The sequence below is a fragment of the Aulonocara stuartgranti genome, assembly GCF_965226115.1.
Source record: "Aulonocara stuartgranti genome assembly, chromosome: 3".
Taxonomy (NCBI): domain Eukaryota; kingdom Metazoa; phylum Chordata; class Actinopteri; order Cichliformes; family Cichlidae; genus Aulonocara; species Aulonocara stuartgranti.
Window position 1 is genome coordinate 30,370,133 of NC_138941.1, and position 121,896 is coordinate 30,492,028.

General features: G+C 40.8%; 5 protein-coding genes and 3 long non-coding RNA genes across 9 annotated transcripts; 3 read left to right on the forward strand and 5 right to left on the reverse strand.

Moving 5' to 3' along the window:
- Positions 1 to 22,491: 22,491 nt before the first annotated feature.
- LOC309703870 lies at positions 22,492 to 24,066 on the reverse strand. The gene is made up of 6 exons (XR_014276058.1): positions 23,969 to 24,066; positions 23,658 to 23,801; positions 23,483 to 23,530; positions 23,209 to 23,286; positions 23,008 to 23,061; positions 22,492 to 22,811 (listed from the first exon to the last, which is right to left on the reverse strand). It is a non-coding gene; the product is annotated as an uncharacterized lncRNA (long non-coding RNA).
- Positions 24,067 to 26,673: 2,607 nt separating this feature from the next.
- On the reverse strand, positions 26,674 to 27,846 carry LOC309704033. Its single transcript, XR_014276122.1, has 3 exons — positions 27,807 to 27,846; positions 27,513 to 27,664; positions 26,674 to 27,399 (listed from the first exon to the last, which is right to left on the reverse strand). It is a non-coding gene; the product is annotated as an uncharacterized lncRNA (long non-coding RNA).
- A 1,303-nt stretch (positions 27,847 to 29,149) lies between these two features.
- LOC309702077 lies at positions 29,150 to 30,319 on the reverse strand. Its single transcript, XR_014275364.1, has 4 exons — positions 30,257 to 30,319; positions 30,034 to 30,169; positions 29,850 to 29,903; positions 29,150 to 29,692 (listed from the first exon to the last, which is right to left on the reverse strand). It is a non-coding gene; the product is annotated as an uncharacterized lncRNA (long non-coding RNA).
- A 4,199-nt stretch (positions 30,320 to 34,518) lies between these two features.
- LOC309697355 (uncharacterized protein) lies at positions 34,519 to 35,849 on the forward strand. Its single transcript, XM_082519217.1, has 4 exons — positions 34,519 to 34,609; positions 34,837 to 34,962; positions 35,067 to 35,120; positions 35,240 to 35,849. Exons 2-4 carry the CDS (start codon positions 34,858 to 34,860, stop codon positions 35,525 to 35,527), a joined length of 447 nt encoding a protein of 148 aa, XP_082375343.1. The 5' UTR covers positions 34,519 to 34,609; positions 34,837 to 34,857; the 3' UTR covers positions 35,528 to 35,849.
- Positions 35,850 to 45,824: 9,975 nt separating this feature from the next.
- On the reverse strand, positions 45,825 to 47,945 carry LOC309701739 (single-stranded DNA-binding protein 3-like). Its single transcript, XM_082525954.1, has 2 exons — positions 46,045 to 47,945; positions 45,825 to 46,004 (listed from the first exon to the last, which is right to left on the reverse strand). The coding sequence occupies exon 1, from the start codon at positions 47,913 to 47,915 to the stop codon at positions 47,184 to 47,186; it is 732 nt and encodes a 243-aa protein (XP_082382080.1). The 5' UTR covers positions 47,916 to 47,945; the 3' UTR covers positions 45,825 to 46,004; positions 46,045 to 47,183.
- Positions 47,946 to 49,337: 1,392 nt separating this feature from the next.
- On the forward strand, positions 49,338 to 50,681 carry LOC309699903 (uncharacterized protein). Its single transcript, XM_082523135.1, has 4 exons — positions 49,338 to 49,445; positions 49,667 to 49,794; positions 49,902 to 49,955; positions 50,075 to 50,681. The coding sequence occupies exons 2-4, from the start codon at positions 49,690 to 49,692 to the stop codon at positions 50,342 to 50,344; spliced, it is 429 nt and encodes a 142-aa protein (XP_082379261.1). The 5' UTR covers positions 49,338 to 49,445; positions 49,667 to 49,689; the 3' UTR covers positions 50,345 to 50,681.
- Positions 50,682 to 54,844: 4,163 nt separating this feature from the next.
- On the forward strand, positions 54,845 to 56,785 carry LOC309703898 (uncharacterized protein). The gene is made up of 4 exons (XM_082528809.1): positions 54,845 to 54,947; positions 55,177 to 55,304; positions 55,406 to 55,459; positions 55,576 to 56,785. The coding sequence occupies exons 1-4, from the start codon at positions 54,905 to 54,907 to the stop codon at positions 55,861 to 55,863; spliced, it is 513 nt and encodes a 170-aa protein (XP_082384935.1). The 5' UTR covers positions 54,845 to 54,904; the 3' UTR covers positions 55,864 to 56,785.
- Positions 56,786 to 60,656: 3,871 nt separating this feature from the next.
- sema4f (sema domain, immunoglobulin domain (Ig), transmembrane domain (TM) and short cytoplasmic domain, (semaphorin) 4F) lies at positions 60,657 to 120,731 on the reverse strand. 2 transcript variants are annotated; one of them, XM_082523029.1, is made up of 15 exons: positions 119,926 to 120,731; positions 71,055 to 71,203; positions 70,626 to 70,685; positions 66,487 to 66,585; positions 65,998 to 66,106; positions 65,743 to 65,862; positions 65,495 to 65,646; positions 65,236 to 65,417; positions 64,774 to 64,915; positions 63,678 to 63,891; positions 63,321 to 63,430; positions 63,074 to 63,225; positions 62,778 to 62,833; positions 62,466 to 62,656; positions 60,657 to 62,349 (listed from the first exon to the last, which is right to left on the reverse strand). In XM_082523029.1, the coding sequence occupies exons 1-15, from the start codon at positions 120,014 to 120,016 to the stop codon at positions 61,642 to 61,644; spliced, it is 2,535 nt and encodes an 844-aa protein (XP_082379155.1). In that variant the 5' UTR covers positions 120,017 to 120,731; the 3' UTR covers positions 60,657 to 61,641. The 2 variants fall into 2 exon arrangements, with proteins under 2 accessions (XP_082379155.1, XP_082379156.1); XM_082523030.1 differs by lacking the exons at positions 70,626 to 70,685; positions 71,055 to 71,203; positions 119,926 to 120,731 and adding an exon at positions 67,337 to 69,494.
- Between the last annotated feature and the right edge of the window lie 1,165 nt (positions 120,732 to 121,896).

Sequence of the window (121,896 nt, forward strand, 5' to 3'; positions counted from 1 at the left end):
TAAGTCCTACAGCAGCAGTGTTGGGAAGGATTGCAGAACATATTGACTGCAAAGCCAAAAGTTACCTGCTAAATATATGACTCACTGCAGCCCTAAAATGCATAACTATCAGATGGTTAAAACCAGATATAATCTATGGATCCAGTGAGTGTCTGTCTGATGGAACAAATTACATACTCAGACTACAGAAACAAGTCTTTGAGAAACGGTGGGGACCCATGTTACCTTTCCTATTACAATGAAGAACACCACCTAATTTTGTGAGCTCTCTCTCTCCACACACACACACACACACACACACACACACACACACACACACACACACACACACACACAGCATGTTATGCCAGTTTCAGCTGAAACTATGTTTCAAACCGTAATCCGGGTTTTTAGTTCACCATTTATGAGGTTTCAAGAAGAAAATAAAAGACAGATCTGAATGTTTGAAAATGTTTTGGAAAGATTCTGTAAAGATGAGATGAAAAATACTCAAAGGATAAATTTAATTGGTTTATTATTTAGATAAGAATAACAAGCAAGTAAAGGAAGAAACAAGGTAAAATGAAGTAATAATGAAAGAAGTTAAACAAGTAAATGAAGAAACAAGGTAAAATGAAGTAATAATGAAAGGAGTTAAACAAGTAAATGAAGAAACAAGGTAAAATGAAGTAATAATGAAAGAAGTTAAACAAGTAAATGAAGAAACAAGGTAAAATGAAGTAATAATGAAAGAAGTTGAACAAGTAAATGAAGAAACAAGGTAAAATGAAGTAATAATGAAAGAAGTTAAACAAGTAAATGAAGAAACAAGGTAAAATGAAGTAATAATGAAAGAAGTTAAACAAGTAAATGAAGAAACAAGGTAAAATGAAGTAATAATGAAAGGAGTTAAACAAGTAAATGAAGAAACAAGGTAAAATGAAGTAATAATGAAAGAAGTTAAACAAGTAAATGAAGAAACCAGGTAAAATGAAGTAATAATGAAAGAAGTTAAACAAGTAAATGAAGAAACCAGGTAAAATGAAGTAATAATGAAAGAAGTTAAACAAGTAAATGAAGAAACAAGGTAAAATGAAGTAATAATGAAAGAAGTTGAACAAGTAAATGAAGAAACAAGGTAAAATGAAGTAATAATGAAAGAAGTTAAACAAGTAAAAGAAGAAAAAAGGCAGAGGAGAGAAAACCCCAACAATCCCCTCTGAGCAAGCACTTGGCGACAGTGGGGAGGAAAAACTGCCTTTAAACGGGCAGAAACCTCCGGCAGAACCAGGCTCAGGAGGGGACAGTCAACTGCCGGGACTGGCTGGGGGGGGGGGGGGGGGGGGTTAACAGAGGTGGAGCAAGACGAGGCTACATCAGGTGAGGAAGCAGTAGCGTCTCTCCTCTGGAACAAGTGGAACCATTTTTTTCTTTTTTTTCATGCACTTTTCCACGAGCGCTTTTTTCTGCAGGATGAGATTTCTCAGCTCGTCGATGGTTTCTGCAAGTGGTTTTTCTTCAAGTTTCTCACATCTTTGTTCCACCTCTTCCAATGCTGCTTGTTGTTCTTCAAGCTTGTCTTTGAGTTGTTTGGATGTTTCCTCCTGTATCAGCTTGTCCTTGTGCATGTCTGCATTTCTCTGTTGGACCTCTTTGTGCTTGTCTTCTAACTGCTTCTTTCTTTTCTTGATTTCTTGATTTTTGTCTTCATGTATTTTGTCTTCTTGTTGTTTTTGTGACTGCATTTGAGTGTGTTCACTCTTCAAGTTATTGAATTCCACCAAACGCCCCTTAACGAGCTCGGAGTTGTTTCTCGCTATCTGATCGATCCTTTTCTGCATCTGTGAGCACCGTTTCTCCAGTTTGTCCCTTTCTTCTTCCACTTTAGTTGCTTTGTCCTTCAGCTGATTACAAAACTCTTGCAGTTTTAGATTTTTAGACTCAAAGTCCTGGACGATGCGTTTTCCTTCTTTCAGTCTTTTTTGTTGTTGCTCTTTCTGTTGAAGAAGGTCTTTATTTTGGCGCAGTGTTTCATCCAGGCTTTCTTTCAGCATGCGGTATTTTTCCTGCATGCTCTTCAGTTTGTGCTGCATGTCTTGTTGCTTTTTGTCCTGCTCTTCCTTCTGTTGGAGGAATTTATTCTTTTCTTCCACAGCTTCATGGAGCTGTCTTTGGAGGAGCAGATTTTTTCGGTCCATGTGTTGGAGATCCCGTTGTATCTTATCAGTCATCGTTTTCTTGTCTTGGAGCTGGTTGGTCATTTCTTTTAGTTCTGCGCGCTTTTGCCTGTTTTCTTTATTGAGGTGCACAATCTGCTCTCGGGCCTGAGCAAACTTGATTCCCCAGCCCTCATTAATAATGTTTATGTCCGGCTGGCGCTGTTGTCTTTCTTCCAGCTCTTTATTTTGGGCTTCCATTCGTCTACACTTGTCCTCCAGTTGATGTTTTTCTTCTTCAATTTGTTGCATTTTTTTCTGGAGAAGGTAGTTTTCCTTCCTACTCTCCTCTAATGCCCTTTGGAAGGATGAGATGCCATTTGGGGAAATTGGCTGGCCACGCCAGGAAGGAGAGGCGGCGTAATCTTTTTGAATTGGTTGTTTTTTTCTTGGAAACATGTTGGAGTTTCTATACGATGACTTTGAAGAGCTTTCCAAATGTTTCTGTGGTGAACGTTTTGTATGCTGCAAACACAGATGCTGCTGAAACGAACTAAAACTTGCTGTTTCTCACCCCTATTTATGGAAAAACATCAAAGGACTTATGACGTTCTATGACATCATCACTCCAATGAGATTGTCACAAGACGTTTTGGAATGGGGTGTTTTTTTTTAAACTGTTTTCAAACTTAACTTAAAATTTCAGTGTTTCCTAGTTGTGGACTATTGGTTAGTCCAGCCGATGAAGAAATTAATTGTCACAAACATCCCTAATATTACATAACAGACAACAGAAAACAAGACAGTTTTTTTTCTAATAGAGGTATAATAAAAGTTTTTTAAATTATCCTACTTTTTATAAAAGAGAACATTTATTAAAGAGTATGTATTTAATTAAAAAACTCTGTTCATCTAAAGCAGGGGTCAACAACCTTTAAGACCCAAAGAGCCATAATTGGCCTATCTGGGGTTGAAAGGCTCGATAAATGCACGGTGTTTCGCCGGGTACACCGGCTTCCGCGAGTGTGATGCTTATTTTGAGCGATGAAAAAATAACAAAATATAATTTTATTTGTATATTGCAAAATCACAATAAGCTTCCAATTTAGAACTACAAGTAAAAAAAAGAACTGGCATAAATAAAATACACTTCAGCTAAATACTAATTTATTTTCCCAAACCACGCAGAGCCGCACTATAAGGACTAAAGAGCCGCATGAGGCTCCGGAGCCGCAGGTTGCCGACCCCTGATCTAAAGGCTATAACAAAAAGCTTCCTGCTGGAAAATGAAATGTCCCCATTAAGAGTCTGAATCAGGAGCCGATGACATTACTCTGTAAACTCTCAAAGCACTTTAATAAACAAGCAAACAGTTCCACCTCTCGCATTATTGCGTAAAGTTGACAGCGCGTCAGGCAAATAGGCAGGCTCCATCCCCGGCCTCTAGCGACTGTGGAAGTCGCTACATCTTTAGTCAACAAAAAACGGCATTCTGGAGAAGCCAGCCACAAGCAGGATCAAAGAAATCAGATCAAGGAACCTGAAAGACGCCAAGTAAGTGCAGCGCATCTGAATGAGTGAGCCCAGCAGCACCGACACACCTGACGCAATTCTGAGGAGCGCAGGTAAGAATACCTGTGCATGTCTGGTTGTGGAAAAGGAAGCGACATTGCATTAGCGCTGAGATGTTTTAAGAGGAGACACTGAATGGAATGAATGTTGGTTAAATGTGCAATGTTTTTGGCTGCGCTCTTGGATTGATGACTGCGCTGCGTCTTATTAATTATGCTGCTTGGATGATGTTCAAATGGACAATTAAAGTGCCGTTACGTTGAAAGGATTTTATGGTCAAAGTCTATTGTGGCTTCCAGTGGATATATGTTTTAATGGATGATCACTGAAGATTAAAATAAATAAATAAATAAAAAATCGAACAAACAAACGGGAAAATCATGAGTCAAACAGGTGATGATGATTGTTCCTCTAATGATTTGGGGGGAAAGAGAGAAAGAAAAATGACTGGAAAGGCATTGTTGAATAAAATCGAAAAATCACAAAATGAATGCAAAATATATGTTAATAAAATGAAAGGACTAATACAAAAAATGAAAGCGCTCATGCAACACAATGAAAATCTTTCTCAAATTAAGCAGTATTTGGTGGATTTAAAGGCACTGTGCGAAAAGGCTTCAAGTTCACATGTTGAGGTGTTGTCTTTGGTGCCAGAGGAAGTAATAAAACAAGAGGAATGCTTTTCAAGTATCATGAAATACACAAATGTGTTTTTAAATGAAATTCAGAACTGGATAAATCAAAGAGAACAAAATCCTGCTGTTTGTCCAAAGCAAATCAATTTATTGGAAAACAATGTTGCATCAAATACTGAGACAGAAGTGGAGGATGATATCAAGCCAAGTGATAGTGTTTCTGTTGTGATATTTTGATACCATGGTAGCATTTACTGAGTATTGTTTTTGATGATATTATACAAAGGACCCTGTTTCTGCAATGCCCTTTGTTTTAACCTCATCTCCTCTTGCTGTGTCAACTGAAGATTTTATGGTGTGAAAGTAGATACTAAGGTTGGAGGGAAAACACCAACAAATCACTCTTTTACTTATCACTCCCTTGCAGAAGATGTTTATGTGAAGACCATCTGGGTTGAGTCAGAACTCACGGATGTAGGAGACCTCTGTATAAGATTTATAGGCCTTGTGAGTGCATCTTTATTGCCCTTGCTGAACAAAGGATTCCAACTGTCGAAGGACACCACCCCACCCAGTGGGCAGGGTCTGAACTGAAACTTGTTGTCTGCCTATAAAAACTGCTGCACAAAGAATAAACTTTGAGTTAGTTTGGGATGACAATTTAGAACAGTCTCCGCGTCTTTTTGTTCTTCCAAACTGCTCCCGGTATCCGGCCGGTGCTGTAATTAACCGTTGATCATACTTGAGAATATTTTAATTGTTATAGGTTAAAGGATGAACTCTGATGATGAAAGTCCAAGCCTCAGAGAAACCCGGAATGGAGTTTCTTGCAGTTTCAAATGTTGAAAGCCACAAAACTTCTTCAAGATCTTCAACTTCATCTGTTCGTATGAAAGCTGAGGCAGAGTTGGCAGCTTTAAAGACGCGGGGAAAAGGACACTGTACCTGTCGATGCACGTTTCCCAAAATCTAAACGAGTCATATCGCTCCATGTTTGCTACTTTTGGTTTTTGGTTTTCTCCCGCAGAGTAAGAGCATCGCAGGAGCTCCTGAAGTCAAACGACGCCTCCCAGCACTCATTTATTAAAACGGAGTCGATGCCAAAAGTCTTAAACGTTAGAATCAAAGCAACAGCTGTGAACTCAGTCATGGTGTCATGTGCAGCCTCCATCTTACTGTCACTACTTTTTCATTTTAGGGTACGTGAGGTAAAGCGTCCGTCGATGTAGCTTGACTGTACAAAATAATTTTTCTACGTTATTAACAAAACAGAGCAGAGACTGATGCTGCTCCTGTCTGACCCCTGTGTGTGTGTGTGTGTGTGTGTGTGTGTGTGTGTGTGTGTGTGTGTGTGTGTGTGTGTGTGTGTGTGTGTGTGTGGCAGTCGCTGTGTGAGTGTGATATCACATCTGCATCACTCAAGCGTAGGCGGGCCCGCGTCAGACAACAATAAACAAAAAGCAGAAAAAGGCCAACAGTAAAAACTCAGACTCCAGCATGAGCTCCTTCCTGCTGCTTAACCAATCACCTTCCTCCATATCATCACTGCTCCCTCCCTCCTCCTCTCTCCATCCTACACCACCTTTGTTATTTAACACCGACCCCCCCCCCCCCCCCCCCCCCCCCAAAACTGATAATCAGACAAATTCCCAAACACCTGACTTCACTGTGTCGACACCGTTCCTGACCATTTCTGACCTCAGGTCAGCTCTGCTATTATCCTCACATTAAGGGTTCGTTCACCTGCCTGCAGATGATCTGTGAGCTCGTCGGTTGTAAATTAAACTCTAAGCACACTGAGGGTAACCGGGAGGCGTTCAGGGCCTGCAGTGCAGAGCTGCAACATGACAAAAAGGGATGGGGGCTCAGATCTCCTGAACAGGGTAGAAACAACACGGTGGGTTTGTGCTGTTTGTGATTCCTGCTCCGTCACTCTGGTGGAGACGACTGCAGCTCAGCAGCGCTCCCTGCTGATCCTCTGATGAAGATGTCAACAGTATGTAAACTGAGCTGATGTGCTGCTGTTTGAGCCCACGTGGTAGCGTACGTCCAGTATGGGAGAACTTAGTCACCGGTGCTGTCTTTGCTTGTGCTCTAGCTTTAGCCTGTTTGATTGATGTTTTCTATTTTATTACTGCCTAAAAGGGGAGGTGGGGGAAACACATGCCTGACTTCTCCTGTCAGAGGTTTTGTAAGCTCACTGGAAGGGAAACGTGCACAATGTAAATCATAAAACAACTGACTGGGGCTGTGCTGCAGGTGGATCAGTGCTGTGGACAGTAGCTGTGGAAAAGAGACTGGACAAAGACTCTCAGCCTTAAATACAGGACAGAGGATGATCCGATCATCTTTCAGCTAACAGTGTCGAGCAGAAGGACGGCCGGCTGATGCGTCCGTACGAACCCTTTTGTACTCACTCCTGTGTATAAGGAGGCGGCGAGGGGTTGTGTAGTTAACCTCAGCACCACACAGCTACAGCAGAGGAGAGAACACAAACGAGTCCTTTCATTCGGCTCTGTTCTTTCTCCTTGTCTGTTTTATAAGCTAACACTAGAGGGCGCCATTGTGGCACATTCAGCGCTCACTCTGAGGTCACTGGACAGAGAAGAAAATACCAAACTGGGAGACGGATGGAGACGAAACATCTGGAAGATCAGAACTGTACATTTTTAAGTGTAAGAAAAAAAACAGACAAAATATTTGTAAATATTAAGTTTCTTGTTTATTTTATGTTTTGTTTTTTTGGGGTTTTTTGGAGTGAATGAATGATATGCTTATTTTGTGATGACAAAAGACAACAGGTGCAGTTTGTAATGAGAAGAAAAAAATGGCCGTTAGCTTGAGGTTTCAAATGAGTTCATCCTTACCACCGATCAGTTTTGTCTTTGTTTTTTCAACATTTATTTTATTTTTGTCATAACGTTGATCGTTATCATGTGACCATCCTGTAGCAGGAAGGTCGCTGTAGCAGAAGTCATCTCCACTGAAGCCCCCTCACAGCAGAGGGCCAGTCATGCTGTTTATTAGGATTTGCTAGTTTTCAGTGAGAAAAAACATTTTCATCAAGTTTTAAATCCTTTCGTTGCTCTTTTCTCTGCGATTGTCATAAATTCGTCGTCCTCTTTTCAAGCCTTAGCTCGCTTTTATTTTGAAATATGAGTCTTGTGATCAGAGATGAATCTGTGCTGCATGATGTGCGTAACATCAGAGCGATAAAAGCCAGCTTTGCCTTTCAGTGATTCGCAGTAAGGACATAAATGACCTAAAATGAGACTGAAAAAAGTGCAGTCAGTTAAATGTTAGCTCACCTAACATGTAGCAGTGTTTACATGTAGCCATGTTTGACAGACTCCAGGGCTTTGATACCATAAGATGCCTCATATCCTCACAGACTCATGAGATCACACAGGTGGTCTGACCTGCTCGTGTCACACTGTGCTGTCTGTCTGTCTGTCCGTTGTTTTTCTCCTGCAGTGATGTTATGTAGCAGAAAAACAGTTGGATGCTGGAAAAGTGCAGAGCGATGGGTGACGTGTGGAGAACATCACAGTCTGTGTGTGTTCAACAGCTGTTAGAGCCACACTTTGTCCTTTCTGTGGTATAACTGCTGGATTTATTTTATTCCAACACTCAAAAACTGTCAGCAAAGCAAAACTTCATGATTGGATGATCCTGTGTCACGTCCACAGTGTCAAACGTGCACAGAGACAGTGACACCCACAGAGAAACCCTCAGCTTGGTGTCCATTGCAAATCTGCACCTGTTGTCTTGTTTCTACTTTCTTTGTTGAACTCAGAAACTCGAGACTTGAGATGAAGAAAAATGTTAAATAATGGAATAAAAAAAAGATGATTATTAAAAAAAGTAAAGTAAAATTATATAAATAAATGAGGTGATGATATTTCTGTTTACTTTAGAAGTTATTATACACTGTATGCTGTGATTCTGATCTGGGAAACATTAAAGACATTCATAGCCAGACTGCTGACTTTGTGTTTTTATTCAGTCGCCTAACAGAAGTGCAGTAAGAAACGATTTAGCCCATCCTGATTTCTTAGCTATTTGCATATTTGACACACTTACATGTTTCAGATCGTGAAGAACATTTTTATGATAGATAAAGATGACCAGAGTCAGTGTAAAATAAAGCTTTTACATGTATTGCTGGGAGGTCGGCAGCTCCCTCCACTGCTTGGCCCTCTGTGAAAAACAACTGGGATCCAGCTTCCCTGTGATGCTGAATCATATAAGCGGAAGAAAATAAATAGATAGAAGGATGGATGATTGTATTTTGTGTACAATTGTTGAAGTGTAAAAAGGGTTGGCCCTCCGTGGTGCCCTAAGCAAAGTTTGATTTTTGGAGCCCTTTAATAGTGCCAATAATAGTGATTAATGATCACCTACTATAAATGTATTTTCTAATGTTGATGTTGTTGTAATCCACAGTGAAAAATGTCATAAAAACAGAGAGAAACAATAGATCAAACCTGAGAGCTGCACAGTTGCAGCAGTGTGGTTTACGTCATTCTGTTGTCAGCCTGTTTTACACATCGGTGGTTTCTTATTGACGTGTAAAAAGATCTGAAATCGTAGTAAATTCAGCTGCTATTGTGGGCTGGGGATGATTTACACTTAACATTTTAATAACTGGGTACTGAATGTCATAGGCCCAATGTTCCCTCTAATTTTTCACGTGTCTGAGCGAACACACAAACTCCCTGAGCGATCCCTTGGACCACTGTGAGCAACAGCAGACGTGTGAACTGTGGTCACAGCAGCATCGAATCCATCCAAGTTACATGGTTTATTAAAATAATCAAATTCCAGCATTTATATTTATGTTAGACTACTTTTAATTAACTGCTTTAGCCCACTTACAATAAAAAAAATATATATATATATATTGTTCATGACCTGTGTTGTATGTTAACACTATTGGAAGTAAAAATAACTTGAACTCCAATTTTGAAAACACAACTTTCTATTTTTTTTTTTTTAAATAAAGCTCTGACTTGTATTATGAGTCTGTGGTCCTGTAACTCTCTGTCTGTAAAATACAGTACATAATGACCAATGTTGGGCAATTAATTATATAGTTACTTCTTCAAAAAAGTAACTGAGTTATGCAGAACATTGGTCAACTCTATCAATCATCATCACCCCTCCACCATTGTGCTTGACAGTTGGTATGAGGAGTTTCATTTACCTCATTTTAAACCCTTACACAATCAGAAGATTTTTATCATGTTTTGATATGTACACATTTTTACAATTTCTGCATATGCAGCCTGTAAATATGGTAGGAATACTGTCTGTAAAAAGGGTCTCAGAGCTGATGAGGGTTACACATGTAGGTCCATTCCTTTTCACAATTTATGTTAATAAACCATCTTATTTTAAGTTAAGTTATCTCTTATGTTCATTTAGAAGTAGGAGATACAGTATTGAATTTTATTGTTGAGTCTACTCAACTTCACGATACTTTAATGTTGTCCAAGCTGTGGTTAATAATTATTAAACTAGTATACAGGGAGTGCAGAATTATTAGGCAAGTTGTATTTTTGAGGAATAATTTTATTATTGAACAACAACCATGTTCTCAATGAACCCAAAAAACTCATTAATATCAAAGCTGAATGTTTTTGGAAGTAGTTTTTAGTTTGTTTTTAGTTTTAGCTATTTTAGGGGGATATCTGTGTGTCACCTGACGATTACTGTGCATAATTATTAAGCAACTTAACAAAAAACAAATATATACCCATTTCAATTTTTTTTATTTTTACCAGTGAAACCAATATAACATCTCCACATTCACAAATATACATTTCTGAGATTCAAAAACAAAACAAAAACAAATCAGCGGCCAATATAGCCACCTTTCTTTGCAAGGACACTCAAAAGCCTGCCATCCATGGATTCTGTCGGTGTTTTGATCTGTTCACCATCAACATTGCGTGCAGCAGCAACCACAGCCTCCCAGACACTGTTCAGAGAGGTGTACTGTTTTCCCTCCTTGTAAATCTCACATTTGATGATGGACCACAGGTTCTCAATGGGGTTCAGATCAGGTGAACAAGGTGGCCATGTCATTAGTTTTTCTTCTTTTATACCCTTTCTTGCCAGCCACGCTGTGGAGTACTTGGACGCGTGTGATGGAGCATTGTCCTGCATGAAAATCATGTTTTTCTTGAAGGATGCAGACTTCTTCCTGTACCACTGCTTGAAGAAGGTGTCTTCCAGAAACTGGCAGTAGGACTGGGAGTTGAGCTTGACTCCATCCTCAACCCGAAAAGGCCCCACAAGCTCATCTTTGATGATACCAGCCCAAACCAGTACTCCACCTCCACCTTGCTGGCGTCTGAGTCGGACTGGAGCTCTCTGCCCTTTACCAATCCAGCCATGGGCCCATCCATCTGGCCCATCAAGACTCACTCTCATTTCATCAGTCCATAAAACCTTAGAAAAACCAGTCTTGAGATATTTCTTGGCCCAGTCTTGACGTTTCAGCTTGTGTGTCTTGTTCAGTGGTGGTCGTCTTTCAGCCTTTCTTACCTTGGCCATGTCTCTGAGTATTGCACACCTTGTGCTTTTGGGCACTCCAGTGATGTTGCAGCTCTGAAATATGGTCAAACTGGTGGCAAGTGGCACCTTGGCAGCTGCACGCTTGACTTTTCTCAGTTCATGGGCAGTTATTTGGCGCCTTGGTTTTTCCACACGCTTCTTGCGACCCTGTTGACTGTTTTGAATGAAACGCTTGATTGTTCGATGATCACGCTTCAGAAGCTTTGCAATTTTGAGACTGCTGCATCCCTCTGCAAGATATCTCACTATTTTTTACTTTTCTGAGCCTGTCAAGTCCTTCTTTTGACCCATTTTGCCAAAGGAAAGGACGTTGCCTAATAATTATGCACCACCTGATATAGGGTGTTGATGTCATTAGACCACACCCCTTCTCATTACAGAGATGCACATCACCTAATATGCTTAATTGGTAGTAGGCTTTCGAGCCTATACAGCTTGGAGTAAGACAACATGCATGAAGAGGATGATGTGGACAAAATACTCATTTGCCTAATAATTCTGCACTCCCTGTAGTACTGATAACTACAACTACTAAAAATAAATAATGCTTTAGTTTAGTAAAGTTTACATTGTTCCTCACACCCAGAGGCACTGGCAGCATTAATGTAAAATTTTCGCTGTCCTGCATCCTGTATTAAGAAAGTTAATAATTATAAAACCCTTGACTTTTGGATATATGACAAACTTCAAACATCATTGTGTGTAGGTCAAATGTGTCCAGTGTTTGTTAGTTTCTTATGGTTTGGCGCCCTCTTGTGATCTCAGTCAGTATTCTGTGATCTTTGTTTATCTGACTACTTCAATACAAGTGCTCAGTTAGAGGTGCAGTTTTTACTCTAGTAGTCTTGGTCCATGAATGCCTGTAGGCTTCCATGCTGTGTTACAACATTGTAAGGCATGGACAGACCAACTCAGTTTTGCTGCTGACTTACAGAGTACACATATATAGTCAGGCCATTTTCTCATAGTTATACTAGAACTGGAGTCCCAAAAGCACACAGGCTAAGGCTAAGAACAGATTTACAGTTTTTATTAACAAAACTAAATGAGTCAGTTGATCAAATGTGTCCCTGTGTGCAAAGGTAGAGGATTAATCAGTGAAGTGGTGATTTGTCGGGAGAATTCATTTCAGGTTCAAGCTGAACAGGTGAGGGAATCTGAGGTAGAATTTTCCTTTCCAAGGTATGAATCAAGAGGAGACAGCAAGGAGGTAACAGCTGGAACACCGAGGGTTTTCTAAGACAGAAGACAAGAGAGGAACAAGTGCAGGAATCATTTCACTGGAGTGAAGACCTTGATTTGCTACTAGCTGTGGAAATAATCTGTATTTACAGCCACACTCACATTAGATAGCAAAGAGTGGAGGAGAGTAAAAGAAACAAGCACTCACACAATGGGAGTTGCCAATGCCATAAATCATCACCAAACCCGAAAATGATGTGCTGGAAGTTGTGCCGTTCTCGGCGGCTTCAGTGACCCTCGAGCTCTCGGCTTGCTATCGAGCTGGTGGGTAGCAGACATCTCCGAAAACGTCGAAGCACTTTTGCAAATATGCGATATCTTGATAAACCGAGCAGATATTTGATGTTTACACAGCTACTTTCTCGCCTGAAAATATGTTAAAAGTTTATTTTGTGACCCAGAAAGATTAGTAAGAGTAATTTAAAAACAGTAGCGGCTGCCATTGTTGGAAACTGGAGTTTGGCTGGGCCGCGCTATGAATTCTGGGATATGGTAGGCCACGAAGGACACACCCGACCCATCCTTCAAATTCGGGGAAAAGGAGGACGCATTTGTCGGCTGCATTCGGAGGAGTCTACGAATTTGGACAGCCTTCGTCACGTTACTGTGATGTAATCGATCTACAAATGCGGCCTCAGGAGGATGCAGCCCATGAATTTGGACACGACCTTAATATATTTGAATGATACGGTTAGCACTCAGTTAGCTTCTAGCATTTGTCGACAGCTCTGCCTCCTTTTCGACTGCCCGGGACATTTAAACAATAGATGTATACAAGCAAATTCATACCTTTATCCTCAATGGAGAGCTTCCCCCGACTGAAGAACTGCGCCGTAAAATATGAAGAATGGCACGTAATTACAAACTGAAGGGTAACTATGAAAATTAATGTTGATCCTTTATTTATTTTTTTTATTTATTTATTTTTTTACTTTTATTTTTTATTTTTTAAAACTCTCTCTCTCTCTCTCTTTCTCTCTCTATCTAGCTATATATATAAATAAAACAAAAAGATACAAGTCTGTCATATATACCCTATATATAGTTTTAAAAGTTAATTTCAATTGAAGGTAAATGTACCATACTGGTGCATTATCCCAAACTTTATTAATATCTTTCAGACATTTTATTTTACTTTAGTCAGCAACTCTTTCAGCTTTTTACATTTTCATCTTGTAACAGACAACAGACTCTTCTACACTGGCCCCAGTATGCAGTGCATGCGCTTGGTAGTCATGTCAGAGGAGGAGAAGAAGTCAGTTCTGATGGATTGCCACAATAACCCTGGTACCGGGAACCACAATGGTGTTAGAGGTACCTGAAACAGGGTTGTTGCTGGCTATTACTGGCCAACATTGAACCAGGACATCGGTGAATGGGTATGGCCTTATTTCAGTTAACAAAATAAAGAACCTTGTCTTTACTTGCACACTTACATTTCAGCATTAGTTTCTGTGTGTGTGTGTGTGTGTGTGTGTGTGTGTGTGTGTGTGTGTGTGTGTGCTCTTTGAGTGTTAGTTGTTTTAAGTGTGCTTGGTAGTCACAGAAATAGTTTTGCAACCTAATATCTGATTTACTCTTGAAGCGAGTGGTACAAAGTCTGTTGATATGCTGTTAACTTTTAGTGAATGCACAGATACACTTTGTTCAAACTTTACAGAATTTGTGAAATGTAAACAATGTTTATCCAAAATTCAAAATATTTCGTCATAGTTAAATCGAACTATATAACTTTAAATGGTGGGTTTTTTGATGTAGTGTAGGCGTTCAGGTACACTTTGAAACTCACATTTCTCAGCTTCAACTAAGTGCTTATTCCCCTATGTGTACTACATAGATGGAACTATGATGTTCTTTGAGATTGCATTGATAGGAAAATGAAACTGTTGTTCAGGTAAAAAAAACAAACAGTGGTTTTGACAGTTAATGTGAGTGATGTGAGTACATGATCAAACAAAGCTTGAAAAACCGTACGGGGTGGCTGTTATACCGGCAGGTATGACAAAGTAGTCAATGTGCCAAAAGGGTGTGTTAAAGGCTGATATCTGATTATCCCACACTGAGCGAACATTTTGACACCGTCCTGAGCAAAACTAATCAGTGATAACAGATTTAACAATAAACAGATAACAGTTTATTGAAGTAAAATACTTTTTACTTCAATATATTTTCAACAACTTTTTCTTTTATGCATCATTACCAGCTGTCATCCCAACCAGTTTACATATTATGTAAAAGGTGAATAGAATTGTTTGTGCGCATTTGAAATATTTAAATGTGTGGGGTTTTTTGTTGAGGGGGGGGGGGGGGGGGGGGGGGGGTTAACACTTTTTTCTCTTTGGTTGTTATCTCAGCATTTTCATGTGAAAAAATGAAAGCATGAGGAAGCTAAGTGTCTCTCCACACAGACCACACTGCAGCCAGTGTTGGGCAAGTTACTTTGAAAAAGTAAATAATTATAGTTACTGGTTACTTCTTCAAAAACTTAACTAAGTTAGTAACTGAGTTACAAGATTCTAAAAGTAATTAATTACTTGAAAAGTAACTATTGCGTTACTTAAAAAAAAAACATTTAACCCTCTGGGGTCCAGGATATAATTGGCCATTTTTAACTACTTTTGATGTTTCCTCTACATTTCACCTTTAAAAACTTTATTTGCCTTGTTTGGTATCATTCTTTTCAGCACAACCTCACGTGTCTGAATTTACAGTTATGTTTTCATTTTGACAGACTGTATTAACACAATTGATCTAAAATCAAACAAAAAAACATAAAATCTGAGTAGAAAAGGTTATATTTTTTACTGTAATAACCGCAAACATGTTTAATGAATCATATTTCATAACTTTAAATGCAAATATAAATTGTCATTTTTAAAGTCATATGCACAAGTTTTGCAAACAACAAAGTTATTTGCAGCCATTTACCTTTTACCCTTTTTTTAAAGTAACCATTTCAAACTATTTACCGAACCATCAGGTGTTCTGCATTCAATAAGATGCCTCACAAATTATTTGTGCCACTCCAAATATTTCTGTCCACTATAAAGGAGAACATCACAGCCTGATACCTGCAGGTCTGACAGCAGCAGGTGTATCACTCCTGTTTCTACCTGGAGACAGCAGTCACCTCATTGTCCTGACACACAACACAAAACTATCCACAACAATACACACTAACTAAACAAGACAACACATTAACTACACACTCCAAACACACGAAACGTCACAAATCTCTCACATCTCAAAACTCGCTCTCTCTTTTTCTGCTGTCTCTCTCTCTCTCGCCGTCACTCCTAAAACCTGCCCTGTTTTTGTTTGTTTGTTTGTTTGTTTGTTTTTGGTCATAAGCAGAGAGTGCTTGCTAACGCTGTTCTTAGACAGTAAAAGTGAGGAAACTATTGAGGAAAAAACGCCGCGTATTTATTGTTTATCATGACTCTGGTTTTACGTGGCCTAGCAACACAATTTAAAAACTGGTATCTATCACCTTGTTGCTTTGTCTTTAAGTGGCCGTGTGATTGGCTTACCACGACTACTTTATTCTTCCTCAGTCAAACAGCAGCGCTCATGCCATTGTTTTGCCCCCTTAGCTCAAGGTGTTGTGCTAGACAGTGATCGTGATTACTGTCCGCGGGAGCATCTACTACTGTCCAGATTACTTACAGCTACTTCCATGCAACTGATATAAGATGCGGTAAGCTGAACACAGCTTCAACCATCTGTTTGTTGAAAAATAGTAACGGACCGCGTTTTGTTGTTAGTAACTGTAACGGCATTGTAACGATAGGAATAGTAATTAGATTACTCGTTACTGAAAAAAAGTAACGCCGTTAGTAACGCCGTTACTTGTAACGCCATTATTCCCATCACTGGTTATTTGTGGGATTTGCTTGTGATCATTTTTATTTTTACCTACCTTTACCCTTAGCATTACCTTCTTGGCTACTGTTAACTGAATGCTCAGACAATGCCATTGGTCAGTTGCAATGTTGGTCCTGGACACATATATGTAGCAATGACACCAACACAGTAATGTCAGATTGTACAAAAGTTATACAAGTATAGTGTTTCCCTGTACTTACTACACTACTCAGTATTGTGTAGTAAATTTAATTGTACTATTTTTTTCCAATAGGAAGATGGCGTGTATTGAACAGCTGCAATCACAAAAATATTTGATCTCGCAAGTTCACTGGATAACAAGGAAAATCTGGTAAATTAAAATGGACTAATTTCATAATATTTAAAAAATATGTATTGTAACATAAATATGACCTTCCTGTTTGATTTTTATATGCTACTGTTTACATTCTGTAACACACTCACTATGTTCTGTTCCTTTCCTTTCAGGAAATATGCAAGGAAACCCTTCAAACAGCGATAGAACAGGAAGAGAGACTGAAGGTGGGTCAGTCAGTCTCCAGTTTATTCTCAGAAAGTCTATAATATGAGTAGAAATACTATATGTGAAAAGTTTCATTTTTCTCCTTTAGGAAGAATCCAAGTACAAAATGACAACCCTCTCAAAACAATACAATGAAAAAATGAAGGAACTTATTCCTCAATTGGAAGAAGCAATGATATCATCATATAATTTTCCACCACTGCAGGAAATAGTTGACATTGCATTTCACATGTTCAAAAAAAACAGAGCTTACTTAGACAAGAAGCTGGATTTGCTGCAAGAATAGAGAACTCAAAAAATATAAATGACAGGAGTAAATGATGAGCTTCAGAAAATTGTAAGACAAACAATAAATTGAACTTGTGTTTCTGTTTTCATTTGTTGACCTATGTAACGTATATCATTTATTTGTGAAAGGACTTTGAAACTCCCATTTCTCAGCTTCAACTAAGTGCTTATTCCCCTATGTGTACTACATAGATGGAACTATGATGTTCTTTGAGATTGCATTGATAGGAAAGTGAAACTGTTGTTCAGGTAAAAAAAAAAAAAACAAAGTGGTTTTGACAGTTAATGTGAGTGATGTGAGTACATGATCAAACAAAGCTTGAAAAACCGTACGGGGTGGCTGTTATACCGGCAGGTATGACAAAGTAGTCAATGTGCCATCAGAATTATTGTCTAAAGGCAAAGAAAGATGCCCAACAGATTTACTTTACCAAATTGACCATCCCAGCCTTGCCGTAATGGTCCATTTGATTCACCTTTTATTGTTTATTTTATTTTCACTTACTGAATACGGGACAGACTTGACTGGGGGAAAGAAGGGGAGAAAGAAAGAGGGAAAGAGAAACAGCTGAGAAGAGGGACGGGGGAGAAGGGCAAAAGACAAAAACCAACAGAATGGGCAGAAAAAAGAAAAAAAAAGAAGAAAAAAAATGCATCTATCGATCACCTGGATCACCTGTTGAGAAAGAAAAAAGAAAACAAGCAGAAGAGAACAAGAGTAATAGAATAAACAAAATCACAATGATATATGGGAATATGACAGTAAATACTAAATATTAAACATTATTGTGCAGCACATAAGATCGACAGCGCACAGTGTGCTTTGAGGTAGGAGCCAAAAAGGGTGTAGTTTGTGGGTGTGATCACCCGTGTGTACACCTGTGAGCATGGACGCGCTTGTTTTTTTAAAAGGTTCCTTCATGTAATGATCTGCTAGAGGGTGTGGGGGGGCCACTGCCCCGTCCTCCAGGGCATGAAGCAGGTATGGAGGAGATCAAAACTCCAGACATCCAGAGGCCCCCAGAACACAAGAGACCAAGGAAGACCAACAGAGGGGCAGCTGCGCCACTGTCCCAGAAAGAGCTGAGGAGAGTCCCAGATGAGGGCTCACTCAGCAGCCGCGGAGCAGAAGCCAGGGGGGGTTGCAGTGACGCACCCGTGAGCTCCGCCGGCAGCCAGCTGTGCCTGAGTGACCGAGCCCCAGGCCGAGAGGCCGGGGGCACCCCACCTCCGAAGTGGCCTGAGCGAGCCCCAGGCTCCAGGCCCCGATAAGCGGCCACCAAGGAGTGAGCCGGTGTGTACCTGGACGCCCATCCCCGAACACAAAGAACCACCAACGCACCGACACCTGAGGGAGTCTGCCACTGGCAGGGGAAGTGGTGGTGGGTGGAGATAGGCCTCCAAACCTTGGAGGGCCTAAGATGTCCCCAGAGAGGTGGCGCCTGATACCCAACCTGACATATAGACACAGACATACATGCACACACAGATACAAACATCCATTCCCACCCTCATGCTCTGATATGCACTTACTCCACACTCAACCAACGTGGAGACAGACATAAAGAGACGCTGTACACACGATCACACTCCCCAAGCGTACTCTACAAACCAGGTCTAGGTACCCTTGCCCCTGGAGGGGGGAACTGCACCCAGACCCAGGTGGTGTTACCCTTTTCCCTGCGGTGGGGAGAGGCAGACCGCCCCGACTCCGTAGCAGCAGGGAGGCCCCACACTCCAGACCCCAGTCGGATGGCCAACTCCTCCTCCTAGCCCCCCCGCTCCAGCAGGCTGCAGAGAATGGGGGTGAGAGAAGACTCCAAACCTCCCTCCACCCGCTCATTGTCGTGTTGATGCATGTGTGTTCTAAGGTGCATTTAAAACCCAGGAGCGCATGGAGCTACCTGCCAGAGAGCAGCAGGTAAGCGCAAGGTCCCTCCTGCTAGCCCTCAATGTCTACGTGTATTCAAAATTGAGAGGTGGGCAACGATGCCAGGGGTGAGGTGTACACCCTGATGGTCTTTTGGAATCCGTGTATCGTGCCCACCCCCAAGATCCCATATGTATGTGTAATGAGAGTGTGAGTAATGTGAATGTCTAAGTTGTGAGATAAAATTGAGGCAGAGGCAGAGGTAGCCTCCTCTGCACCCTGGTGACACACCCCTACTCCAAGGCCCTGCATGTGTGGGTGGTTGTGGTGGAGCGGGAAGAGGGAGGCAGCTGGAGATGGGGAGGGAAGGAAGGGAGGGGCAAGTGACCCCTCCCTGGGGCCAGCTCCCCCGCTGACCCCAGTAGGCACCCCCATACTCCGCGACCCACCAGGGAAAGGGGGCCCAGGCCCATCCAGACCGGGGCCCAGTGCAGCAGCGCCTCCCGGCCCCACAGAGCCCAGGACAGTCCACCCACCCCACCATCCACTCATCTTCCAGACTACATAAGACAATAAACACCCAGGCTGAGATCTTCCTCCACCTCTCCTGTATCTCCCCCTCCTGCAGAGAGAGTTCCTGAAGAGAGGAAAGCTCCTGCAAGATGTGACAACCTCCCTCACCAGTTGAAGAGCCCCCCAGTTGGCTCAACGCACCGGCGGCACCCTGCGCCAGGGCTGGGCCCCCATGCACCCACCCGCCCACAACCCCGGCAACACACCAACCAGGACCCAAGCCCCCGAGGCCCGGCCCGGGCCCCAGCCCAGAGACGGAGCGCCCCCAGAACCTCACGCCCATCCCGGACCCACCCAGGGGCAGCCAGGCTACCAGGTCAGTAACCCACGTCCGTCAGCACAGACCCTCCCCTAGCCCCGCTGCACGCAGCCACGAGGAAACAGTCACCGGAGAGCCAACAGAGCCCCTAATTGGACATGACCGCTACCCCCGGGTTGAGCCCCCCAAGGAAGATGCCTCCGGGGAACCCCCCGACGCCCTAAGCCTGTCCCTACCCCCACACCAATCACAACAGTGAAGGCGGGACCAAACTATGACCCCCCACCCCCACTAGGTGATGGAGCTGATCAAAGGAGCCCAGAGCAATTGATCTGATGTGGTGGCAGAGGCTGTATCAAGACTAATGTAATCTAATAGATCATTTCTATATTGGTTAGAATTAAGATTATTTTTATTTTTCCAGTTCATGAGGACTGTTTTCTTGGCTATGCATAGGGCAGTGAAAACCATATGGGCGATATTCTTTTCTGAAGTGACATTATCTAAGCTGCCCAACAAACACACTAAGGGGGAAGTTGGAATGTTACATTTCAGACACTTCGATAAGTCTTCACATATCTCGCGCCAAAACTTCTGAACTGGTGGACAGAACCAAAGAGCGTGGATATAATTGTCCGGTGAATTGGTTTGGCAGTGTGAGCAGTTGTTGGAAGATGTAAAGCCCATCTTGAACATCCGATGACCTGTATAGTGCACTCTATGTAATATTTTGTATTGAATTAATTGAAGACTGGGATTTCTGATTAGATGAAAGGTTTTTAAGCAAGTCTGAGACCAGAAGTTTAGGTCTAAGTTAACTGATAAATCCGCTTCCCATTTTGCAATAGGAAGTGATATTGATTCATCTGTTTTAGAAAGCATTCTGTATATTTTGGATAGTAATTTAGGGGTTTTAAGAGTAAGAAATTGAACAACACTTGGTCGTGTTAGTAGTTCAACTTGACCCAGTTTAAATTTCTTTTTTACTATGGATTTAATTTGTTGATATTCTAAAAATCTTTTCTTGTTGATCCCATATTGTGTAACTAGTCCGTCAAATGAAATAAATTCTGTTCCTTCTAGTATATGTTCTAAATATTTGATTCCTTTATCACTCCAATCTGAAAAGTTTATCATATTATTGTTTTGTAATATGTCAGGGTTGTTCCAGATAGGTGTACGTCTGCATGGGATTAATGAAGACTCCGTCAATTTTTTGAAACTCCCACCATGCTGTCAGTTATGTTTTCATTTTAACATACTGTTTTAACACAATTGATCTAAAATCAGACAAAAAACATAAAGTCAGAGTAAAAAAAGTTACATTTTTTTACTGTAACAACCACAAACATGTTTAATGAATCATATTTCATAACTTTAAATGCAAATATAAATTGTCATTTTTAAAATCCTATGCACGAGTTTTGCAAACAACAAAGTCATTTGCATCCGTTTACCTTTGACCTTGATTTTTTTAAAATAACCATTTCAAACTTATATAACAATCAGCTGTTCTGCATTCAATAAGATGCCACACAAATTATTTGTGCCACTCCAAAAAAATAATTTCTGTCCACTATAAAGGAGAACATCACAGCCTGATACCTGCAGGTCTGACAGCAGCAGGTGTATCACTCCTGATTCTACCTGGAGATAGCAGTCGCCTCATTGTTCTGACACACAAAACTATCCACAGCACTACATACTAACTACACAAGGCAACTCATTAACTACACACTCTAAACACACTAAACGTCATAAGCAGAGAGTGCTTGCTAGCGCTGTCCTTAGACAATAAACGTGACGAAACTATTGAGAAAAAACGCTGCGCATATATTGTTTATCATTACTCTGGTTTTACGTGGCCTTTATATGCTAAATTATGGGTTTTATTCTTGTTTGTTTGTTTTCAGCACCACCAGAGGGCTGTTTTTTATTTTCACAGTAATACATATGACCAACAGATTGTCAGTGATCGGCAGAGGCGTGAAGTAACAAAGTACAAGTGCATGTGACATTGTGTTTTTTCATGTTGTGAAACCTGCTGCAAAACAAACTGAGATAGACTAACTGTGTTATTTAAAGGTTGCATGAAAATGCTCTGCAGGTTATTACAGAATAAACAGGTTGGTTTGGTTTACTTAAAGCAAAAAACAATGTGTGACTGGTGCAATGGCTGTGGTTTCATGGTCAGCGTTAGCTTACATAAAGAGTAGTAGAATTTCAAGTTGATGATGATGGTGATGGTGGTATAGTGTCTAATTTTAGGACAATATAAACAGTGTGCTATCAGCATAGAAGATGAAAGGCAAAAAGCTGCAGGTTCACACTAAAGAACTAAAGACCTCCCTGTAACACACATCAGTGTTATATTGCTCAGCATGACACACACCCTCCGTTCAGTGGTACAAAGTCTTTCATTTACAACAACCTTTGGCCACAAACTCTGGGCTGCCTGCTTGGGTGTAACAGCCTAGAGGACACTGAGCTGGTTTCATGGTTCTTGAACCCTCCATCCGAATGGACGTTAACAATCTTCAGAACAAACTAGCCCATATCTATGGGCTGATTTCTACTAGTAACACCCATTATCCACTGTTGGGTTGGACAGAGGTAAAATAGCAGGAAAGTGAGTAAATGAATAGATAAAATAAAATGAAGAAATATGTCATTTTCCCTTAAGCTTTCGGAGTTCAAATATCTAAAAATGGATTCATGATTCCATCATATTAATCACATCTATGCTTGACCTGAAGGACATAATCAGAACTTATGAACCAAAGAAAGACTGTCATCATCTTTATTGTAGAGAGCAGGGGGTTATGACAGTTTCTACATGCATCAGATCTGATTCTTTTTCCCTTCAGGGCTTGGCAAAGGAAGCACCACAAAGCATCTTCACATAATACATCTATTTAAATTGCATACAAATGTATAATGTTTAAATTAAAGAATCATTGTCGTAAAACCAAAGAAATTCTGTGTTTACTACAACATTTTGCCAAAGTAAATGAAAGATGGTGATCACCCCACCGAGTATTTTTACTGTTCTTGATTCATCTAGCAAAGTCTTCTTCTTGTCCATGCAAATTTTCCCATTCTTTACAAGGCGCAAATTGATTTCATTCATTTCCTGAATTGGCGGGGACTCTTCTAATAACATCTCCAGTTTCACTTGACGTGTGTAGTCCTCTAACAGTTTATCAATTTCTCTTGTTACCATTTGGAAAATCTTTGTACTTCTTGCCTGAATGAGAAAATAAACATTTTAGCACAAATTATATAACTGCTGTTTTCTACACTTACATGAGTTTGAATTTTCTTTGGTGTGTATCAGATTACTAAATATATCCTGATGTTACTGGAGTTTTTTAGTTACTAGTTTTATGAATTAAAGACTTTCTCGGTCAACATGTGAATAACTTGGAGACTATCTGACCCACCTTCAGCCTTTCTTCAAAATTTACAGCTCTTTGTAGGGTTTCCTGGAATAGTTCCTGAAATTTTTCCCCAAAAAAACAGAGCACAGTGAGTTTGACAGTTGCTGAACATTTAAAACCACACCAAAAGAAGGGCATTCTTACACAGAAAGGGATAATTTATATGAAACTAATTAACAAAGGTTAAGGAAATATTAAATATACCAGTTGGCCCTTGTGGGTCAGTGAACTTGAGAGATCCAATAGTATCGTGATTGTTTCCTTTCTATATTTGTCTTCTGCCTATTGGGGAAAAAAGATAGCACATTAAAATTTACTATATTATTCTGCATTGTATACTCTGCATTTACTGTGCTTGCAAGACTTGCAGTATAGATAGTCCAGTGTAATATGCATTTATTAAGGTATATTTAAAGAGTTAATTCTTATCTTCTGCCCAAACACTCTACAAAGCCAACTTGGAGACGGAATGACCCACCTTCCATCTGTTTGTGTCTTTTATTCCTTGCTTGATCGCCTCAAGTATCTATACAAACCATTGCAAATAATGAAAAAATGACAGTTAATGAGCTTATGATGACTTAGACTGTATATGTACACAGAAGTGTGTAATTGTTGTATCAAAAAAGGGAATTCAGGAAGACTGAATTCACCCGTTGTTCCTCGGAAGCTTGGGAACTTGCGACTGAAGCAAGACACAGCAGAGAGAAGATGAGAAATAAGCCTTTGGTGGCTATAGTTGGTCCCCTGATTCTGGAAAAGACTGCTGCTGCCATTGCTCTTAGAAGTGGAACAAGCTATATATATATATAGAGAGAGAGATTTTAGATATATTCACCAGCTTTTATTCACCAGCTTTCCATTTTTTTAAGTGATCATGCTTTCCAGGTTGATATAAATTTAATCTGTAAATGAATTCAATATAAATCATATAACTGTGCATGATTACGATTACTACACTTACCTGCTGAGTGAAGAAGAGCTGTTGTACCGTACGGGTGAAGAATGAAAACATAATGCTACAAAGGCTTTATATACGGTGTCACTCCAGCTCACACTATACAGCGGGGAAAATAAGTATTTGACACATCAGCATTTTTATCAGTAAGGGGATTTCCAAGTGGACCATTGACACAACATTTCCACCAGATGTTGCCATCAAGCCAAATATTGACGTCATACAAACAAATCAGAACATATAAGTATACAAGTTAAACCACAATAAATAAAGTGAAATGACACAGGGAATAAGTATTGAATACATGGAGATAACAAGGGGGAAAATGACATAGAAAGCCAGGAGATCACCTGAAATCTGTCAGTATTGATAGAGAAATCCTGTCCCCTATCAGTACTAATTGATATCAGCTGCTTTAGTCCTAATTGATGGCCTATAAAGGCTCCTCATTACCCAGAAGGCACACAGGAAAGACTTCATGATGGGTAAAAGCAAAGAACTCTCTCAAGATCTTCGTAATCTTATCGTTGAAAAGCATTTTGATGGGAATGGTTATAGGTGCATTTCCAGAATGCTGAATGTTCCTGTGAGCACTGTGGGGGCCATTATCCGGAAATGGAAAGTGCATCAGTTCACCATAAACCTGCCACAATCAGGTGCTCCACGCAAGATCCCTGTCCGAGGAGTCCAAAGAATAATCAGGAGGGTTCTCCAAGAGCCAAGAACCACTCGGACAGAACTTCAGGAAGACCTTGCATCAGCAGGTACTGTTGTTTCAAAGAAAACTATAAGCAATGCACTGAACCGCCATGGCATCCATGCACGCTCACCACGCAAGACTCCATTGCTGAACAAAAAGCATGTCAAGGCTCGGTTAAAATTTGCGCAACAGCATTTGGAGAAGCCTGTGGATTATTGGACGACTATAGTATGGTCAGATGAAAGCAAAATTGAACTTTTTGGCAGTCATTCTACACACCATGTTTGGAGAAGAAATGGCACTGCTCACCACCCCAAGAACACCATACCAACAGTCAAGTTTGGGGGTGGAAGCATCATGGTTTGGGGCTGCTTTTCAGCAAGGGGTACTGGCAGACTTCATATTATTGAAGGCAGGATGAATGGAGAGATGTACCGGGACATTCTGGATAAAAATCTGCTGCCATCTACCAGGAAGCTAAAAATGAAAAGAGGGTGGACATTTCAGCAAGACAATGATCCCAAACACAAGGCCAAGGAAACAATGAAGTGGTTTCAAAGAAAGAAAATCAAGTTGCTTGAATGGCCCAGTCAATCACCTGACCTAAATCCCATAGAAAATCTATGGAGAGAACTGAAGATTAAAGTTCATAAAAGAGGCCCAAGGAACCTTCAAGATTTAAAGACCGTTTGTGTGGAAGAATGGGCCAGAATCACTCCTGAGCAATGCAGACGACTGGTCTATCCATACAAGAGGCGTCTAGAAGCTGTAATCACCAACAAAGGCTTTTCTACAAAGTATTGAATAAAGTGTGTTCAATACTTATTCCCTGTGTCATTTCACTTTATTTATTATGGTTTAACTTGTATACTTATATGTTCTGATTTGATTGTATGCCTTCAATATTTGGCTTGATGGCAACATCTGGTGGAAATGTTGTGTCAATAGTCCACTTGGAAATCCCCTTACTGATAAAAATGCTGATGTGTCAAATACTTATTTTCCCCGCTGTATCTCACACTTGTGAAAAGCGCTTTCACTATTGTTTTTGTCAAAGTTGTGTTTGTCTAGTCCTGTTGATAGAAGCCCAACGGTTACTGTTATGAAATAACATCATGTAAAAAGAGGTTTTTCTAGTTGAAGCCTTTCCCGTAACCTAGGTTGGAAATGCATAATAAGTATCATAAATAAGTATCATAAATAAGTATCATAAATTACTTAATTACTTTTTAGTAGTGTTTAATAAGTAATAGTAAAGTTACTGTTTATATTTTCTTATTTTATAGGGTTTATTTAACTAAAAAATTAAACTTTTTATGAGTTCATCTGGTTCAGTCAGGTTAATATTGTGAATTAAGTTATTTTAAAGTAACTACACAGAGGAGTTTTATGACCAACAACTGATAATTTTCCTCACTTTTACTTTTAAAGCAAACAGTTGCATGCACATTAAAGACCTTTATCAAATTACATCACCATTTGAAACCTTTCTATTTAGGAATATATTGGTTCGTGGATAGTATATTACAAATACACACTCATGTATAACTAATACACATAAAAACAATTGCCCAGTCATAGCAATAATATGTCCAAAAAGCAGATTTGACAAGTTTAGGATTTTTTTAAATTATATTACTATCTCTTCACCATGTTTCTGAAAGCAGTAGGCATAGTAAAAGAAAAGAAAAGAAAAGAAAAGTCTACTACACAGAGCGATTACTATGATCTAAAAATAATTTAGGGCTAGCCATCATTACAATATTGAAGATCCATAATAACCAACAGAAGATACAAAATGAAAGAGAACACAGTAAGATAACAATATGTGAATATAAATTATTAAGAGCTATGAATGCCACACACACTTGTCAGGTACTTTTTCCAAGTTTGGTTATAATAATACCTGGAGTACCAATATAGCATTTTGCATATTATACTATTCCAATGTGAACAGTATAGATAGCATATTTCTTAAACAACCAATCTTTTCATGTCTAATGATGAGATCCAACGATGAGTTTTATAAACTTGAGGGTAGAATGATGAAGAAAACTATTTTCAAGAGTGTAAGCAAATCCATGCCAGTACCCTCCATAATGTCTGGGACAAAGACATCACAAAAATCCAAAGTAAAGACAAAATAGCTTCAACTATTTGCAAAACATGGGAATCATATTTGTCTTTTACTCAAATATTAATGAATGCACCCTGTCAACATGTGATGCCAGTATTGCTGACAGCATCCCTGTGTTAAGAGAACAACATAAACTTACAAAACATAAAGTTTTCTATGTGTTCGATAATAGTTTTAGATCTTTAAGAACATTGAAATAATGAGGTTCAGGAAAGAAAACAATTCCCAGTTCAGGAACAGTAAAAACAAAACAAATAAATGCCTCATCCAGCTCTTTAATCAAAATAGTAATAACAATGATGCCAAACTCTAAATCATATCTATCATTTATTTTAAAGAAGTTAGAAACATTTATAGTTCATTCCATTGAGTTTTAGGATCTCCATCTTTTTTTTCACTTTCTTTTTCACCCATTTTTAACAAGTCATCTTCCTTTCTTTTGAACAGGATCTTGGATTTCTCAAGGAAGTGAATCAAGTTATTTACTAAATCCACCAGTGGTGGAAAATGCTCTGAAAATGATGATGTCTTCATTAGTTCCTGGGTAAATTGAAGATACTGTAGTTTTTCATCAGCTTCTCTTGAGACTGCCTTGATTTTCTGTAATTTGCAAAAGTAGAATGCATCAGTTGCTTAAGAACTGCATATTAACAACTGTAAGTGAAGAAAAAACATCCAGACTTTGATAAGTTTATAGTGACTTATAGTGTTACATTCAAATATTCCTCAGTTGTCTGTGAATTTGACGCATAGACCAGGGACAGCAGCAATAAGATGATTACAGCTTTGGTGTTTCTGACACCAGTCAGTCCTCTGCTTTTGGAGACGCCTGCTGCTGCCGCCATCACTGGTGAAATAAAAACTTCTGGAGAGAAAATGACAGAAAATAAATGAAATGAATAAATGAAGAATTAAATGTATGCTTCCTGTTGTTATGTTATTATTATATATTGTATAAAACATATTAACTATAAACCATCTTATGGTATAGTTTTGGCTGATCTTACCTGGCTGGTGAAAGGAGAAAGAGCTGTTGCACTATACAGGTGTAGACTGAAAACACAATGGACTCACACGTTACAGATACTTTAAGTGCTCTTTCACTTTCATGTAATATGATCCACTTTATGGAAATTAAGGCCCATCAGTTCTGACTTTTAAACAGTCAAAGGATATTCCACATACGTCACCTTTAACAACAGCCACGACAGAAGCGTGGCAGAAAAAGGATAAGAATGTGGTTAAGCATGTAACTCAGCATCATTTCAAGAAAAAACTATCGACCGTTTGTGTACATGAACAGGAAAATCTAGATGGCTTTCCTGGGATTATTTTACAAACTGCCCTGAGACTGGGTTTGTTTAACACATGAGCTACTTATAAAGACAAAGAACTGTGTTTTTAGACATTAAAACAGAATATACAAATGAACGGAAAGCGAACGTAATCCAATGTTAGAGCCAGCATCACTTTTGTTAAAAATGAGACCAGTTCATAAAACCAGTTCTCCAATGATTAAACTTTTTGGTTTTCGTTTAGTATTCATCACATCATTCTCATATAATCAATAGTATATCTCAACACTAAAATCGACATTACATATATTGAGCAACATAAGCATGAAGCAATATACTTATAACCTGGTAACAGTGTTCATAATTTGATGCAAACACTAAAAACAAAAGTATAAGAAGTACAATTCAGACCCTTTCAGACCTTTATTTGCAGTGTGCTTTTTACATCCATTTGTTTCATTGTTTCTAAAATATGTCATCCTTTGATATTGATTGTATGTATTATAGGGTTACACATGGCCAATTTCATCAGCGAGCCACAGTCATCCTTCCTTGTGAATTTCACAGTTTGTAAAAATAGGCATTTATAACAAATCATCAGTATTACTAATTTTACTTGACAAACAAAATATACGTGTTTGGTGGTTGATGTTTCCAAATAAATCACAGATTTGGACTAGAATATTCCTGTGCTTTTAGTTCAGCAGCATTGAAGGGAACTTGACCAGATAGCTCATTGTATCCTCATCACATTATTGAGGTATAACCAGAAAACATAGCCTGGCCCTTTTATTTCAGAATGGCAAGGAAAGAAAGGATATATAAAATATAGTGTGTATAATCTAGTTAGCCAAAAACAGTGTAAGAGCTGTTTGGTTACAGAATTTAGATTTTTGGCAGTGAGAAAACACTGGATACCAATCAGCCACAGTTCTTGTACTTTCTTCTGAATTTTAAAAATAAAAATTGCAAAAAAAAAAAGAAAAAAAGGCAATGATAACAGTTTTATTAAGTTTTTATTCACATTAAAGTGTTTCTTCATATAAATCATTAATAATTGTCAATTACTTCACATGCAAAATCCCCATGATCAGTGGCTTGTACTTGCATTACAACTTTTTTTTAATGAAAATAATGAAAAAGAGAAATTTGAAAAGTTATTTTTTCAGGTCAAACGTAAGTTTACAGTTAGATTTACTCAGCAATTTAAAATATCACTGGGACTCATAAGGGAAAAACATCAAACTGAAACTGCATGGTATAAAAGAGAAGTTTTACAAACACAATACAAAGAGTATTAGAGACATATGCAGACTAATGTGTTACAATTCATCTTTATGTTTCTCTACGTGTGTAAGCCGCTCCATCACAACATTTAGTTTTTCTTCATAGTCCTTGATTTCTCCAGCTGTCATCTCAAGGTGTTTGTCTATGTACTTCTTGGTGGCTTTCAGGAATGTTTTCACGTCATCAATTAAATCCAGCAGTGGTGAATAATGTTCACTTGTTGTATTTAGAAATTCATAGAAAATGTCCAGTAAGCGCATATAATCATCATAGAATAGTGGAATATAGAATATGTCTAATTTGAGATTATCCTGGAGGAGAAAATACAGTAAAACAAATGTGTAAAAATACTTTTATATTCTTTTTTCGGCTTTGGTTGTTTAATAAATTTATAAATATTTATATTAGCAGTGATAGATATTTCACATTACTCATTCACGCTAACAACATGGACAGAGACAGACTCACCTTCCTTGTCACTGCTGCTTGTTGTAATTTCTGAATGTTTTCTTTCAGTTCTTCCTGCAAATCCAGATAGAGAATGTCCTCAAGCAGCCATGTGAAACATGTGTGCCAAAGGCAAACTGGTAAAAGTAAAACTACAACTGGTGTGTGTGTGTATATATATATATATATATCACAATCATTTTACCAGTTGGTCCTTCTTTATCTGTGAACTTGAAAGGTTGACCAGAACCAACAGGGTGAAAATGATGAATAAACCCCTGATGGTTGTGACACCAGTCACTCCTTTGCTTCTGGATAAATTCACAGTTGTCATCACTCTTCTGAAGAAAACAGAGCATGAAGTAAATTTAAACATTTAAGTAAGAAAATTGCAAGTTTTAATTTGAGTGAAAATTGTATAAAAATACCTGCAATATCCTCTTATAGTACAGTGTTCTAGTTTGTTTTTTTTAACTTGCTACAGGAGAACTGATGAATGATAATATGAAGGGCTCACACCACAAAATGCTTTATATTCTTCAGTGTCCCCTCCCCCATGACACAGCTTACCTGTGCGTGACTTGGCTTGTCTGTGGGTGTGTCTGTGTGCCTCTGATTTCTAGAAATGGCAATATTCACTTTTGTTTTACAGTAAAACACAAACTTCATTTATGATAAAAAACAAAATAAGTTCAATTCAATTCAATTTTATTTATATAGCACCAAATCACAAAAACTGTCGCCTCAAGGTGCTTTATATTGTAAGGTAGACCATATGACCTCCTATGAGCAAGCACTTTGGCGACAGTGATAAGGAAAAACTCCCTTTTAACAGGAAGAAACCTCTGGCAGAACCAGGCTCAGGGAGGGGCGGGGCCATCTGCTGCAACTGGTTCAGGAGAGAGAAGGAAGACAGGATAAAAGACCGGCTGTGGAAGAGAGACAGACATTAATAACAAGTATGATTTTATGCAGAGAGGTCTATTAACACATAGTGAGTGTTTGAGCTGTCACATTGTGACAAACAGAAAATTGTGCCATTGTAATTGTTAGCCACATGATGTATATTTTGAATTTCACCGGATTGACAAAAGGTTGCGTTCTCAACCGATTGAAACTAGTTGACATTGAGTTTTAAAACAGCATTTTAACCAAATCTTTTTTTTGTTTAGTTTTTTTGTTTTTTTATCATTTGCCTATTTACACTACGTTTAGCACATGCCATGCCATTATTTACCTTGAATTCTTAATAGAACGGTTCACATTCCTTTAATCTGTTTTGTTTTATTTTTTTATAAGCACAGTGGGTTTTTCAACGTTTTCATTTTAACACTAACCATAGTCGTGCTTTCCTGTTTACTGTGAGTTTCTTGTCTTGTCTTGTCAACTATTTTGCCGATGACACCTAGTTATATCTCTTATATCTATATTCCTCCCTCGCACCTTTTTCTCTTACAGAATACCTACCTCAATTAAAATGCTGGTTCACCTCTAATTTTCTGAAGCTTAATTAGGATAAAACTGAAATCATCCTTAGTGGCACTAAATCCTACCTACTGAAGGCAAATCATTTCTCACTCACCATCCATAACTCCACAGTTTTCCCTTTACCTCAGGTTAAGAGCCTTGGTGTCATCCTAGACAGTTCACTATCCTGTAAAATCTCAGATCAATAATCTCACCCGTTCTGCCTATTTCCCTCTATGCAACATTAACCGATTACATCCTTCTCTTTCTACCCCATCTACGTCCATTCATGTCCATAGTCTCGTTACCTCTTGTATTGACTATTGTACTTCTCTCTTGCATGGTCTCCCCCAAAAATCCCTCCATAAGCTTCAACTGGTTCAAAATTCTGCTGCCCGCATTATTACCAGAACCACCTCCCATCAGCACATCACCCCTGTTCTTCAGGAACTTCACTGGCTCCCTGTGAATTTCCCGATAGTGTACAAACTTCTTCTGCTCACCTTCAAGACCTTTCATAACCTCGCTCCTCCTTACCTTTCTGACCTGTTAAGCACTATCTCTTCTGCCCACTAACTTCGATCCTCTTCTTCTATCCAGCTTGCTGTGCCTTCTTTCCACCTCACCAACATGTGAAGCAGAGCTTTTAGCTGCTCTGCTCCCAGCTTTTGTTTTTTTTATTTTTCTTTGTTGTCATTGTTCCATCATGTATTTTATTCTATTGTTAAGTGTCCTTGGGTTTATTGAAAGGAACTTTCCAATACAAGAAATTATTATTATCATTATTATTTTTGTTAGTATTTAAACATTGGATTTGCCCCGTCCTTATTTTGATGGCCATCTTTCATGATTTTGTTTGACTTTGATTGTCTTGAGTGTCTACATTTGTAACCATTTCCTCCATTGATCAGTGGTCTTTGATCAATGGTTGTTGATCAATGAGTATGACTGATTTTGAAAGCAATGTGCAAGTCAGGCGTTAATGATTATTAAACTAGTATAGTGCTGATAACTACAACTACTAAAAATAAATAATGCTTTAGTTTAGTAAAGTTTACATTGTTCCTCACACCCAGAGGCACTCACACCATTAGTGTCAAATTTTCACTGTTCTGCATCTTGTATTAAGAAAGTTAAAGATAATAAAAATCTTGGCTTTTGGATATATGACAAACTTCAAACATCATCGTGTGTAAGTTGAATGTGTCTAATGTTTGTTTGTTTCTTATGGTTTGGCGCCCTCTTGTGATCTCAGTCAGTATTCTGTGATCTTTGTTTATCTGACTACTTCAATACAAGCACTCAGTTAGAGGTGCAGTTTTTACGCTAGTCTTGGTCCATGAATGCATGTAGGCTTGCATGCTGTGTTACAACCTTGTAAGGCATGGACAGACCAACTCAGTTTTGCTGTTGACTTACAGAGTACACATCTTTAGTCAGGCCATTTTACCAGAATTACACTAGAACTGGAGCCCCAAAAGCACACAGGCTAAGGCTAAGTACAGATTTACAGTTTTTATTAACAAAACTAAATGAGTCAGTTGATCAAATGTGTCCCTGTGTGCAAAGGTAGAGGATTAATCAGTGAAGTGGTAAGTGGTCCGGAAAATTCCTTTCAGGTATCAAGTTGAACAGGTGAGGGAATCTGAGGTAGAATTTTCCTTTTCCAAGGTATGAATCAAGAGGAGACAGTGAGGAGGTAACAGCTGGAACACCGAGGGTTTTCTAAGACAGAGGACAAGAGAGGAACAAGTGCAGGAATCATTTAACTGGAGTGAAGACCTTGATTTGCTACTAGCTGTGGAAATAGTCTGTATGATTATCTGTACGCTGTGGCAATGTGTCAGTCTGACTGTAGAAACAGTCATAAAGTTTGTATCTGTCTTGTGTGAAACTTGTATGAAAAGCATACAAGAGTGAAAACAGATATAAGATCCCTTGAAAAATTATATAAATGAAACTTGTTTGTTTTGGATACTTACAAAAACAATATATGAAAGTAATGAGAAAGTGGCCACTTTCATGAGTAAATCATAAAAAGCCTTATATGATTCACTATATGAAGTAGGCCACATCTTATGCAAGTCTTTTATAAGTTTTTACTATTTCTTTTCCATATGGGTAAATACACAGAGGGTAATGATCTGATCAAAGGCAGGGATGTTGGGAACCTATCAGGAACAGAAACAGGACCTCAAATGCAGCCAAACCTGCTGTAATGAACCGCTGGTCTGTACCATAAATTATCATTACGGGGGAGCTTTGTGCACAGTAGCATTAATGACGGATGCACTCAGTAAACTGTATAGAGCAGTCTGTCATGCACAGTCATAAGCTGTATAAAGTCCATGTAAGTTGCAATAATATTTTAATCAATTTCAGTGTTAAGTTTGTTTCTAACATAAGGTATGTTACTGCATTTGTATCATGAGATACGTGAAAACTTTCTTGTTCTGTACTTATGTTACATGCATCCATGTGCTATTTTTTAACTTAGACATGTGTGTCGCGCAAGCTAGCAGCGCCCCATGAGAAACGGGACGAATGTTTACGTGTTCACGGGAGTTTGCACCCTTGGCAAGTGGACTGAGGTATGTGATGCAATGTGATCTGATGTTATATTTTATCCAGCTGAACTGTGAAACACATTGATGCCTTTTAAACAGCCTTTATTTAGTTTTATTTAAGCAGTGACTGTAAATCTCAGAATTACTTGTTTTGTTTTGTTTTAATATACCTGATCGAATTGAAGCGCATTTGTTGATATTGCTTATTGCTAAGGTTCAAGGGGACTGTACAGGTATCAATTTTTTCTTATTTTATAGTTTTCACGGTGCTCAACGATGTCCAGAGAATGAGCCGTGTTTGGTGAGGAAATAAATGGCTGCACCCGTTAGAGACTCTTCTATTGTTCTTGATGCCAAGGGCTGCTACACCTGTCATTCACAGCCACACTCACACCAGATGGCAACGAGTGGAGGAGAGCAAAAGAAACAAGCACTCACACAATGAGAGTTGCCAAGGCCATAAATCCTCACCTTTGTGAATCTTGTTTTCTTGTAAATAGTTTGTTTACAGGAAAATGAAACAAGCAATAAGTAAAGTTTCTCATGAAATGAAAGAATGCAACACACAGGATGTGTGATACCCATTATGCCACTTTTTACACTGACAGTGACACACTCAACACACACACACACACACACACACAAACAGTTGCAAAATGGGAGGTGTAACCAAAAGCATGTATAAAAGAACTTTGTGATGTGCTGTATTTTCATTTCTTCATTCATCAGCTTCTTTTGACATCACAGGTAAGTAAATCACTGTAACATGGTTTATACAGACTTCACATTTTTTTTTATATAGAAATTAAAATGTTTCAGATTGATTTGTAATTTGAGTTTTTCAGTTGTGATTCTTTGTGAATCCTTAAAGTTGCACTTTTTTGAATGATAACTCCACTGGATAATGAAGACAGTCAGCTGCAGTTTGTAAACCTTCCATTCAAATTTTAACGCTGTACAACTTTGACTTAGAGACAGAGTTGCTAAGAACAGCAATGGCATCAGTGACTGTTTGCAGCACCACCAAAGGCTTGTTCCTCATCTTCACCCTGCTGTCTCTGGTTTGCCTTTCAAGTGCACTGATAGACAAGGACCAGCTGGTAAATTGTTTTTTCTTATGCTTCAGTAATTTTGCGAGTCACCACAAACAAAGTTGCTGGTGTAATTTAAATTCTTTTAATAACTGTATATGCTGGATTTTCAGAAACAACTCAAAGAAAACTATCAGAACATAAAACAACAAATGGACAGACTGAAGGTCAGTACATGTTCAGAGAACCGCTATGAGAAACTTGTGGATATATGTGACCAGTATAACGTTACAACATAGTAAACTGCATTCCTGTAATATGAAACTGTTACATTTTATCCCATCAGGCTAAGCGTGTGGAAAGAGTGAACTTTGGTTCTGAACTGTTGAGTGAATACTTGAGCCTTATGGACCCAATGATCGCACTGATGAAGAAATCTGCAAAAGTTTTACCTGATGGTTTTCCTCAAGTTGATACATTTATGGAGAACATTAAGAATTTCGTCAAGGAAAGTAAGGCTAACATTGACAGGGAGAATGAGGAGTTGGGTGAGGAAATAGAGGAAAGTGAAAAGAAACTGGGACAACTGAAAAGAATTATTGAAGTGTTTGAGGAAAAGCAAGCTGAATTGTAAATCCCATGTCAGTCATTTCATTTTTCTCTAATAATGCATCTTTTATATCTGTGGTTAGTTTCTATTTCATATAGTACAGCTTCTCTTAACTTCAGTTTAACTTTTTTTAGAGCTGTCATTCTTCTTTACTATCTGATATAAAAATTAAAAAAAACATTTCACTATCAGCTACCATTGTGCGCAGACTCATATGTGCTGATGACAACTTTTAAGAATACATTTCCAGTTGGTACTTGTTTTTCTGCCATAACTTAGATATAAAAGTGGAAACAATGTTTATGTAAACTGCAAACTGCCACACAATAAAGACATTTACCTACTACTGTTATTGTTTCTATTCTTCAGCAATAAGATGACAGATTAATAACCTGCTCACATTCTTGTGAAATGCAAGTATGCCCTCACCAGAAAGAAGTAGTTGTAGTAGTTGTAGTTGTAGTTGTTGTTGTAGTTGTTGTTGTTGATGATTTATTCATTTATTTTTTATGGTAATTTGCAGCATTCGTATTTTTGCATTGAATTGGGCTAACCACATCTGCGTGTCAATAGTGGCTCTGAGTACCAGTCACAGAGAGTTAGCGAATGGCTGCAATCACAGCATTGTAAGATGATGAAAGATGTACCCTTAGGTCTCCTACTCAATTCAGATAGTCTTTCCCTTTTCGCGTAAATGATGCTGTGATTGCAGCCAGTCCCCAAATCTCTGTGAATGGTACTCATGGCCATTGATCAATCTTCGCTCAATGGTTGGTGATCAATGGCCATGACTGATTTTGAAAGCGATGTGCAAGTCAGGCGTTCTCGCTGGTGAGCCTCAGCGCCCTGGTCAGCTGACAATTGTCTGTTAAACCAGCGGGAATGGAGACGTCCAAAAACCTTGGAGGACTTTTGCAAATAAGTAATGTCCTATTTTGTTCCAGACAGAATGCATTTTAGGATACTTGGCTGCACCAAGTACACAGAACTCACTACTGATGCACTCTTGATAGAAGCAGAGCAAGAGCACATCCAGGCATTTTGAGTCTACTTGACTTAATGTGTACTTTGAATTTGAACCAGGTAAAAAGTGACATTGGCATAATTTTTACAACAATGCCCCAATTTGCTGGGTTTTTGGGACATTCATTTATATTCACTTTTCTTGAAGTCCCATCACAGCATCTAAATCAGGTCACCCCTCCACCATTGTGACTGACAGTTTTATGAGAACTTTCATGTGAATGGGTGAATGCACAAGTTTGAGTGCTCAGATGAGTAGAAGAGCGCTATATAAGAACCAGTCCATTTACCTACTGGTGGTCCGGGCAAATCCAGGTTTTGATTGTGTGATCTTTTTCTTCTTTCAGAAATATGGGAAAGAATACATGAAGTGAGTAAAAACTGAGGAATGCAGTAAAGAAAACTCTGTGTGTGTGTGTGTGTGTGTGTGTGTGTGTGTGTGTGTGTGTGTGTGTGTGTGTGTGTGTGTGTGTGTGTGTAAGAAGTGCTGTGGGTGGTGTATAACCAAGAGTGATGGAAAGAGATGTGTTAAAATGTGGACAGAAGAATAAGAGAGGGAAAGTGTTAATAAGTAGTGATGAAAATGACATTAAATATGTCTTAGTGTGTTAGTACAGGTGGCTACGGAATTGGATCAACGTCCTCCACAAGCTCAGCGGCCGGAGCAAAATGATAGCTTAACATAATTGGAACCACACCCAGCCCATGTTTTGGCTGAATTTTACACAGCTTCACTCCATGTACATCTTAACCTGAGGAACAAGCTTCGAACACTGGCCTAAACCCTAAACCTTAAAGGGTTCAGCAGCATGTATAAATACCATGGAAGCATGCACTCCTGATCACAAGCTGGGAGGTTCACCTGCGACATCACTATGTGTGAACGGACTTGAGAAGACTGTCTGAGTTTCACATTTGCCATACTAGGAGTTGAAATGGCAAAGACAGAGACTGAAAAGATTGAAAGACAAAAGGCAAAGCTTTATTTATTTACCATTATACCATTATTTAGATTCATGCGCGGTTTTCCACTATCAGCAATGATTGGTACGATTGCATGTGACTGGATAAATGCATGTGATTGGTATAAATACATATGAATGGACTGGGACTGGACTGATGATGTGGACTAAGTGTGACTGACTTGAAATTGAGATGACGGTAACTATTTTAGGATTAATCAATGCTAATGCCTAATAAACCCTAAACAGTGAAAAAAGGGTGGATGTGTGTGTTTTTGTTTGCTTGTTTTTGCAGGAGCAGGAGGATGACAGAGACCAGAGGAGGGGGAGACTGGAGGTCCACATGAGTGTGGGCGGGCCTTGCAGACCTAACCCTTTAGATAGCACTTTTCTGTGTTACTGATTTTGTGTGGAGAAAACTGTGTTTTCCTGGCTGCTTGTTGGTTACAGTAACACGCTGTATTGTTGGCAAATGTTAAATGCTGCAGGAGGAAAATGTGTATTCAATGTGAAACATACTGTGTTAAAATCAGTATCACTCCTTTCACAGACAAGGAGGGTTGACCACATGATTTACAGCAACACCTCTGGAATCTGTTGATCCAGGCCCGACCTGCCAGGACAAACCGCTGGCTAATGTTTTTTTTCCCTCTCTAAGGGTTCTGGCATCACTCAGGCAGACATGAGTGAAATGAAGACGGTTGTGCAGTGATTACAGAACATCTTAGTGTGGGGCTCATTATCATATCGTTATTCATTTTAAGGTGTTGAGCTCAAAGTGTGAAAACAAGTGAGTGACATTACTTAAGATAAGTTACTGGTTACAGTAGTTTTAATTAAACACATGGGATGATCCATGGTTTGGGCAAATTATGGTAACAGTAGTGTTTTAATGATTTGGGGAAATAAACTGCATATGGCACACTTTTGTCTGTGGTGTTGGATGCCTTATTACTCTCATAACCTACAGTTGTTTGTAAGTGTGAATTTCATATTTACTCACCGATTTTGGTTTCTAGGTAATTGTGGTGTGGATGCAGGCTCCAGGCAGAGCCAAGAGTTAGACCCACTTACCATGACATTAATGCTGATGTTAGTCTTTAACACAGGGTTTACAGGGCTGAAGCGAAATTACTCCGGAGGAGAAGCCATGATGTTGTCTGAGAATTTGTGTAACTAACCTTTTCCTTTTTGTTATTCTCCTGGTTCTGATGAGTTGACTCATGGGAGAGACCATGCGTCAAAAGGAGAAGTTTTCAAATAGAAGTTTTTCCTCCTAGCAAAAAATACAGGTGCAGCAGCCAGAGTATTGCTGGAAGAAATTGTCCCAAGGGTGGAATCTCCTGACTGAGACTGGGTGCTGATCAGAAGTCTTCAGAGACCCAGCGAGAAGCAGGGACCATTCATAGCAGAGCTGACAGCCCAGGCAGTGGTTGAGGTCAAAGGTCGTGCGGTTTGGGGCCCTACTAGTCATCATGAGAAGATTCCAGAACCACAGCAATAACCATAAAGCTGCGTTGGAACGAGAGGGTGAGGGGTGAAAAGAGCGCCCTCCTCCAACAAGGGCGTGCCAAGCTCCAACTCAACGACTGCAGAGCAGGCTCTGTGCCACCCGAGAGGGATCAGCGAATGAATGCAGATCACACCTACTTAAACAGCCAATCAGTTTCCCTGGAAAGCTTAGTATGTTTTTAAGTTACGGAGGTCGTTGGGGTGACGTTAATAATCATTTTATAAATGATATGCATTTACATGACTCTCCGAACATCACAAACTCTGTTAGAGTCCTGAGCATGAGTAAAAGTGATTGGAGTAATTATAGCATGCAAGTTTTACAGCAACTTGTGCACATTTTGTAGGGTAGGTAGATTGATTATCTAGCATGTCAGTTCCTGATGTGTAAGTGCATTAGGCCCTCATTGTCTGAGTAAACATAGTAACAACAGTTGTGAGTTCTTTTGACATGTGTACTCAATTTTGACACATTTGACACCGTAGAGATAGGATTTGGGGTTCATCACATTTCATTGAGGGATTTTGACAGACCTCAAACATGCTGGAAGCACCTAAAGAAGGAAGTTGTTCTTTGAGAATTAAATGTGGTTGTTTTGGTTTCCCCAATCACTGATGTGGGCACAGTAAAGATAATTGTAAATGCCTTGGAGAGGGTTTACACCTTTTAAACTGGCTGATGGCCCTACAGTAGTAAAGAGTACAGTACACTGCATAGACAGAGTGGAAAGATCTATAATTCTGTTGTAAAATGTAGCTCAGAAGTGTTTGATATATGTTGGCTGTGTGGAAATTCATGGCTACTTTTGGGTTTTACTTTAAAACTCGAGAAGCACTAACATCAGTGTTAGTATATGTTTGTGGTATTAATTTACCTACAGGTTCAGACATATTCACTGTCCTTGATGGCAAACATCTGGACAGGGCAAAGCAAATGGCATAAAGGAGTGTGTGATGTTTGGTGAGGCATGTGTGCCTCAATCCCTAATAACACTGGGGAAGAGGGTCTTTTACAGAAACAGTTAATAAATTGGGAGATTTAATGATAAAGTGGGAAAATATATCACACACCTAAAAACTTCCTTATCTTAACAACGGGTTCTTATGAAAGAGCAGCTTGATGTAACCGAGGTTGAAGTTTTCTTTGCAGATGAAAAACGAACACTGTTTCATTTCTTATATGATCTCATATTGTGTTTTCTTTTATGATATAACTGCCATCCTTCGAACAAAGGGTGGAGACTCAGATGGAGAGAAGGTGACCATAAAATGTGAATTTGTTGCTTCCTTCTGACTTTAGGGAAGATGGACATTGTGAATTCTTTGAGTACACAATGGTGCTGATGTTCAGTAGTTCGAAAAGAAATCTCCATGTGTTTTTATGTGATTCTTAATTAATTATTTTTAATTCTTAATTGTGGTATCACAAAGGGTGGAATGTAGTGGCAGATTTCTTTTCTCATGTATTAATCACATATTTAATCATATCACATTAGTTATAGTAATATCACTTTCTCACTTTACTATAGTAAGAGCACTCCTGTCACTAGTTTACACGCATGTGGAAAGTTAACACAGTGAGGCCATTGTAATGGGTGACATTGAACAGATAGTGGGACTCCTTCTCCTTATCAGGGATGTAAATCCTTATGTGACGGCCAAGCAGAAAACAAGGTCATAATTCTCTCCGTGAGGGAGGAGGTATAGCCCCCCGTGAAAGGGGCCAACATGTGAGAGTTTGTGGAATGTTCTTTGTCTGTGTCTCTGTATATAAGATGTAAGGGCGGTGGCCACAATCCGGAGATGGTCCTGGTGTTTCACTGGGATGCTCTCTCCACATTGCAATGTGTTTATTAAACCCACTTCAAATTAAGCTCGCTGGGTGTGTTGCAGGTTATAGTTAAATTTTCCACGACACTAGTTATTCTTGGTCCATGAATGCCTGTAGGCTTCCATGCTGTGTTACACCCTTGTAAGGCATGTACAGACCAACTCAGTTTTGCTGTTGACTTACAGAGTACACATCTATAGTCAGACCATTTTCTCATAGTTATACTAGAACTGGAGAAAGAAGCACTCACACAATGGGAGTTGCCAAGGCCATAAATCATCACCTTTGTGAATCTTTTTTCCATAAATGTGGTTTGTTTACAGGAAAGTGAAACCAGCAATAAGTACAGTTTCTCATTGTGTCGCAGCCTGGTCTGTGGCGTGGCTGTGGGGGAGGCTGGTGTCTTCCCTTGTGTTGCTGTAGAAGACCTGCCCATCACTCAAGTCTTTGCAAGACTCTGAATGATCAGCATACTAGTTTTCTCCCCTCATCAAACCCTGTGCCTGACTGATGTTGACATACAAAAACTTTATTTTTCTTTTATGCATCATTCGCAGCTGTCATCCAACCTATTGACAAATTATGTAAAAGGTGAGCAGAATTGTTTGTGCACATTTGAAATGTTTAAACAGTACGTTTATTTGTTGTATGTCTTATTTACTTTTTTCCCCCTCTGGTTGTCACCTTGGCATTTTCATGTGAAACAGGCAAATATCTGCGAAACAAAAATGAAAGCCTGAGGAGGTAAGTGCTAATGCCTCTGCACACAGACCACACTGCAGCATACCCAACCACACGTGCGCACACGCATGCACACACACACACACACACACACACACACACACACACACACAAACAGTTGTGCAAAAAACTGAGCTGTAACCACAAGCATGCATAATAGAACTTTGTGATATCGTCATTTCTTCATTCATCAGCTTCTTTTGACATCACTGGTAAATAACTCACTATAACATGGTTTTTACAAATACTTCACATTTACTTTTATAGATATTAAAACATTTCAAACTGTGGATATATGTGACCAAATATAATGTTATAACATAGTGAACTGTCTTCATGTAATATGAAACTGTTAAATTTGATCCCATCAGGCTGAGCATGAGGAACGAGTGAACTTTGGTTCCGAACAGTTGAGTGAATACTTGAGCCTTATGGACCCATTGATCGCACTGATGAAGAAATCTGTGAAAGCTTTACCTGATGGTTTTCCTCTAGTTAACACATTTCTGGAGAACATCAACCTGGTTTTCATGAATTAATCCCACTTATGGTGCTATAAGAATTAAGTGAAGGAATTTAAAGCTAACACTGACAGGGAGAATAAGGGGTTGGGTGAGAAAATAGAGGAAAGTGAAATGAAACTGGGACAACTGAAAAAAACTATTGAAGTCCTCAAGGAAAAGCAAGCTGAATTGTAAATTCCATGTCAGTCATTTCAATTTTCTTAAATAATGCATCTATTGTATCTGTGGTTAGTTTTCATTTCATATAGTACAGCTTTGCTTAACTTTAGTTTCACTACTACTGTTACTGTTTCTTTTCTTCAGTAACATGATGACAGATTAATGACCTGCTCACATTCGTGTGAACTACAACTATGCCTTCAACAGAAAATGTCTTATTTAATAAAGTTTATTATCATAATCTTTATTGTTGTTGTTGTTGTTAACGTTGTTAACGTTGTTGTTAACGTTGTTGTTAACGTTGTTGTTGTTGTTGTGACTCGTAAGCTGGAGAGGAAATGGCGTGTCACAAATTTAGAGGATCATCATTTAGCCTGGAGAAATAGTTTGCTGCTTTATAAGAAAGCCCTCTGCAAAGCCAGAACATCTTACTATTCATCACTGATTGAAGAAAATAAGAACAACCCCAGGTTTCTCTTCAGCTCTGTAGCCAGGCTGACAAACAGTCAGAGCTCTTTTGAGCCAACCATCCCTTTAACGTTAACTAGTAATGACTTCATGAACTTCTTCACAAACAAAATTTTTATCATTAGAGAAAAAATTACCAATAATCATCCCACAGATGTAATATTATCTACAGCTACTCTTAGTACCATTGATGTTAAGTTAGACTCTTTTTCTCCAATTGATCTTTCTGAGTTAACTTCAATAATTACTTCCTCCAAACCATCAACGTGTCTTTTAGACCCCATTCCTACAAAACTGCTCAAAGAAGTCCTGCCATTAATTAATTCTTCGATCTTAAATATGATCAACCTATCTCTAATAATCGGCTATGTACCACAGGCCTTCAAGCTAGCTGTAGTTAAACCTCAAAAAGCCATCTCTAGACCCAGCAGTCTTAGCTAATTATAGGCCAATCTCCAACCTTCCTTTCATATCAAAAATCCTTGAAAGAGTAGTTGTCAAACAGCTAACAGATCATCTGCAGAGGAATGGCTTATTTGAAGAGTTTCAGTCAGGTTTCAGAGCTCATCACAGCACAGAAACAGCTTTAGTGAAGGTTACAAATGATCTTCTTATGGCCTCTGACAGTGGACTCATCTCTGTGCTTGTCCTGCTAGACCTTAGCGCAGCATTCGATACTGTTGACCATAATATCCTATTAGAGCGATTAGAACATGCTGTAGGTATTACAGGTACTGCACTGCAGTGGTTTGTATCATATCTATCTAATAGACTCCAATTTGTACATGTAAATGGAGAGTCCTCTTCACACACTGAGGTTAATTATGGAGTTCCACAGGGTTCAGTGCTAGGACCAATTCTGTTTACATTATACATGCTTCCCTTAGGCGGCATCATTAGAAGACATAGCATACATTTTCACTGCTATGCAGATGACACCCAGCTCTATCTATCTATGAAGCCAGATAACACACACCAATTAGTTAAACTGCAGGAATGTCTTAAAGACATAAAGACCTGGATGGCCGCTAACTTTCTGCTTCTTAATTCAGATAAAACTGAGGTTATTGTACTCGGCCCTGAAAAGCTTAGAAATATGGTATCTAACCAGATTCTTACTCTGGATGGCATTACCTTGGCCTCCAGTAACGCTGTGAGGAACCTTGGAGTCATTTTTGCTCCTCACGTGCAAGGTCTTAAATAATCAGGCCCCATCTTATCTTAATGACCTTGTAGTACCATATCACCCTATTAGAGCACTTCGCTCTCGCTCTGCAGGCCTACTTGTTGTTCCTAGAGTATTTAAAAGTAGGATGGGAGGCAGAGCCTTCAGTTTTCAGGCCCCTCTTCTGTGGAACCAGCTTCCAGTTTGGATTCAGGAGACAGACACTATCTCTACTTTCAAGATTAGGCATAAAACTTTCCTTTTTGCTAAAGCATATAGTTAGGGCTGGACCAGGTGACCCTGAATCCTCCCTTAGTTATGCTGCAATAGACGTAGGCTGCCGGGGGATTCCCATGATGCATTGAGTTTTTCCTTTCCAGTCACCTTTCTCACTCATTATGTATTAACAGACCTCTCTGCATTGAATCATATCAGTTATTAACCTCTGTCTCTCTTCCACAGCATGTCTTTATCCTGTCTTCCTTCTCTCACCCCAACCGGTCGCAGCAGATGGCCCCGCCCCTCCCTGAGCCTGGTTCTGCTGGAGGTTTCTTCCTGTTAAAAGGGAGTTTTTCCCTCCCACTGTCGCCAAAGTGCTGGCTCATAGGGGGTCATATGATTGTTGGGCTTTTCTCTGTATCTATGAAGCGCCTTGAGGCGACTTTTGTTGTGATTTGGCGCTATATAAATAAAATTGCATTGAATTGAATTGAATTGAGAATGTTTTGATCATTTATTCATTTATTTGTACGGTGCAGCATTCATATTTTTGCATTGAATTGGGTTAACCACATCTGCGTGTCACTGGCAGAGACACCTTTGTTAAGAAAGCCTGATAACTGGTGTTTGACGGTAACTGGGGAAAAGCTTTCAGTTTTTGTCTGTGATGTACTTTCATTAGCATCATGCTCCGTCTATTTTTACATCTACTTTCCTAGTTTTTCTAGTTTCCTATATTAACTCTTTCCATAGATTTCATGTATTTGTGTAGCCCAGGGTTATTTTATGGCCAATTGTATTTTATTTTAATTTTATTTTAAGTGTTACTTTTTTGAGTATTGAGTTTACCCATGTACCATGAATGCACCATAACACTGCTGACAGGAAGTCCCAGCTCAGGCGCATCTGTCTACACCGAGCAACAAGCTGTCGTAGAAGTTTCCGTCCTGTTGAGGCACAGAGTTCATGAAGAATATCCTGGCTGGTCTTTCTTTTTTTTTTTTCTTTCTTTTTTTTTAAGTTATTGTAAAATTATATTAACAAGCAATCTTTCCTCAATTTGAAATAAAAAAAATATCAGCAAATAAAGGCAACATAGGACAGATGTGTATAATGCATAATGTTCACAGGGAAAAAAATGAAACAAAAATTCTCATCACATTTACAAGACTGTGGCTAAGTTTATAATGGTGCCTACTAGAATCTGTTTAGAAAGCTTTGACTAACTGAATAACTGGGCAATATATGTAGTCAAAGTTTGTATCAAAATATAAAAAAATATGCGGATGGGCAAGAGACGGGCAGGACCAAAGGGACGACCAGTGATACAGGAAGGAAGTATTAACCAGTATGTGTGAGAGATTAAAATGGGCAACTCATCCATATATCCATCAACCAAATAGGAAGTAACACAGAAGGCTATGACGATGAAGCGCACAGAGTGTTAAGCACAGGCAGGTAAAGAGATATACACCACATCTTAAAGCAGGTGTCCACATAGAGAAGAGCAGCACTAGGTAGTATGTTGTACACAGATTCTCAGCACTCATGCACTCACTTTTTGTGCCAAAGTCTGGCTTCCCTTGACAGCACGCGGCAGCAGTCCAGCTGTTTAAACAGCCAAGAGTGGCAGAGTAGCAAACTGTCAACAACAAAGCCCCTTTCAGACATGCAGTCCTTTTCCATTAAGCACCCGCGAACGCGTCGGCTTCGCCCCGGTCACTTTTCTGCAAAGATTGCGACGGAAATCTCGAACTAGGTCCGACCTAGCACTTTCAACTTGGCACATGTCTGAATGCATTAACCGATGCACAGGATTATGACTGCCCATATCTCTCGTCCATCTTTGATGTAGAGATTGCCCCAAACAGCAATAAAATATGACGTGACGTTTTGTCTCATCGGAAGCTATTTTTCATTTTCAGTAAGGTGAAAACGTCGCTCTCTAATGCAGTGCATATTCCCCATGCAGAAGAGAGAGTCTGTGTTCAAAAGGCAGGGGCAGCTGTGGCAGAATGCACACACTCGCGCACATGCACGCACACACACACACACACACACACACACTCACTCACACAGACCCTGATCTTGGTAAAAATGTCACATCGAGTTAAACGTTCAACAGTGTGGCTACACTTCACTAGATGCCTAATGCTCACTGCCACGAATGCGACAATTCTTTTGCACATATGGTGAATATCTCACATACCGTGGCTCTCTTTGCAACTGTCATGGTTACGTCTGAATAAAGCTGCGAGGAACACTGATGTAAAAGTGACCAAAGCCTAACAGAATGCCATCGCTTTGAGGGACTGATGAAGGCGGCAATGTTAAAAATCCCATGTCTGAAAAGGGCTTGAGAGACTGATCAATATGGATCAATGTGACACTGTAACAACACCGCTGCAAAAGGCTGTCACAATAAAAGCCATATTCTTTCACATCGTTTCCATTTTTAAGACTCTTTAAATAGAAAGGTGGGCATTGGGCAGAGTAATACATTATTCAGAAAGGTGGCCACAGAGTAAAAGACAAATCCTCAGTTCTGTGTCAACCCATTTCTGTGACACCGTATGCATGGCGAAAAGTAAAATGACAAGACAGAGACTTTCCAAGCTCACAATGCGTATGCAAACTCTCCAGTGTTTTAAGTGACAAAAGCAGATATTTCCTGCACATCTTGCACCACAAAGCAATCATTAAAAAGTACAAGAGGTAAACTTCCAACCTTTTTCTCTTCGCACTAGGATTAAAGAGGCTGAGAGGACTGAGCGGGGTCAGGAGGTTCTGCAAAGAACATAAAACGTGTTATTTATGCATTTCAGTAGCTGGTTTTCTCACACAGGGGTTGTGATAAATGGTGTAATTGTCCTTCATTTTGAGCAAGGAGCAGTAGTTTGCCAGCCATTTAGATTTTTTTGTTTTGTTTTTGTCCCCCAATCAGCATTCTGGCGTTAGTGTGGAACCAAAATGGCGCCTGTCCCTGATTTGGTGCTGATGTGTTTGGCCACGTCCTACAGTGACTTCAGATCCTCGGAATGATGGCAAATCGGGTAGGGTGAAGAGGGGGAGGGGGTCACACACTCATCGTCATGGTTGAAGAGTAGTTCTCGCTCTGAAAGGAGTGGAGGAAGTTTCCACTCAGCTCCCCGTCATCCCTCGGGGTCCCGGGAGGATTGGTAATGCCACTTAAATTGTTTGGGGAATTCTTGTTCATTCCATCCATATCACCAGAACCTAGTGATCCATTCATGTGGTGTGGTTCCATCCCAGCCATGGCTCCCAGGGGTCCATCAGAGCCTGGGCCCATAGGGAAATTATTTCGGTTGCCAGGTCCAGTGTTGATCATGGTGTATAAATTGTCACCAGAGTTGTTTGAGTCTGCGGGGCTGGGCATGATGGGAGTGCCAGGAGGCCCTCCACCTCCAGATGCCCCCCCGTATGCACCAGGAGAGGGTGATGAGTAAGGCATAGAGTTGGCATTGTTGGGATTGGGCCATGGCCGACCCGTTCCTGGGCCCATGTTCACTCCTGGCATGCCAAGACCCATGGTGTTGTGTGGAGGCCTCATCCCACCACCAAAGTTCTGAGGGCCAGGCCCCATAGGCCCCATTCCTCGAGGGCCACTCATTCTCTGCATTGGCCCCAAGTTAGGATGACCTTGTGGCCGTGTGGGGTCCATGTTGGGCAGCATGGGATGAGGACCTGGTCCTCCGCCGGGTGGCTGGCTGGCCATCCGGATGGGTGGACCTCTTGGGCCTCCAGCAAAGCGAGGCGACATGAAAGACTGGAAAAAGGCAGGTGGCATACAACATACTACCTTGGGCCCCCTGCTTCTTTGGTGCTTGGTGGGAGACAACGATTTCCAATTATTTATTTATTTATGTATTTTATTTTATTTACTTTTTTTAAGGGATGTATGTTTCTTTCTTGGAATCTAAGGACACTTTATGTTGCTACCTTTCTTTTGGGTCAGGCCTGACACCGCTTAACAAAAAACTGATGCACTAGAGGAAAGAACCGTGAACCAAAGACAATCCATTGGTTCTGGGACCAAAGCATGATAATAAGTCTCCAGCTCGAATCAAAAAAAGATTTCTTCCACCCTTATTTCCAGATCAGGAAATAAGGGTGGAAAGGAAAGGAAAGATCAGCGTTCAGCCAAGTTAGACCGCATGCAAAAACATTTAGGTGCAACAAAAGCTTCTGCGCATCCACACTCAGTTTTTAGTATGTGCACTTTTGACCAAGTACCACTTGCGACTCCTACTTCCGCTGACAGTGAAACTCGAACAAAAAGTCAAAGAGTTCTCAAAGGAAGTTGAACAGTTAACACAAAGGCCAAGGAGCACCACCCCAAGTACTGAGCCTCCTGTAAGTACTGAACCCAAATCTCTGAAGCTAAAACCAAATTAAATTGCCAAGCTTGAAAGTCAAATAGCTGACAACCAAACATGAGAAACATGCACCCCAAAAATGCTTTAGCTGTTAACACCAGGCGCCCAAGGGCTGCTACTAAACGCCCTGGCACATTCAGGGCATGGTTTTACTTTAAGTGTGGGAAGACAATCGTATTGCAGTGAGCTGCTAATCCCACACTTGTCCAAGTAAAGAATGCAGAGCTGAAAAAGAAACAGGCTGATTTTTTTGCACGACAGGCCACAATCGTGTTTTATTTAAACTAATGGCAGCTCCTGTCATGGGACACCCAGGAGCTGAAACCTGATTCCCTCGGTCCCAAGACATTAAGTTGTGATCCTGAAATGCAAATCACATACCCATTCACTGCATAGAAAGCCTAAATCTCAATCTTTGCCTCTAGGTCTCATAAGACCAAGTACTTGTTGATGGGATGCCCTGCAAATCCATAATGGACACAGGCTCACAAGTTACAATCATTTCTGAGTCTTTTCACAAAATGCACCTTTCCCATCCCATCGATACATGCCCTTCTTGAAATTGAAGGATCTGGTGGGCAAAATGTGCCAAACTTGGGCTACGTTCAGATTCACATTACATTTCCCAAGAACATTTCAGGCAAAGAACAACAACTAGTCATTTTGACTCTTGTTGCTCCTGAATGTGACTTTAACAGTAAAATTCTGCTGTTGATAGGGACAAATGTGCTTTTAAAGGTTTATGGACAGGAAGTGCTATTGCTTCAGCACACAGACCACAATGCAGCACCCCCAACCACACATGCACGCGAGCACATACAACACACACACACACAGTGTGTTGCGCAAAATGGGAGGTGTAATCACAAGGATGTATAAAAGAATTTTGTGATGAGCCATATCTTCGTTTCTTCATTCATCGGCTTCTTTTGACATCACAGGTAAGTAACTCACTATAACTTGGTTTATACAGACTTCACATTTTCTTATATAGAAATTAAAAATGTTTCAAATTCAGTTGTTTCAGTTTTGATTTTTTGTGAATCCTTAAAGTTGCACTTTTTAAAATTTAAAATGGTAACTCCACTGGATAATGAAGATGTTCAGCTGCAGTTTTGTAAACCTTCAATTCAACTCTTAACACTGTACAACTTACACTTAGAGACAGAGTTACTCAGAACAGCGATGGCGGCAGTGACTGTTTGCAGCACCAGCAAAGGCTTGTTCCTTGTGTTCACGCTGCTGTCTCTGGTTTGCTTTTCAAGTTCCCTGATAGACAAGGACCAGCTGGTAAATTGTTTTTTTCTTGATTTTGTGAGTCACCACAAACAAAGTTGCTGGAGTAATTTAAATGTTTTGAAGTTCAACCACTTGTATATGCTGTATATGATTTTCAGAAACAACTGAAAGAAAGCTATCAGAAGATAAAACAACAAATGGACAGAGTGAAGGTCAGTACATGTTCAGAGAACTGCAATTAGAAACTTGTGGATATATTTGACCAAATATAACGTTACAACATAAAAAAACTACCTTAATGTAATATGAAACTACAATTTGATTCCATCAGGCTGGGCGTGAGGAAGTGGACTCCGGTTCCGAACTGATGAGCGAATACTTGCGCATTATGGACCCATTGATTGCACTGATGAAGAAATCTGATGACTTTCCTCTACTTAACACATTTATGGAGTACATTAAGAATTTCGTCAAGGAAAGTAAGGCTAACATTGACAGGAAGAATGAGGAGTTGGGTGAGAAAATAGAGGAAAGTGAAATGAAACTGGGACAACTGAAAAGAATTATTGAAGTGTTCGAGGAAAAGCAAGCTGAATTGTAAATCCCATGTCAGTCATTTGATCTTTCTCTAACAATGCATCTTTTATATCTGTGGTTAGTTTCCATTTCATATAGTACAGCTTTGCTTAACTTCAGTTTAACTTTTTTTTTAGAGCTGCCCTTCTTCTTTACTGTCTGATATTAAAAAAAAAAAAAGAAAGAAAGAAAGAAAAGGATTTCACTATCAGCTACCATTGTGCACAGGCTTATATGTGCTGATGACAACTTTTAAGAATACATTTCCAGTAGTTACTTCTTTTTCTGCTGTTGCTTAAATATAGAAGTGAAAACATAAACATAAACTCACATAAACTGCAAACTGTCACACAATAAAGACATTTTCCTACTACTGTTATTGTTTCTTTTCTCACATTCTTATGAAATGCAACTATGCCCTCACCAGAAAGCTTATTATTATTAGTAGTAGTAGTAGTATTGTTATCATTATGTTATGGTGCTTTGCAGCATTCATATTTAACCATCTGTGTGTCACTGGCACAGACACCTTTGTTAAGAAAGTCTGATAACTGGTGTTTGATGGTAACTGGAGAAATGCTTTCAATTTTTGTCCATGATGTACTTTCGCAAGCATCATGCTGCATCTTTATTTACACCTTTACTAGTTTCCTGTATTGAGTCCTTTCATGCACTTTACTCTCAGTAGCCAGATCATCAGCAGAGCATGAAGAGCCCTTGCTCTCTTTCCTGTTTTCAGACTTGTTTTTTACTTGTTACTTCCTGTTTGTCTCACTTCTTGTGCCTGGTATTAAGTTTTACTTTCCCCACATCTTCTTTAGTTCATCTGTGTCCACTAGGTGTCCCCACAGTCACATTTCTATGTTAATATATTGTCTCAATCGCCCATTGCACTTAGTCGAGTTGTCTCTTGTTGTCATGTGTCATCTTGTTCTCATATGTTTTGAATTCTTTGGAGGTCTTCATTTGGGTCCCAACTCAGTTGTCACACAGCAGTACTTGACAGACTGCTGTTTTGGCACTGTTTTTTCATTTACAATGATCTACAGGAGCTACAGGAATCTCAATGTTGTTATAAAACCATGTAATTTGAAATCATTATGCCTGAAGAGAAACCTCAGGGAGGATTTTATTGACTGCAATTGGGGCCATAAATATTTGGACATAGCTTTTTTCAAATTTTGGTTCTGCACGTTACCAAAGTGAATTTTAAGCGAAACAACTCAGATGCAGTTGAAGTGCAGACTTTCAGCTTTAATTGGGTTGAACAAAAAACAATTGTGAGGAATAAAAGCACTTTTTAACACAAACACCCAATTAATTTGACTTAATTTCAGGTGCTCAAAAGTAATTGGACAAATTAAAACTGAAAAATCCTTTGCTGGTATTGACAGCCTGAAGTCTAGAACTCGTGGACATCAACAGAAGCTGGGTTTTCTCCTTTTTAATCCTGGCTTTTGTCCACCAGAGGCCAGCGTGTGGTGGGGTGTTGCACACCGGATGCTTGCCAAGCCTTCTGTGAGCCTCGGCTCACGTTCATGACTGCTGCGCCACCGCCATTAGCCACGCGGCCGGCCACCAGAACCAACATGCATTGTTTGCACTCATGAAATGAAAGAATGCCATGCACAGTATGTGTAATACCCGTTAACCCACTTTTTACACTGTCAATGTCAGGCTTTTTTACTTTATAAAGTATGGACAAACTTCAATTTTTTTTAATAAACAGAAAAGGGTTTCTGAAAATTTCTGCATCTCATGCATTACACATTCATCAACTTTTTCTTTTATGCATCATTCCCAGCAGTCATGCAAACCTATTTACATATTATGTAAAGGGTGAACAGAATTGTTTGTGCACATTTGAAATATTTAAATAGTGCATTTATTTTTTTCCTCTGGTTGTCATCTTGGCATTTTTATGTGAAACAAGCAAATATCTGTGAAACAAAAATGAAAGTCTGAGGAAGCTAAGTGCTAATGTCTCTGCACGTAGACCACACTGCAGCACACTCAACCGCACGCATACACACATATACACACACACACCCCCACAAAGTGCTGTGCAAAAAACCGAGGTGTAACCACAAGCGTGTATAAAAGAACTTTGTGATGTGCCATATCTTCATTTATTGATTCATCAGCATCTTTTGACATCACAGGTAAATAAATCACTATTGAATGGTTTATACAAAGACTTCACATTTTCTTATATAAAAATTAAAACGTTTCAAATTGAGTTGTTTCAACTGGGATTCTTTGTGAATCTTTAAAGTTGCACTTTTTAAAATTTAAAATGATAACTCCACTGGATAATGAAAACATTCAGCTGCATTTTTTAAACCTTCAATTCAGTTATTAACACTCTGCAGGGCTCTAGAGTGCGAGTCTCTGCAACTCTGAAAGTCTCCGTGTGGTCAACAACAGACACACATTATGCCCCTATTGTGGTCTAAACCAATCAGAGATAGTCAGGGGCGGGACATCTGATTGGCCGCGGTCCAGATATTTCTGTAATCCTTCGTGTGTACATTTGAAAGTGCAGGTGGATAAAGAGAGGTGAGTAGCTTGAATAAAATGATATCAATTCATTAAATCCTGATGCGACTTTTAAAATATAAATTTATTTTGCCAGAAACGCCAGAATCTCAGGTTATTCACAAAACTATTTCAACCACCACCAAACAGTAAATGAGAGCAGGAAAACAGATTCCACACAAAGACAGCGCACCAGTGCAATCATGGCAAAAAGTTAGTCTTGAGCCCTGCTCTAATATGATAGATTATATAAACCTATATAACTTTATGACATAGTAAACTGCTTTCATGTAATATGAAACAAATTTTATCCCATCAGGCTGAGGCTTAGGAACGAGTGAACTTCAATTCTGAACTGTTGAGTGAATACTTGAGCATTATGGAAGGTGAGTTGCATTGATGAAGAGATCTGCAAAAGTTTTACCTGATGGGTTTCCTCAAGTTGACATATTTATGGAGAACATTAAGAATAACATGAAAGAAAGTAAGACTAACATTGACACGGAGAATATGAAGTTGGGTGAGAAAATACAGGAAAGTGAAATGAAACTGGGAGAACTGAAAAACAATATTAAAGTCCTTGAGGAAAAGCAAGCTGAGTTGTAAATTCCATGTCAGTCATTTCATTTTATTTTTTTTTAAATAATGCATCTATTGTATCTGTGGTTAGTTTCCATGTTATATAGTACAGCTTTGCTTAACTTCAGTTCAACTTCAGATGACTTGCTCCTGTACATTTCTGACCCTCTAAACTCATTCCCGGGGCTTTTTGACATACTGGACCAATATGGTACACTGTCAGGATATAAGGTCAATTATCAAAAAAGCGAGTTGCAACCCCTCAATTCCCTGGCCAGAGCTCTTCCCCACTCAATAGTGCCTTTTAAGTGGACAGAAACCGGATTTAGATATTTGGGGTTTTTTATTTCCTCTTCTATACAAATCAAATCAAATCAAATCAAATCACTTTTATTGTCACATCACATGTGCAGGTACATTGGTACAGCACATGTGAGTGAAATTCTTGTGTGCGAGCTTCACAAGCAACAGAGTTGTGCAAAATACAATAATGTAAACAAGCAAAATACAAAAATGGCTACATCTGAAACTAATAAATATATGTACAATATATAATAGTATATGCATTTCTGGATGTGTAAACTAAATATTTTTCTACGTGTGTGTGTGTGTGTGTGTGTGTGTGTGTGTGTGTGTGTGTGTGTGTCAGGAGAGGCTCCTCTACCTGGTACGAAGTGAAACTGCTTGTTAAGCTCTTATCTAGCAGGCACTGCTCCTTCCCTGCTTGATAACGGGTCACAGTGAATTAAAACAACAGTCTGCTGTCCCTCTGAAAAATCTTCACTCCTTTGTCTGTGAAACACAGTTTTGTAGGAGCGACCCCATCATAAAACCCCCACGGTGTGCTGCAAACTCTGTGTCTATGTGCACGAGCACATGAGTGAGTGTATGCGCGTACCTGTGTGTATGTGTGAGTGTGCGTGTGGATGTGCGTGCGTAACAGTTAAAGCACTATGTGCGTATATCTCTATGTACGTGCCTTCCTGAAGGTCATAAAAGTCCATCTCCCTTCCAAACCAAAGTTATTTTAGTTACAAACTTTGAGACTCCCACCCAGGCATGCCCTGAGGAATTCCCACGCAACATTAACCTCTCTTTGTCTCACTTTCACAGTTCAAACTGGGGGAGGGTCTCCTAGAAATCTACTCCTAAATTCCTGACATACTCAGGTCTTTATTACATCGAGGACAGTGTCAGTGTCTCTACAATAATTCTACATTCTAACACATTTCTAAACTCTAAAATAGGCTACGCATATCTTCAAAACTTATATTATTAAAAGATTATACTGACTACTAAGTACAATTTTCTATTGACAGAAACAAAACTGAAAGTCTGAGGAAGCTAACTGTTAATGGCTCTGCACGCAGACCACACTGCAGCACACCCAACCGCATGCCCACACACAACACACACACACGCGCAAAATGGGAGGTGTCACCACAAGCATGTATAAAAGAACTGTGTGATGAGCCGTATCTTTGTTTCTTCATTCATCAGCTTCATCACAGGTAAGTAACTCACTATAACATGGTTTATACAGACTTCACATTTTCTTATAAAGAAATTAAACGTTTTAGATTGAGTTGTAATTTGAGTTTTTCAATCGTGATTCTTTGTAAATCTTTAAAGTTGCACTTTTTAAAATTTAAAATGATAACTCCACTGGATAATGAAGATGTTCATCTGTAGTTTGTAAACCTTCAATTCAACTCTTAACACTGTACGTCTTTGGCTTAGAGACAGAGTTTCTCAGAAGAGTGATGGCATCAGTGACTGTTTGCAGCACCACCAAAGGCTTGTTCCTCATGTTCACGCTGCTGTCTCTGGTTTCCCTTTCAAGTGCTTGGATAGACAAGGACCAGCTGGTAAATTGTTTTTTCTTAACCTTCAGTAATTTTGCGAATCACCACAAACAAAGTTGCTGTTGTATTTTTTAGTGTAACCACTTGTATATGATTGATTTCAGACACAATTCAAAGAAAACTATCAGAACATGAAACAACATCTGGACAAACTGAAGGTCAGTGCATGTTCAGAGAACTGCAATAAGAAACTCATGGATATATATGACCAAATATAACGTTACAACATAGTAAACTGCCTTCCTGTAATATGAAACTGTTAAATTTCCATCAGGCTCAGCGTGAGGAAGAGGTGAACTTCAATTCCGAACTGTTGAGTGAATACTTGAAGCTTATGGATCCGTTTATCGAAGTGATGAAGAGATCTACGAAAGATTCACCTGATGGTTTTTATGAAGAAGTCACACTTATGGAGAGCTATAAGAATTTAGTGGCGGTGATTAAGGTTGAAATTGACAGGAAGAATAAGAACTTGGGTGAGAAAATGGAGGAAACTGAAAAGGAACTGGGAGAGCTGAACAAACGGATTAAATGCATTGAGGAACACCGAGATGAATTGTAACTTCCATGCCAGTCATTTCATTTTTCTTTAACAATCTGTTGTATCTCTGGTTAGTTTCCATAATATATATATATATATATATATGTATATATATATATATATATATATATATTATAAACTGCAAACTGCCATACATTAAAGACATTTACCTACTACTACTATTGTTTCTTTTCCTCAGCAACATAATGATTAATTACCTCGTCACATTCTTGTGAAATGCAAGTATGCCCTCACCAGAAAGTTTCTGCTGTTTAATTGATGATGGTATTTATAATTGAATACTATAATAATAACTATTATTATTATTATTGTTAGTAGTAGTAGTAGTAGTATTGCGAATGTTTGACCTTTTGTTTGTTGAGACCAGTAGTAAAACATATGTTATTTTATGCCCGTAGTCAAGGTAGTTGAATTATGATAACAGCTGTAGGACATATATTATCCTCTAGTTTAGATGGTGTGCTGTGTATGTAGTTTAGTTCTCATTATACTCTTGGGTTAAAAGAACATAATCATTTTGTAGTTCATTAGATAAAGTGTGCATCACTCTGTATCCTTGATCGGCTGTGAATGTCTTACACTGTTTTCTTGACATGCTTTATTGTTGAATCATAAAAAGAAGGTTGTGAGCAGGAGACTTTGTGTCTAGGGCAGAAGAGATAAACCACATTCCACACCCCCACCTTCCTTAGAGCAGAAAGACAGGGAGCCAAGGTCAGGAGCCAGTCTTGCTAAGAATTAGAAAAACGTGTGAAGATGTAGCTTTTATGACTAGGTGGGGGTCGTCAGAAGCGGCTGTGAAACTCGTCGCCATTTCGAGACATGCTGTGAACCCTCTGCAGGCATCTCTCCCGTCCGGACGTTCTAAATGCTCTTAAGTGTTGAATTGTATGAAAATAAATGATTGTTGATTGAGCATTTATACACCGAGTACTGTCCTTCCTTCAGCCCAAAGATTAAAAGAATTGGGAGAATTCAACATGTTTTGTTTTTTCATTTATTTGTATAGTGCTACAGCATTCGTATTTTTGCATTGAATTGGGTTAACCACATAACCACTGGCACAGACACCCTTGTTAAGAAAGCCTGATTACTGGTGCATGATGGTAACTGGAGAAACGCATTCAATGTTTGTCCATAATGTACTTTCATAAGCATCATGCTGCATCTTACACCTTTACTAGTTTCCTGTATTGACTCCTTCCTTACACCTCACTCTCAGTAGTCAGATCATGTTTTTTGGTCCCTTCAGTTGTTTATTATTAATGATCTTCAGGGTGATTCTTAGTAGTGATGGGATTTCTGGCTCTTTTTAGAGAGCCGGCTCTTTCGGCTCCCAACCGCCTCTTCAGGTTGTTTTGTTGCTTTAATTAATTTATTATTAACAATAATATAAAATTATGCACAAAAGGAATTACTAATGTAAAAAAAAAAGTGGTTTTATTTATATATGTTTATATATAAATATATGCGGTGGCCCCTAGAGACAAAGCACGTACAAACTCCAAAGCACATTTCTAGCGTTAACTGAACTTCCAAAACAGAGCTACTAGATCACTTAAATTACACAATTGAAAGCATGTGTGTATTGTTTGTGTATTTACACACAAGCACGCATATATGTTCAAATAATTTAAAAAAAAAAGTTCATTTACCTGTTACTACCACACACCAAATCCGGTTGTTGGTACTTCTTGGCTTGTGTAGCCACTAGGTAACAAAAGCTCAACACTGCGCCCAGCATCCTGGAGCACTTCTGTTGTCTTTTGTACATGTTTTGAAGTTTGTACGTGCTGCTTTGTCACTTCAAAGACCCGGCTCTCAGAGCCGTTTTGTTCGTTTGGGCATTCGTTTATATACAGTTCTCTTGAAGTCCCACCATCCATCCATCCATTTTGCTCCGCTTATTCGGGGCCGGGTCGCAGGGGCAGCAGCCCAAGCGGAGAAGCCTAGACCTCCCTGTCCCCAGCCACCTCCTCCAGCTTATCGGGGGAACTCCAAGGCGTTCCCAGGCCAGCCGAGAGACTCTCCAGCGTGTCCCGGTGGGACATGCCCGGAAAACTTCACCCAGGAGGCATCCTTGTCAGATACCCGAACCACCTCAACTGGCTCCTTTCGATGTGGAGGAGCAGCAGTAGCTCTACTCTGAGCCCCTCCAGAATGGCCGAACTTCTCACCCTAACTCTAAGGGAGAGGCCAGCCACCCTTCGGAGGAAGCTCATTTCCGCCGCTTGTATCCGCGATCTCGTTCTTTCGGTCACTACCCACAGCTCGTGGCCATAGGTGAGGGTAGGGACGTAGATCGACCGGTAAATTGAGAACTTCGCTTTTACACTCAGCTCCCTCTTCACCACGACGGACCGGTGCAGCGTCCGCATCACTGCGGCTGCAGCACCAATCCGTCTGTCGGTCTCCGGCTCCCTTCTCCCATCACTCGCGAACAAGACCCCGAGATACTTGAACTCCTCCACTTGGGGATGAGTTTAAAATCATATGCACAAATTTAGCAAACAAAGTTATTTGCAGCCATTTACCTTTTACCCTTTTTTAAATAACCATTTCAAACTATTTACAGAACAATCAGCTGTTCTACATTCAATAAGATGCCACACAAATTATTTGTGCCACTTCAAAAAAATAATTTCTGTCCAGTATAAAGGAGAACATCACAGCCTGATGCCTGCAGGTCTGACTGCAGCAGGTGTATCACTCCTGATTCTACCTGGAGACAGCAGTCACCTCATTGTTCTGACACACAACACAAAACTATCCACAACACATTAACTACACAAGACCAACTACACACTACAAACACGCTAAACCTCACAAATCTCTCACACCTCAAAACTCACTCTCTCTTTTTCTGCTGTATTTCTTTCTCTCGCCGTCACTTCCAAAACTTGCCCCTTTTCCTAAACAACCAGATATCATGTTGCCATATCATTTTTTGATTGGTTGACATGGTGCATTTTTCCACCAAAACGAACGGACTATTTTTTTTGTTTTTTGGTCATAAGCAGAGTGCTTGCTAGCACTGTCCTTAGACAGTAAACATGACGAAACTATTAAGGAAAAAACACCGTATCTATTGTTTATCATGACTCTGGTTTTACGTGGCCTATCAACACAATTTAAAAACTGGTATCTATCACCTTGTTGCTTTGTCATCTTAAAGTGATCGTGTGATTGGCTTACCACGACTACTTTATTCTTCCTCAGTCAAACAGCAGCGGTGACAGGGGCAAGGGCTCTGGCAAATCCAGAGAGGGGAAGACAGGAAAAAACATTCTCTCCTCTTCGGTCACACACTGCTCGCTGCCAGCCAATCTCCAATCACTCACAATAAGAATCTTCTCAGGAAACACAGTGACAGATCCAGGAAATCTATGTAGAGGATACACATTAGCACAAAGGCACAGAACCAGCAAGAGCTATCAACTATATTTTGAGTCACACGACGATCCAGCGATGAGTAGCTGCCATCCTCTGGTTTAAACGTTGACAGCGATAATGAGGCACAGGTGTTTCCTCTTCACAGGTGCGTGGGCCGAGGACGTGAACCTGCAACGAGTTCCACCCAGGCGAGAGAGGGGGAGAGAGAGAGGAACAAAAACACTACTGATCAGCTGCCTGCTGATTCACCAGGGCGTGACTGAAGAAATCTGCGAAAATTTTACCTGATGGTTTTCCTTGAATTGACACATTTATGGAAAACATTGAGAATTACGTGAAGGAAAGTAAGGCTAATATTGTCAGGGAGAATGAGGAGTAGAGGGCTGCGTCTTTATTTACACTTTCACTAGTTCCCTGTAGTGACTCCTTCCAGACACTTCACTCTCAGTAGTCAGATCATCAGCAGAGTATGCACAGCCCAGGCTCTCTTTCCTGAGCAGATAGGCTTCATGTCAAGTAACAACTATATGTTGGTGCTGAATCAAATCAGTCAGTTGGGCAGTACTTTTAGCTTGACAATGCTGTCATGGTCCTGGATTGCTGACCCAGTGTTTTGTGTTTTTTGGTCCTGTCAGTTTTTTATTATTAAAGATCATCAGGATGATTCTTAGGTTCTTTATTATTAAGTTTTTCAACTGTGTCTCTATAGTCACCTTTTTATGTAATATATTGTCTCAGTCGCCCATTGCACTTTGTCCAGTTGTCTCTTGTTGTCTATGATCTTGTTCTCATGTGTCTTGGATTCTTTGGATTTCTGAGCTCTATTTCTGTACTGTTTGTACAGCATATTGAAACCTTGGGGCGACCGTGGCTCAGGGGTCCTTGGGCAAGACACTTCACCCAAGGACACATTCAGTCTCAGGGCAGACTGACTGAAGCTTGCCTCCACCAGTGTGTGAATGTGAGAGTGAATGATAGTGGAATTATACAGCGCTTTGGGTGCCTTGAAAAGTGCTATATAAATAAATGCAACCCATTACCTTAGCATGTGAGCAAAAAAAACCAAACATTATTGTATGAATGATGAATTATTGGAAGTCAAAGCTCTACAGCAGACATGTGGGAAATTGATTAACTTTACAGCTCATCACTGTATAGTTAAAGAACTGAAAAATGAAAGGATGCATTTGCAACGGTGTAATATAATCCATGTATTTCATGTACCAAGGTACCCACACTCAGTCATAGACACAAACAGGACCACATACACACTACGGTGAAGACAGTTACACAGACATGAGGCACAGAAGCTGCTTTGTGCATTCAAAAGAAGGACACGTCACTATTTGTTACATGTCCCCACATCCATGCTTTTAGCAGACAGTACGGCAACAGGATAATAACTTTTTAAATGTTTTATTACAAAACAACGTGACAAAACAATACACTTTATGTTAAAATCCACACTCACAACATGAGGTGATGGTGTCTTTGAGTCTATAAGGTCCATTCCTAGAGACTGAAATGAATTTCATATCCTTTGAACGACTTCTGTCTCAGTGATGGTGAATCTGAGCAGTGACAGAAAGCAGCATTCAGTTTCTCGCGTCTTCGCTGCAACTACACTTTTCCACAGTGACACAAGTCTGACGGACCTTGAACCTATCAGCCTCTGCACATCTTCGGCAGAGCAGAGAGGGACAGCCCCGTCACAGTCACTGCAGTCCATGTGAAGGCTCCTCAGTGAATTTATGGTTCTAAATCTCTGTCAGTGACGTTTCTCTGTTTGAGGCCCAGGTCTGACCGGGCAGTCTATGGCTCAGCAGTCCTTTGGTGCCTTTGAACCCATCGAGTTTTGAGATTCAAGTGGTGTGTGTGAGAAAGAGAAGCACAGACAGCAAGAGAAAGAGAGACAGGCGGTGAGAGAGAAGTGCACTTTTCCTTTCCAGGAGAAGCAAATGAGAGCAAACAACAACAGGGGTTAAGGAGAAAGACAATATGGCTTTTCCATGTCTACAGATGTAGACGTTTCATCTTTGATTCTTTGTAATATTAGAATTATGTAATCGCTCAGTTTCAAGTCCATTATCACCTGTTCACACTGCTCATATTTACATTTATATGTACATCGGCAACAGCTCTCATCCTGAGTTACTCATTATAAGAAGTCTATACCAACACTGTCATATGATTTCTGTCCTGCAGCTCTCTCTGTGCATAACAGGTCTCTCTCACATGCTTGGACATAAAGTTATATTTCTCATAAATCTCTGAAGTCTCTCTCACGTCACAGCTCGTATTCAAAGGCATTTGGCAGTAGCCACTTTGCACTGATTCCAGTAGTTTTCAGGTTTTTTGGAGGATGCAAAATGGTATCGAACATTTTCATATCGAACTTTCTTCACACCTAGCCAGCGGTGCTGGTGATTTAAACATGGTAAAGCTGGAGATCTCCTCTTCTAGTCTTTTCATTCCTTCCCCCAACCCATCCCTCAGACCCTCCTCCACCTCTTCTACCTCCCCTGACTCTCTCTCTCCCCCCTCAGACCTCACTCTCTCCCGCTCCCCCGTCCTTCTGTCCAGCATATCTGGTGATAGAAATTCAGGGCCAAGCCTCCTCCCGCTGCCGCTCGTGTTGCAGTTGGCGTACAGAGAATTCCCATGGCCGTTGCTGGAGTTGCTGCTTATCAGAGTGTCGCTGTAACTGTGCCCACCGTTTCCATGGTTGCTAAGGAGCGTGGTTGTTGTGGTCGAAGTCGCCGTCCCGTTTCGTTTTTCCGCCATCCGGAATCCATCCGAGAAAAGGCTGGAGCTGCTGGGAGATTGAGGAGTGGCCGAGGAACCCAGCAAGTCCCGCCCCTTTCCCGATGACAACGAATTATCTGGCAGGTTGCGGGCAATCCCACACCGCCGTTTCACAAAGAAGAAAAGGACGGCGACAAAACTTAAAACTAGTAAGATGGCAAATATGTACAAGGCCAGGATATGACGACCTTCGGATGTTGATACTTTTTCGACACTGGGAGCTTCTAGTGTCAGATAATAGGCTGCTCTGCGGCAAGGGGTGGGGTCTCTGACTGCCGGGCCCCCCTCCTAGATGAGAGAAATAGCACAGACAAAAAAAAGTCCTTATTTTCAAAAAAAAAAAGCAAAAACAACAAAAAATGACAAAAGGAAAGCAAACACAGGCCTGCCTCGTAGCTTCATACCTGGCACGTGCAGACATAGTTTCCCAGATTGTCGTCAGTGACAACCACCTCCAGGTCAGAGTTGTGCTGCCTGGTGTGTCTGTGGGGAGGATACTCCCAGCTACAGGGCTGAGGGGACAGCTGGACGCACGACAACAAGAGGCGCAGGCCCCGGAACACTTGCAGCACTTGGGGCGACGGATTGCAGCGACCTAGAGCGGAGGGCGAGAACGGAGACGGCGAATAGCTGATTAACAACAGCAGAGGCATTTTCACTCACAATCACACTGGACAGCGACGATCACGTTATCTTAAATGAAAGTATAAACTTACCTTCTGCTACATTACACTTTTTTAAGGCAGCGTCTACCACATCACCGGGACCGGGCCTGCACACAAGGGCAAAATTATAACATATTATATGTTATAAACGCTTCTTACATATAGCTCAATTTTCTGTATTACATTTCCATTTTTTTTTCCTTAGGAAAACATTGGTACACGAAAGTATTGCTGGAATAAAAATGGGTCACTGTGGTATTTTATAACCTTATACAGCTGCTGCCTGCCTTTCATTTCCATTTTTCTGGAAAATTTCCAATTCATTGTGATATTCCTGTAGTACTCACTCTTCTGTTGTTTGCTTGCAGGCTTCCTCCTTTGTGCTCCACACACAGCCCAGTCCTCTGGCTCTGGCGCACACCTCACAGCTGCGATACAGAGCGCAGCCTTCAGCTTGGACACGAGCCAGAGACAGAGGGCTGCCCACCAGAGCGTGGCCCTGGAAACACGGAGAACAGTTGCAGAATCGCTGAGAAATGGAACGAAGCACGGCTGTGCTTATAGTATGTGTATGTACACGCACGTGCGCTCTACCTTGTGCAGTAATATATTGTTAACAGGTTCCTGTGATGTGAACAGAGGAGTCTCCTGCAGTAAGGTGACATTCTGGCCCACTACTGCCACCTGGTGGAGCTCCCCACGGTCTGCAACACATTTTTTTATTTATTTTTATTTATTTAATTATTTCACATTCGTGTCACAACTTCTAATACAACTTGTGAAAGTTTAGGTTTTTATCAATTTTGCATTGACTTCAGTATTTAATTTCTAAGGACCATTATCTTTATCTGTATCTTAGTTCAGCTTTAGGGAGCTGCCTACATTAACTACAATTTTAAACGCACTACAATTTCTATATCCTCCTGTCGTCTCTATTGTCTGATCTCTCACCTGTTCCTAGATACAGCACTGCTGCCCTCCGCTCCTCGCTGCCGTCCTTCAGATTTACAGCCAGTTTGGTGTAACTGATTCCCTTTCGAACCAGCAGGGATGCTGCAGTCACACTGTTCTCCATCAGAGGGTGGTCTCTCACAAATGTCAGCACCTTGTCAGGAAGTTTTAGCGAGGACTCAAAGCCCTCAGCCTTTAATGCACTGTTTAAACACTATTATAAAGAAAGGAAAGGGTGTGTCTTAGTAATTTATGGTAGTAAAGTCAAATAAAATGCATGCATGGTACATTTAAAGTTTGAACTTCCAGAGGGCTTCACAATATTTCATATGTGCCTCCTTTAAAATGTGAAGATATCATGTTTTTAGAAATAACTAAGGTATAAATTTAACCTGGAATTTATTTTCATCTATTATTTTTTAATATATACAGCTGAGAACTCTTGCAAAACCAAATGTTATAAAGTCTATACATCCGCCTCATCAGAGTTCACATTATAAATGCACTGGATGAAGATTTGTGGAACTAAAATCTGAACAGAGGATTGAAAATCAGCCTGTACTTGAATAGATGGCTAAAATTAAGATAAACAGATGGCTGTACTTTTGAACATGTGTGCCACCCTGTTAAATATAACTGTTAAAATAAATATATGTACACCAAACATATTCACTAACTTCTCACAGATTAAAGAAACTGTGTTTTTACTCTGACCTTTTGGGAAAAGGTCAGAGTAAAAGAGTATCTTTGGATCATATCCAGAAGGACACGTTGCTAATAAAAGAGAACAAACCTCATTTAACCTCAGTTTTAAATGCCAAACAGATCAAGTATTTTTGGCAGGATAAAAAAATATTGGACCAAACAAGTTACGCCTTGGATCAAAGAAATGATTCCTAAACATCCACTAGAGAAATTCACATAATGTCTCCTCCTTTCTGAACTTTAAAGAGGATGTTCAGTGTAAACCAAGCATTATTTAGATTGTAAAATCTTCTACAACAACAATAAATCATCCGTGATGTTTGCGGGCTGCCATATTTAGATTCAGAAAAGCAGTGTAAATCATCGAAAATGTGAAAGTGCAGTTTAATACCTGGCCAGGCCGCGGTGAGGGGATCGGCTCATGATTGATCCAGTTGTCGCAGCTTTTCTTCAGCTCTTTAAATGAACCATCCAACACTTTGCTGATGTCAGACAGGCTGAAAACACACACGGCCGACAGGTCTACTTGCTCCCTGTGAGGAAGGGAAAATAAATGTTTAGCATGATGCTAAGTATGGAAGGAAAAAGCTCATTTTTTAAAAAGAGTAAAATCACATCTTTTTTTTGGAAAATAAGCATGAAGCTACAGCAAGTAAACAGCTTCATGCTTATTTATACTTTTTATATCATGCAATTGAAAACTGTGAATGAGCCTGTATTGCACCATATCCACTGATAGATCATCTATATTTGTCTACAACAGAAGACAACAGCAAGAAACTACATTTCTAGTGTTATAATATCTCGTATGACCAAGGCTCTGCTCTGGCCTCTTGGTTACTCTTTGGCTTACCACTGGGAGGTGAACAGTCCATAGAAGTGTGTGCTGCTGGGGTCGCCTGGAATATGTTGCATGGTGAAAACATCAGTTAGGACGTTATAGCGCTGGCCGCTGGGCTTGTCCTCGCATACCAGCTGAGCCTTGAGAAAGGTGGTCCAACGTCGCTGCAGAGTCTTCATCCCTCCCACATCAGACTGAACAGACAGAGTTAATCTTAACAGGGATTCAATCATATATAGGGATCAATGATTCAGTCAAGACAGTGGGTTACCTTGCAGACCCGGGCCACCCTGGGTACTTTGACTTTGGTGTAGAAGTCATATTCTTTGGCCACCTCGTTAAAGAAGAAGTAGATTTTGTCATCGTCTCCTGTCGGGTTTCCTGCGGACTGCTCTATGAAAGCTGAGCTGACAAATTCTGGGTCTGAGAGAAAAAACACCGGCAGACACACAGTTCTAATTATCCTTGTGGGAAAGTGTGGGGTCAGCATGTGTGACTGTGGGCAAATGTGTCTCTTACCGCTGAGCCAGTTGATGGATCGTTCAGTTCGGATGCGCTCCTGCTCAGGGCCCGTTGCCCGGGAGATGTCGAAGAGTGTTCCCAGGAAGTTGCTGGTAGCTGCTGTGTAAAGGAGACCATCTAAAAGGCAAAAAAATGAGAGAAAGGACAACGTTTATTTTATATAAAGATATCAAGAGAGCTTAAAAACTCTTGTTTAAAATTTTCATTTTGACCAGGAAACTTAATCAGTCAATCACACACAGTGGTACTTACCTGCCATAATAGCTGTGTAATGCTGACTAGGCTCAAAAGGACACTTTCCCTTCCCTGACTCCATCCTCACCACTCCATCAACTTCTTCCAGAGTAAATGTAGTGGCATTCTGCAGAGAAGAGAAACAAAGGACTTATATTTCCTAATTAATTACAGGCTTTTCTGTCTGATCTCGTACAGATTGCTTATTGGCAACTTACACTGCTTCATTCATAATTCATTCATTATGAACTCCTAAAAATAGTTACTGTGAGAAGGTGTTGCTGAAGCCTGGAAAAGTCTTTAGACCTCACTGCAGGTGGTGTATAAACGCATTATGGGTACAAGTGTGGGAGATCCATCTGCACTCATTAATGCTGCATGTGCAAACTCAAACCCATTATGTAACCATATTGTGGCTCGCCTGTCTGTATGTCTGTCTGTTTGAGCGGGGTCAGAGGTCATCATCATGCATCAGTCGCTAAACTACAAGCGCATGGACGCACTCACCAAGAAGGCACACTGAGGGTCGAAAGCATAGGTGCCGCACACATAGATGCGACCATCTCCCAGGAACTCCAACAGTCGGATGTAGTTCCTGCAGTCGCCCTGCAGGGGGAGACAAACAGTAAAAAATAAAGGCAACATAGAAGGCAAGATACTGTATCCATTTTAAGCTCGGTTTAACAATCAGGACATACAGCAAATATGTTCATAATTACACATGTTTAATAAGAGTTAAATTCACATTGGATTAAGAATGATTTCACTGAGTGAAAAAGGGCAATAGGTATGTTATATGATAAAATAGTCTTGGTCTACACTGATATATAAATAAGTTTCGTTATAAACATTAACTTTCTGCCTTTTTTTATTCTTCTTGTTGCTGAACACCAAATGATTAATGATTTTCAAAAATGTTTTGAATTTTGAGACAAAAAGGTGTTTTCTTCATGAGCCGTTTTAAAGAGTTTAAAGGGTAAAGAGTTCAGTTTTGAACAACAAAACAGGAAATTGGAGATGCCTCGCTGCTGGAGGTGACACCTGAGATTCCCACTGCTATCAGCCGAGGCCTCACACACAGGCATGAAACTTGAGATCATCCACTTTCATGCATGACACCAGATTACACATATATTTGAGCACACTTTATTTTTCTTTCCTTATTGTCACACATCAGAAGCTGTTATGGAAAAACACCCTCACTGTCCCATGCCAGTTACCAAGAAACCATGACGTAAGCAATTTCTACTAAGCTGTGTGTGTGTGTGTGTGTGTGTGTGTGTGTGTGTGTGTGTGTGTGTGTGTGTGTGTGTGTGTGTGTGTGTGCCATCCTGGATGAGCTCCAGGCCTGATTCACCTCCCCAGAGACCTGATCCTCTCTGATGCACAGATCGTGTCACTCAAACCAGCCCTCCATGCTGGTACAGCTCCACGTGAGTTGGACAGAGAGCCAAAAAAGAGAGCGAGAGAACAAGAGAAAGACAGAAGTGGAGCTCAGGCTGGTAACAAAGGGATCAGCCTGGGATTAGCTATTTCATTGGCCCCAAATTAACCCCATTCATACTAATAAGCTTCATTCACAATCTGGCATGGGGGTGGCTCGAATGGCTCTATTCTATTCTGTTTGATTTTATTGAATTCTTTTGTACTCTTGATTAAAATGGCCTCCAATTATACATCTTTCATAGTAAAAACTTTAATGACTTTGGTGCGCAACGCAGAAATAAAAAGTCCTGCCACCTAAACATCTAAAAGCTTTTCATGCTTGCTGACATTTACCTGCTCAAAGCAATCTCCTGGTAATTACTGATGTATGTGTGTGAGAGGACATGGTCCAACTTTTTTTTCCTGACCTCATGCTCCGCGCTCACCCTCCATTATCTCTTTCTGTCCAGCACTTTTCTCACTGCTTCTCTTCTGCAGACTTTCTCCTTGCAAGCACTTCCACAACAGTTTTGACAGTGCAGCATATCCAGTGATGCTACTGTAGTACCTGAAGTAAATTAAGTAAATATTGATTGACAGGGGTTGTTTTCGTCTTTCCCTCAAAGCCTCAGCTTAATTTGATTTAATTTGAATTATATAGCACCAGATTGAAACAATAGTCATCTTAAGCCACTCTATATTATAGGGTTATAAACAGTAACCGAATCTCCAACGATCCACTTTGAGCAAGAACTTGGTGACAGTGAGGAGAAAAAAACTCCCTCTGAACCTGAAGATGACACATTAGTGCAGTTTTAGTGTCTTTCAGCTGAATGACAGACAACTAATTATGAGTAAGGACTCGGCAACAGCAGGAAGGAAAAACGTCCTTTTCACAGGAAAGAACCTTCAGCAGAACTTGGCTCAGGAAGAGGAAGCCATGTGTTGTGACATGTTGGGGTGTTGGGGGTTACACCGGAAAAGATTCAAACTTACAAACCAAAAAATCCCAAGAAGCATTTAAGATTTTAGTATCAGTGAAGCTATAACTAGTAAAGTATGATGACTGTATACATGCACACCCACTACTTACTAAAGCTTTGACGTTTTCTTACACCTTATGATGAATGCGATGACAGAATTAAACTCAAGTCAGATCTTTTATCATATATCCACGTCTTTTCCTGTAATCCTGTAGTTAGTAATGTCCTGCTGATAGGAGTAAGCTATTACTAACGTGTCCTTATTTGTCTCTGAGTCTGCAGTTTTCACATGATTCACACACACACACACACACGGGCAGGTACTCTCTTGTTGAGTCTATTGTCTTGTCTCTGCAATCTTCATTTATTCTCCCCTGCACTTCCTCTTTCTCTATTGGTTCGACTCCCCTCCTGCGCCCCCTCCCCCACTTTTTTAAACCATCTGACTCACGTATATTCTTGTAATCAATGCCTTTGTAGAAAAAAACAACCCTTTCCTGGCTTTATCAGTCTATCACCTCCTTACAGTAGAGAACAGCAAACTGTGCTGATGATGTTTACGAAAAAACAGGTCAAAACTAATTGCACTTCCTTCTCTTTTGAACCGCTGACCTTCCACTGGCTTTGTTTATCTTTGATTTGAGAGATTTTCTTCTGCTCTGATTCAATTTGGAGCATTATCCAGTCATTTAAGGATATCTTTTGTGTTTTTCACAGGCCGCACACTCCACTATGCCAGCAAAAGATCTGGTTCAGTCTGTTACTTTTTGTTTAAACCAATAAATCAGTCAGGTACAAGAAATGTAGATCAAGTGTGTGTTTCTGTGAGCAGTTTGGTCAGAGCAGAGTAACATGCTGACATGTACAGTGGAGTGGATAGTGCGCTCTAGTTGATCAGTTTCCGTAGTCAGTTACTGGACATCTGTGAGTCCACATCCACTTCATTCTGGGTTTTCATCTCTATCGCTCTCTCTCTTTATATACACACATGCACGCGAGCACACACACACACAGACACACACACCCCTACTGGGGCATTGGCATAAATCCCAGAACTTCCCATCCAATGCCCAACAGCACAGGTTTGTAAAGCACACACAAAGACACACAAATGTACGGCACAGCACAAAATAAAAGCAGAGACATGTGACATCTAAGTCTTTGGTGATATATATATATATATATATATATATATATATATATATATATATATATATATATATATATATATATATATATATATATATATATATATATATATATATATATATCCATAGGTCCCTCATCCTATTCACGAGAAGCTGGAGAAATACCAAGGGCTCAGAGAAGAGCTCGAGAGGATGTGGAGGGTGAAGGTAACGGTGGTCCCCGTGGTAATCGGAGCACTAGGTGCGGTGACTCCCAAGATAGACGAGTGGCTCCAGCAGATCCCGGGAACAACATCGGAGATCTCTGTCCAGAAGAGCGCAGTCCTGGGAACAGCTAAGATACTGCGCAGGACCCTCAAGCTCCCAGGCCTCTGGTAGAGGACCCGAGCTTGAAGGATAAACCGCCCGCAGGGGCGTGCTGGGTGTTTAAAGGTTATATATATATATATATATATATATATATATATATATATATATATATATATATATATATATATATATAAGCACTAACCTCCTCTTTGTCTACATTGGTTTCTCTTAATGAAGACCTAGACTTTGTTGCATGCATCAAAATCTTTACAGCTTCAATCGAGGACCATGCGCTTAGTCATGTGCACCATTCATGTATATATGGGTGGAGTATGAATGGACTCCTATACATATTATTGGTATATCTGATAAATGCATTGTCTCCTCAGTTGCAAAGGCTGGGATTCGTCATAGCTTATTATTAATACCTTCTAGTCCACTGTGTTTATGTTTATCCAGCAATCTTTGTAAAACAGTTAAGCCAGATATTCTCATTTACATACTCAATTAATATTAGAAACGATCAGCGTAGTTCATGGACATTCAAATGGTTCATTAGATTTTATCTGTGTACGACTGAGCTGAGTTCCTGCAGGAAGTACAAGTTTCAGTGCTGGCTGTGTTTTCCAGTCTGTTCTTGGGTTTCAAACAGCAACAATGGAAGTCAAAGCCACATTTCAGAATAGCAAGATTTAAGACAGTACTACAATTTTGCATTAACACCAGTTTGGCTGAACTACACAAAAACAACACACAAGCAGCACACATGCACTGTTCTCACCTCTGTCTTTCCCTTTCCCTCACATGACTTCCTCTTGTCGTCTGAGACGTCCCAAATAATCTGCAGGAAGAAAGAAGATACACAGACGTAGTAAGTCTGTCAGTTTTCTTATACACAAAAATAATACAGACTTTGGCAGAGAGCACCAAATACAACACAAAATACATTTAATGCTTTAAATCCACAGCTGTACACCGCTGTCGATCAAAACACGCACTGTTAGAAAGAGTTTCACTTGTTTGCTGGTAGGTAGCATAACAACAGTAACTGCAGTGACTCCAGACACGCTAACACAAGTATGGGACAAGTTTGACTATTATATGGACGTATGCGACGGGGGACGTATATATCCTGATTCTTTTTGATACACCCTGTATTCAGTGGTTTAATGCTGCTGCCTGGTTACTCACACACTGGCACTGCGCCTACCTTTAATGGTTTTTTTTCATTGAGCTTCTTGGTGTCTACAGCCAGTATGGCATCCCTGGCACCCAGGAACAGCATGCCCGATGAGCGGTCCAGCAAGAAGGTGCTGAAGTTTGCCACATCGCCGAAAGTCTCCGAACCCAGAATGGTGTCTGTCAGACAGAGGGGGTGAGAGGGGGTGATATATGTCAATAACAGGATCTAAATGAATTTGGAAAGACACACTCAGAAAACAGGGCTTGGAAAAAAAATACATCTGTTCGCTGCCTCCTTGACCCATGTAACTGTGGAAACAAATGGTTGACAGGATGAGATTAAGCAAACACCATATTCCCAGCAAGAAGTTCTAAAGAGATAAAGGGATGGAGGGATGAGAATAGGAAGGGAGAGATGAGCGTAACCCGTGTTTCACACTGTCCTCTTACACAATCAGAGCAGCAGATTAATTCCTAATCTCTCTGAGACTTTTTCTTCGTTCTTTTCACTCGATGTTTACCGCCATTTTTCTGCCCTTCTCTCTCTGCAGTGATATACTGTTTACAACAAAGGCATCTTCCAACTCTTCCGTCCTTCCTTGCAGCTCTCTGGAAACAACCTTCTGTTTGCCTCCTTTTTAAACGCCGTCCTCGTTCAAACGCAAATCCACTGCAGAGGAGGAAATACAACAAACTAAATTATGCATAATCATAATGTATAATACATAACTGATTCATCTTCTACATAATACATGGTGTGTAATATCAGCCATAATTCTCTCCTTAATCTAAAAACTATCAAATGAATCAAATCCCCGAAGCTTTTAAATTGTGTTCCAGCTCTTGCTTGCTCTCTCACTCAGTCACTCTCCCTCCCACTCTTTCAGCTCTAGGACAAAGCGTGTGTGTGTGTGTGTGTGTGTGTGTGTGTGTTTGTGCGTGTGTTTGTGCGTGTGTGCGTACTGATGTCCCAGCTGCTGAGAGGAAAGAGCACAGCTGTGTGCTGAACTTCTTTTGAGTACTGGTGAGCGATTGTGTGTGTTTGTGTGATTTAGCAGTTTTTTTAAAGTCCTCCAATGTCACCCTTTTTTAGCCTCACGAAGAAAGCCAGACACGGCTTCGCCTCCAAAGAAGGCGGGGCCGGCGATTGGTTTCGACGTCCCAATCAAAGACACAGGAACACAAAATAAAGAAGCGCCATTGCACCACAGATGACAAATCAGATGACAGATAAATGCTAATGAGTGCAGCATGTGGTGTTAATTTAACCTCAAACAAACTAACAAGAGCAAACCAGATAATGTGCATTACTCACTGCACTTGCACAATTAAACAATTAATGAATCATGACTAATGACTAACAACAGAACCAACTCCCATGTTTGTTCACAGGGCAGACGTGGCTTTATAATATGAGAAACTGTATTTATCACCTATATACACACATTTACTGTCAAACTCAACACCTAGCACCTAAAATCTAAAGAAAAGGTGTCCAACATAAAGCCTGGGGGCCATAATCGGCCCTGCAAAGACTGCAATTCAGCCCGTTAGAATGCTTTGGAAAACATGAAGGAGTGCAAGGAGTTTTTGAACTGTTAACTGTATTTTCATAGTTGTTACTAGAGATGGACCGATCCGATATTACGTATCGGTCCGATACTGACCTAAATTACTGGATCGGATATCGGCGAGAAATAAAAAATGTAATCCGATCCATTAAATATCAAAAAAGCACCTCACAAACTCGTCTCATAACCGTAGCACGTCGGAGCAGTGTGGTCACGTGATACAGCGGCTGTGTGTATTTGTAGTCTCGCTACCAAACCAGCATTTCATCTCCGAGGAAGTTATCCCAGAGAGAAGTAAAGCAAGTGTGTAAGTTCCTCTCTGAATGTTTGTAAAGCATTCCCGCCTTAAGCTTAACAACCGATATATGGAGCAAGTGCCTCTCTCTCTCTCTCTCCTGCTGCTACTTCATGAAACTGCTTAATGATCAGCTGATTGGCTTTTCTGTCACGAGTCCGTGTCTCTTGTTTGCTTTTGGCCCACTTTGCACCAGAAAGAGGAAACCAGCGGCTGAACAACAGCAGCACGTTTAAGCTCGATCAGCTGTTGTTAGAATTTATTTAATATTAATTTCTACACCAGGATCTTTTTCTACGTAGCTGACGCTGGTAACTGTGCAGGGGCGGATCTAGCAAAGTTTAGCCACGGGGGCCGATAGGGCATTAACAGGGAAAAGGGGGGCACAAAGACATACTTTTCTTTCTTATTCTCATTTAAAATGTCGAGCTTTTAATAAATAATTATCTGAATCTTACACCCAAAGTTTTAATCTGATGTAAAATATATAGAAGTCCATTACTGTATATAGTAACTGTTAAGTCTAATATACCCTAGTAAGCTATAGTACTTTTTCCTTTGGGAAGGTACCATCTGTGAATTCTGCAATTCTGTTGAAGAAAGATGTTGAATCTATTTAATTATTCTTGAAAAAATAATTAATTTCTGTGCATTTTTTTTTCACACTGCATCAAATTAAAGTTGATTGCATCGATTAAGCATCACAAAGTAGAGGGTGGAGGGTGGTTCCCTATTTTTTATTTTTTTTTGCTGGTAGTTTGCAACCCTATTAGTTAGGTTGCTTAATATTTCTGCTAAGTACTCTTTAAAATACCAGAATAAGAAGGATGGAGTAGGTTTAAGTTTATTAGATTGATCAGTGTTGCTGAACTATGAAATATTTTGGGCGCAGTGTACTTTTTACACACAGGTATAACAGAATAGCTTTAGTGCTGTTGTTTATTTAAACTTGAGTATGAACTTATACAAAATGCAGCAAGATATTAAAAAACAGTTTTATTGATTAAAAAAAACACTATATCGGATTCATATCGGTATCGGCAGATATCCAAATTCATGATATCGGTATCGGTATCGGACATGAGTTACCAGAACTTCTTCTGTCATCTTACACATTTATCATGTAAAAAATTAGATGTTTTGTTGAATTTGCACTTCTTTTTCTTATATTAAGAGTTAAACTTAAATGACCATCATTTATGTCTGGTTTAAATGAAAAGTTTGTTTTCAAATGTCGAATCTCCAGCTAAGCACACATCTATTTCTTTAAAAAATCATGTGAATAACTTGAATATTCAGTGGTCTTAGGCTCAGAAAAATGATTGGAAAGCCTCTGGACTGCCCAGTCCACATCTTGAAGTTTCCTTGTGAACGGCACTGAACACAACACCTGTAGCCTTTCTGTAAATATGCTGAATCAGTGAGTTAAATGTGGTTGACAATACAATAATACAATACCTGATGTTTGAGCCCTGACTGCAAGATAAGATGGCACTAAACCATAGAGTAGCAGCAGCTCAAGCACAGAAAAGTCAGCTAACTGACACAGAACAGCCTGCTACAATCTCTCTGAAATCCCTCACAGTTTACTATGTTTACATTGTTTGCCATTTATGTTTACACTGCCTGTTCATTGCCTGCAATTTTATACAATTCATGCACTATACAAACCCTCAAAAGCTCCCACAATGGAAGTAAAGAGAGCAGCATTTATGGAACGTATAGTATAGATAGTGAATATTGCAACTGTATTATATTAAAGTTCCAGCGAATTACGATGGTTCACAGTAGCATCTGAATTCTAATTTAAAAGCTTTCTTCAGAACAACTTCTGTGGCTGCAATACAGGAAGTGATGTCAGATCCCTTCCTGTGTATGTATGTCAACATCTAAAGTTAACTAACTTTACCTGGTCTATAAATAAATGTGTACACCGCAGACCAGATAAGACTGAAAGCAGCATCACTTCTGATAATGAAACCAAACAAGAGATAACTGCGTCTGCATGCATGCTTCTCAGAAATACTGCATTACTTCCCCTTCAGTGAAAAGCCACCTCACCATCAAAATGGTCACGAACATGCTTCAAATCTACGAACGCCACCATAAGAGAACAAGCAGCATTCCTTTGTGCATTTCTTACTTAGAAATTAGAACGATAGAGAGGAGAGAATAATAGCGCACAGCCTCTATTATTATGCAGGGAGGGCAGGTGACACTGGCAGATGTTAGAAAAATACAGAACAGGCAATGCAAACAATCTAAAGTACACAAAGATTTGTTTCTTTTCTATTTAGAGGTAATTTCAAATTGGTGATATACTCCACAAATTACGTAGAAGAAAGCATTCCTGGAGGAAAATCCTGCGAGGACCACAAATGGCGTTTGAAGGAACACGACGGCCAATTTGGCAGCTGTCGACTAAATGATTAAAACGAGAACAATCATTTTCTTTCTTGTTATAGTGGGTGGGACTACGTCAAGTCACTTTTATAAATGGCGCTCGGCGCTGACACGGTTTTCCACTTAGAGCTCATCTGGGTGTCCGTCTGTGTGGCATGGAAAAAAAAAGACCCCAACATGCTGACATCTGCTTGTAACTGAATCACAGACATTTTCACGTCCCCCCGCCTTGAATCCAGACTCCCTCATCCAGTCAGTCTGTGTCTGTTTCCTGTAACATTTCACATGAATGTCATTTCTCATTCACTAAGAAGCCATCTGTTCGGCTAAAAAAGCCTCCAGGCAGTCAACAAGCGAGAGCGGCACTGATTTGCTAGTGGAGGGTTAGCACTTCCTGAAAAGCAGCCAATATTAAGAAGGAGAGTGAGATCAATATAATAAAAGGAGACACGCACACGCACAAGCACACATGTGTGTTTATGTGTGAAGTGTTGCCCTTGATTAAAAGTTTTTTCTTTTGGAGTGTGGCGTCCTTCTTTTTGCTTTTACACCCCGAGCTACTGAAATAAACAGCTCCGCTCCTCAATCTGTCAGTCAAAGCTGGCTTCAAATGAAAGACGAGACAGGAGGCAATAAAGCATTAGAGACCTCTCCCTCTCGTTCTCACTTTGTCTCCTTTTTTATATTTGTCACTTCTCTTTATCTGCTCTGTCATCATCCACGTTTTTGTCACCCTGCAGCTTCATAGCACCAAAAGACCCCAATTCTTTAAACTCCCTGCGCTGCCTACTTCCTCCTGCTCGACTGATACATACACACAGAGAGACCCACACACAGAGCGAAGCAGACATGAGTGTTTGTGACAGAGGCCGAAGGCAAAGTCTGGAGAAATGTCCTTGTGAACTGGGAGACTCATGCACGTGGGTCCACCACCTGCTGTGCACCCTAATGTAGGGAGATGATTCCTAGAGCTACGCCATCTGCCCTTCTCACACACACACCTTCAAACCAATCCATCCAGAAACACACAGCAGAAGAGGCGCAACGAAATACTGTGCAGTTTCTTCTTTTTCATCCCATATTCGTCTTTTATCTTTACGATGACATCGACATTTTTTTTCAAGGGTTTTATGAATACATTTGGTTTGACGTGTGTCACAGAGGGGAAAGAGGATGCTGCGCAGGTTAGGGTAAATGCCTCCTCTTTGACGGCAGGAGACTGCAGCGCACAACCTACCGCATCCCACTTCCTGTGTGTCATTGGAAAAGGATACATGTTGCAACAAACAACAGGAGGTCAGGATTTTGTGTGTTTAATCTTTCAAATCCATGTGTTGTGCTGTAGAATAAAGTAGATTAGCACACTAGAGGGTTATTAGAATGAGGCCTGTGTTTAACCACTGTACAGCTTCTTCACAGCGTGGGCACATTGCTACATTAATGCATTTTCAAGCAATTTCTTTTTTTTTAGCTCTGTTTTGCCCGTCATGACCTCCTGAGGAACACATCTGGCACTTTAACTAGTGTCTGGTGCTGAGCAGATACTCTGTCAGAACTGCCCGGGCTTCAAATAGCATGAAACTTCTGTGAGACTGAAATAAATGGCAAAGTTACAGGTTGGTTGTAAAACACAAAAAGGACCAAAAGAGTGTAGAATAATCCTGTATTCTCAGTAATAGAGCTACAGTAAAAAAATTAATAAATTTCTGCAAACTTAGATGAATTTGCCAGCAGCAGTAAAAAATTAACAGCTTCTGTCGAGCAAATTTGGTAAAATATAGATTTTACTGTTAGATTTTATTGTTTTCTTTTAGTTAAGTGAAAAGCAGCTAAAGCGTTCTGACATTCTGTTTGATTTGTGTCCGCCCTGTACATCTGCAGCAGCACAGCGGTGCAGAGGTCAGCATCGTTGCCTCACAGCAAGACGGTTTCCAGTTCAAAGCTGTCCTTACTCTCCGTGTACCTGGTGGCCGCAGGTGGAGCTGTCAGACAGATAAAGCTTTGAGTCGTCTAAGACTAGAAAAGAGCTACACAAAGGTGATTTGTTTTCCAAGTGCGCTGGTGAATAATCACTTACTCGGTGTGTTGCAACTAATTTTCCACCTTTTTTTAAAAGAAAAAAAGATCCATGTCTGCACCGTTACATTATATACAAAACTGTTCAAGAATGGTTTAATTAAGGTTCCAAACCACAAAAGTGCAAATAAGTACCCTCTGTCAAGGGCACAAAGGCAGGACTGAGTGAGGCTCACTAAGGTAATTTATGTCTTAACTGTGCACAGGGACCTGCTGATTATATCGTGATAATCATTTTTCTTTCCCCGCCACAAGCGCAGTCACACACAGAGATCTGATTATTTCTTAGAATAAAGGCCTTTATTCTCCTGTGTGGATAAATACATGTATACAAATATAAAAGTCGCAACCACTAAGGCTCATTTTTAAATGCTGAGATAAGTCGAATGTTACTGAAACCACACAGAAGATGCAGGTTTCGTCGAGGAATCGGGAAATGCACGTTAAAAAAAAGATTCATATGATGCATCTAGAAAACCTGGTGACCTTAAACATGCTGGCAAAAAAATCACACCCTGACTTAAAAGCGACTGGTGTGAGTATAAATGAATAAGTAGTCCTAAAATACAAAATTCTCTCCCCTGCCATGAATCATTCATTCATTATACATTAAACATGACAGAGAGACAGCCAGGGAGGGAGGCCGACACAGAGAGTGTGTGTGTGTGTGTGTGTGTGTGTGTGTGTGTGTGTGTGTGCGTGTGTGTGTGTGTGTGTGTGTGTGTGATGGGGGTATCCATTAAGAGTTTAATAAACTGGCTTTTGCTCTGGGGGACCAACCTTGACTGCAGGGCATTGTGGGACTGGACCAACCAGGAAGTGATAAATTATACACCTCCCTTGTTCAACTGTCAATCAAAACTGACGGGATGGAGAGAAGAGATGCAGAGAGGCGTACACACACAGGCTCCTGCCCCCACAGTCTCTCAACACACACACTCACGTGGAGTCGGCCCCTGCGGTGAGACAGGACACAGCTGCACGAACAACACAATCCCACACTCTGCAGAAACACACATTTATAGCACTATCATCCACTCAATGCCATTTTCCAATTTTCCAGCTGCTGTTTCCTCTGAATTGTTCTGCAGCAGTCAGGGGCAGACGCACTTCAAAGGTTAAAAAGGACAGACCAGATTTTGGCAGATTGTCCCATTGGGCAGCGCGCGCATCAGCCAGCTCCCCTGCTCCATGCTAGCACTTCAGTGTGCATTATGTTGAATGATAGCAGGCAGCCAGTGTCATCCAAAAGCAGACAACCATCATGTCTGTTACACGCAGCCATAAATCCTAACTGTTTGAGTGATAGAAATAATATGGTTAAGCTCAGTGTTGCCAGGTTTGATGCAGTACAAGCAGGTCAAGCAGGTCGAGCTGATGAGCTTTTCACCAGCGCACACCTAAACAACTGTTTTACAAATCTCTCTGCTTGCTTCTGTCAAAGAAATCACGAGAGAGGAATCCTGAATAGAAATCCATGGTGGGATTTTGTAACTCCGAAGACCCGACCCCCATACAAGGTCATCGTCTACGCTGTAAGAGCTAAATCCATAAACATCAACCCAGTCATGTTGTTGGACTAAAGCACTGTTTTGCATCTCCCTGATGCAAACGTGCAGATTTTGTAAATACAATCTGGATAGTAGATGTTAGGATTGAGACAATAGAATTCCCTTGTTGGGGATTAACCCCAGTCAAAGTGATAAGTGACAGTTCCCCAGTTGCGGCAATTTTAGCTCAGTTCTCCATTGATGCTTTTTATTAATAGAAATATTATTAAGCTTATATTATGCATCTGATGTCCATGTATAACCAACACTGCATTCATGACCGGGCTTCTCTGCACTTTAAATTAATGTGCATACGTGTGCGGGGAACTGGCATCATTGTTAGATGTAGAGAAAACAGGAATCTATTTCTGACTAGAGGTACAAGGTGAATCAGCGAAGAGTGCAAGTGTTATGAATTAACACAACTAATTAATCAACTAATTACCAAAGATCGAAGGCTTCACTATTGAATGCAAATGTTTTTTAATGCTGAAAATGAAAAATAAATTGCTTGTTGCTGTGTTTTACTGTCATCAATTAACTTTTTTCCTGTGTTTAGGCCACACGTTGTGCATTATAGAGGTTAGCGGGTAGCGCTCTCCACTAGCCTCCTCTGCTGACCCGCCTGCGCCAGGGGATCAGTGATGCCACAGCAGGGATGATGGAACAATTGGACTATGAAGCAAATCGCCCAATCCTAGCAGAACTAAAACCTGTGGGGCGAAAAGCTTTTAAAAGCTTCATTTGTGGCACAATGGGTTCTCAAGCAGCTTCTATCAGATTCGGCTGTTGAGCAGTTCCTGTTTTTGGGTAACCACTGAAAATGTAGTTATGAATCTGTTATTCTTCTAGTTGTTACTGTAGCATGAATTCACTTTGCTGATATAAAATAAAGGCTAAATAATTCCACTTTGATGCATTTCAAATATATTTCACAATAAGAAGCATCTGCTTCGATTGTGCATGTGTGTGTGATGTTTGGTTAACCCCTTGTTATTGTTCCTCAGCAGCTCATTGTCCTTGTTTTGACTGATGACAGCAGTCGGCTATTCAGCCGTATCCTGTTTCAAAGAGGCGCGCGTTAAAGTGATGGAGAGGGAGGCGGACAGCTCAACGCGGAGTGCTTCGGAATTTAAAATGAAAACGTAAACGTGTAAAGAGGAAAAGGCCGGCCCGCATCTTCGAGACCCCACGTTCGTCTCTGAAGATGAAACATCACAGTCGAATTTGTTGGAAATGTGTGACAGAGATCAAAAGGCTTCGAGTCAAAGGCAGACAGACAATCCTCCTCTTGTACTCCTCTGTATTCGCTGTGAATTTCTGCCTTGTATCAGATGTTAAATGGTCGCACAAGGGCACGAAGTCAGCGTGCCCAAAATATCCAGAGAAAGAGCTCATCATTCAGCTCTTATAAGCAGCAGTCACTACCGATTCAGCCCAAAGCTAAAAAGGCTAAAACCTAACAAGTGTGCGACATGTTTTATGTATGGACGCAATTGTTGATTTCACTGAAAAGTTAATTTCACTGAAGTGCTTGCAGCTGCGGTTTGGTACTTTTACACGTGATCAGACAAAATCCAAAGAGACACGCTTACCGCGCACATTAGATCAAGTCTTTACCACCTGTAAGAGTAACAAGTTTGAGTCTATATAGTAAAATACACCGATTATTTAACAGATAAACTAATATAAAGAGTGACAATAGCTCAAACACGCTGCAGAGGTCTTTTTCTAGCCGCCTGTTTTCCTTTGAGTTAGACATGATAGAGACGCAGCAGTGGGCTGCCTGCGCGTCTGTGAATTTCATCAAGTCAAATGTAACAGCTCGTAAGACATTTAACAGCTGCTATATTAAAATAAAAAGACCAATTTTGCCCCCGAAATGAAACAACTAAATGAAAAACGCAGTTCCGATCAGAGCGAAGTGTCGAGGTTTGCGTGACTGAGCTGAATTAATAAAGCGCATACTGAGAAACCCACAAAATCTTGGGGCCTTTAACGGTGACACGGCGTGTGTAACCGTTTTAGGAGCGGCTGCAAACATTTTACTCCTACTTGAGGTCACGCTGATGTGTTCTTTTTTTAAATTGTGTGTGAGTTTATCGACCTGCGTGCTACAGAAAACGAGCCTGCACTCCCCTACCGCAACGATGTAGGTAACTCATTCTGGTGAATATCAACCGAAGCTGTTTAGGCTTATCCTCTTTAGTTACAAATGACAAAATTAGAAATATAATTGTAATTAAACAGTTAAGGTTTATTGCAATAATCTAACCTGAAGCTATAAATGTTAATAAATAGCAGGGAGACTCACAGGATTCAAGCTCTTCCTTGTTATAGTGTCAGGACTTGTCTACTAAGGATTAATAAACGATTCGCTAAAGATTCCGTCCAGACATGATTTAACAATCCAGTCAAAAAATTGAGCTTAGAAAAACAATTTCAGTTTGTTCCAAACTTTTGACTTTCAAATAAATGAGTCTTTTATGGGATACAGACAAGAATTAAAAGCTTCTGATAAAACCACAGTGTTAGATCTTATATATTGCACCTTTAAACTCAGACTTGGGATAAACACAGATAATATTTCCCTCGCTAATGTGAAAACTTTATTCTTTTATCAATGTGCCTACCTTTTAGTTCATTTAGGTCATGTAGTTCCGTTATCTGGCCTAAGCTCATAAGTGAAGACATCAAAAAATGTGAAATGACCCTGACGCACAGCATCGGCCTCACCTTTCGGGTTCTCACTAAAACTCCCAAGGTCCATGTCAAGCAAAGGAAAGGCTGGGAAACGAGAAATGAGAACATGCAGTATGAAGGAATGACAAGAGCAGAAAATTAGTGAGAGACACGGGGAGAAGGAGGAGTACGGGTGAAGGTGAAGCAGAGGAGGTCCAAGGTGACAGTGACTGATCATCCACTTCATCACTTCATGCTCTGCTCCTCTTCTGCTTCTTTGGGGATTTTTTTTTATTGTTCCACTGTTCCTCTTGGGGTGGGATGCTGTGCGCATTTGTGTGTTTATACTTTGATGATTCTCTCCCCTCCTTCTCCCTGTTTCCAGCCTCCCACTACCTTTTCCCCAGTTTTCCCACTTTCTCTCCCACCCCCACCCTCTCTCTCTCTCGCTTCTCTCCCCCTGTCTCTCTCTCTCTGGCTCTGGGTGATAAGCAGTAGCACTACTAATCAGGCTTGCCCTAAATTCACCCATGCCCTGTAGGATTAGCATGTGTGTGTGCGTGCGTGTGTTGGTTTAGAAGTTGCATGCCGGCAGCATTCATCAGTTCTCACACGAGATGTGTGTACATACAGCCCAGTGTATATGTGTATATGTATGTGTATGTGCAAGAAAGAGTGAGAGCCTGTATGAATGAGTCACTGAGTCAACACAACCCTGCTATTTTTATCTTACAGTAAGACTGTACTGCCTCATTACATAACTTAAGAATCTCTTAATATCACTGATCATTTATTACATAAAAATAAAAGGCCTAAAATAAACTGCCTGCCTATGGAAAGGTGAAAGAATGACCCTGATAGGGCTCGTGAAAATAAAAGAAATCCACGACCTCTCAGCCTCCTGACACACCTGTGGTATCAGTTTGAAAATCCTCATTCTTCTTCCTACTCTTCTTGCATTCACAAGATTTTTCGAAAACTTGACCACTGACCTTGACTTTGAGGTCAACATAACTAAGATTCAAACTCATCCGAGACTTTTTAATAGATAGACCTATTTGTATGAATTAGTATGAATTTCAAAATCCTTTCTCGACTGGTTTTCGAGTTATCGCATTTGTAAACTTAAGCATCTATGCCGCCCATCCAGGGGGGAGACACTAATACCCCGTCAGCCTTTTACAGCTGAGGGGTAACAAAAAAGTCTGGTCTTGTATTTAATATCAACCCCCACAATCATTAAATTCAGAAAGAAACGTGGCTGGAAACTTGTGTTACCGCATGACGCAGTAACATCCTTCACACAAAGACAAGCTCACCTGCCTCACTGTGTTTATCTCTGGCCGGCGAACTCAGACTAAACAGTTAGAGACTCTCCAAAGCCAAAACAGAGCAGGAGCAGCCAAAATATCTGTCACACTAGAACAGTTGCTCTGGATCCTTTTTGGCTCGTCAACCCCTTAAACTGAGACAACATGTACTTGTGAAGTCACATAATTACATGCAAATCAGGAGCAGTTCAGAGTTTCCTTCACAAACTGCTTCATCTAAAGAATTTGTAAAGGTCTGCGCGACAGTGCTCGTGTCATGCTGTTTTTCCTCCTTCTGACTTCGAATGCGTTACTTGCTGCGCTCAAATGCAAGACGCTGTATCGCTATCAGCTTAACCTCTTGTGTAATGACTTAGAACAAAAGCAACATTTATATACAGACATCAATTATGTATTTAGTGTCTCATTTGCAGAGGTGGGACCAAGTCATTGTTTTGCAAGTCTCAAGTAAGTCTCAAGTCTTTATCCTCAAGTCTCAAGTCAAGTCTCAAGTAATGTCAGGCAAGTCAGAGTCGAGTCTCAAGTCACTGGTGTAAAAGTCCGAGTCAAGTCACAAGTCTGAAACTTTGAATTTCAAGTCCTTTCGAGTCTTTAAAAAAAAAACGAAAAAAAGCATGTTGCAGTTATATGCTAAATGTAAATATTAGACCATGTAATTTTTAAATCTGTGTTTTTCTCAACACATGACAAAATAGTGAACTTAGAAAATATACACAAATTGTGAAATTGCACCTCTTTAAAATGCAGCTCAATTAAACCTAGCTCCAAGAATAATTTTCACCGACAGTTCTGAGATAAGCTGCATGTTATTCTTGGATGCGCTTGTAGGACCGGCTTTAAAATCGCATGACAAAAATATCATACATAAATAAATGATATTTTAAAAAAATATATAATTTAAAAAAAAACTGCATCACCAACGTAGCCTGGAAAACATTTGCTAGTTAGATGAAGTCAGCTATCTCATCGTAGCATATTTATATGCATATTTATAATTATACGCTTCTTGGAGTGAGTGCATACACTCATGAAGTTTAGTAACTTCCGGTCACTGCAACAAGCCCAGGTACAGTTTACCGACGGATGGGTGCAGGACCTTGAAATGCACCGTGTAGAACGAAAGACCATCGTACGTATCATAAGTTTACCAGTCTCACAAATCGTCGTCATAAATACACATTCCTTAACCGTTTATTAATAGGACCTTTGAGCTCAACGGTAATTAATTAGTAGTGGAAATAATTTCTGGTAGCATCACAGAAATGTAGCAGTGACAATAATATTGTATGCTGTAATCGCACTGGACAATTAGTGATACAAAACAACTGTTTTACCCTGTGAATAAAAGTATATGTTTTTGTTAATGTACCATAATAACAGAAGCGAAACACAATATTCTGTCAGGACAATTCACTATTTATGCACAATAAACAAAGGAGCATAGCGTGACAATTTCTGTTCAGCGCCAGACTTGCTTGTAACCTATATCACCAATTATGTTAAGAAAAATGACGCATTAACTACAACAGCAGACTGACCTTTGTGGAAATGCTTGGAGCAGACTAACCTGTGAGCTGGAGTGTTCTGGGACGTTATAATTGGTCTTTGAATGGCTGCAATCCAGTCGCGTCTTTGTTACTTCGGAAACATGGCTCGAACAATTTCTCTTCAACGACGTAATCCGATAACAACCAATCTCTTTACCCGTCGGCTTCCCGTGGCTGTCATGCGACCGGCTATTGCAGTTAATAATACAACAGCTTCTTGACATTTTTGTGTTTCTTTTTATCGCTGTGTGACTGATTTCAATTGAAAGCCTGCGTGCGCTAGTACCGCTTGCCACGAGTTCCCAGAATCCTTTGCGGTTCTACCCGTGAATGACGTCACATTTTCAATCTCTATATAATATGCATGTTAAATTTTGTATTTGGGGTAAAATATCAAGTCTTTTCAAGTAAACCGGTTCAAGTCCAATTCACGTCCCAAGTCATTGGTGTAAAAGTCCAAGTCAAGTCACAAGTCTTAGAACATTATTTCAAGTCAAGTCTAAAGTCATAAAATTAATGACTCGAGTCTGACTCGAGTCCAAGTCATGTGACTCGAGTCCACACCTCTGCTCATTTGCTCAAACCTTCAAAGATGCGTTAAACGGTAAATGCCGCTGCTGCATCAAACTCCTCTTCTCCTGAGAATTTACAGATGGCGGAAAGCGTTTTTTTGTTTCTGATTGAATGAGCACACGGCTTGTGTTATTTGTTCAGTTGAGTAATATTGCTGCTACAGATGATTTCCCATGAGTACAGAGAAAAACAACAACAGTGTGCTGAGAGAAAAGGCAAGAAATCAGTGTTAAAGAGACAGAGAGTGAGAGGGTTACGTGGACACAAGCCAAATACTGTGAGATTAAACAATCGGATCTTTACGTGTCCATGCACACAAACAGAAACCACCTGATGCATTTTGCTGGATTCTAGTATATATTGTGGCAGACAAAGATATACACACATTTATGCACACACACACACAGACACCAGTTGATACAGGCTGATTTGTACGCTTCATCGTGCAAGTTTTCTGCGCATGTGTGTGTCTGTGCTACTGGAAAATCTGTGACCTGCTTGCATTTCTCTTGTAGTTCTTTCTGCTTTAAATCTTAGCTAGCTTTACCCGCCCTGCACACCACCACAACCCCACAGAGACCCCACACATTTCTCATTAAAGCTGCACAAACCACACAGCTGCAGCGAACATCAGCATACGATGGCACACTCACATACACACTCCCAAGTTTCTGAGGCAGCAGCTGGTCAGTGACACACGCGGGTCACCTTTGCAGCCTCAAGCCACATGTCATACTTTGAGTGAGGCTCAACTGGCAGGCCTATAGAAAGTAAAAACACATGCACACACTGACCGTATCTACTGAAATGCTTCTAATCTGCTGCTTGCCGCTGGCTGACATGTTTAAAGATGACCCATTTAATGATGAAAGCAACTGCTTTCCACGTGGTGATCTGACGTCTGGAAACTGATACTAATACTCTGAAAAACCCAAACCACTAAAAGAACACCTTGTTTAAATTAGAAAAACTAAGGCTTATGGGTAAATGTGAACCTCACCACAAAGAGTAGGTGAAAATGACTGCTTATTGTAAAATATAGGACAGGGGTTTTTCTTCAAAGACTGCTGAACAATAATGAGCAGTGAGTAAGAGTATGAGTGCTAACTGTGGAGACTGTAGTAAATAATTAACAGGCAGTTTCCTGTCCACTGCTGATAATGGCAATGTTAACGTCAGCTACATACACTCTCTGTGTGTTTTATAGCAAATTTCCTCTCCCATATGCTCGGGTGACATGTGATTCTCCCATTTTCACTTCCTGGTTTGTAAAAAGATGACAGATTGATCAAAAATGGACAATAGCATGAAAAAAAGAGGGGAAAGGGCAGTATGGCCTTTCATTTTTATGGTCTGAAAACAGCTTTTAGCAGCAAGCCAGCAGCATGTCCATTAGTGGACCAGATAGTAATAGAGACTAAGAGGGAAGGGAGACAGAGGTAATCAATAATAGATAGATCAGTTAGTTGCTTGTTGGCCTGGTTGGCTGAGAGGACAGAAGTTTAGGACTCAGCTTTTCAGTCTCTCATCACAACTAGTATCCATCATTATTCGCACTGCAGCCACTCTCCCAGCTTCTTTTTCTTCCATATCTTCAATAATGACGTCATCATTGTTCAAGGACAGTCCAGTGATCAAATTTAGGAAAATCTAGTGTCAGACATTCATATGTACAGAGGCAGCAGGCACTCATCCACTATGTTAACTATGTTGCATTGTCATATTTCAACAGTAATCCACAACGGACGAATCAAACACTGGTTCTATGAAGGGGATTTTGTGTTTTTCGCCGCTAGCTTAGGTTCTCATTGAGGAAAGAGAAAGGTCTGATTGCATCAAACTGATTGCAGTCTGCAACATATCTGGTAGGAGTCACAAAATCCTACATGCTGCTCCTCTATCACATTTTGTCTCAGAAAGAGTTAAAAAAAAATTAAAGTCAGGCAAAACACTGGGGGTTAGGAGTTATCAGGAGCGACCGGGAAGAGCGGTTTCTACCATAACAGCAATGATAATGACAAAGGCTAATTATAAAGAGACTTGTGACTGCTGAGCCTAGCAGTTTAACACACAGGGAGAGCCATGAAAAGCAGGCATGGAGTGATTAAATGGCAGTAAAAACACAGACAAACACACCAGTCGTCCTCATTAACATTAGTGGAAACCAGAAAAGGTAAAAAAAAAAAAAAAAAAACTTCCACTGAGCCATTTGCGAAAGCCACTGCAACACATACACACCCACAGGTGACCCCACATCCTAGATACCACAGCCTAACCCTTTAATCACACCAACATCTGTTTCCATGAACATTTGCATCACATGAAACCAACTTTATAAACCCAGCATGAACCATCTTTTCCAGACAAATATTTTTTTAGGTGGCAGCTTTGCAGTTATGAGAAATATGAAAAGGTTAGAGTGCTGATACTTCTTCTTCTCTCTAATGTGAGAAGCCAAATAAAATGAAGCAAAGTCCAATTTTCTTTTAATGTAAACTAAATGTTTTTTTAAATCTTTCAGGTTTTTTGTTTGTTTTATTCTTTTAAGTCAAATCCATATATTATATGCACCAGCAAGGAGCCTGCACCCTCTAGTTTGAGGATCAGTTTGAGGGTTGAATGAAGTGGATTATTACGGTGGCCCTGAGAGGTCAATTTAAGAAAACACCAGCAAAATGTTGCAAAAGCACACAAAACACAGCAGAAGTTGAATAAAACACAATGAAAACTAAAAATGTAGCAAAGGTTCACAAAAAACGACCTCGCAAAACACAACGGAAGTGTTTTTGGGGGGACAATAACGTGACGGGTCATTGCAAAAGCAACAGCAAACGTGCATGTACAGTATTATAGGAATCATGTGACTGAAAGACACATCACCTGCATCTGTTTCTCCCTGACAAAGATGAACCACGTGTCACTTCTGCAGCTGTTCCTTCACTGTCTGCCCAAAAACCTACTTTGTTAAGCTACTGCGATATATAATTAAAGTAACCCTTTCTTTAAAACCTAAAAGATTGAGAATGACATACATTGACCCGACGGTGCCTCCAAAGCATCCATTTTGTTCATGATGTCTGGGTTCGGTCTATTCTTGGCACAGAACAAAGTGGACAGTGTGTCGAACTGAGTTTGGCCCCTGACACAGACCACGGATCAAAGCGACCGACATTTAACCACTAAGAAGTGACTAACCCTGAGGCTACGAGAGTGTTTGTTAGGGACATTGTGTCAATGCCAAAATGCATAAAGCACTCAGTGCATTAAAGGTTCATGATCTGTGTTTTAGCTTGAATAAAATGCAAACTCAATAACCCTCAAAGGTCTATCGTGAAATATTTTCTAACCGCCGCCATCAATCTTTCTCTCATTTCCTCTCTTTGTCCGACCTTGGCCTTTCTCCAGGTACAGTAGTTAGTGCTCTTCATAGATCTGAGACTTTGCTGGCGCTCCCAGAGCAGCTCATCCTGAGGAGGATGCTCTCAGCAGCTCCCTCACCTCGCTTCTCCACTCCTCTCCTTTTCAGTTTAAAGAACAATGGACACATTGTTGCCAAGACACAAGTGACTCTCTATGCCTCTCTGTCTCTCATTACCCAAATTGTCTCTTTCTCAACTATAAAGCCCGAGCTTTAACTTCACTCACTGAATAAACCACACGCGTTAAAACATACAAGCACACACACCTCACCATGTGGCTGTCAGTGTATTTGTATTCAAGGTTCCACTCTGGCAGTTCTCACCAGACAGTGACATAAACATGACACCCTTTGTGACCTATGACCCCTTGCTCTTTACTGTCTGATTCTCTCACATATTTTTAGCAGCACAACTGATAACACTTGAGATTCAGTATCGGTAGTATGTGAGTGTGTGTGCAGTGATAGGGGGGTTAACAGCCTTGGAACTGCACAGAAACCAGTCTCACACAACAAAAACATACAGAGATTCCCAAAACAGAGAGGGAGAATTAAATGTTTCCTGCTGGAAATACAGATTCCTGCTTCCCTGCCTTCTTCTTTCGCTCCCTATTTCCCTTCAACCCATCCTTCCCTCCGTACTTGGCTGCATTGTCAAGGTCAGCTGGATCCCAGTTTGTTTTGATGCTCCTTCAAAATTGCATTTGCTAGCAGTTCACTGCCTCGCTCCATCGCAGCTTGTGTGTGAGCAGTTTTAGAAGCTATTTAGCATACCACCGAATCACAGCAGGTACTCCACAAGGGGGAGAAAGACAGAAAGCGAGAGGGAAACGAGGGGAAGAGACACAGGGGAATGTGAATAAATAAAGGTACTAAGTAGAGGGAACTAGAAAGGGGGCAGCGAGAGAAGAGAGTGGAAGAGAGGGAGAAAATGTAAGCAATTGGGAGATAAAGTGGGCATGATGAGCAAATACAAACAAGCCACCTGTAAATACCTTCGATTGCTCCTATATAAATTTTGGTAGCAACCCAATAAAAGTCATACAATAAACAGGCAGTCAATCACAAATGTGGTTCTGACGCATCAGAGTGTGGTTGTGGGGTGGAGCTTCACCCCACAGGCTCATGACTCTCTGAAAAGTATTCCTGAAAAAGTTTCTGGGGTGCAGATTACCGTGCTGAGGCCACTGCTCGACCCCACGGGTTATGTGCTTATTCAGCAACAATGTTTAGGTATATAGCACATTGCACTTTAAGAAGACAATAAATGAGACACGGAGGAAAAACACCCAAATCCTTCCATTTGTGATACTCACCTTGTTACTTTATACTAAAACAGAGAACGTCACGAGTTTCCTGCCATCTCCACTGGTTTCTTGGCAAGTTCCCAATGATGGATAGTCTCAACAATCCCACTGCATCAAGATATAGCCCCAGTAGTTTGGCACATAACCCACCACAAACAGCAAATTGCTGTTTTTACATTTTTGATCAAACCGCCTACACATGACGTGACATTATTTACAGTACACAAAGCTACTGGCTGGCTTCAGCTACGCGTTTACCCTCACGGAGATTAGAATAGTCCACCTTCTCATCACCAACTCCAGGCAGGAGAACGACCCCGAACGTAAACGACTCCTTAAGCGTTTCTTTCCCGTGTGTGCTCCCGTTACATGTGGGAAATTGAAAATAATCAATGTTCATTTAAAAAGCGTTGCAGGCTTTACGGTAAACAATCATTAGAAAATGCTGCATGTAATGTCTGTAAAGCTTTGAGTGCCACAACTGTCGCTGATCACAGTTATCCAGGAAAAGTCACTATTCAGTGAAGTTCAGCATGTTTCCGTCCTAATTACTGCGATCCACAGAAACCATCACTTAAACTGACAAAGAAAACGTCTACATTTAAAGTTGAATATCATACTTCCTCAAACAGTGATCAAAGACCTGAACTAAAGGCATGATTTTGTTTTTAATTTCCACTGCTTGATGAATATAGCTGATCGCATTTTGATCACTGCGTTTTCTGCTGATGTTACTGTGCACCCACTAAACACTTTACTCTTTCCCACTTAGTTCTGGATGATAACATGATTTGAATATCAATAAAAACTTGGATTTTGTGTATTTGTGTTGTGTTGCTTTGCAGACACATCTTTTTTTTCTTTCTTTGTTTGTCATATTATCTTGTGAAGTTGAGAGAAATAAGAAAGCGCATATAGAGAGAGATGGAAGCTGCAGGAGGAAAGACACAACACATGGTGTGAGGAAACTAAAGCAGATGTATTTCCTGAGTACTACTTGTACCGCCAGTGCTGCTGTCTAAGGTAATATATAGCAGTAAAGGTCACTGGGTTAAGTGTTCTTGTGAAATGGATGTTGAGGTCCTCTGCGTGTCTGCAGAGCAGATATCGCTCGCTCTGCTGTAGGAAACTCTCTGAAAGAGCAGATGATGCGGCAAACATTGCATCTCTGCTGCTGCTATCGGGATTTTCTGGAAGATTTATCTATCTGGGAAAGACAAAAACGACACCAACAACAAACAATCTAAACTGCCTTTAGTTATCTGGGGAAATAATTACCACAGCTACCACCCAGATGATGGATGTCACAGGTGACAGCTATAATATGCCTGGTGACGAACTGTAAACGAACCATTGTAAGTTGTGTCGTGTAGCTCGGGTGAAAAATGTGTTGCTAGATAAAACTGTCATCGTTTCCAGGAATTTAATCAGCGTGTTTAATTTTCAATGTAGTTTTATGATCGCCGAGGTTATTAAAACTTAGATGCCTGTGATATAATCCCTCGGCTAAAGTACAAACATAAATTAAAAACTCATCCCGCATGGGTCAGAGACAAAGGCAAGACAAACACGGCTTTAAGTGTGTGAGGGAATCAAATATTGCATGGGAATGAAGGCTGCACTGTGAATTCCCTGCCCCCAAATCATTGTCTACCCCGGATCTGTTATTGACTTGAATAACTTAAGAGCCACTCCTCATAGACACACAATCATGCATAAATAAAGCATGAGTTTAAAGAGATCAAGGCATGTGATTTTTTATTATTTTTAAGTGAACAAAAGATCAGTACAACCTCAAATATCTATCTATGCAGCAGACTTTACAATATTCAGTGACTGTCTGCCACGATCTGCATCGGCATAGCAACATGAAGAGGCCTGCCGTGCTTCAGATCATCTATCTGCATCTGATGCTGTCTGATAACTGTCAGGTTATATTCACTGATAAATTCGTCCGTCACAAAGTGCAATAAATTTTAAGCAGATTTTCTTCAGATACACGCTGCTCCTGTTGCACCACGAAGGAATTGCTAAGTTCATTTCAAGCATGCCGATCACATAAATGCCGATAATGTTTCGATATTTCTAGAAAGTCGAGTATATTAAGACATTTCCTGTTTACGGCATCGATATGAAAACGAGAGCAGCTGGAGTTCTTGTGCTGTAGTTGGAGCGTAACTGACCACACCTGAATTTGATATGACAAAAACACTCGGCGATACCTAACCTATCAGCTTCCTGGCTTCTGGGGGCACTTTAATGAAATTAGGTCACATCAATAAAAAGCTACAGACAAAAATATTGGATCTATAAGGGCACGAGTGAGTGCGTGTGTGTGCGAGAGAAAAACTTTATACATATCGGTAGTTTGTTTGTTGTATGTACGTGCATCAGATAAACCTCTATTTCTAGATATCGTGTCACACAAACCACACAGTCACCGCTCTCTCCGTGAGCAGGCTGACGTGCAGGCCTGTCACATTGGCGGAAAACTAAACAACCTTCTCAAAAACAAATATTTAACTGTTTGTGGCTGACATCGCAATTGCTTTTTTTCAATAAACACATAATTTTCATGCTTTTTTATGCTTTTAAGAGCAACAAATCATACTTTTGATGGGGAGAGGACTCATCAGCCAGCAAGGAATTGGGCAGCTTCTCACATGCTGCCAGTGTTCACCCATTTTCTCAGCTTGTCTCAGTTTTTTTGCATGAATCTAACTGCACAGTGAATAAAAATAGGAAGTCTAACACAAGGCCTAAATAAAAACTTCAAATAATAGCCCGACATAGGACTCCAAAGTCCAAAGCACAGTGATTTGACATGTGCAATCAGCACTTGTTCACACGTTCAGTACCTTGTCTGTGTGTGAGTGTGTGTGTGTGTTTTCTGGTTCAAGAAGATGGTTTGACACAGTAATGAAAATGGGACTCATTATCGTGCCAGTAATCTTAGACGAATGAGAAACCAGCTTACCCTTATACCGTATATAACACACACATGCACAAACTCACACACAGAAGCTGTGCTAAATAAATGATACCTATTACATCCGCATGACTGAAGCTCCTGTGCTGATTCACTGCAGTGTCTATGACTACACATATATAAACACAAGCAGGCTGTGTAACACGGGTTAAAACGCACACATTCTGCGTGCACCCATCGCTGACTTCCAACGAAGCATTAAACACAAAGTTTTGTGTTTTTCTGAGTTCAGGTCTCCGTGTTAGTGGCAGTTAGAGTATTTAAACAACGGGGCGGTGGAGCGGGGCAGAAATCATGGAAGATTGTTTATTTAAAACTTTTGAAATGAAGCAGGACGAGGGGTGAGATGCAGTTCAGCCGGCTCAAGCGTGGCTACGGGGCGTTCAGGGTCTGATTCCTGTGTGCAGATGAATGCTTTTAGCCTCCACATTTATTTTAATTAACAAAAAGGCAACATTTACAAAATGCTGCTACGACGGCTTCTGACACTTACAGGAAGCGAGCGATGGACTGAGTTACATGTGCCGTTTCCGTGCAGTGAATATCAAGTTTAGGTCGGGATTTATATTTCCCTGCAGGCGAAAAGCCACTAACACAGAGGTGCAGCTCACGTATACTCTCTTCCTCTTTGCAAAAAGATGCAGTGCAGTGTGAGTTGTAACTGTCAGTGTCCTCCTTCCAAACCTTTTCACTCATTTTGATTAGATGTCAACTTGAAATAGCCTCCAGCCTGAAATAAGGAAGGCAGGATCTCACAGGCACTTCAGGCTGTGAGGCAGAAGGGGAAAACAAACCGTTCGTGTGAACAAGTTTGTTTTCCTTTGCATTAAGTTTCTTCCTGTAAAACTCAAGATGTGGACATTTACCAGACACGTAGGGTCTACCTGAACAATTCTACCGAGCTGCGCTGCTAGAACATCTCAACCTCTATCTATTTTTATGCTACGCGTTTCTTACAGAGGAGATGCAGAAAAGAAATTTGGAAGACTTTTTAGAAACAGTGTTACTATTAACTACAAATAGCTGTGAGCTGTGCTTTGTGGTTAATGCAGTCATAGGATGTGAAATTCACCAAATTCATGCAGCTGCGTGCACTTGCATATTGCGGTGTGAAACTTTGCTTCACCACCAAATGAACACACGATATCTCATTTGTATTGGTTCTGAATGAAAATAAGGGTATTAGTAAAAACTGTAGAGGCCGGTGATTCTGTGAATAAACAGGAAGATACTGTCTCTCTCTTTCTGCCACTCACATGATTAATGCTTGACCAGAAATCAATATCTTCCACTCCCACCTATGGGTGCACAGAGAGAGCCAGGGGTTCTTCATTTACTGCCACTTCCTTTGCCGAAGCGCTTGGATAAATGTTTATAAGTTCACGCTAAAAATGTGACTTTGAGCACTGGGGAATGGCACAGATACACTCTCAGGGCTGCGTCTGTTTTATCCCCCCACCTGATACTGACGGCGAAGCTAAAGAGACGATATAGTTGCCTGCAGGGTCAAGAAAATGATGGCGTGACATTTAGAAACCATCAGCTGTTAAGAGGATCTGAGAAAGATGCAAAAAGGTTGCATTTATATAGTGTGTTCACACACACAAATACACACACAGCGATCATTATATGGATGGCGGGTTTTACCTCTGAAGCTTTATCCATAAAGAGCGATTTACCTCTTGGCTATTTCCCTCCCCCACACTCAGACCCTGCGTATGAGCTCATATCTTCTTTCGCACACTTGGCTTTTTCAATTATATATAAAGCATCTAAAAATGCACTTCCCCAAAATACTTGTGCTTATCACACTGATAAAAACGAAAGAACTGCACACATTTCGCACAATTTATTAACAAACAGAGAATTCCCAGCAGCACTGGATGCATGTTTTAAGGTCTGTGAATGTTTTATGAAGTTTGTAAGTGAACACGTACTTTAGAAAAGTTTCTCTTCTGTCTCCAGCTTACGAGCTGTTTGAACTAAACACTAACCCGCTGCGCTCTCTCTGATTAAATCAAAATTCCTACTTGTGTATCTTTATGTATTTTTACGTTGTTAAATAGTTTCAGCAAATAAAATATTTGTTCAATTTAGGGCTGTGTATTATTTGGCATTTTTATGCCACATCTTCACAAAATTGCCTTTAGCATTTCATTTTGTAAGGAAGAAGCAAACAGAATCCAATTTAAAGCATATTACATTATGAAATAAATTATGACAATTTATCTGCGCTTGAGTTTGTTTTCGTGCTGTAGGTATAAATCAGAAGATTGCAGCACACTGCACATTAAATATGAACGTACATACTTAGGAGACACTTAGCCGGAAGACCAGCGGAAAGCAGTCCAAAGGTCATAAAACCCACTTACGAACAGCTGGCTTTTGTAAGGTCTGAAGGCCTTACAAAAGCCAGCCAGTGGAAAAATGGGTTTTGTTTTAGCAGGTCTTATGTGCTGGTCTATTTCTAAGCTTCCTGCAGCGACAGAACTGCTACTGCATCGCTGCCAGATTCAGGTTGGATTCATTCACGAACAATGCCGACTTTAAGAGCGCTGTTGGGTTTGGGGTCAATTTGGTAAACGGACTGGTTCTTATACAGCACTTTTCTACTCTATTTGAGCACTAAAAGCGATTTATACAATTTCCAATTTTTCTGCCTAAGTCCTTTTTATCTAACATTCACGTACGTTCATACTCCAATGGATGGATTGGAGAGCAACTTGGGTTTAGTATCTTGCCCGAGGATATTTGAGATGCAGATTGGAGCAGCAAGGGCTTGAACCACCGACCTTCCAATTAGTAGATGGCCTGATCTACCGTCTGAGATACAGAAAGCCATAATGTCACCAGTCTGTGGTTTCAGACTGATCATCCTCACAGTAACGTTGGTGTCACATCACTCTGATGTTACCTGTACTTCGCCTATTTCCAGACAGACACACACACAGTGTTTTGAGTAAAATGGTAAAATGATAACTGGACATGTAAAACAAGCACAGCCCTAAGTGACAGCAACATGCTGCAGAGACTTACTGATATAGAACACGTACACAGTTAGCTGAATTACATAAATCAAATACGTAAGCTATTTCATTTCTGTATTTCTTCTTATTTTCTTATTTGCTGTGGTTTCTTCGGGGAGGAAGAAGGCCAGGAGGTCCTGCGGACAATGCTCTGCTGCTGCAGACAATATGAGCTTTTTTCATGCACAATTTTCTCATTGTACATTTATCATGGAGCCGTACAAGCAGTAGTTTGCTTCTATTACATACACTGCTGATGCTACAAAGATGGGTTTTACTTTAATGGACTTCAATAAATGTTACTGTAATCCTGACACATACTGATTGGCTGCATCACACACACTAACTAACAACAATAGACACTTGAAAACTGTGTGTAGACATTAATCATGTCAGTAGGGTTGCCTTCATCCATTTATCTATCCCCTCACCCCCTCTCATACACACACACATGCATGCAGTGACAAATTGCTGACATGGGTACGATATCACCAACTCTGGAGATGGGAGTCCCATGAGTCCAGCCCCTTAACCTGATTCCATGTATCTCATTCTCTTTCTTCCTCTTCATGCATCCATACAACACGAGGACGTGTTTGCGTGTGCGCCTGCGTGAGTCTTGTTGACCAGGGGTCTAAAAGTCATTTCCCACGATGCCCTGTATGCAGCTTCAGCGTTCTCTGTGATGTCATCGTCACTCTGGGCGACAAGGGGAAATAAAGAGGCGGGGCTTTCCTTCCTGACACCATCTCCAATACAATAGAGACGCACACTGTGTCGGGTAGTGCAGGAAAAGCTCTTGGATTGGTTTATGCAAACCGTGTCTATGTAAATGGCTGTGTTTTATGAACTCCACTCTTCTGGTCATGCTTCAAGGAGGAGTCACAAATGCAAACAAAGGAACACAACAAGGTCTGCGGGAGGTAGTCAGTTCCATGTGCAACAGGAAGTGGTTCACTGTACCATGAATCCTGTGAAAGTCTGCTCAACAAAAATAACCAAACCAAAACCAAAGTGAGGTGATGACTGCAGCTACCACACTGTGTGACTGACAATTTGTTAAAGGAGGAGTAGCATATGATGGAAATAACGCAAAAAAAAGGTGAAACTAAATTCAGGCTGGTATTTTTTAAATCTTTGGTAATTACTTTAGAGGAAGACGACAATGGACCATGGACAATGACTAGAAAACAGGTCTGATTACTCTCTTAGCTTCTCTTGAAATTAACTGGATCCAAAGTACATTTCACCGACTGGAAACAGGAAGCAGGAAGTGTTTTGTGTTGTAAGAAGATGCGAACCGCTAGCAGGTTACACAAATATACAGTCAAAATCTACCGGGCAAAGAGAGCGTGAGTGTGTAAAAGAAAAAATGTAGTATAAACAAGCTACGAATGCGAGAGTTTACAATGAAAATATGTATTTTTAAAATCACACTTTTTTAAACCATTTTTAGACCATTTTATAGTCAAAACAAACACAAAAGAAACATAGACACAAGCATGATCACAAAGAGAACACGTACATATATGCTGCACTGTACACTTGGCTTCAGGCTATTATGGAGAACCCATATCCCCAGGTACTATCCGCCCCCACACTCTTTCCTGCCAGTCACACAAATATGCAGGACCTGTTCTACAACTCCACTAAAGCATGCGCGTGTATCCGCGTGCACGTATGCTGTGAAAGACTAAAATTGGGTCAGGTTGGGGGGGGGTCAATCATCAGCCACAACATGCCAGCTTTTCGTAGTGCCAAGAAACAAGATGAGGAAGGAAGAGAAAGAAGGAGACAGATATTTTCTGGATACAGTCGCAATGTACAGGCAGCTGGAGACGGTAGGTGCATTCGCTTGAGCCTTTTCCTGGAATGCTGCTTTTACAGTGCCAACATCCTCACTGTGTTTCCTCCTAACAGCCCGCCATAAAACATATTGCAGGACCTATTTTTTTAAGCCATTCACCTCAATGACCTCTACTCAGATGCTCGGATTTGGACATTTAAGATTTGTTATAACTTTGGACATTTACATTTACAACACAACAACACAAAATTTAAAAATGTTGGCTTCAGTGTGAATAGATATTTGGGATTCAGGTACTTGTTTTACTTTATTTGCAAGCAATGGTTGGTGCTGCTGTCCCAAAGTGCTGGGTAGGATTAAGGTTAGGCTTAGCACATATGATGACTTTGACCTCAGAGGGTAAAAAGGCTCTGCTTATACTCTAATTCTGCCCGCTTGCAATTGATGTGACTTTTTTTAATAAAACAGTACCTAATGCTCATGAGGCTCAGTGTTATTGGTGCAAAGCAACTATTATTTATCAAAATAGCTTTGACACTCTCAAACGGTTCAAGTACAAACCGTGTGCAATCTTTTTTTTTTTATTTAGTGGCATTTCTTTTGGAAACAATGTTGTGTACTTGAAGCAGACACAGTTAAATCCTCAAAATATTAAATAAGCTCCTTCAAAATCTATTAAAGTATATTAATGATCTGCTAATCTTGTCTTTGGTCTGATGAGTCTGCACCTCTTTGTTAGCTCAAAGGACTGTGAGTCAGCACAGTGTAGTATCACCACACAGGTGATATATGTTCTTTTCAGCTGCTTTTTGCCCAAATGACAAAAACCCTACCACTAAAACTCCAGATGAGTTAAAGAGACTCACTAAATTGCAGGTCGGTAAAAAAGATGAAGAAGCTGCCAGGACTGTATAAAGTATTGAAAGGATAAGTCTCATAACTTTTGCTTTTGCCTGAGGAGACCCTGTGCTGCTCAGAAAACACACACTCTGGAGAGCTGCTGTGTCATTATGTAATCAGCACTAAAGATCAGTCATTCGTGTACAAGGACAGTGTGTGCAAACAAACACACACACAACAATATGTGTTTGGTACAATCCACATACAGAGCATGCACTACGTGTGTGTTTCTGTGTCATTCATGCACGCACACACACGGCAGTAAAAATGGAATTGGACAGCACCAGCTTCCAGTGCACATATAACTGATGCTGACCTTCCAAACAGAGACAGCAGTTCCTCTCATCAGAGCAAACCAAAATAAATCCCTCCCCGCTTTCTTAAGGTTAAATCACCGTCTCTTTGGGGGGAGGGTTTTTTTTTGGCTTCCCCAGAGTGTGACTTTCCCCTCGGCCACCTCACTCTGTCAGGGCCGGCTCCATCCACTGTGTAAGCCAGCAGGGGTGGTCGCTCTCATCTAATAAGCCCCTGTCACACAGATTAATGCCCGGTGATGATAAATCTCCCCCCCGGATCGGCTCGGACCAACTGTCCGCCTGATTAAACCCAAAGGGAGAGACAGAGCGGGTTACACAGTGTGATATGGAGAGACAGACAGGGAAAGGAAAAAACTCCTCCTTTTATCTCTCCTCCTCTCAGGCTGCCATCAGTCTACAGGACATGACAGCTCGTCTTGACTTCCTGCCCTTGTTTCTCATCTTTCTCCTCTCCTTCCATCCACTTTCATTTTCTCCCAGTGATGAGAAAATTTCCTTGTAGCTTCGCTATCTCTCCTCCTATTTTTTCTCTCACTCTGATCCCTCTATCTCTGGTTGTGCCCAGAGATAGAGGGATCATCTATTCCACTGACTTGATCCAAATTTTACTTAAAAAATACTATCCTCCCTTTCTCTCGTTCTTACTTTCATTTCCTGCCCGTCTGTCCTCTCTCCAGTTTTTTCTCCCTTTTTATCCTCTCTCATACAGGACACTAATCCTAGAAACACCTCACTTCATCCTTTTTACACCATGCCCACACTCCTGGATGATATAGTTCTAATTCTTCCATAAGGATTCCTTTCATCCTTGTTGTGTATTCCAATGCACAGAATACAATACTGCTGCTTATTTTGAGCCCATATCAAAATCTAGTTATTGAATTGTTCATTATTACAGATTAAACTAACCCACAGGTAATTCCTCTGCCAAAAACAAAATTCAAAGGAACTGCAACATGTGGTGAACTTATGGTCCTCTGAAGCCATAAATTGTAAGGATAGGATAATGAGACATTACATACTGCCTGGATTACGGCACCAGTGCAATTCCCCATGCAACAAGTGCAATATCGCATTTGAATATCAACATCTCAAACAAAACGAGCAATTTTAACAACGAGCATGTTGTGTCCAACTAATTTACACTGTATTTAGGCCTATATAATGAAAATGTAAGATATTGATTCAAGGTCAGAAAATGTAATGAAATACACATTTTTACAATACAAATCTAATGCTACGTATGGTAGAAGACATTTTTGTACTGTATGTATTGTTGTAAGCATTAATAGCAGTTAAGCAAAGCAGATTTGGCTAAGTAAAGCTAGCCATCTTCATAGCTGAATGACCTCGTCTAGCTAGGCCGCAAGCTAGAAGGTTAGCTTCTAATCTTCTGTCAAAATAGATTCAGTTGGTTTGTGATAACAAATAGCAGGCTGCCAGCTTTGCTGCTATAGACCAAAATCAAGCAAGTTTAATATTAGCAGACAAAACAAGTCAGATCATATCATTAGGTTGTCCAACGCTATGAGGGTTAACCAAGCATCTGTTTTGCAAAGCACTAACCAACAGCTAAATGCTAGTAAGATTTACTGAGTCTAGCCTATTGCTTGGTCACTTGGTCCTCTTCGATTTCATATGCTAATGTTATTATTTCTATTTCATGATAATAGCCTTATACTGAGATGCATTATTACCTAATTTTATATATATAACAGAGCTGTAACATGTACACGTTTTTCCCAGAAAAGACATTCAGAAAGATATTCTTGGACGTTTAAATTATTTTGATGCTGTTATTTGAAAAAGAAAACAGTTGCATAATGTTGTTTTAAGCATCACTGAAATATTAAAACCTCAGTAGTAATGTAACACCAACCGATTTTAAAAGTACAGCAGAATATTGGTTTGCAGTTCAAAGAAAAGATTTTTGAACAGCAGTGACAACAAGATGGATCTATTTTAACCGTATATACCCCCTGCTTTCATAATCACCAAAAGGCCTCAAATCCGCTTTTTTCACTGCAGCGGCTTCACACTGTCAAATCCTTGTTTACCGCCAAAACAATCACTTGTAAGGTTTGATTTGGAGTTTTTTGGGGACTTCTGTTTGAGCAGTGCAAACACTACATAAGACAACAACATTCACAGATTGTGTGTGACCTAAAAGAACAAAAAACAAACAAACAATGGAGCTGCACCACCCAGTCTCGGTCAATTCATTTACCGCACATGCAGGCATGCATTCGTGTGGTTGCACCTGTATGTGCACACCTGGAGGGAGGAGCTTTACACAAAGGGAAGAAGGAAACAATGTGAAAAATAAAATTTAAAAAAGGTCTTCAAAGTGGTGCGACTGTCTGTCAGCTTGTGTGCACGTGTGTGTTTGTGCACATGCAAGTCTACATAAACTGCATAAGCAGCATGTTTGCAAGTGTAAATACATGAATATTCTCCATGTGTGTGTGTGAAAGACAGAGAGAGGTTAAATTTGGTCAGTTTGCTCCAGGACAAGCAAGATTAATGAACCTTAGCTCATTCCTGGCAAATGCTACGATCGCTCTGTATGTGTGTGAGTGTGTGTTTGTGTGTTTGACCTAACAAGGAAATCTTTGTCTGTGTAATGGCTTTTAGCTGCCCTGGAACCTGCTAATCAGCATGTGCATGTGTGCAAATTAAAAAAAAGGAGGATACCAAACTGTATTTTTAAAAAGTGGAAATTGATGACATTGTTTTGACACCTATAAATATTCTGGGCCTTATGCTCTAATAAGGATGTGTGTTAGTTGCATGCGTCTGACATGAAGCATGTGTGTGGCTGTGTTCCTCTCTTATTTATTTTCATAACATTAGCTGTGCAAATTTTTGACATGTTTATCAGTGTTTGATGGCTTAAAGTCCAGCAATGGAGCACTGAACGGTCTGCAATGAGTCAGCTGGCTTAGGAACAAGCAATGAGCTAGCCCACATCCATACACACGTATGCACCGATAAGAAGAAGCAGAAAGACAAAAGATATATACAAAAAACACATGAGCATTGATTATTGTGTCGATTCAGAGGGGGGAAATGCATGATGCATACCACATATACAGAAAAAGGTCAGGGTTAAATGCATTCAGGTGTCCATTCTTAGGGCTCTTAGCTCAATGCACAGTAGCATGCAACAAATTCTCTATATTTAATATAGAGCAAGTATGATTCTTATGCAGGCATATACACAAATACCCACTTCACCAACCAATTCAGGCATGTCGAAAGTGAGCTCACACAGCTGAAACCTCTGACTTGTTTCTTGATAAAATATAGCAACATTACATTGTCTGAATGTTTCTGGCTGTTGTGGTTGAACTGTGGTGTCAATTCACTTGTCAGGCAGATTCTGTCTTTCTGGCTGACAATGCAAATAAGCCTGTTAAAAAAAAACAACTTGCTGCAGAGAAAAATACACATTTTCTGCTCTTGTTGCAAATTTGTCGTACTAAAGTGAACAGTAACAATAGAAAGAAATTAAAGCTGCAAGCAGCGTTATGAGGGCCCTCGCACCCCCGGCACGTCGAGCCACTGCCAACACCTCAAACCGGCACGTCCGATGTGATGTCACATTGATGGATTTCATGCTTTTAATCACCAGCTAACATTTCATCTTATTCAACCAGGATTATAGTCATGCCACTAGGTGGCGCTCTAACCATTATTGACAAATAGCATAACAAACATTTCCAAGCTCGAGTCTCATCACACCTGCGACCTTTGGGAGAGATTGGACATTGTGTTTTTTAGTGACAGCAGATTACTGCTTTTTGCGAGTGATTGAAACTCTACGTGCCGCCATGACCACCCCGTTTCCCTGAACGGAAAAAGCTTCGCAATTTAACATCACAAAGGTCTTTAGATTCTACACACTGAAGAATGCTTCAATATGATGAAATCCCTTGGAGGAGTTCGTCAAAGTATGAAGCCTGAAAACAGGGGAAAATGTCATCAAAATTACACATTAATTTTAAAATGGCTGACTTCCTGTTGGATTTGGGATATTGCTCCAAGAGACTTTTTTGTACATCTTGATATCTTACACAAGCTTACCAAGTGTCAGACTCATAGATGAAACACAGAGCAGGGGCTGATGTTTTGAAATATTGTAGGGGGCGCTGTGGAGCCATTTTGCGCTATTCAAGGAAAATGGTTACATAACAACAATGCTTTCATCCATTTGGAGGTGTGTGCCAAATTTCAAGCCTCTATAAACTTTCCAAGCCCCTCAAAAGCCACTTCATCTTTCATGATGAACTGCGTTGCCACCAGGGTGCGCCGTTCAGTTTAAAGTCACAATTTTTGCACTGAAGCATCACGAGGGACTGATGGTGATATTCACCGCTTTTGAGGTGGCCACGATCAACCTGTGAAAATCAGTACAACAAAGTTAAAGCCATGACATTTCCTGTTGCCACTAGGTGGCGCTGTCCGTATTTCCGACAATGGGCATATCAATTTGTTCAGGGCGGGTCTGACATCATGCCTGTAAAGTCTGGTACTGATCAGACTGGATTTCATTGAGTTATACTAATTTGTTTCTTCATGGCGTGACATCAAAGTTCGCCATGCTGCTGGGGTCACACCCTTTCGTGAAAAGTCACAGTTTTCACTGTAACCCAAGACCAACTCCTTAAGGCTTTCCTGGAGAAATTTGAGGCTGCAGATGTCACCCATCACTATACTGTACCCCAAAGTGTAAAACATGACATTTCCTGTTCCCACTAGGTGGCGCTGTCCCTGGTGTCAAATATGGCAGTTGAAATATGTTCAGGGGTAGAGCCTTATCATATGTGTTCACTTTGGTCAAGGTCAGAAAATGTATGACAAAATGAGAGGCAATAAGATTTTCATGGCGAGTCATCGAAATTCGCCATGGCGCCACGGCCTCATAGTATTGTGAAAACTCAAAAGCTCCGCAATTTAACATGGCACAAGGGTGTAGTTGACACTGTCCAAATTTGAAGGTTATGAAATGAAACCCCAAGGAGGAGTTCGCAAAAGTTCGAGGCATGGAAATGGCAAAATTAGAGCCAAAATGTCACCTTCTCTTCCAAATGGCGGACTTCCTGTTGGGTTTGCGTCAATGGGCCCACAGACTTTTTTGTTCGTCTTGGCATGATACACATGTGTGCCAAATTTCATACATGTAGCTCAAACGATGTGGTCGTAGGGCTGCATTTAACAAGGCATAGGTGGCGCTCTAGAGCCATTTCCTAGTGCTCATATGTAAAACCATTAAAATACAAAATTTTTCACCAGACCTGGCATGTGTGCAAAATTTCATGAGTTTTTGAGCATGTTTAGGCCCTCAAAAAGGCCCTTGTTTGGGGTGAATAATAATAATAATAATAATAATAATAATAATAATAAGAAACGGAGCAGATACAATAGGGCCTTCGCACTCTCAGTGCTCGGGCCCTAATAACTGTTTCTTTGCATCATGATTCCAGTCCTTTGTATAACAGACACTTTATGCCACTGGGTCATTTTTACATTACAAGTACAGTTTAGATGCACAAAACCTGACAGTAAGCAGCATTTTCTGTTACCTATTATTGCTGCAAAGGCACAGAGTTTAGCTTTAAAAAGCAACCTAACTTTAACATCTGAAGCTATAAATATCTTATAGTTAAAAGAATATGCCGTCTTTCCCGGCATCTCAGAGGGCAGCTCTGTTTGAAACACAACAATGATGACATGCAAATTCCCAACTCCTTCATAATGCAAACCAGTCCAGCTGACAAAGCTAAACACGCCCATGGTGTTCAACGTGACTTAGAACGTGTATACTACACAAACAGAACCAGCACTTAAAGGGAAAGGAGCTGGACTCATTTTCCTAACGCTTTAAAGTGATCTACTTTAAAAGAGTAGTTTTGTCTTGCTCCAGTTCTTATGCTGAAAACAATTATATCCATGTCCACGTACAAAACATGCCTGCTAAGCTACTAACTGGCCTGACACGTCCTCGGTCAACCTTCACTTGCCATGTTAGTTCACATCTTTAACTCTTCTCACTATAAATAGAACTGTAAGTGACATTTATTATGCTTATTAAATGGGACTCCTCCTACTCTTTTCATGCCCTGCTCTTCATGTTCAGCTGTTAAAACCAAAGCTGAAAGTATGTGTATATTTTGTAAGGGTGTTTGTGCAATACAGGTGACTCATGAGCTGGCGTGAAGTCAGCTGACGATGCATTTACTTGACACAACAAACATGCACCCATATGGACAAAAAAAAATGCAAACTTGGGAAAAATTGAATTACTACATCCAAATGATGGGAAAGCGTGTTGTGCATGAATGTACGAGTTTCCCAGAGTGTTACTTGGAATTTGAACTAGAGTTTTTCTGTGTCTCACACTGACAAAGTCCCCCACAAAGATTTATCCGAGTCTGAGTGCGTGTAATTTGCATGTAATTCTTTACTTTGTAATGAACTGTAACTATTTAAGAGCAGTAAGCCCATAAAACAACTCATGAGCTCATTACAAAAATCATAGTTTCTCCATAATATTCCTCTAGTTTTATTATTATATCCACATGATTTTCTTCACAGGCAAAGACTGATCTCTGCTAACTTGGCTTCTACATTCACAAATCCTTTCTATCTGTCGAAGCGTAGCATGTGCAACACTGCTGCACTGCTGGTATCTGTGCAAAGTAATGGGATGTTATGGAGCTTGCAAAATCCTGTTACGCAGCACAGTACGGTGCATGGCGCAGTCATTATTTAGTACCGAGAAGACTGTTGACACAGGTAGGTACGTAATGGTTTCCTGGGTTTGTGAATAAGCCATTAATGGCGTTAATCACTCACTGGACACTGAAATCATGAGGCAAATAACACAAATACTCTTATAACGTCTGATTTTAGCAGCTCCGGCCACATATGTGTAAATAGGTCACCTGTTCTACCATAGACTCAGCTTATAAACACTGCCGGTCCTGCCAAAACAAAGCCTTCTGTGTTCTTCCATGACAACAGGACACACATGGGTGTGATGAGATAATCGTAAGTAGTGCCTTAACATCCTGCCAATCTTGCACAAAGCAACTAGGAGCTGCATAATGTAATCAACATAAGCACGAAAACACTTAAGCCTTGCAATTAATTATCAAAGTGATTCACCTTAGATACCAAACCACAAGCTTATTAGCCCTAAATTCCCTCTTAAGCACAAACACACACACATACACATAAAGGCTTTGACCTGACCCATATGTTTGGTGGGATAAGTCCACTTCACCTCTGAGTCTATGGTTACAGTGTTTGCTTTAAATTCCCTATTAGTGCACTAACCAGTCCTCACACATTAGCACACAGACAGTCTCATTAACAGATTTCCCCTGCATTCGTTTACCTTTACGTTGTGCTTGCGTAAAGACGACAAAGGTCTCAGTATGTGAGGTCAGTAAACAGTGAACAAGAAGATAAAGCTGTCCTCTACTCGTTCATCTACTAAAAGGTAATTACAGAGGCATAAGAAAATATTTAAACTGGTGCAGAAAAAGCAGGTTATACTTTTAATTTCTTGATTGCCCTCCTTGTCAATGACATAATCGAGTTATATAAAAGAGCAGAGCATTATCCCTTCCAAAGTTCAATGTGAGGTCTTAAAATGTTTAGTTTGGCCACCTAATAATCCAGGCAGACACACCAAAGTCAAAACCAAAGTTAGAAACATTGTGGACTTCATGCACTAGAAGCCAGCAGGGGGCAACTCCTCCAACTGCAATAACAAGTCTGCTTGTATGGAAAACAATGGAAAAATTCTCTGCTTCTCTATATTTTTCCCTTAATTTATGACCACGGAAACAGTCGATGGTTTCAATCGGACGGACGGACGGACGGACGGACGGACGGACGGACGGACGGACGCATGGATGGATGGATGGATGGATGGATGGATGGATGGAGGTAACGGCCAAAAGGTCTTGCTTCAAATAACGACTCAACAAACCTGCAGATGACATCAAGGTTGGCAAGTCCATCTAACAGATTATCAAATTCAATTTTCTTTATTTTGGCCATTTTTTTGTAATTGTGCTAGCAGCTTTCACGTGCATGCATTTGTTAGGTCTCTGCGCCACATCGAGCAGCAATGTCATTAATCTAATCAGTTCTCTCGCTCTCATTTCTATTCTGTTCCACGTGGGCAAGGAAGCCGTTACATAAAAGCACTTAAGCTGATGAGATCTGCCGAGACGGAGGCCGCTGCGATGTCGTGCCGCCATCTGACTGCACACGCCGAGGTGTGATGTCATCGAAAACTTTTAATTAAAACTTTAAATCATGATCAGGTCGGTAGCCCGCTGTTTCATAATGGAGGTTGTGTGGTGCTGTCTCAACAGATTCACTACATTAAAACTTAAAGCAGGTTAAATATTGAACATTTTGAGCAAACAATGGCGTTACTGTCTTTGTGTGGGGACTATCTGAGTTTTAATCTGTGCTCACTTCATCAAAACAAAGGCCCGGATAAAGTGTGCTTACTGTGATGCCATCACCTATGTTTATATGCCCCTATGCAGTGCTCTGCAATGCCAGCATGCTTTCTAGATCAGTGTGATATGGCTTATATGAGGCTTTTCCAGCATGAGTGATATTACTCACACACACATACATTTTTTGGAAGAGCCTGTCGTCTATTGTAATGTTAAGCTAAAAGATGAAAGTATGGTGTCTGTCTGGCACTAAAGACCCTCTCTCTTTCTATATTCCCCCCGGACCCCACCACACACACAAACTACACAAACAGGCTCAGCAGACACCTCAATTATGATAATGTGGATCAGCATTAATGTATCCTTACAGCACGGCTGGCTTTCAACAATGTTGTGTGCAATGTGAGTGTGTGTGTGTGTGTCCCAGACAGCAGGAGAGGAGGGGCAGCTACTGTATCTCATTTAACGCAGGTTACTCCCTGCAGGAAAGCAAAATGCTGAGGCCTTCAGCATTTCTACCTTGCACCAAGAAAAACACATACAAAGAGAGAGAGGGAGGGAGGGGCTCACACACGTGGTTAAACAAAAGTTTTTCATGAATCCAGCAAAGGGAAACATGGGCGACATGCTTAAAGCTCCAAGAAATAAAGAAGCCAGAGTGTGCTTTGAGAAAATGGAAAGACAAAGAAACAGGACAAAACAGTTGTGAGAACTTGATTTTAATAGCACGAGGGCCTCAGAGAGATGTGTGTTATAGTGGTTACATGTGTGTGTACACATACTGCTACAGTCACACAGAAAAACCTTAGTGCTCCAATGGGATTTTTTTTGGCTTGCCTGTTTACACTAGTCTGTAAATGTTGCCAATATCTTGTTTCACTGTGAACTGGCTGCAGTAGCTGCCCTGACATGTGAACATATGACAAAGAGGACTTTACATCTTCATTAGGGCTTTTTGTGGAGCAATGGCTCCTGCTTCTCCACAGAGATGTGGATGCAGAGCTTTAGCCACGAGTGGTTGGATTGTTCCCCGAAATAGATCTGCACCCAGATGCGAAGGATGCGAAGGAGGTCTTTTAGCTGTCAGCTCTTCTCCACGAGGCGCATGGTCAGACGCTCTGTTCGACATGAAATAAAAATCGCATGAATTCTCTTTTGAATATTTACACTAAAAATGTTTTTTCGAAAAAAAATATTTGACCGTAATATAATATAGGAGCGCATCCTAAAGTGGACCAAATATAAACTGAGTAAGACTGGATGAGATGTGAAGATTGTAACCCAGCTGATTCAACGATCAGCTGATTCAATGAGATACCAAGAATATGCATAACATAACAGTCTTGGAAAAAGACCAAACTATCCTCACTCATTTATCTGCATCACTGTTATGCTCCTCGACAACCCTTTCTCTCCAGTGTGGCCTGGGCTTGATCGCTGATTGGCTACACCTGATGCCTGAGCTCAGCTTAGAGGGCGCACACCACTTCCTGCCAGACCTCATCATGTTCTCTTGGCTGACGGTTATTAAGTAATTTGAAATAAAACCAATGCTTCTACAAACGCTGAGCACACCCTTTTTAATCAGCGTGCTTTAGCTGGAAACTGCTAACCTTCTACTGAAGCGCAGCTTTGTTGCTTAGGTTTACTGTGTTTGGTGCCATCCTGATTGGGGATGTGCGTCAGACGTTGGTAGTGAATTACATGCTCAAAAGTTTACTGTTTAGAAGCGCCTCGAGCCTTGTGCATCACTGAAGACTGATAAAACTGAGGTTATTGTGCGCGGCCCTAAAACTCTTAGAAACACGGTGTTGAACCAGATGCTTACTCTGGATGGCCTAATCTAGGCCTCCAGTGAAACTGTGAGGAATCTTGGAGTTGTTACCCGCATTTTCACAGTATCTCTAAAATTAAAAACATCCTGTCTCAGAGTGAAGCTGAAAAATAAGTTAATACATTTGCTACTTCTAGGTTCAACTATTATAACTTATTATTATCAGGATGTCCAAAAAAATTCCCAGAAAAACCTTCAGTTGATCCAAAATACTGCAGCAACACTCTCCATTAGTTACACTGCAATAGACCTAGGCTGCTGGGGACTTCCCATCATGCACTGAGTGTTTATCTTCATTCACCTCTTTTCACGCTCTATGTGTTTACACGTCACTCTACAATTAATCATTAGTTTGTCCTCTGTCCCTACCCCCACACCCCAACCACTCACGGCAGATGGTGGCCCCTCCCTGGCTCTGCTGGAGGTTTCTTCATGTTAAAAGGGAGTTTTTCGTTCCCACTGTTGCCAAATGCTTGTTCGTAGGGGGTCGTCTGATTGTTGGAGTTTTCTCTGTAATATCATAGCGCCTTTACCTTATAATACATACCTCCTTGAGGTGACTGTTGTTGTGATTTGGCGCTTTATAAATAACACTGAATTGAAATTGAATTGAGCAGAAATTAGTTTTGTTGTTATATTACGACTGAGAGTTGCTCAAAAAGGCAAACCAGTGACAATGAGTTTTGTAGGGTCTTTTAAGAACATTCCTAACTCACAAGCTTGTGTTCAGTTCACATAGGTCTTTAGCTGAGTTAGCTAATGTTAAATCTTAGTGCAAACATTATGAGTACACATGTGGATCAGTGTTTAAGGATGTCTAATGAGCTGAGTGCTATGATCTTTAGTGTTGGGGAGTAGCAGGGCCCCTTCTGGTGGATACTTGTGAATATGAAGGCAGTAACTGTGTAAGCACTGGGCCCCACACTACCTGAGTCTGCGAGACAACTAAAGCACAAGCAGCTCCTTACAATCCCCCGGTCATCTGAGAGTACACCGAGCACTCCGTTCTCAACAACTACTTCTCTTGAACGTTGTCTCCAGTCTCACCTCTTTCATACAGAGCCTTTCCTTACCTCCTACTCCTCATTGTCCCTCTTTCTTAACCGCCCCTCCCCGACCCTGCTTCCTTCTTCCTCCTCCTCTACCGCCTTCCTTGTAATTACCACCTCAGATTCCAATTAAAACAAACCACAAAAAAGAGAACAGAGGAGGGAGAGCAGGGGGAGGTATATGGGACGCAGGAGGAAAAGAGGAGAGGCTGTGGTTTGGGGAGGGAGGGGGGATTTAATGAGCAGTTTGTACACACACACACACAGACATATATATATATATATACACACACACACTGAAACTGCTAGCAAATCCTGGTGACTTTTAAGGCTTTTTAAGGGACATCAGACATACATGTTTACATAACACTCATATCAGTGTGTGCTAAAAACTTAGATGTGTGTGTGTGTGTGTGTGTGTGTGTGTGTGTGTGTGTGTGTGTGTGTGTGTGTGTGTGTGTGTGCTGTTAAGGAAAGCAGTGCAACACTGGGAAACATAAATGGCAGGAAACAGGCTGAAGCAAACAGAAAGGAAAACTGCCAGGAGTTCCCTTTCACACACACACACCAGAATAAAAAAAAAACAAATGAGACAGAAGGTCAATATACCAAAGAGGAAGAAGGGCTGATAAAAAGAATGAAAATCAAACTGGAGCTCAACAAATCAGAGAGAGGAAGCAAGACTACGTCGATACGTCTGTTCGAAACTGACCAACACACACACAAACACACACGCACATACATAAAATAATACCAAAGAAACTCCCCACAGCGGAAGGCACTATCAATCAATGAACACAAAGTAGCACAGCAGGGTAGCCCTTACTGTCAAGCAATCTTTGTGCGAGTAAGTGAGTGTGTGTGCAGATGAAATGGACCTCATGGTTGTGTGCCAACCAAGGCTGCCAAAAGACACACACACACACTCGCATGCATATAAACACATGCACAAAAGGAATGAGAGAGAAGAAGTGCAGAGAGGTGCTTTAATTTGCTAGTCTGCCAAAGGGAGCCCAAGCCTAACTCACAGAAAGGAAATAGATATCTCGGTTTATTACACACACACACACACACACACACACACACACAGATACACACAGCAGCCTGAGACAGCCTTATCGCTTTTTATTTAGAACGCCTGTTACTCAGCTTCTCTTTGAAGGCTACGAGTGTGTGTGTGCCAGACGGGAGTCGCTGCTCTGACTTTATGACTTGGTGTGTTACCTTGATCATAGCAGGAGCAGTAACCTTCTCCGCATGACCCGCCAAACGCCCCGTGGTGTGTGTGAGAGAGAGAGAGACACCAAAGAGTGTTTTTCCTAATCTTCACTGAACTGTAAATTACGTGTAAAATACCATCCATGCTTAGGATCTGAGAACTGGTTGCAATGAAGTGTCTCGAGTTCAACCTGTTGGTCCGGTTCTTCTTCCTGAGCCCAATAGACTGTGTGTATTTGTTTACTCTTCTCACGTGGCAACTATAAAGCTTGTTCACACAGATTGTGATTATAATTTGGAACTTTAGAGAATATTTGAGTCACATTTATGACATTACTTAGCAGAGGAATGGAAGCCTGCTCTGCTGTTAAGCTCTGCGCTGTGCTGTTTGGAATATAAAAGGAATATAAAACAATTAAGCACATGATGAACATTGTAAATATTTGTAAAGCAATCCTCTGGAAAACAGGAGCAGCAGGTTAGATACTAAACTAGTACGCACTGTCAGACCTTTATCACTGAGTATGTAGCTTGGCTTCCCAGTAGACCTAAACTGCCCTTTAAGACATGAATTTACAGACCAATTTCTGGTACCTGCAGATCCGACTTAAACTGGGTTCACACTACTGCACGAGGCTCGCACAATCACATAACTTCTGCTGCGAGACTAATATCATGCTGCTGCATCACCGTGTTTGCATGGGAGATGGATTTGGGAGATGTCTGTTACTGAAAAGCAAAAGATTACTGAGCTGAGGTGTTCCACTTCCTTAATGTTGTATTCACTATCAACAACCTGCGTTTGCATTTGCAAAGTGGTATGAGAAAGAAGCCCACACAAGCAGCCTGGACTGACCAATCGCAACTGGACTGTAACTGTGAACTCTGTTCCCTGTTCATGTTTATCATCTCATTTATAACAATAGTAAATCAATAGGTGTGAAAAAGGTAAGGGAAAGTCTGAAAGGGTCTACCCATATAGGCCTGTATATTTCCCTCTGCAGTGTCTCCCACACATAGACATTGCATGGGTGGGCCACCAGTGTGTACTAACTGTGTTAAGAACAGAGAGAAATTCACGTTCAGCATTTTATTTTTTGTGTTAGTCTGAGAGAACAAAGTCATCCTGCGATCGAATTACACATGCACAATCCTCTCACTCTTATTTTGACAGCCCTTCCCAGCTCATGTTTAGCCGGGATCCGATCCCATCTTTTCCGTCTTGGACAGCAGCTGGCGATGTTAGACTTTCTGCTCTGGAGATCCACAGCAAACTGGAGGGTTGATCTAACCAGAACCTGCAGCAGGTGGAGAGCTGGTTCATTGGTGTCGTTTTTCACCAGAGCAGAACAAGCACTAACATCACCAGAGTCTGTCCCAGATTGTTGGAGTTGGAGTTCATCCACAGGGTGAGAGACTCACTCGCTAATTTATTAATTTTTCAGAGGAGTAACTTATTAATGATAAAAGCTTGTCTGCCCACACAGACATAAAGCCCCATTAACAAATTAATATTCTACTTAATAATCTGAGGGATGTCACTTTGTGCCATAACTACTTAATTGTTTTTTAAGTCTGACAGAATACAAGCAGAAGCATCGGTGCCAGGAGAAAGCAGTATTTACTAAACATTTCTTCTGTGCTCAAACTCAGCAGTCCGCACACGATGGCTTTTTCCAGCTTCCAGCTGTCACCGAGAGTAAAAAATGCCAACAGGCACAAAAGTGGAAAAAGCTGACTGTTCACTGCAGCGCTGATGTGGGGAGTTTAACATGTCCACCTTTTAGCCCAACTTCTGACAAACACTATGAGAAGAACATGGTGTTCATGTGGCGTTTTATTTGATTTTGGCTTCGCAAACAAAGTCGCAGGTGGCATGCGGGCATCGAAAGCCCCGAAACAAACCTGGCGAGATGACGCGAGCGTGCGTGTGTGAGTATGGGAAGCAGGAAAAGGCTCAAGGAAGTGAAGTATTGTGCTCATGAGAGGAAAGAAAGAGAGAGATGTGTCTGTGTGCCTTTCCTTCCTCATCCTAATAAACTCCCACCTTTTGCCTTAGTGCTGACACAGAACAACACAGCAAACACACAGACACACACACACACACACACAGACACAATAAGGCCATTTGACTTCAGCACATAAGAAGCTTATCCAATCACTCATCCAATCATGAATCAATTACCAAAAAGTGTGTGAGAGGCAAATAAATGGAGCGTGCCTTCACATTCCATCCACTAATGGAAGCACACACTGACCTGAAACACCCCGAAACAGAGAAAGACGAGCCGGCGGACTGACGGATCAGTTGACCAATGACTTTTGTTGGTTCAGGACTTCCAATCAGTTTGAGTAAACAGCCGCCAAATCTCTGAGGATCCTCTCATTACGACTGCAGCAGAGCACGTGTGGTCGCAGAGATGCTAACAGGTTAAGTGGATGCAGTGTCTGAACCTGAGCAAGGTCACCCTGCACGACCTCTGACCTTGCCTCAAATCCTGTGACACCCGTTATGTCCTCGCTGTCTGGTTGGTTTGTCCCGAATCAGACAGATCAATTAATCTGTCTTTGCTTCATTTCATCAATATCTATTAGTTTCTGTCTCTTTTCCACGAGCTACTCAGACCCACTTTAAATGTTCTGACCTCTTTCCACCTTCACCTCCTCTTTGTTTTTCATGCTCTTCAGCCCTTATTTTTTCCTCGGTTCATTACACGAAAATCCAACTGTCCTTTCTCGCTCCCTTTTACTTCACCTTGAGTCGGTGGCCAAAACAATCCCTTCTGATTTGTACCACTGATGATAGTCAGCAATATTCACAGACAGGAAACACAAAGCATGACAGGGTCACCTAGATTTGATGAAAATGTTTTAAAGGCTTCTTTTAACTAGATTTTACAAAAGAACAAGCGATAGAAATTTTTAAATCTACGGCTTAACTGTACCCTCTCAGTTTAAACGCTGAAAACTGTTCGCAGTGCATTATAATTGGTTTCGGATTGCTTTCTATCAGATGGGATTTTCACGCAACAGAGGGCTAGAGAGGCAGGAGATGAGGAAGGAAAGCGGGTGTGAATCCCAATGAGTTGATGATATATGCTTGAGCTGTATGCGGCCGTCACTTCTTCTAAAGCCCTGCGAAGGTAATACACGCTAATGCTCTCTCTGCTAAACCCGCCACGACTTTAACTCCAGAATATTCAACAGCTTAAAAAAAAAGACAGAAAGAAAAGAAAGCAGGCTTTTACATTATGACACAGCACTTTTCGCAGGATTTCCATTAGCGAGGGAGTGAGAAGAATGCAGAAGGTAGGAATGAAGGAATGAAAGATGGAGAACTCCACCGATCCGCCTATGCAGTAACCTACAGGTGACGTGTAGTTTAACCTGGTAATGGCGATCAAACTGAGCGGGGACAGCTATACTGAAAAAAGGGGGTGCAGAATTAGGGCAGTGAAAAGAATTCCAATCATTAAATCCTCTTGGTAATCCTACAAATCTGCTTGTGTCAACTATGCATGTGTGTGTGAAAGAGAGACATTGGGTGTGTGCGTGGCTTCTGACATCTGACTTGGTTTGACCTTTGCTCTGACAGAGTCCAGTCAAGGCGCGACTGTGTGGGCTGACCATTGACAAACAAGTGCGTGAGCGCAGCTAACGTAATTCTCAGAATTGAAATGTCTGGGCTTTATAGAGGACGCTTTATAAGTCAGAGCGTATGAGAAGCTAATGAACTTTAGTGACGACAGCAAGAAGGAGTGAGAGAGTATTTGCTGTAGGTGGCTAACAGTCAATGAGAATTTATCCATCTTCTCCTCCCTTCTTTGACTCCCTTTCTTCCCTTCATGTGTAGCAAATTTTGGTTTCATTTCAACTGATTTGCCATTTTTTGGACGAATATTTTACACTAACTTTATAGAAAAATCCATGTAGGTGTGCGAGTCAGCTAGCTTTAGCTTAGCTTAAGGCTTAGCTTTAGCGTTAGCTTAAGTCTTAGCTTTAGCGTTAGCTTAAGGTCTTTTGAGAATTTAGAAGATAACAGGAAAAAGAAAAGTAACTGGAAGAAACAAATTATGGAGAAATGGGGAGAAAAAGCAGTCCGTTCTGACTCCTGAAGCTTGATATAATGAAGATTTGTCAAGTCCCGTGGCATTCCTGAGGAACGCGAAAGGTGACCGTCCGTGCTCTTATGCTACGCGCCGGGTTATAGATGAAATCCAGTAGAATGACGCTCCTGCGGTAATACACATTCTAGCCGTGTATTCCAGCCCTAACCCTAACCTTATCCCTAACCTTAAGCAGCACTTTAATGATGCTAAATCGCTTTGGAAAACACTAAGTAAAACGTTACGTTACTCGTAACCTAGGGACGTGTTGGGTGCCCGGAAGCGTAATATATCGACGATTTGTCACCTGGCATAAAATGCTACGCTTTGGGAGTGCGAACGTGTTGAAAAAAGAGAAGATCTTAAGATTTGAATATCAAATTGCTATATAAAACGAAAAAAGAAATCAGCTTTGCGTCAGGAGGAGGTGTTTCTGATGAAGCCAACGAGAGACTGGAAGGCAGACTTTAAAATGCAATAGCTTTCCCCTCCTCTGCACTCAAGCTATAGCCGAGGCGAGAGCTTATCAGACCAAACTGAGAGAAGCGCTAAAAGCATTTCTGATGCCATTCTCCACTCCCATGGTACCACTCAACTGCATCAGGCCCCATCAGCTTCACTACCACGAAGGAGAGGGATGAAGGGCAGACAATGAATGAGGGAGAAACAGACAATGGGATACGGGAATGAGAAAGAAGACATTCTCTTGTCTTTGCAAAACCACGTCACATTCCCCAGTGGGAGACTAACAATGCATCCTCAACACAAACACATAATCTACTGTAGTCCACATGTACCCTCACAGGCAAAGCCTGCTTCAGTTAGTTTAGTAGTTCCTCTCTTCCTGGCCTAATCCCCAGGCATGTTTCTAACATGGATATACCGCAGTAACAAGAATTTTGAGCCTACCAAGCCCTCCAAGTGAGAAATTTTGGAATCATTTTCCTGGTAACAGTGTGAGTCATACGAATGCACAATGGCCACATCAAGTCAGATGAAATGAGTTTCAACACATGTTCTGTTTTAAATTATTAACATACACAGAAGGTAAAATACAACATGGAGCTTGGCAATTAACTGCATTTTTAAAATTCTGGCTTACAACTATAATCAAAACAAGTTATTCAGGATATAAATATTATACCTTTTGAATTTTGGTACAAAGTGCACTGCTTTCCTTTGCTTTCCTTCACAGCACTGCATTTTTCCCCTTTCTCAAATCCAAACTCTTTCACGGTTTAGTTCAACTGGAGCAAAGACAATGAAAGGAGAGCCTTTAATCAACAAGATCCATCGAAAAGCTGACCTTCTGCCAACAGGTCCACAGACCACACCAGTTTTCAATGACCACACACTCATCCATCTCCCAACCAAAAACACACTTAATATTAAATGATGGTACCAACCATGTTTACCACATACAAGTCAGCACCAGCCAGAGAACAACAACAAAAAAACTACAATCGAGTAGTAAATCTTTGCTCACTAAAGGCAAGTGAAGTGAAAAGTGTTTGAAAAGAGATTGTGTTAAGCTGCTGTTTACAATAAACAAAGAAAAAGTATAGTTTTTGGGAGGCAAGCAGGTGGTACAGTAGGTGGACGCCGGGTGGCCTTGTTAGCAACATAACGCTTATATACCTGCATAGTATCCGACTAACCGAGCTCATCAAATTAGACCAAACTCTTCTAGCCCACTCTGTAAACGGACCCTGATCCACACAGTCACCAAACCACTGGGAGAGAGACCTTCCCATGTGTGCCGACACCCTAATGAGATTCATGTGAGGAGCATTAAAAGTGCCGCTAGACCAGTGCAACTGGAGCTGGCAGAGGGGGAGCGCACACAACGGATATGCACATAAACACAATGGAAAGGTGGGTGTAGAGAAAAAAAATCGAAATCTGTTCGTGAAAGTGAAAATGATGACCACCTACACGGCCTTGTTTGTGATTTCTTTCAATTAAAATCCGACATTCTCCCAGTGACTTCATTATTTAGCGTGTAATTTCAGCCGAGCAGTTTTATGACTTTTCCCTCAACAGTTACCCAGAGAACTGCTACAGTCCCACATCAGTCTAATTAACCACAGCACCAGCTGATAAACACATCCAACAAGCGCCATAAAAACAGATTCATCATAACTGCAACGAGGAAGGCAGAAAAGAACATTTTTCACAAGACAGTTGGATAATGTGAGGCATGACTGTCTGCCTGTCTGTTCGCATAAAGTGCAGTCTTGAAATACTGGAACGTCTGACCTTCTGATGGCGCCATATGAAAAGTCACCACGACTCCAAAATCACTGAGATTCATTCTCTGCTGGCTTCGAATGATAGTCAGTATCTGCAGTCTATTAGCAGAATAGCATCTGACATGAGGATGCCATGCTAAAATGTTACTGTACGTGCAAATCTAGCTCAAGACAAACACACATCACCTGAAAAGTTGCTCCTTAACAACAGCACTGTCTTACATAAGAGTCCCCCATTGTCATCATAACACACATCCAAACAGTGAAGCATGCACAGAGACACACACCCAGAGGGCAGGAACTACTTCAGCTCTCTGAACGAAAACAATGTTGTTGTTTTTAATGAAGACATAAGCCCTGCGTGTTTGCACTTGGCATCTCGTCTCCAAAGCTTCTGATCTGCCCAAAAAACAGAAGAGACACTGGAGTTATTGATGCACTTCTTAAACTACAACTGCTTTATTGTGAAAACCAGACGCATTGCTCTGTGGGGCAACATATCGGCTTGTTTCCCACTCTTCCCCACTCTCTATCAGAGCTATGCAACTGGATTTGTTGTGAGGCCACAGGCCACAGTTGCATAATAATACAGAGCCAGGGAGCTAAGTTACAGGCACTCCATTCATTCCGCCAAAGGAACCCGGATCGACAGCAAAGACGTGTCAAGAGGACGGATTTAGATGCGGGCTGATCACACCTGGAAAAACAAAGGGTTAAAGCACAATAAGCGCTGCAGCACAGTGCAGCACAGGGCTAAAGCCCATTAACACAGTCAGGTGACTGAAGTGCAGGCAGCTAATGGTCAATGGGCAGAGTGACGCAACCTCTAAATCTTTTCCTCCTCACTGCATCTGCACGTAAACACCATCATGTGCTACATAGAGTACGAAAGGAGCTTAAGCAAGCATAAAATATTGAAAAGGGGAGTGGAGGAAGATAGCAAAGGCACTTATTACCTGTAAACAAAGAGAAAACATTCAACAGGGACAAAGATATAAAAGATATAAGCACACACACACATGCACCAATCCGGCCTCCGGAGGGACACAGTATGGCTCTTTGTGACTTCTTATTTTGTTGTGATGGATGTCTCCTCTCATTTTTTTTTATTTTTTTTTTTCATTTAAACTGTCAGTTGCTTTTTAGAGAACAGAAAGGCTGGCAAGTCTGTGCTCCTGACCCTGACGGTCACAGCACAAAGAGGGAGCTTGTTAGAGAGCCCGGGCTTGTCTTGTGTTCACTCTGACTTATAGCTATACAAAATCTGTCTGGCTCTTTTATCCTCGCATTATTGCTCTCGCAATTCAAATATTTCCAACTATACAGAGTTGAAAAGAAAGGAAAAAAATGCCACTACTTTACAGTCATTTTTTTAAACTACACTTGTGCAGCAGGGTAATATCCCAGATCATCCAACTGAGTTTGCCCGTCTTCATCCTCTCTGCTGAAGCGGCCCCCCCAGCGAAGATGCTGAATCACTACCAGCTCACAGAGCCGCTGATTCTGACCTCTGGCTTCTCCAGAGGAGGGCGAACGAAAAAGACAAATTCCCTACAAGCAGCAATCCCTCCAGCAGAAAGCTCATTTGACTGAACTGTCCCTTTAAATTTCAAAGCCGATACGTGTCTGGATCAACCAGCACACAGCCTGGCGTTTCTGCCCAGTCCGTGCACTTGTTGTTGGCTGCGAGCAGAACAAGTCTGGCACCTGCCTGCTTCCCCAGTATCACCATTTATCAAGCAACAATAAAGGCAGAAGGCAGAGCTTTGGCATCGCTCTGTGTGCGTAAAACAAAAGAAAACAACAACAACAGCGCAGAGAAGAAGTTAACACAAAAGACACCTGAACTTGTGGTAAAGGCTGATTTGCTTTTAAAATGCCAAATCGCTAATCGTTTGTGGAGCACTGTTTCAGCTCTATACGGGCACGCAAACTCCTCTAAAGTTGCATGTGCTGCCAGAGCCTCAGGTGTGCTTGTTTTGATATCTGTTATCATGATCGTCAGTAAAGATGCTGTGCACCGTTTTTACTCGCACACTGACACATTTATAGTGTGAAAAAAGCCGTGCCTTGATGCCCGCTTTAGCTTTGACTGTCAGTAGTGAGCTCCAACCTTGGTGCCCAGACTTTTTTGCTTTCCTCCACCTTGCAGTTGAACTCACCTCTACGAGCGCTCAGAGTCGCAGCCGATGATCCGGCGGAGAGAAAGACGAGCAACGCGAGAAGGCTTAATATCGCACCGCTGAGAGTCATCTTGATTCAGTTCCTGTCCAGCACCAAGGAGGTTGGAGGTCTGTCCAGTCCGATTTCACCACCAGGACTCCCGGACTCGTGGGTTCAGCTGCGGTGCATCTTGATCTTGATCCTGGATTTGTCTGAGTCCAGTTCAGTGGGGGGAAAAAACTAGAGATAAAAATAAGTTCAGGTGATTGTTTGGAAATGAAATAAAGGCGTCCTGTTCTTTTATTCTGCTACAGGTTTCTGGTTTCCCGTCGTCCACAAAGCGCAAAGTGTTCGCCCGCTCACCGAAAATAAAGAGGGCTTTTTATTACGCACTAAATGAAAGCGACATGAAGGGAAACAGCGGATAAACTGTTGTAGTACTATCTGTGGTGTACCCCAGTCACAAAGTGCGCACCAAAGTAATCCAAAGTACCGTCGAATAACGTCCAATGGTTATAATAAGCCGTAGAATCGCTCTCCTCTCCGCTCCGTGTGCCCTGGTGTCGCCGATCCTGTCCCGCGGCTACAAACAAAAATCCGCCCGTTTTCTGTTTAACATTATCTCAGTAAATTCATCAGAGGAGGAGAAAAACATATTCGATCTGTATATTTAAAATAAATGAAAAGCGCGCCGTACTGGTGGAGCTCGAGCGCAGGAAAGAGGATCACCGGGATACGGAGAATTGTGACGGGCTGAGGATGCACTGCTCTGAAGCGCTGAGCGCGCACGGCCCCGCCCTCCGAGCAGGCTCAGAGCGAGTGCCTTACAGGTAAAGGTGGTGATGTCACAGCACACAGGTGCGCGTACGTAGCCCTGCTTTTCGCAGAAGAGTCACAGCTCGAGCGTGTCAACTTTATCTACTGACCGAACATGTTTTGTGTGTTTTATAAGGAGTCATTTCGCGCGTGGGAATGGACCCATCGTTGGGTCAGGGAGTAATTACGGTGTTTTCGCCACATTATTATCCTATTATAGAAATGCTGCTTTGTCACTCGGTGAGATGTGTTTTTTAAGACCTTGAAACGTGTCATTACAATAGTCACAGAATCCCAGGAGGATTCCTGCAACACAAAAGTGAAATGAGATCAACCTGTATCATCTGAAAACAGGCTGTAGAGCCTGGGTTAGTGGCCGGGTTATTCAAGCCTTTTACGAGGCTGGAGGAACACGTAGGCTGAGCAAACAATACTACTGCGGTAGTTTGTGTAAACTAATGTGTCACCTAAGATTTCACTACACTGAATTACCTGGAATTACCCAACTATGCGTAATAAAAGCGTGGGCTGTGGTCTTGGAAACCATTTTTAGTGGTTTTTGAACAGTACAGGCTAATGTTACGAATGCATAAGTTTTATATTTATATTATTTAATACAATATTTTAACATTTTAAACACTTAGCATTCCACCGGTTTCCTCCGTCTTCTACTTTTTTTTTTTTTTTTTTTTTAGCTCTGGACTCCTTAATCCGCCTGTCAGTCATCCTGACATCATGTTGGGAGGGGCGGGGCTTGGAGTAAAGATGATTAAATAGCAGATGTGAGGTTAATGGTCTGCAAGCTTTTTAAACACCCTAATAATAGGTTGTTTTTACGCCAGGCGTGATAGTTAACTGATAGTTAATCTGCAGCCCGTCAGCTCACTCAGTGCTGACATTTCAATATACATTCATTTTTTCCTTTGTGTGCAGCAGCCATGTGCGCTCGCTTTCCCGCTTCCTCTTCGGGGTTTCTTCTCCCAGCACGGCTAGCAAGGGATGCTGGCTGACCGATTTCACGGGGCCAGAGTGCAGACATGTACCCCGGTTTTAGGATAAAGGGAGGGGGTCATGCAGGAACCCGGATTAAAGGATTTGATAGACGAAGAGGGGGAAGGAGGGGGAGGACTGGGGTCAGAGGTGAGGCAGCTGAT

What these genes read in the sequence shown, in the direction of transcription:
- LOC309697355 (XM_082519217.1), top strand. Translation starts at nt 34,858, where the DNA reads ATGGCATCAGTGACTGTTTGCAGCACCACCAAAGGCTTGTTCCTCATC. An exon ending in TGATAGACAAGGACCAGCTG is followed by an intron (nt 34,963 to 35,066) that starts GTAAATTGTTTT and finishes CTGGATTTTCAG; the next exon opens with AAACAACTCAAAGAAAACTA. An exon ending in AACAAATGGACAGACTGAAG is followed by an intron (nt 35,121 to 35,239) that starts GTCAGTACATGT and finishes TTATCCCATCAG; the next exon opens with GCTAAGCGTGTGGAAAGAGT.
- LOC309701739 (XM_082525954.1), bottom strand. Translation starts at nt 47,915, where the DNA reads ATGCCACCTGCCTTTTTCCAGTCTTTCATGTCGCCTCGCTTTGCTGGA.
- LOC309699903 (XM_082523135.1), top strand. Translation starts at nt 49,690, where the DNA reads ATGGCGGCAGTGACTGTTTGCAGCACCAGCAAAGGCTTGTTCCTTGTG. An exon ending in TGATAGACAAGGACCAGCTG is followed by an intron (nt 49,795 to 49,901) that starts GTAAATTGTTTT and finishes TATGATTTTCAG; the next exon opens with AAACAACTGAAAGAAAGCTA. An exon ending in AACAAATGGACAGAGTGAAG is followed by an intron (nt 49,956 to 50,074) that starts GTCAGTACATGT and finishes TGATTCCATCAG; the next exon opens with GCTGGGCGTGAGGAAGTGGA.
- LOC309703898 (XM_082528809.1), top strand. Translation starts at nt 54,905, where the DNA reads ATGAGCCGTATCTTTGTTTCTTCATTCATCAGCTTCATCACAG. An exon ending in GGATAGACAAGGACCAGCTG is followed by an intron (nt 55,305 to 55,405) that starts GTAAATTGTTTT and finishes GATTGATTTCAG; the next exon opens with ACACAATTCAAAGAAAACTA. An exon ending in AACATCTGGACAAACTGAAG is followed by an intron (nt 55,460 to 55,575) that starts GTCAGTGCATGT and finishes AATTTCCATCAG; the next exon opens with GCTCAGCGTGAGGAAGAGGT.
- sema4f (XM_082523029.1), bottom strand. Translation starts at nt 120,016, where the DNA reads ATGACTCTCAGCGGTGCGATATTAAGCCTTCTCGCGTTGCTCGTCTTT. An exon ending in ATCCATCAACTGGCTCAGCG is followed by an intron (nt 65,647 to 65,742) that starts GTAAGAGACACA and finishes TTTTTCTCTCAG; the next exon opens with ACCCAGAATTTGTCAGCTCA. An exon ending in TGCAAGCAAACAACAGAAGA is followed by an intron (nt 62,834 to 63,073) that starts GTGAGTACTACA and finishes CCTTGTGTGCAG; the next exon opens with GCCCGGTCCCGGTGATGTGG.